Raw genomic sequence first — 144,179 nt, forward strand, 5'->3', positions numbered from 1 at the left:
CAATGATGTTATCATGAGATTTTGTACATAAGGGCTGTACAGCCACTCTCAGCACCAAGTACTGCACTTACAGTTAGGAAATAGGTGTGGTTGAGCCCTACTCACCCCAAGCAGGTTCTTTTTGCTAGCAATGGGGGCTAACAGACTCAGCAGCTGCAGCTTGCCTGGTATGTGGGGATTGTTTGACTGTTTCAATGGTATGCAAGAAAGTAGTCTGAACCTAATATAAAAAGGATGAAGAGCAGGCACTATGTCTGAATAACTTGTTAAAGTTACCAACAAAGGTGTCAGTCATAATACTGCACCTGGGGGTCCCTGCAATAATTGGCATGAAACAGCAGGTAGTTTAATACTTAACCATTCAACCTGTGGACCCATCAGTTGGTAGCTCTTGAGTCAGCCCAAGTAAGGGACAGATGTCTGCCTGATAATGCTGCAGTGCATTCTAAGACAAAAATCTACCCCATGTAGTCAGTGATAGGTGAATAACAACTTTTGTCAATGCCACTTAATATGAGAGCTGTTTCGTTGTCATGTAGCTTTAAGCTGGCCATACACGGGCAGATCCGCTCGCTTGGCGATGTCGGCAAGTGAGCGGATCTTCACCCGATATCCCCACCTACGGGTGGCGATATCGGGGAGGCATGTAGGCCTCCCCAAACAAAAAAAAAAAAAATCACCCTCTGCCTACGGCGATCAATCTGTGTTGGTTCCCTCCTGTTACTCTGGTTTACACCCACACTCCCAATGCATACAGGCAGGTTAATTGCCTCCTGGTAAAATTGATCCTACTGTTTGTGAATGTGATAGGGTTCTAAAGGCTGCCATACATGGGCTGATTCTAGCTGCCAATATCGTCCCCTTACACCAATTCGGCAGCTTATCAGCCCGTGTATGGGCACTAAAGACGAGCCTGCCCAACAGACATCTGTCCTGAAATCGGGCAGGTTTGACTTTTCGTCGGATCGGGGAACGCTCTTCCTTCACGGTGAGGGCAGCAAGGTTGGGGAATGCCCTTCCTAGTGATGTGGTAATGGCAGACTCTGTTAATGCCTTTAAGAGAGGCTTGGATGATTTCTTGAACAAGCCTAGCATCCAAGACTAATGTGGTACTAAAGGTGGCCATACACATTACATTTACAATCTTTACTGCAACTCTTTTACCCTCCACTAACATTCAGAGCTGAATCGTCAGATATGGAGGTAGAAACAACAGACTTAAAATCAGATTGCAAGCTTCTCTGGTTCAGGGACGGATGTGAGCAATGGACATTCTTTGTGACATATCACCTCTATAAAATAACGCATAATCAGGGACCGGCAGCCGGACTGCCCCACAGCTACAAAGGCAAGCTCCATCCCACGGTTAGATTACAGTCGGCCTTTAGGTGCCGCGCCGCGCCGCCACACGTACAGTATCCTGCTCCCAGCAAAGCGCAACTCCTCAGTTCGGCCCGGCGGACATGATGGCGCCGCCTATGGCAAGCACGCCGCAACCTGTCACACACATCATCTTTGACATGGACGGGCTCCTGCTTGGTGTGTAGCACGCATTCTCTTCCTTTCTGTCCGTCTCCTTGCCATTCACTGCGGGACAGCTATAGGAAAACTATATAGCTCCGCATAGGGCTTCCATTAATAACACATTTCACTCTGCTCTCATTATTACATGTATACGTGACAGGGGGATTGTATATACAGCCACTACTTCTTACATAATATCTAGACACTATTTTATATATCATATATAGCACATCGACTTCCCAGCATGCGTTGCTTTGCCTTACTGGATAGGTTTAGCCTTCCAGCATGCAGCGCTCTCACTGACTGCAGTACGTCCCTTTTACCGTATTCCGTGTAATACAGGGCGCTCAGCTTTACAATCTTCTTGAGTCGAAATTTGTACTTGGAAATGAGAAAGCCTGTAGTGTATACCATATGTTTGCAGCTGTATTCCAAGGGAAACAATTTTGCCAGCTGCAATATAAACAGCTCTGGCATTAAAGGAGGTAAACAGCTATCATTTTACATAATGAAAGCAAATTTAAAGCTAGGCAATTTGTATGTATATTATTGTAACATATTTTCAGTGACTTTTGAAGTTATTTGCATCTATGTGTGATTTGCTATTCTCTGTACTGCAGGAGCTCTGTACATATACCATAGGAATAATGTTTCAGAACACAGCTCTCTGTCAACCAAGCCTTCATTTCCCATTATGCTTTGTACATGGGTTTGTTAATCACAAAATATTGGAGTTTTGGAATTAGGAATGCTGACCATAGCTTTGGTACATAGGGTTGCCACCTGGCTTAGCCAGGGAAACACCAGTCTTAAGGTGGCCACACACGTGGCGATCTGGCGATGTTTTGTGCGACCATCGGTCGCACGAAACATCGTCAGATCCGCCACACACCATCAGGGCTGAAACAGCAGATAAGGAGGTAGAAACAATAGGATTTCTACCTCCTTCTGCCGATTCAGCCCTGACGGCAGATTTTGTTCAGTCGCCTTCTATGGCGCCCGATCAAAATCTTTTAACCGGTCCGATCGGCGAGTCGACCGATATCAGCAGCTTCCTGCGATATCGGTCGACTCGCCGACATGCCATACACGCACCGAATATCGTACGAAACGAAGTTTCGTACGATAGTATCGGTGCGTGTATGGCCAGCTTTAAGGTGGACCGATTCGGCAGCTTATCAACACGTGTAGGGGCACTAACGAAGGGCAGGTTTAAAAATGTAGTCAGATTGTTGACCGCGTCGGCTCGTTGATGCGGGCGCTGAACGACAGACGCCTATACCAGTTGTTCCAATTCGATCCTTTGGCTCTAGCGCCAAACGGCTGAATTAGCCCGATATCGCCCACCCATAGGTGAGGAAGAAGGTGAGAAGATCCGCTCACTTGGTGAGGTATGGCCACCTTTAGCTTTTTTCACCTGGAGAGGCCCAGAATCCACCACAAGCGCTTTGCTCCATTGACCCACCTATTTACATAATTGACCTGTTCCCTTCTTCAATGACCTATTACAATCCTGCCTACTGTAGACAGTAAATTTATTTGTAAAAGGTGGCAATCCTAATGGTACATATAGTCAAACCCATCCTAAAGGGGCATAGCAGGGTTCTGACAGAAAAAAACATATATAAATCACTTTTAAAATCATTTATGAAATAAATATACATTTCAATATACATTTTATTTTGGGTTTACAACCCCCTAAAGGGGATGTATAACCTGCTGCACTGCACAGTTCAGTCATACTTTTTACTCAGTTGTTACTGGACTACAGATCCCAAAATAATGTAACATATAATGAAGGTTGAGACATGCTGGGAGTTGTAGTCCAGCAACATCAGGGTTGTATTCTTATAGCAAAACTGCACAGTAAAACTTTTCCTATTTTTTCCCCAAATCTCCCTAGCCAGTGACTGCTTTAAAATGCAAAAAATCCTCCTATGATAATCCCAGCTGTGTAAATCTAGCTCCCTGTACTTTGTTCTTGCAATTGAAGCTGGATGCTTTAAGCACAGTTTCCTATCACTGAACAAGTCTGTCCTTTATCCCCATGTCTGATTTCAGTGTCATATAATATAGGAAAAAACTACATAATTATCTCAATAAGATAACTGCAGGATGCCTGACATAGTACTAGGAATCCACATTCTCACTGATCAATTCTTTTGCATTTATAATGAAGTTTTCTAATAAGTAGAATTTGTATTGGTAAATTTTCTTGCATCTACAATTATGTTTTTTGGCAACTTCTATAGCAAAACTAGCTGGCGCATTGGGGCGGGAACATGGCTGGGTTTACAACCCCTTTAAACACGTGAAGAAGGTGTCTGGCAATAAAGGCTAGAGTTCAATTTAATGGTGAAAATATTTACATGTACGATGGATGTTAGTGTGTTACAGCCCCCAACATCCCATCCCTAATCTGGGATTCTGGAGCTGTAGTTTAACAAAGGTAGGAGGTGCAGCAGACTATACATTGCAGATTAGTAAGCACAAGGTATCTAATAACTATTGAATAATGTAAATTTTGTACTTTTATGTATATCTGCACTAAGGCTTTTGTGGGACTGCTGTGATGCTGGGGGCCCTAAGGAAATAACACGCTCAGTGCCCAGTGGTAAAGCTGTCTCTGAATATAAATGAAAACACATAATTGAAAATATCCCTGGAGCTTAGTGAGAGGGAAGTATAGAGATATGAAGTTGTTTGGCACATTATCTAGCTCAGATGGTGTTGGGTATTTCCATTCCTGGATACCCACTGACATTGTATTTTACAGATTGTAATTGTTACAATGTGATGTGTAAATTATATATTTTAAAAGGCAAATGGTCGGGCTGCCATAAAAACACTTAAGAATGTTATATTTTGTTCAAGCCAGTTTTGACTCCAGGTGCTTGAGTCCAGGACCCTTGTGATCCTATGGCAGCACTGTACCTTCATGCTGATCAGGGAGCAAAGCATATATACAGTGGCTTGCAAAAGTATTCGGCCCCCTTGAACTTTTCCACATTTTGTCACATTACAGCCACAAACATGAATCAGTTTTATTGGAATTCCACGTGAAAGACCAATACAAAGTGGTGTACACTTGAGAAGTGGAACGAAAATCATACATGATTCCAAACACTTTTTACAAATAAATAACTGCAAAGTGTGGTGTGCGTAATTATTCAGCCCCCTTTGGTCTGAGTGCAGTCAGTTGCCCATAGACATTGCCTGATGAGTGCTAATGACTAAATAGAGTGCACCTGTGTGTAATCTAATGTCAGTAAATATACAGCTGCTCTGTGGTTGTCTAAGAGAATATTGGGAGCAACAACACCATGAAGTCCAAAGAACACACCAGACAGGTCAGGGATAAAGTTATTGAGAAATTTAAAGCAGGCTTAGGCTACAAAAAGATTTCCAAAGCCTTGAACATCCCACGGAGCACTGTTCAAGAGATCATTCAGAAATGGAAGGAGTATGGCACAACTGTAAACCTACCAAGACAAGGCCGTCCACCTAAACTCACAGGCCGAACAAGGAAATGCAGCCAAGAGGCCCATGGTGACTCTGGGGGAGCTGCAGAGATCTACAGCTCAGGTGGGGGAATCTGTCCATAGGACAACTATTAGTCGTGCACTGCACAAAGTCGGCCTTTATAGAAGAGTGGCAAGAAGAAAGCCATTGTTAACAGAAAACCATAAGAAGTCCCGTTTGCAGTTTGCCACAAGCCATGTGGGGGACACAGCAAACATGTGGAAGAAGGTGCTCTGGTCAGATGAGACCAAAATGGAACTTTTTTTTTTTTAATCCAATGGAGAATCTGTGGCAAGATCTGAAAACTGCTGTTCACAAACGCTGTCCATCTAATCTGACTGAGCTGGAGCTGTTTTGCAAAGAACAATGGGCAAGGATTTCAGTCTCTAGATGTGCAAAGCTGGTAGAGACATAACCTAAAAGACTGGCAGCTGTAATTGCAGCAAAAGGTGGTTCTACAAAGTATTGACTCAGGGGGCTGAATAATTACGCACACCCCACTTTGCAGTTATTTATTTGTAAAAAATGTTTGGAATCATGTATGATTTTCGTTCCACTTCTCACGTGTACACCACTTTGTATTGGTCTTTCACGTGGAATTCCAATAAAATTGATTCATGTTTGTGGCTGTAATGTGACAAAATGTGGAAAAGTTCAAGGGTGCTGAATACTTTTGCAAGCCACTGTATATATATATAATATGTGTGTGTTATTTATATCACTATTCCATTATATCTTGACCTAAAACTATCCCTTGGCCCACCATGAATGAATAATGGTGACCCCCTTGGGTTATTGGAGCTTGATACAAAGAGGTAAGCCTGGAATGATTCAAGAAGATTAAAGGGATTGTAAACCCAATCATACCGCTGTCCCACTGCACCCTCTAGTTTTGCTATAGAAGTTGTTGAAAAACGTAACTATGGATGCAAGAAAATTCATCACTGAGCATTCTACTGACCCAAACTCTCATTATAAGTGCAAGAGAAGTGACCAGTGAGAGTGCTGATTCCCAGAACTATGTCAGGCATATTGCTGTTATCTTACATATAGAGATAATTATGTTTTTTTCTTCATTATATGACGAATCAGACATGGGGATAAAAAAAAAGTTTTATTGGACAATGTTGCTTTAAGATTACAACCCTGATGTTGCTTGACTACAGCTCCCAGCATGCCTCACCCTTCATTATATGTTACATTATCCTGGGATTTGTAGTCCAGTAACAGCTAAGTAAAGTTTGGTTGAGCCGTTCTCTGCAGCAGGGTTTAGTGTCCCTTTAAAGCATCCAACTCCAATTGAAGGAACAAAGAACAGGGAGCCAGATTTACACAGATCAGCTGAGATTCTCATTGGAGGATTCCTTGCATTTTAATGCAGCCGCTGGCCCTGGAGATTTGGGAGAAAATTTTGGAAAAGATTTATTGTGCAATATTGCTTTAAGAATACAACCCTAATGTTGCTGGACTACAGTTCCCAGCATGCCCCAACCTCAATTATATGGTAAATACATGGGCCGATAAACTTATGGCTTTGTTGTGTTGTGCTGTATATGCCCACCATTAGGGGTCCCAAATATGACATTACATTTCCTATAGGCTCCTATTTAAAGAAGCAATCATTTTGCCTAATTCAGTTTTTCTCTAACAGTAAGTACCTGTGCTTGATATTTACTGTAGTAGCATAAATCTATATTGTCGTCAAAGCAATCCCGTTTCAATACTTTTAGCAGCCTTCATGCTCCAAAATATAGGAAGACTCCTTATCTGAAAAATTCTAGGTCCTGAGAATTATGGCTTATAGATCCATGATCTGTACAATGGGGCACTATGTCAATCCTGCATTGCTGTAAGTTCTTTTTTCTTCTGCACCTGTGAAAGAATGAAAGTGTGCAGAAATACCGTTTGTTTTCCATTGTTTGTCATATGCCACTATTTTATATAATGTTGCTCTTTTAGCAGAAATGTTTTGCTAGTATCCTGCAGCTATGAGTGAGAGGTGAATATTTTCCCTGACATTTCTTTTTTTAAAAACAGCAATGCCTTCATTCTGCAGGTGAAATAGTGATACAATTTCCATCTCACTATTTATTTATCGTACTTTTAAAGCACAATCATATGACTAAATGATCTTGAGTTGTCCCTGGTAACAATAATACAATATACAATGGGACGAATAAGGAGGGGGTAGGGGGGTGCACTGCATTGCTTTGGGATTCAAAAGTAATATCTTCGATGGATGGAAGTGGCAAGTACATGCAGACGTGAGGAATATCTCCTGAAGTGGAACTGGCAGGTTCATGGGATGTGAGGGGCAAGCATTTTCTATACAGCTCTTTTCGCTGAAAGGCAGATAATAGCTTATGTATTCTTATGGATATTTGTCATACATCTGTTTGCCTTATTTAGACAGACAAATACAATGCTCCTTCTGGAATTAAATGCTTAGATGCTCAGGTCGTTAGTGAATATGTATAGGAGGTAAATTGTTTCATATGTGGACATGCAACCTTATACTAGATTATTTTAACCTTGCAGGTATCCATTGTGTGTGAATGTATGTGCTATTATTATAAATAGTACATTTATAGTGACAACAATAAAATATCTATTACTCATAGTAACTGTATCCCTCATCCTGCATTTAACTCAAAAAAATGCAATACAAACAAGTGCCATTTTAAAACGTTCTTACAGCAGTGTAGATATTGTATTTATTTATATAGCACCACAAGGCGAAAAAACACAAACAGAAGTACAGTTATTATAAATTAAACAGCGAGAATAAGTACAGCAGTTGCCAGCTCTGCCGACTTCTTTGCCGGGCACGGAGAGGGTGGTAACGTCCGGGTTTTGACCCGGACAACCAGGTTTCCGGAAGCCGGACAGATGGCAGCCCTAGCAAGTACTTCAAAAGTAGGGATGAGGTTCAAATGGGTGTTCATTTGTGCATAAATATACCATCTTTATGGTGAAATGGGCAAGCTTTTTGTAATGGATTCACAGCACATCATAAGGATGCAGCTGAAAAAAGGGCTAAACCTCTAAGGAGATTATCATCCAATTTTGTGGGTCAGACTTAATGTGATCCTTCATGCAACAGCATGCAAAAATACCCAACAGCACAAGATTTTGTAGGATCCTACAAAATCTGATCTCCATAGGCTGTAATGTAAAGTTGGATCAGATTAAGTCTGATGGTGTGTTTTGTTCCTGCATCTATATCTGCCAGTCAATGTATTTCAATGAGAACAAAAAGTCAGTCAGACACCATTGGATTTTATCTTGTCGGATAAAGATGCAGCATGCAAGGTTCCCTCCCAACAGGCGGGTCATGTTGGATGGCAAATCTTTCATATCATTTACACATGAGATTTTTTTTTATCAGTTCTGTTTTAGCACATGCAATTACATCCGACTTGTAGAATGCGTTTTGTCTGTCCAACACCATCCTAGTAACTCTCCCATGGAGTTTAGCCATTATAGAACAATTGATTAAATGCGCCAGTTCTAGAATGCTTGCATACATAAGCATTAGTGCTGATGCTCAGCACTTAAAGGGTTTTGCTCAAGGTGGATTACTGTCGGCAGGCTCTGGCTTATGTTAAAACTATTCTGCTTGCTCCAGGTTCTAAGGAGGCAATGCCATGTAATAAATAAGCATACCATAAAGAAAAACAACAAAAAAAAATATATAAAAAAAAATAAATTAATCTGAGAACATATTAGGGCTCATTTATGCCCAAAGATGCAGTGAGCAGTTTGTGTGTTTCCTTGCAGTAAGTTGGCCGAAAACCACTTTCATTAAAGGTACAGAAGCCCAAAACATAACATGAAGCATTTATAGCCTACTTCTTAGTTAAGCTTTAAATATCCTTTAAACTCCATATGAAAGCTTCTCATTTGATCTGGCATAAATGGTTACTACAGACCGGGGCATGGTCTTGGTGGAGCAGGCTCAGGTGGTCTGGGTGGCACATTTTCTCCCTGTTTGACCTACACAGCTCCTTAATCCTCATCCAGTAAAATAATTATTTTCCACAAATGTAATTTTGCAGACTGAAATTACTCTGGATACAGTTAAGATGTATTTATCAGTTTAGGTACTTCTGTCCAAATACAGTCTGCTCGCCTAGGGTAATACAACTTCATTTGGGCAAAACTCCACCGGAGATTTTGATCAGATTTTGTGGGTCAGGTGTTATCCGATCTTGTCATGCAACACCATGAGATTTTGTAGGATCCTACAAAATCTGATCTCCCTAGGCTGTAATATAAAGTCCGATCAGATAAAGTTAGGTGGTGTGCATCTTCATCCGACTGTCAATGGATTTGAATGAGAAAAAAAAAATCTGTCAGACACCATCAGATTTTATCCTGTTGGATAAAGACACGGCATGCAGCATTCCCTTCAGCTTTGTCGTGTCGAATGGCAATTTTGTCAAGTAGTTTTTCACTTTGATTTACAGTGAACATGTACATGCAGTTGACGAATTGGACGCAGTTTGCCCACACGCAAGAGTCAGGCATAGCGCAATTGCGTAAAATTTAACGCCCACATTGCGTGTGCAACGGGCCATTAATTTTGGGAAAACCCAGTGTATTGTGGGAAAAAATTATGGTTACTGCATCCTTAAGTACACTTTGCTCACTGTGGAACATTGTGACTTGGCTTATAAGGGTCCCACATCTTAACCTTCACGCAACCAACAAGCAGAAGTGTGGTAAAAGTGTGGCCATTTTGTGTGGTAATTAGCCTTCGTCTGCACCACGTAAGAGTAAATGGTACATGTTCTTTACTATCCACCATAATGGGTAGTGCATATAAATATGTCTATAGTCAATAGCTAACCAAAAAGGCATTTGGGACTCCTTTTTAATCGTGCTTATGCAATGTCAGTTCACCAATTGTTGCTTTTGTTTAGAAAAAAAATTCCTCCCGATTTTGATTTTTTTTCTCTATAATTTTTTCATATTAAACTAAATTTCTAAGCAGCTTTCCAATATACTTTGATTAAACATTTTCAACAATTATAAAATTATTTGTAATTACAACTGAAATCAGTAATGCTGTACTTTTTGTTCTCTGGTTCTGACTCTTTAAATACTCAAGTTCACTTCTACTCCTGGTCTGTTAATCAGCTGGCTTCTTCTGCCCTGTTTCAGAAGTCAGGACTAGTAATGCAGAGAATATAAATAAGCAGGCAGATACTGCTTTGGAATTGCAATTGCATTTTTTACATAATTGTAAAGCCATTGAAAAAGTTCAGTGAATGTACATGGAAAAGTTGCTCAGCATTGCATTTTCTGTCGTTATGCAAAAAATACAAATCAAAACAACATTTTGAGTAGTGATCCATCTTAAATTAAGGAGTCTTTCTTTTTTCTTCAGTATCACTCTGAAACGCTAAAATTAATGATAGCCCTGGGGTTCGATTTTCTGAAAATAGCCACCGTCGCCGATTGCTAAAAATGGCAGTTTATGAATCTTACAGAGTAACTTGAGGAACCTGATTGGCTTATATATTCATTTGCGTCTGTTATTTTCATTTTCTTAAATACACCGCCAGTATATATGCAAAGTATATGGGTAAGAATGTTATTACATCCCAAGTGTAATACATTATTCACAAGCCGAGTCTCTATTAAAATAGGTTTTTTTCTTGCTATTCTGTGTTCTGTTACTATAATTATTCTGTAGTTTAGAATTCTTTGTGTGTTTGAACAGATATACAGCATAGTGTTTTTTTCTGTATTTGGAGGTCTCAGTGGAAATGTTTTCTGGTAGCGTTTCCAATGTAAGGCATTTGGAATAACAAAATAACTGTTCCTTCTAAATCAAGTGGCAGGAGCTCACTGATCCACAAAAATAAGCCTTTGGCTTCCTACCATTATACCCTTAGCTCAAACTTTAGTGCTTCAGTCTGCAACTTTGTTACACGTAAATCAGAAATGACAATATTTTGTGGCTTTATCCTTTTTTTCTTTTTTGCGGTTCAGACAGTCGTAAAAAGAAGAGGTATAATAGTTATTATTATGTTTCAGTATTAAACAAACATGTAAAAAAATGTTTGTGTGTGGAGAAATCAGACTGATTCTTATTTTAATAGGAAACAGCACTTATATAAAATGATGGTTTTTATATTCTGCAGTCCCTTGCTGTCTGACTGTCTCTCTTTACCAATGTGTTCTAGGCACATCCATTGGAGAATGAGCACCTGAAGTAATTGCTTTTAGTCTGTATGCGACTGACAGTGCTGGAGAAAAGCCTGTACCCTGTCAAAGTCTTACATTATTAGATCAATAGAACCTTCCAAATTCAAATGCAGAACCTGCTTCCAGCTCAAGTGGAAACTGCAACAAAATGTGTGAACGTATCCTTATATCAGACTAAGTCCATTGATATAATCTGTTGTTGTCGCAACAGCTCTGTAAGTGAGGACCAAGGGGCATGCTCTTTTGGCCATTAGCACTCCAGCACTTGTGCCTCCTGGGGATGGAAAATGTCCCCTTAAGTGATTTAACAGAAACAAAGCATCTCATGTGACGTTGCCATTCTAGGGTATTGTTCATTGGTATGATAAGCATGGGGCTTTATATAATACACTGGAAAATAAAATTAAAAGCGCCATTTTCATCCTTTGTAGATATGCTTAATGCATAATTTAAATGCATAATTTAAGTCAACAAAGCACTATAAAACTGAATGGCACTTTAGGCCTAAAAGGAAAGTCAGGTCATTGTTCATTCGGCTAGGTTCTGTTCTGGTTTGGACCTTGGGTATGCTAGAGAAGTGGTCCTCTGTAAGGTGGAACACCGTACATAAGGGCTGCTTAAAATACAATACAAAGGTATTGTTTTATAATTAACATGGATTAATGCTATCTTAGTTAACAGCAAGTACAAGACTGTCTCCTTATTACTGGTATGGAATCCCTTATCTGGAAACCCGTTATACACAAAGGCCATCTCCTATAGACTCCATTATAAGCAAATAATTTTAATTTTATAAAATTATTTCCTTCTCTGTAATAAAAAAACAGTACCTTGTACTTGATCCAAACTAAGATATAATTAATCCTTATTGGGGGCAAAATAATCCCATTGGGTTTATTCAATATTTAAATGAGCAGGTCCAGAGCATTCTGGATAACAGGTCCCATATCTGTATAGGGAAAAAGCAAATGAGTCAAAAATGAAGACTAGTTTATTCTATTGGAAATGACATTGTTTGGGCATACAGGATAACAGGTTTGTAGATAATAGATTACACATGTAATTTTAAGGCCCTATTTACAAGCTTTTATAGATTGAGTTTGGAAGCTGCAAACAAAGTGTTTTGTATCTTATAGATGTAAGCTAAGTATTTGAAAGCATTATTGCATTGCATTGCTTTCTTATTGCCAGATATTTCTGCGAATTCCCACTTGTATTTTCTTGACTTTCAGCTGACCTTGTTTAGACCCATTCAATTTGCTTTTTTCCATTTAATACTCATCGGCCCTTTTCTTGCTGTTCTGCTAAGTGGTTGTTCATGGTTAAACCTATTTCCCTTAAAAAGAACAGATAGATTTGGTTCTTGCTGTTTTCTAATTCTATTTGGATGTGATTATTCTGCATTTTTACAAATATTCTATTGTACAGTGCTGCGTACATAAGTAGCGCTTTATAAATAAAGATATACATACATACATACATACAAATATTGCTAAAATGTTGTTTGTATAGGTGATAAATTCAGATATGTTAATTGATGACCCTTATACCTGTAGTTAAATTATATTAGGATCAATTATTCCTACTGAACTAGATCAGCAAGGCTGGGTCTGCACAGGCACTTAGCTTACCAAATGCTGTGACCATCTGGGGTAGACAGTGGTGGCATCATTGTTCCCTATGCTGTACCCCCAGATATTGCTGTGCTATTAAATGACTGGCGGAGTAGTATTTAGTACCGTATATTGCCTGGCACTGTACAAGAGACTGTTTTAGCACAGGTTACCTGATTGACAGAGGTGTTTCCTGGCAAATGTCACTAGTAAAACTTGTCCATCTGGCTGCAGCATAGATATAGCCATGGGGGGATTTAAATTGCATCTGTTAAATTGCAGGACAGTTTAATAGACTTTCAAGGAGAACTTAAGAAATATTGATAGAAATGTTGTATTTTATATACTGTACTTACTGCACCAGCCTAAAGTTCCAGAATCTCTATAAAAGTTATGATGCTTAGTCATTGTTACAAATCATCAAGCAGAAAATTAGGTTCACGTGTCATGGAAAGTGATGCTAAAGGGTTGATTATCAAATAAAAAAAAATTGCACCATTTTTTCAGCTGTCATGTAATGAGAATTTAATTGAATTATTTATTCAGCCTTGTATTTTAACTTTTATAGTCTGGATATACAGTATTATGTGCTTAAAGGGCTGTGGTTGCCTTGGGCTGGTACAGAAGCCCAAAACATAACATGAAGCATTTATAGCCTACTTCTTAGTTAAGCTTTAAATATCATTTAAACTCCATATGAAAGCTTCTCATTTGATCTGGCATAAATGGTTACTACAGATCGGGGCATGGTCTTGGTGGAGCAGGCTCAGGTGGTCTGGGTAGCACATTTTCTCCATGTTTGAACTACACAGCTCCTTAATCCTCATCCAGTAAAAAATTATTTTCCACAAATGTAATTTTTCAGACTGAAATTACCCTTGATACAGTTAAGATGTATTTATCAGTTTAGTAGCACAATAGCATGTGGATGAGAACAAAGTAACCCATAAGGTTAGTACAGACACAGGCATCCAATCACAATTGTTCCATTGAACTTATTCAGTTAGGTGTTGGTTTCAGCCACTCAGATGAACTGAAGAAGCCACTCAGATGAGTGGTAAAACACTTTCAAGAAAACTCCTAAAGTCCAGTTGCTTTAGACTTAATTCTACTATATGCTGTATATCATGACCTGGATGAATGAGAATAGTCATAGACTACTTACTTTGTGTTCCTTTGTGACCTTCAGCTTTCAGCTTTTCTACTGTATGTTTTCAACTGACACAGGCAATTGCATTGGAGATTGTGATCCTGTTGGTACAATTCTGTGTGCTTTGTCAGCATTTAAAAATGTAATTAGTATTTGCATTTCATTGTTAATTATGTTGATATCTGACAGAGAACCCAATTACCACTAAAATGTGTATTGTAAGCTAATAGGTATTTGGCCAAGAATAAAAAATGTTCATGTGATTGTGCGTTCCTATTTAGCAACAGATAATGCAGTTTTAGGAAAGTGGAAGCGTTCAGCCATACACTGTATTTTTCCCTAGTTGTAGCATTTGCTTGCTAATTTTCTAACATAATGTAACATCATGATTACTATCCTCAAATTATAAGATCAGTAAAGAGTTCACGTTACATTACCTTTATATTGAAGTGCTCTGCTTAAAATAATGAAAGTCGTGCAGTTGAACATGTATTCTCACTTGTTTATTCATAGCCTCTTTCTAAATGAAAAGTGTACAGAACAGTATCACACTGGACTTTTTTAGTAGGTAGGTACTTGGCAGTAGGTTCTTGGCAAAAGGCTAACATTTCAATTTCTAAACCCATACCCATAATCTCTGTGTTTTAAAAACATGAAGATCTTTTAAAATTATTTTCCATTTGCCTTTTCTGAAAAGGGATAATTTACTGTACAAAAGAGCACTTATGCCTGGGGTTTGGCAATGCTCTACATTTTGTGCCTGATAAAAAAGAATCTGTTGCAGAATACACATATATATTTGTGCCTGCCTTGCCTATAGAAGCCAGTGACCAATATCTATCATAATATTTCTTATCTCCTTCAAAAGTTGATCTGTTAATCCTTAACAGCACTTTAATAATCCTTATGCAGCACTTTAATATTATTTATATTAAAAACAAGACTAATAAGAACTAAAGATGGCCCTGCTTGTTAAAACAAACAGTTATAAAGATTGGGAACAAAAGCAACAACCTGTGTTTGAGTTGAGATTTGTATAGTGGTCCATCTAGAATACTAGATTTATGGGAAAATGCGCTACTATCTTTTGTTAAAGTCATTGATAGAAAGGATAGGGAGATAGGAATTGTAAAAACTGTAGCAAATAAAGCATGTTGTTCACCTGCATATTTCAGCCACCAGAGAGGTGCCTGAAATATCCCCGCTGCCTCCCATTCATTTAAAAAAATGATACCCTTTTCAGCCTATAAGTGCTTAATAGAGTGCTTTTAATGTAAAAAGTATAAGTACTGTGATTCCACTCATTTTCCATAAGGTGGCACGGCTGCCTTCCATTAAGATGACAGTTAAGTTACTGGTGCTTTTCAGCCAAAAAATATGTATTTTAGCCAGTGAGTACTGTGCCCCGTGTATCATTATGCCAGTATTTACATTCCTGAACATATAAGAGATTGCTTAAAGGACAAGGAAACCCAAATTAGCTAGATATTTGCCAATTTGATGGGCACCCCCAACCAACTGGGGACAGTTAATTGCATGACTATGTTTTTCATGCGCCAGATGAGAGGAAAAAAACCCCAAGAAAATTAAGGCAATTTTCTACAATAGGATCAGAGGGCCTTGCTCACAAGAGCTTACAATCTACAGGGGTTAGGGGTACATTAAAACAAAATGAATGTGGATAGTGATTGGTAATTTTTAATGCATATATAAATGTCTGATCAGTTTAGATACATTGCATATGCTTCCCTAAACAGATGGGTCTTTAGGTAGCGTTTAAAGGTAGCGTTTAAAGGAAGGGGAGAGCCTGATGGGCAGAGGCAGAGAGTTCCAGAGACAGGCAGAAGCCTGGTAGAAGTCTTGCAGCGGGAATGGGAAGAGGTGATGAGAGAATAAGAGGAGGCGAAGGTCAGAGGCAGAACGTAGGTTGAATGAAGGAGTGTATTTTGGGATTAGAGCTGAGATATAGGGAGGGGCTTCATTAGTAAAGGTCTTATATGTGTTATGTCAGTGGCGCACGGGGAGATTAGTCGCCCCCGATAAATCTTCCCTATTGCGAGCAACTAATATAGATACTAATCTATGCCATCCCACTGGCAAGAATGTAAATCATCGGTGGGATGGCATACGAGTTGCTTCGCTTTCCCGAAGTAGCCCAAAGTTTCCTTGCGAGGCAACTTCAGGCGCCTGAAGCTACTACTGTAATACTCTAAATACCTGCAATGTATGTAATGCAATTGTATTGATTAGAAAAAAAACAGTGATATCATGTTTTATTATCCATAATCAAATTCAGTTTAAGCAGCATGACTATAGTGGTGTGGGAGTTCTGTTCAGATTGCAGATTTTGGTAAACTTTTTTTCTGTACTGTATTTTCTTTATTAGCTTTAAAGTATGGGAACTGACAGTGTAGATCATATAGTTAATTAAGGAGCTCATTTTCAAAGGAAGAAAAGCAAATTATCAAAGACATTAAAAAAAGCTACATTTTGTGGTGTAACAAAAGCAATGTTATTTGTTCCAACTGATCTTGGGGAAAATGGTTGTTGTGAATAATTGAGACAGAGAATGACACTAGTAAAGGAAGAATACGAAGTATAGTTCGTTTCTGTTCCCATTTAACCATCTGGCTTTATATTATCTACATTCTCATTAGGAAAATATTGTAAATGGAATCTATTTTCTCCCTCTTGCTAATGGAAATCTATCCATCAGCCTCTGAATAGTTCAGTAGGAAAAAAAAGCCATCACAAACAGTGCCCGACATCTGTTCATACTGTTTTACGACCCTAATATACATATTTATAAGTACCTTTCTTCCAGACATTTTTCTGGGGGAAAAATCATTTGCTTCTATATACTTCTGAGATATAGAAAGGTTAAGCTTTACCAGTCCTTTGGGAAAAAGCATTCAAGGAAGTCTTATAAAATGAAGTACTTTTTCCACAAAGCACCAGTTTGCTGTGAGTGTCAGTAAAATAACAGTTTAACTTGATTTACATTTTTAATGTGTTAATACATAATGACAGATCCTGTGAGTAATACTTAAGGCAAAAAAATAATAATAATATAAAAAAGGACTGAAAAGCTGTTGAAATCTCATTTGAATATGTGGAATGTTCTATATGTTATGAATTTTTAATACAGCATCCTAGTATTCATTATTCTATCTGATAAAATGTCTCAGCAGTAGTGCACATTTTCATATCCATCACATGATGATTTTGTTTCCACGCTGTTACAAGAAATCTCAGGTGACATAAATGGTAGTTTATGGTAAACATACATTGAATGCATAATTCAGTTTGCTCGCCAACATAAATAAAGTTTACTTTATCTATTTTTTTAAAACAAAATTCTAATTTTTTAATAGTTCAGTTTGTAGCCAGGGCCTTTGTCGGGATGTAGTATAGAGTGTCCACAATTAACATAGGTTTCCATAGTTTTAAAGGTATTCTTGACTAATTGCCTCATTCAACTGCATAAAATATAATGCAATAAAATGTAGTTCTTTACGAAAATGTAGAGCATTCCAAACAACCTATAGAAAGAATGATACAAAAGCATGAATTAAAAACTGGACACAAAACAATATCCTGTCCAGTAAGCGTTGGTTTTAGTACCACAAAGTGGAAACTACATTTAACCACCCAGCCACTGGCTAGTAATGGTCATTTATTTAAAATGATCTGCATTTACAAGAATCATAGTTGTGAGGTCCGTCAAAGTGAAATCAACAGTAACTTTAAAGAAACTCCTGAGCTAAGCTGGAAATATTAATAAAGATATTATGATTCTGTAACAGTGATCACTGGTAAAATGGGAGAGCACTCAGCAACCTTCTATTTCCCTTGCGCGTGTTTGACTCCACACATTCACACTTGCAGCAGTGTATATGTCAGCTTGCCTAGTGTCATCATCACACTTTATGTAGAACACTTGATGCTTTTCCTTCCCTTTGTCATGACGAGACATTAAGGAGGAGCCAGTGTCACATACTCTCACTGAGGAAAGGCTAGAACGGGAGAGCCCATAGGCTGGATAGCTTGAGGTGTAGCCATAGATGGCACAACTGAGACCAGAAGCCATGATAAAGTGATGTGGAATTTAATAAACAAAATGTGATAGCTAACAGTGCACTGAAGGAACAAAAAGAATATACAGGGCCAGTGACATGGGTAAACAGCAGGCAGAATCAGAGTCCAGTAATCAGGCCAGTAGTCTGGACCGGAAGGAGATAAGCAAAGTCCAGTAATGGGGCCAGTAGTCGAAACAGGCACCTGGCAAGAGAACTTATAGAACATGTCGAAGGTCAACCGGGAAATCCACAGAAACTAGGCTAGAAAAGGGCACAGGAGCTCAGGAACAAAGCAAGGTTCACTGATCCAGGAAGGGACTCGGGAACAAGGAATCTGATAGCGTATCTGGAATTTTTTTAATTTTTATATGCATTTTGAAACCAGGAGCAACAGAGTTCTCGGATAAGAGCACCACTTTCAATAATAATTGCACACAGAAGTTGTTTTTTGTATATAGGACTAACTAAAGTTTATCTTTCAACCTTAGGATAGCACTTTTTAGCAGATGAAGTATATTTTTTCACTTTTTAATTAAAGTAATGTAGAAATTTTATAAGATACATTTTAGGTGGAAATGTTAAGTGACCTGTTCTGAGCTATGTGTTTTGCATTATTCACAGGTGCCTTAGGCTGAAGCGGATTCTTAGCCTGCAGTTGCATGACGAATTTGGCTTTGTGTGCCTGCAATGGGTCCGGGTGAAGGCACAACAATTTGATTTTTGAAGTATAGGGCTTGATCTTGGTTTGCGTTCATTCACAGGCTGAGAATCTGCCCTATTTGGCTTCAGCTTAAAACTGCAAATATTTTTGGACAAGGAATTTAAGCACATTCCGTGCCTAGGAATGCCAAAAGACAAAATGCATTAAAGTGATGAAGAGTACTCATAGGACAGAAAGCATGTTATAATTTAATTAAGATGTAGCTGGCTCCTACACGAAAGTCAAGTCACAAACAAATTATATTTTAAGAAAACAATCCTTAGGAAAATATTTTCAATACAAGAAGTAAAATAAAAGGAAATAAATTACAAATTAAGTTTGTTAGATCTTCCATCTTGTAACAATGAGGGGGAGTCTGTCATTTCTAGGAATGGCTTCATTCACATTATACTGCAGATGGAAGACCTTTTGTCCGTAGATTAAAGCAGCCCTACTTACCTGTTGCCTTAAATGTGTATATGGCTTTCTAGTTTTTCAGAGCCAGACTAAGGGGCTGATTTACTAACCCACGAATCCGACCCGAATTGGAAAAGTTCCGACTTGAAAACGAATATTTTGCGACTTTTTCGTATGTTTTGCGATTTTTTTCGGATTCTGTACGAATTTTTCGGATCCAATACGATTTTTGCGTAAAAACGCGAGTTTTTCGTATCCATTACGAAAGTTGCGTAAAAAGTTGCGCATTTTGCGTAGCGTTAAAACTTACGCGAAAAGTTGCGCATTTTTCGTAGCGTTAAAACTTAACGCTACGAAAAATGCGCAACTTTTCGCGTAAGTTTTAACGCTACGCAAAATGCGCAACTTTTTACGCAACTTTCGTAATGGATAGGAAAACTCGCGTTTTTACGCAAAAATCGTATTGGATCCGAAAAATTCGTAAAGAATCCGAAAAAATCGCAAAGTACCGATCATTACGAAAAAAACGCAATCGGACTCCATTTGACCCGTTCGTGGGTAAGTAAATCAGCCCCTAAGTTTTGCCTTTGAATGCATAAGTGGCAGGGGGAGGTCCCTGTATTAATTCTGGATTCAATGTGAAGAATAAAAATTAAGATAGGCAATTATACTGTTGGTGGGACACTTTGCTTAATCTATTCTTGTTGCTGAGGGGGGCAGAGCTGCATTCAAGCACTGAAGATAACATTTATTTTAAACCGCACCCCCTTTTAGATTAGTGTATAATTTAGTTGAATGTAATTGCTTCTTTTTGCCTGTTAAATTGATATTTTTCTGTTCGTTACAAAAAAAAAAATACCAGTTAATTATACAGTGTGTTGAGGTTAAATATTTCACCACTAACATGAAATACATGTTTAGTGCACTGTAACACTGTGAATTAAATAGGAACATTTCTTTTATGTGAAGACTTTGTTCCATAAGGTTTAATCGAGTAAAATGAATTCAACACGATGATCGTTATTCAGGTGGAAATACTTTCAGCTGCACGACAGCTTGTTAATATAATGTTATGATAAATCTCCAATTTGGTGTTTGAATTTCCAATTCATTTGAAAGCTGCAGACTGGAGATCTAATTAGCAAATATGTATGGCCCTGGGGATAACAAACCTCGACTTCAAGCCCAACGAAAAGGCCAGAGGATATGTTTGGAACAAAATAGTGCTTACCAGTTTTACTTAGAATGATTGAGTTTGATGTATAGCTTTCTTAGAAAAACACAAATATAGCAAATCATTGTCCAGAAGTGAAACGCAAATGGTTTATGTTGTTTTGGTTTTGTAGCATCTGTATAACTAATGCAAATGTGTTACATCTAAAATTGTTTTGTTTAAGCTTGAACTTGTCAAATGCAATTGGACAAAGAAATATAATTATCCTGATGTTATTACATCTTTGCTTCCTATGCTATTATGTTTTTTGCTGCTACTGCAGTTACATTTTATAAGGTTCTCTAAGCATATACAAGAGCTAGATAAAGTAATGGAAGCAAATTAAAAATATTCATGAAACAAATTAACGTAATCATTATAAAAAACCATAATGCACATTATTATATTGCTGTACAAATTACCAATATTTATATTTAAAAGCTATATTTTTTTCTACATGAATTTCTAAAGAATATTCTCATCAGTGAGAACTGTAAGTGCCATGTCCTGTAAGAAGCCACTTTGCATTCCCTTGCATTGGAAAGTGAGTGTTTTCAAGTAAAATAGAAGTGGCCCAAGCAATGGGCATGTGTTTCTATTACCACATTTTCTCTACTGAAGGGTAATGATAATTAAATACCCCTCTATGCAATTTCCATAACGAATCATCGAATATTTCAAAAGTGGTAATTTAATTAGTGCCTAAACTCTTTTGCATCATCACACAAGCAACCCTCACATTGAAGGAGCTGTGTTGACTGCTTGCTGCAAATAAAAGCTCACTGATTGGATAGGCAGACAGTTACATAATAATAATAGATATAAAGTTCCTTCAAGGTGCAAAGCCCCAAATACATGTCTATTCAGGGAAAAGAATAGAGTCTAAGGGCAATGACACTTGGCACCATAGACAATACTGAGAATTGTCTGTGCTAAAACACTCAAATCTTGTAATCACTTAAAAATGTATACAAAGGCATTTTTGAGAGATTACGTGATTTGAGTGTTTTAGCACAGACAATTCTCAGTACTGTCTATGGCAGGGTTTTTTCTGGCGTTTTGTAGCTGACAAACAGCACCACGTGTCATTGCCCTTAAACACTAGGATGACATCATATCCAGTGACTTCTTTTTTCAGACATTTTTTATCCTGAGTTTGAAGTTCTAAAAAGCACTAGATTTCTAATTTATAGATCTCAACACCTTAATTTTCCCTTTGTTTCCATTATTTTGTGTACCCCATAATTAGCTTTATAAAGGATCTAACATGTATAAAAAATAGGTGCATTGTTAGTGGGGATGTTACATATTTAATTTGGGTTGAATGAAAGACAAAAGTCTATTAAGATCAATCCTCCAACAGAACCCATATTCTGACCTCTCTATACACTCACAATGCTATCTATATAAACCGAAAACCTAACCAACTGTAAATCTTGAGATCCCAAAAGCCTTGGATATTATGTTTTGTATTTTGGTTCTTAAAGGATGCAGATGAATCCAAAAACAAAGCAGTGTATCTGGTCTGTTGCAATTATCTTTCACATCAGGTAATAGGGTGGCATGTTGTTTGAGCCTGTATTTCCCACTTTGTACCCTGATGTCCATCCAGTGGTAAATGACCCCTTTGAAGTTTATATATACATTCAATACTTACACATTAATATTTGATCATTTGTGGAGCAAAATGGCAATTTTTTTGCACTTTGCACCCTGCCCAGCTCAATTCTAAATAGAAAGTGAATAAGCTCTCAGGTGTCCTAAGTCTTTTGGCTGTGGCCTATTTTCCTGGCAGATTTGTTCTCGTTTGTTATTTAGATGCAAATCTTGTGCCCAACAGTTTTCACATAATGCCACAGATTCTAAGGTGGACTGAGGTCAGGTCTTTGACTGAGCAGTTTTAGGACATTTACCTGTTTGAGCTCAGTGTTGTCTTTATAGTGGCTTTAGTCCCCCGCCTCCCACAATCCCCTATTCAGTAACAGAGATTTTGTAGTAAAACATAATTAAAAAACAAAGATGTATTAAAATGCAGATTCATTTAAAATTTAAAATGCAGCAGAGCATTTAAAATGCAGCAGAGCTATTTATTGTTTTCCTGTTAGCCTTTCAAAATTGTTTTGTAAAAAAGTAAAAATTAAAAATAAGAAATGAATAAAAATGTCATACTTTTCATACTTGAATATATTTTGTGTTATAAAAACAGAATTGTAGGAGACTGAAGGAACAGAAAAACCTTTTTAGAAGTAAAATTAAACCTATTTACTATACCTTAAATAAGCAGTTATGTTTAGTTTGGTTTTAGTTTATGTCTGTGTACATATGTATGAATTTGCAACAAAACCTAGGGCTCATTCACAAACACAGGGCTAACAAGTAAACCTGTAAAAATTCCTTACTGCACCAGCCTAAAGGTTCAGCATCTCTATAACCGGAATGATCCAGGCCTTCAAAGTTGTGCACTGTAGCACCTCATCTTGGATCTTGTTGAGTGTCAGTGACACTGCACATGATCTGTGTGATCTTGAATTAAGTGTCGTCAATAATCATCAAGCAAAACATGAGGTCCTGTTGATTAATATATTCTGATACAATTGCACTGATTTCAAACTAATCAGTGAATTAATCGGTTATAGTGTGAGTTGGTCTCTCAGGTGACAGCAGCCCAAAACTTGTGCTTTGAAATAACAGAAAAGAAGATGGGGAGCTACCGGGGGCATATTCAGAGGCACAGATCTTCATTCTAAAGGTTGTGGTTGCCTTGAGCTGGTACAGAAGCCCAAACATAATACACTTCTAGCCTACTTTTTTTGTTAAGTATTAGTTCTCCTTTAAAGCAACATTTAAACATAGAGGAGATACTGTTATGGTTTGAGGATGTTTTTCTGTCTTTAAAGTTGGGGACAACAATTCTCATTCCTTATTTAGATATGAATCCCTTTATGAGTTATTTTTGTTGGGTTTAAGAATATTATAGCTGGAATCTTTGCAAAGTTTCCCACTTGTAAAATATGCCACACCACAGGATTTTGCATGCAATAATTATCCTGTTTGGGTTCCATTTCAGGTATTATGTGTTGAGTAAAGCTGGCTGTCTAATGTTTATACAGGTATCTGACCTCTTATCCATAAACCCATTATCCAAAAAGTTCTCCCATAGACTCCATTTTAATAAAATAATTCACATTTTTATAAATTATTTCTTTTTCTCTGTAATAATTAAACAGTACCTTGTACTTGATTCCAACTAAGATATAATAAAACATTATTGGCACCAAAACAATCCTATTGGGTTTAATTACTCTTTAAATAATTTTTTAAGCAGAATTAAGGTAGGAGATCCAAAATACGGAAAGACCCCTTATCTGGAAAACCCCAGGTCCCGAGCATTCTGGCTAATGGGTCCCATGCCTGTACTCTGGTCAGCACAATCTATAAAGCAGGGAGAATTTATTCTGCGTTTTGTATAGGAGCAGGGGCATATTTATTAAAGGCAAAAGATGGATGAAATACTTGACTTCTTTTTTAAAAAGCTGGTTTTTATCTAACAAAGACTTTTTTTTAAACTCTACAGAAGTATTGACCTTGGCAAGAGAAAACTGCTGAGATATTTGATTTCTGCAGTCTACAGACACTTCTATAAATCTTTTGTTCTGCATCATTCAGGAAACTTTACATCTATATGTATGAAAGCAATGTAAATTGCCTTTAGTTTTCTTTAACTGATTTAAGTAGTGCTGACTTAATTTAAGATCAGAAGAGAATAAATAAAAAGTAGATAGAAAGAAAACTGTTTGTTCTGAAAAATGTCTTTTTCTGGAGAACAATGAAACACTATTTTTAGCAGGTAAATATGAATAGAAATGTATTTAGGCTAGTGTCACATTGAACAACTACATACTAAGAGAAGTCAACCTAAAATTTGATCATCTATGTCCTGTGGAGAAAAGCTCTCAAGTGATTGCCTATAGGGTCTGATTAATACTATTCTACAGTCAAATGTCACTTCTCAAATTAATCCACTGCATGGTTCTTGAACCCCTACAGGCTAGACATTCATATGAACACATGTGAACAACCAATCAGTAGGAACGTCCTGGCATGTCACTAGTTATCTGAGCAATGTTTGATGGCCCTCACCCTTTCCTGCTCATGTTGAGCTCGTTCTGCTCACAAAAAAGAGTGCTTTATTGAGACCCTTAAAAGTTCAAAACATGAAAAGAAAATCTTCATGTACATTTCTATATTCAGTTTACTTACACATTAATGGACTGTACCTCATTAATAGAATCAAAATATGGCACACATATACATGTATGTCGCAAGTAAGTTGCTAGATGCGCACTCAGTGAACACACAGAATGCCTTCTGCAACCATATCAATACATCTAAACAGCACAAACCCTTATACAGGTATGGGATCCAGAATGTTCGGGATCTGGGGGTTTTCCGGATAATGGGTCTTTCTGTAATTTGGATCTCTTACCTTAAATCTGCTAAAAAAAAATTATTTAAACAAATTAAACCCAATAGGATTTTTTTTGGCTCCAATAAGGATTAATTCTATCTTAGTTGGGATCAAATACAAGGTACTGTTTTATTATTACAAAGAAAAAGGAAACCATTTTTAAAAATGTGAATTATTTGATTAAAATGGAGTCTATGGGAGATGATCCTTCCGTAATTCGGAACTTTCTGGATAATGGGTTTCCGGATAAGGGGTCTGATATCTGTACTATAACTTGGCCACACCAAGTAGCAGGTATGTAGACCGTTTCCCACCATACCACTTCTGTTATAGTACCTTCCTATATGAGAGGCATAAGAAAGATCGCTCTTCTCCCCTTGGTCCTCTGCTTTGTAATTTTTTTTCTTTTACCTTTTAAGTTAAATCCAAGATCAACGCTAAATACAAATATAGTGAATGACTTTCTAATGGTACAATTAGGTGGTAGCGGCTAGGCACAGTATGTGAAAAATAAACAGTAGCAATTTCTAAGGATAATTTTATATTAGTTACTCATAGAACAGCATGTTGCACATCAGCAGCAAAATATAGTATACTTCTGTAAGAAAAATAAACCACTGGATAAAAGCAGATAGAAAAGTAGAAAACGAGAAAGTGATTTATCAAAGCTTCTATGTTTAACTGATATTCTATAAATTCACTGAAAAACTTAGATAATCACTTTGCTTAAAAGATTTCTAGGCCTTGATTTTCACAGTGGGCACTGCAAGATGTTGTTATTCTCTGATCTGGAGTGAAATGGAGCACTGTAGGAGTGTCATTCTGCACCATTGTTAAGAGCTGAAATATTTGGTACAAGGAAGGTTTAATGAATCTAATATCACAGCAGATGTGTGGTGCTGCAGCTGGGTTTGCTTCCTAAATGACACTTTTATTTTTTGAAAAACCAAATGCTGGGACCCGATGCTGTATAGAATGTGTAGTGCACATCTGTTAACAGGTGGAAATAATTGTGAAGACAGTGGGAATTTCATGCTGATCCTTCTAACATTTATTCTAGGCAAAAGGTCAGAATTCTAATGTACAATAATAAATTCTCCATGAAGCATTATACATATTTTATATAGCCACTATTCTGATGTTCAAAAGAAGAATTTTTTCAGAAAGAAATTATACCGTACAAAGAAACCGAATAAAGGCTGAGGAACTAGAAGAAAGGTACTATAGATTAATTTGGAAAACCTGTTCCACAGTTGACGAAGGTGCTGTCAAGTGTAAATTGTATGACAATCCACCTTCTTACTCATATGATTACAAATAGCCAAGCTAGTACTGGAAATTGCTCAGATAAGTACAACCATTTTAAAACTTTGACCTCTAATTATATGGTGCTTATGTCTTTTTGTTTAACAACTCTTTCATATCATGTAAGGCATAGTACATGCAATGAACCCTTTTTACCCAAACCCTTTTATTCATTTCTGGTACCATTTATTTTAGAAATCACAATTGAAAGGGAACTGTTACTAAAAATTCATTAAATTTTACTAAATGTTTAATAAATCTGTACAGGTATGGGACCTGTTATCTAGAATACTCGGGACCTGCGGTTTCCCGGATAAGGGATCTTTCTGTAATTTGAAACTTCATATCTTAAGTGTACTTAACATAAGTAATTAAACACAATACAAATGTTTTGCCTCCACTAAAAATGAATTATATCTTAGTTGGGATCAAGTACAAGATACTGTTTTGTTAGTACAGAAAAAGGGGAAATCATTTTTAAAAATGAATTATTTGATTAAAATGGGGTCTATGGGAGACAGTCTTCCTGTAATTCTGAGCTTTCTGAATAACATGTTTCCAGATAACTGATCCTATACCTCCGTTTTTGGTTTTTTTTTCTTCATACGGTGATTTATTAGTGAGACCAACACATGCTGTGAGACACTGAGGTTTATTTATAAACACTGGGAATGTTTGCCCCTGGGCAGTAACCAATGACAACCTATCGCATTTTTGTTTTCACTGGTCGACCTGCAGTTGGCTGAAAAAAGCCAATCACTGCTTGGCTGCTATGGGTTACTGCCCATGTGCAAATTGGCATAGTGTTTATAAATGAGCCCCTGTAATAGCGAGTTACAGATTTTACCTTCAGCTGCCTAAAGGCAGCATGAGTCAGGGATTTGCAATACTCTACTAACAAATAGCATGGCTGAATTGTTTACAGTAGTAATAAAATAATTATTTAGCCTCCGCTACAGTTTAGTTAATTTTTTATGATCACAACATTCCATTTCTTTTGTCAGTTTATATCAGCGTATATCATTTTCCTTATGAAAATATCATCAAACTAAGAAAATCACATTGAATTCTTCCCAATAAGGAATAAAATTCCAGAAACAGAACCATTAAAAATTTGCTGAATTCAAATGTTTATTTGGATTCAATAAAGCACTACTTTAGTGAGGTAAATATGTAACATACACCTGTGTGTAGCATGAGGCAAATAAATATATGATAAAGCGGGACTCTAAATTTCCTGCCTATTTCTTTATTTAAGAAAATACAATTGGATTCATTGGTAGTGGTAAATGCTTTTATGAACCAACAAGGCAGGATCAAGTGTTAAATGAAAATTATTTCGATTTCACTATTCCACAGTGCATAGAGCAACAGAACTACAGATAATAGTTAGAGACACTGTATTGTGCCATCAAGCTAACAGTCCTATATTCACCGAGACTGAAAAATAAATCTTATATGTAAGTCTGGATGAAAGAAGTTGTTTAACAGAACTACAGATATTTGTAAATATAAGGCAAAATGTATTTTCAGTACACAGTGTCTTTACTGGGCTTGTGTTGAACATAGCTGTTTACTGCACGTATCAATTCTACTCAGCTAATCAGTTTAACCATTAAAAATATTGGAATGTCTTAAACCAATGCTCATGCTCTAAAGGACTTTGTACCACTGACCTGAAGTGCGGTGGTGGGAGTTTTTTTTAAATAGCATTGAAACTTTTCTCAATTGTTCAGAGAATGCAAGAAAGGCTCATATCTCCTGCCCCCTACAACTCTTTGGTTACAGATAAAATTTGGGTAGACACTAGTGGCCATAACCAAATATGCTACTGGGGTCAGTAAGAAGAATGGATCATGGTGTCTTATCCCTCAAATTATACTAATCGCTTCCTCTGAAAAAATCCAAACTGTATTGTCATTCTAAACAATCACATATTTGGATTTTTATAGTTCCTGCTCATACATGGTTGAATGTTTTCTCACAGCAAATAATTACTTGTAAAATTTGTGGTTATCTTTTTAAAGAAGAGTGATCTGAAGGTGCTAAAGTAGAAATGACAAAACATACCTTTTTTCTTTGTAACTTTAACTGTCATCAGTCTTCTTCTTTCATTATTTATTTATTTATTTATAGTTCAGTCTTCAGGGAGTGCTCTATTTGTGTCCTAGAAGTGGAAGGTAGAAGTCATTTTATTAGCCCAAGGAATAATTTCATGCATGTGAAAGTCTCTGTGGTTGTTACATTGTTCTTATGGCCCTAGAGGATTACGCTGGTTTCTCAGCATTGTTTTCATTCAGAAAAGGATATAAATGCAACATCTTCCACTGAGATTTGTTTAGAATTCTTCTTCTTGTGTGAGTTTGCATCTGTCAGTATGGCACAAGATATGTGTATCATTAGAACAGAGTGGTCACATTGTTTCATTTAACGGTCCAGAGACAGAAAGTCGAATAATATAAAAGCAAGCATTTTTTCATTGTTATTTCATCCTTGATCTTAACAATGTATGCCAATGTAATATCAGCTTTATTATCCCTTAGCTGTGGTCAAGATGACTAATATAATGCTTTGTGTATAATCATTTTAAAAAGATGATGAGTGAACAAAAACATTTTTTCTACAAGAAAGAAATTAAATGTATCCCAGTTTATATGATTGTGATAACCGTTGAAAGTCACCAATAATGGTTAATGAAGCTGGGAATTTATTGATTACATTTATCATAATCAGGGCCATTATATATATATACAGTGGCTTGCAAAAGTATTCGGCCCCCTTGAACTTTTCCACATTTTGTCACATTACAGCCACAAACATGAATCAATTTTATTGGAATTCCACGTGAAAGACCAATACAAAGTGGTGTACACGTGAGAAGTGGAACGAAAATCATACATGATTCCAAACACTTTTTACAAATAAATAACTGCAAAGTGGGGTGTGCGTAATTATTCCGCCCCCTTTGGTCTGAGTGCAGTCAGTTGCCCATAGACATTGCCTGATAAGTGCTAATGACTAAATAGAGTGCACCTGTGTGTAATCTAATGTCAGTACAAATACAGCTGCTCTGTGACGGCCTCAGAGGTTGTCTAAGAGAATATTGGGAGCAACAACACCATGAAGTCCAAAGAACACACCAGACAGGTCAGGGATAAAGTTATTGAGAAATTTAAAGCAGGCTTAGGCTACAAAAAGATTTCCAAAGCCTTGAACATCCCACGGAGCACTGTTCAAGCGATCATTCAGAAATGGAAGGAGTATGGCACAACTGTAAACCTACCAAGACAAGGCCGTCCACCTAAACTCACAGGCCGAACAAGGAGAGCGCTGATCAGAAATGCAGCCAAGAGGCCCATGGTGACTCTGGGGGAGCTGCAGAGATCTACAGCTCAGGTGTGGGAATCTGTCCATAGGACAACTATTAGTCGTGCACTGCACAAAGTTGGCCTTTATGGAAGAGTGGCAAGAAGAAAGCCATTGTTAACAGAAAACCATAAGAAGTCCCGTTTGCAGTTTGCCACAAGCCATGTGGGGGACACAGCAAACGTGTGGAAGAAGGTGCTCTGGTCAGATGAGACCAAAATGGAACTTTTTGGCCAAAATGCAAAACGCTATGTGTGGCGGAAAACTAACATTGCACATCACTCTGAACACACCATCCCCACTGTCAAATATGGTGGTGGCAGCATCATGCTTTGGGTGTGCTTCTCTTCAGCAGGGACAGGGAAGCTGGTCAGAGTTGATGGGAAGATGGATGGAGCCAAATACAGGGCAATCTTGGAAGAAAACCTCTTGGAGTCTGCAAAAGACTTGAGACTGGGGCGGAGGTTCACCTTCCAGCAGGACAACGACCCTAAACATAAAGCCAGGACAACAATGGAATGGTTTAAAACAAAACATATCCATGTGTTAGAATGGCCCAGTCAAAGTCCAGATCTAAATCCAATGGAGGATCTGTGGCAAGATCTGAAAACTGCTGTTCCCAAACGCTGTCCATCTAATCTGACTGAGCTGGAGCTGTTTTGCAAAGAAGAATGGGCAAGGATTTCAGTCTGTAGATGTGCAAAGCTGGTAGAGACATACCCTAAAAGACTGGCAGCTGGAATTGCAGCAAAAGGTGGTTCTACAAAGTATTGACTCAGGGGGCTGAATAATTACGCACACCCCACTTTGCAGTTATTTATTTGTAAAAAATGTTTGGAATCATGTATGATTTTTGTTCCACTTCTCACGTGTACACCACTTTGTATTGGTCTTTCACGTGGAATTGCAATAAAATTGATTCATGTTTGTGGCTGTAATGTGACAAAATGTGGAAAAGTTCAAGGGGGCCGAATACTTTTGCAAGCCACTATATATATATATATATATATATATATATATATATATAATATATATAATATATATATAATATAGGCACCTGAGGGTCCTCACCTATGCTGCACCTTCAGGCTGAAAAGTCGCACCATCCATTTTCAAATTAAAAAAAGAAAGAGAAAACTTCCTATACAGATATCCAAAGCCAAATTCACATGATTTTAAGGTTTGGATCCATTTCAGCTGTACACTAAAGGGAAAATTAATCAAAGGATGAACTTAGAGTTCACCACAGTACAATTCCACCTCTCTCTATTCATTTAGAAATGAATGAGTATGGAAGATGAATTAAAAATGATGGGTAGAATGTGATTTCACTAAGATTTTGAGATTTGTGTTTTTTAAATAAACCACTTCCCCAAAAGAATATTTCAACTTCAAGGTTAAAAGTGAGAGTTTTCCTTTTTATAAATATGTCTCTAAAAATCCCATACAAGTAAATTGAGGGGTTCTGAATTCTTTTTTCCTTCCTTTAATAAATATCCTCCTTAGGATTTGGCTGAATGAAGGTGATGGAGGTGATATAAACTTTTCCACTGTAAATGCAATTAAATATTTCAGTGATTAATATTTTTAATCCCAACCAATTTAGGTCACATGTGACATAATGTTACATTTATTCTGATTCCCGTATGGCAACATCACAGTTAACATGTCAATAGCAATGGGCAGTACCCAAAAACCTATAGAATGCATTGGTTTTGCTTGTTTGCATAGACATGAAATGTTTTATTTGCTATAGAACAAATATTTGAAAAGTATCGTCCTTATAACTATTGTAAAATGAATACATTTTAAATAGATATATGTACATAATTCAGAATATAAATAAAAAATCTGTTGATTTACATACTGTTCAGTAAGCAGTTGGCTCTTAAGTTAATGTGTTGTATTTATTTAAGTTTTCCATCAAGACATTAAAAGGATATGAGAAGTTGGCAAATTGTTTTTAAGCTTGTTGGGGGTTTTTACGTCATCAGTCCAGGGGTATTTAACCAAGATTAGATGATCTCAACTGACTTGAAATATTTACAACACAGAGGCATCTTGAAAACAACTGCTGCAGAGGTACCTTTAAAAAGCTGTCTCTGCCAATGCAGAACAAATATAACCATATTTGATGGTCCCATTGGGCTGATAATTGATGACCAGGCTAATGGCTCGACTGACAATACAATGGGAGAGGCCAATCTATATTTGGTTTAGAGTAAGCTTGCTTCAAACAAACAGTTCATAGTGTGTACCGTGGGGAACATTGTTTAGGGAATAATGTACACTTTATTGTAAATTATATTCCACATGTGCCTCGTGTAAATTACAAGGAAATTAGTAGTCTCAAAGGAGTTACTAATATCCTTGAATCTAAAGTAGGGAATAAATAATCTTTTTTTATTCTTATAAATTTCAGTGAGTGATGTGGCACAAGTACAGAGTATTACAGATATTATACTTATAAGGTTTATTTAGATAGAAGTGAGGTTTAATAAGATAGATTTTACAGGTTATCCATGGCTTTTGTGTAATACAGGAATGGGACCTGTTATCCAGAATGCTTGGGACCTGGGGTTTTCCAGATAAGGAGTCTTTCCATAATTTGGATCGCCATATCTTAAGGCTACAAAAACAAATATCTAAACAAAAGTCTAATTAAAAGTAAATAAACCCAATGGGGTTGTTTTGGCTCCAATAAGGATAAGTTATATCTTAGTTGGGATCAAGTGCAAGGTACTGTTTTATCAAGGCCCTTAATTTTAAAAATGTCAGTTTTCTATTTAGGAGTACAATACTATGCTACAGACATAGAATCCATTATCCAGAATGCCCGGGACCAAGGGTATTCCGGATAAGGGGTATTCATACCTCAAATCTACTAAAAATTCAATAAAACATTAATTAAACCCAATAGGATTGTTTTGCATCCAATAAGGATTAATTATATCTTAGTTGGGATGAAATTTTATTATTATGGAGAAAAAGGAAATATGTTTTAAAAATCTACATTGTTTCATTAAAATGGAGTCTATGGAAGATGGGCTTTCCATAATTCGGAGCTTTCTGGATAACGGGTCCCATTTCTGTATTAAATAAGTATATTTTTATAAAAATGGTTTATTTAGATAAAGCAGGGTTTTACATATGAGCTTGTTTGTGCTATATATTTTTATACAGGCCTGCATTGTTTGGGGGGTATAGATCCTTTAATCACTTGGGATTCCTTCTCCTCCTCTAACTCACATGGCCCCCTCCCTCAGGAATTTACTTTGGCTGTTGGCTACTTAGTATGCTCAGTTCTTCTCAACTCATGTTACTAAACACGCTCTCTAGTCTAGAAAATATGGTGCAGCTGGCGAATGGAGAGGATATATGCAGTACAAATGATGCAGTTTGGGTGGCGTCTCTAAACTCCATGGGGAAAATGGAGTCCTTAAATACCTATATTTAATCAAGTAGCAATTGTCTATATTTTTATATTTTTAATCTTATGGTGGGAGGGAATTATATAATATATATATATATATATATATATATATATATATATATATATATATATATATATATATATATATATATATATATATATATATATATAAATTTCTTTTTCTTCCATTACTAGGAGAGACCAGACTAGTCTAATTTTCATTGAGGATTTGGCCATGGTGTAGTATAGGTTCAATGATTTGCATTGTAAGATGCTTGAAGAATTCAGTGGTTTGAACTGTAATGAATCAAGGTCTGAAGATGATTCCCATTTGCGTTAACATTCATTGTCAGTGTTAAAGGTTTTTATCAAACACCACTTTTCTTAAAGCTCGACTTAGGATTTTATGTACTGTGGTTTTGTTTTCTTTTTATGTTATTGTACTCTGGGTACTTTATTATTCTAGCTTGAGCTTAAAAATGTACGAGTACCTCATTGCCCTCAGATCGTTGTCTATTCCTTTTATTTGTCTCTTAGTTCCCACTGCATCAGTAATAAATTAGGTTGTAGGACAGCAACAGCTTAAGCCATATGCCTTCAATTTATCTTTAACTCTCACTTGCTGAGAACACCACCTGGTACTGCCAAGTCTACACTTTTTTTTCCTTTCAGTAAGACTATCAATCTTAAAGCTATCAGAGCTAGGTCTGTTAAATTTGTGCTGATTTGAAGCAGTATTGTGATATATGTCCTGTGGGCTTTTGGGGCTGTGCTGCTGGTATTTTTTTCCCATTAACGTGTGCTGAAGGATTTTGATGCACAAGACCGGGTTTTGTTGCTTGATTTTAGTAATGATTATTTCTTTAATGCTCAATAAGAATTGATACATAGTGGCCCGAAGCATTAATAGATTTGAACCCTGGAAAATAAATATATACATGCAACTGCACATACTGCACCCTGTTCATAAATCTGGATTGCAAATGACTTCAGCAACAGTTAGTTAAGCACTGCTGTGCAACCTTAAAAAGAAAATGTACTAGTATCCTGTTTTTACTCCTGTTTAAAAACCTAAAGCCGGGAAGCATAATATACTGAGTATGAGGTACCATTTCATTGTATGTTTGGTTTTTTTTATGTACAAGGTGAAATTATGTTCTGTTTGCCTCTGCAGATCTGTGTGTGGCAATATTATGTTTATATAATGTAGGTGCAAAAGTATCAGTAGTACATATAAGCTGATAGATTGCAAGTATTTATCCTAAATACTAAACCCTAAAAAACAATAATTTTGTAGGCTAAACAAATATGAAAATATGTGAGACTGAAATGTCCTACCTACATATTTGTACAAATGAAAGGTGAAGAGAAGATCTGCTCTTACCTCTAGACCTCCTGTAAACTCTTATTTTATCTGGAAGAGGAGGGAGAAGCAGGTTTGAAATGAGGCTTTCAGTTCACTATACTGTTGGACCCAAGGCCATAATAATGAAACAAATAGAAGAAAACCACAAATGTATCAATACATGGTCCATAATAAAATATTCTATGCGTATTTTATGTTTTAAAGAAATGATTCAGTTAGTACAAACATCTCCTGTATTTGAGATTGTAATCTCCACCATGGCAAGGCTTCATGTGAATGATGAACAAAGTGTGTAGAGTGCTGTGGAATATGTCTGTATAAATAATGGATAATAATTGTGTCAGCATAAACAAAAACTTGATTTACTGCAGTGCATTATACTATAGCTGGGATGAGTATATTTAAAAGGGACAAATATGGTACAGGTATGGGATCCATTATGCAGAAAGCTCCGAATTACAGGAAGTCATCTCCCATAGACCCTTAGTCAAATAATTCAATTTTAAAACATATTTGCTTTTTCTCTGCAATAATAATACAGTACCTTGTGCTTAATTACAACTAAGATATAATTAACTCTTAATGGAGGCAAAACAATCCAATTTGTTTTTTTAATCGTTAAGTGATTTTTAGCAGACTTTACTCAAGTATATGGATCCAAATTACGGAAAGAACCCTTATCCGGAAAACCCCAGGTCCCAATCATTCTGGATAACAGGTCCAATACCTGTATAATGTTTATCAAACCATTCAAAACTATTACATCCATTTTCTTTATAAAGTAGAATAATAATACCTTTAAGTGAAATTCAGGCTAAAATAGACATCAAAGCGTTATTGAATGTAGGTGCTTAATAGAAAAAAAATCTTCAATGTATTTATATCATTGGTATTTTCCTTTGGTTTTTAGTTTCTTAGTTGAATATTTAATTATGCAAAGCCACCATAAAACCAGCATACAGTGATAACTATAATCTCTTTTAATGCATTTAATGGCTTTCTTTTCAGATACAGAACGATTGTACACAGTGGTATTCCAAGAAATCTGTAACCGATTTGGCAAAGAATATACATGGGATGTTAAATCCTTAGTCATGGGGAAAAAGGCATTGCCAGCTGCTGAAATAATCCGTGATGTTCTAGCCCTTCCTATGACTGCGGAAGAATTGTTGAATGAAAGTCGAATAAAGCAGGAAGAGATATTTCCTACCGCATCATTGATGCCAGGTAACTGAACCATTTAAATTGTGTTATATTTCAAAGAAAAGGGTCACCATGGTTTTAATTTATGTTTTTTACAAGAATGCTTGGACCTGGTGTTTTCCGGATAAGGAGTCTTTCTGTAATTTGGATCTTCATACCTTAAGGGGCACATTTACTAACCCACGAACGGGCCGAATGCGTCCGATTGCGTTTTTTTCGTAATGATCGGTATTTTGCGATTTTTTTCAGAAAATTATCGCGACTTTTTCGTTACCAATACGATTTTTGCGAAAAAACGCGAGTTTTTCCGTAGCCATTCTGAAAGATGCAATTTTTTCCGTAGCGTTAAAACTTGCGCAAAAAGTTGCGATTTTTTTGTAGTGTTAAAACTTGCGCGAAACGTCGCGCCTTTTAAGTTTTAACGCTACGAAAAAAGCGCAACTTTTCGCGCAAGTTTTAACGCTACGAAAAAATCGCAACTTTTCGCGCAAGTTTTAACGCTACGAAAAAAGCGCAACTTTTCGCGCAAGTTTTAACGCTACGAAAAAGCGCAACTTTTCGCGCAAGTTTTAACGCTACGAAAAAATCGCAACTTTCGGAATGGCTACGAAAAACTCGCGTTTTTTCGCGCAAATCGTATTGGTAACGAAAAAGTCGCGATAATTTCCGAAAAGTCGTAAAGGCGCCGAAAAAAATCGCAAAAAATACGAAAAAGTCACAAAATGTTCGTTTTCCAATCGGAATTCTTCCAATTCGGTCGGAATTCGTGTCTTAGTAAATCAGCCCCTAAGTCTGCTAAAAAAAATCATTATTTAAACCCAATAGAAATGGGGTTTCCGGATAACAGATCCCATACCTGTATTTATCAGATGTAGGGGTGAGCAAATGTTTTAGCCTTATACTGATATGCTAGAATTTCACCAAAAAAGACACTCAGTGACTCCAACGTATTTGACGTGATGCACAGAATAATAAAGACACTCATTAACTACAATGCATTTGGCATAATAAAAAATGAGGCAAAAACACGCCCATTAAATTGCATTTTGCAAAATGTCCCCATTATACGAATTTGTCCTCATGTTTGCTAATTCTTTGTTAAGCGAAAATGGGAAAGTTTTGCTCATCATCGATCAAATGGAAATATTAAAAGAGATCACTGTGTAATGGATTCTCTGGCTCAGTGACTCTGCTTGCAGTTTTAACTTTGTGTACTTGCCATTGTTTTCAGACTCTTTGGTTTAACATTAATTCTCCTAGACTTTCTTTAATGTTGAAATCCCCTTTCAGGAATATATTTATAGATGTCCAAAGGATCATGGATTAGAGCTATATAAAAATATATAGTAATTGAATTATACTGACAAGAACAAGAAATATCCCCTAGGCTCATAGAGTATACAGATATGTGCCATGCTGTTATGTTATGTTAGGTCTGTGACTAGCTGTAGAGCTTTCCATTGCCATCAATAGGAATCAACCACAAGTCACTGTATTTTGGAAGAAATACCTGTTGTGCATTTTATTGTCGCTAGTAAGTATTTACAGAAATGTAGAATAGGCAATATGGACATTCATATTATTTGTAAGAATTAAGCCAGGATACTAAAATTGCAGTTTTAATACATTACCTAATTCTTAAACACAAGTTTTATGCAGGATAAAAGCTGCAGAAAAGTAGGGTGACCCATAGAAAAACCATAGATTTTTGGAAAGTACACATTCAGACAAATCCAAAAGGGCTGAATATTTATTTCTACTCCAAACCAAATGGCAAAGCTTTCCTAAAGTTAGCCTTTCTGAAAATCACCTAAAAAAGTTGCAATTTGCCTTATTTATCTTATTTACAAAGGCACATCACCCCAAATATGAACACCAGAGGTCTGCTGAACAGTTTGATACCCAATATGCATAGATATACCAAAGTATGTGATATGTACTGACCCCAAATGAAATGCAGTTTCTGCGTATTATGTGTCATAAGACACTGTACAGAAACACCCAGGAAACCATATATTTTTGGAAAATACACATTTGGAAAAATCCAGTATGGGTTAAGAAGCCTTTATAAACCAAAGTACCAATCTGCAAAGCTTTCCTGAAGTTAGCGTTTTTTATGACTTTTCTGAAAATCGCCTAAAATTGTTGAAATTTGCCACATTTATCATACATACAATGACACATCATCCTAAACATGAATAGCAGAGGTCTACTTAACAGTTTGAGGCCCAATATGCAAAGATTAACCAATGTATGTGATATGTACAGATTTCAAATGAAAGTACTGCATATGGATTTTCTCGGGTGCCAACTCTGCTTCGGCAAACAAGACCCCTTGCTTGTGTATTATATTCTTGGAAAGTACATATTCTGATGGATCCAACATCAGTAAAGATGCCTTTCTACACCTAAACTTAGCCGTTTATGACTTTTTATTTTTACTTTTTTTTTTTTTAATTACCTAAAATGTTGAAAATTGCCACATTTATCTATATCATTTAATAATTTGTTTACATACAAAGGAAAATCACCCCAAATATGAATATCAGAGTTCTACTGAACAGTTTGATGCCCAACATGCATAGATTTACCAAAGAATGTGATATTTATGGACCCCATATGAAAATTAGCGCATTTGAATTTTCTCGCCTACTAACTCAGCATCTGCAAATACAGGTGTATTATGTGTTGTAAGATCCCCCTAAATGTACAGCAAACCCTGAAAACCATATATTTTTTGAAAGTACACATTCTGATGAATTAAATATGGATAAAGAGTCCTTTCTACACCAAAGCACCAATCTGCAAAGTTAGCATTTTTTTTACATTTCTGAAAATCACCTAAAAATGAGCATTTATCTCATACAATTTCTTGCATACAAAGGCAAATCTCCCCCGATATAAACAACAGAGGTCTACTGTACAGTTTGATGCCCAGTATGCATAGATATATAGAACTATGCGGTATGTACGGACCCCAAAATGAAAATAGCGCATATGGATTTTCTTACCTGCCAACTCAGCTTTTGCTAACAGAACCCCCTGACAGCGTATTATGTGCCGTAACACACCCTAACTGTACAGGGACCCCAGGAAAACCATATATTTTTGGAAAGTACACATTCTGATAAATTTAAAATGGGTAAAGATGTCTATATATACCAAATTGCCAAATGGCAAAGCTATGCTAAAAAAAAAAACAGATCAGGAAAAATGCAATAAAATGACAAAAATTATGCAATTCAACAAAATAACACACCATGCAACAGGGTAATTAGTGGTCAAAATACCTGATCCAATAGTTACGCTGTCAAAATAAACAAAAGACCATGGGGTAGAATGAATGAGTAAAAAAAGGTGTTTGTGAGAGTTCATGTGTGTGCACATCTAAAAGTTGTGTAACAGTGTGTGTATATGAGTGTCTATAGTGTGCAAAAGTGTCCAAAATGAAAAAAAAAGATAAATTGTGTGCTGTATGTGTGTGTAAATGTGTGAGCTGCTGAACAAAAAGTTACAAGTAATGAAAAATTAAGACAAATTGCAATGTGTCAGAATATTACTCTTTACATCATACTAAATAAATTAAAGATAGCTGCAAAAAGATAGTATAATAGTAGACGTGTTACCAACAATTAAATATACAGTTAAATATAGTAAACATAAGTGACTACATGTATATGAGGGTACCAGTCTTTCGCTTTCTGTCATTGTTCTGTTTGGTTCTTTTCTGTTATAAATCGGCAATTCAGAACTCCTATTACATGCTGTTACACTTAGCAAGCTGTGCCTAGAAAGAGCAGGTTGACTGCCCTGTGAATGTGATTGTACTGTGAGAAAGGTTACTGTTAGTAGCCAGGCAATACAGAATGGATTTTAATTCACCATCTGTTCTCTCTGTCACTTTAGGGTACAGGAAAGTTTCACTATCTGACATTGGATTGAACCAATATCTCTTGGGAGACTGACAGTGCCAAAATATCTTCTTTGTCACTGGGAAAGTGAAATGCTGCATATGCTATATACTGAAGCCTGTATACATACATTTTATAGTGCTGTGTAGGATAATAAAATATAATATATATATATATATATATATATATATATATATATATATATATATATATATATATATATATATATATACAGGTATAGGACCCATTATCCAGAGAATGCTCGGGACCAAGGGTATTCCGGATCTCCATACCTTAAGGCTACTAAAACATCAATAAAACATTAATTAAACCCAATAGGATTGTTTTGCATCCAATAAGGATTGGGGGGGGGATCCTGAATGAAACAGTTGTTTAAAGTGACACAAAGAAGCAGTCAAACTGATAACTACAGGTGCAGATGGCACCAGGCCAGCAGTCTGATACCCACCGAATTTAACTATTGTACCATTTGACATACATCTTTTTCCAAAAATAAAATGTCATCACACAGGAAATAGCCTAGGCACATCTGGGGCAAATTTGTATTTATCACTTTAGGAGGCCTCAAAAGCATAGTTTCTAGAGATTCCTAGTACTGAAGCCATGGAAATATTATGAAAATAAAATGTTTTTTGAGTATTTTTTTTTAATCAGGTAACTTGGAGCAGGAACTGTAAGGAAGCTTGATTATAGCACATATCATATGTGTTAAGAGACCCAAAAGAAGGCATTAAATAGATGGATATAAGGTAGAGGATGTTAACACATGCTTCCCGAATGACTGAGGATAAAATGAAATGTGGAGTTACAGTGCCTGCTGTTAAAACTTACTTAGTATGACAACTAATGATGAGTGAATCTACCTTGTTTCGCTTTGCTGTAAAATTTGCGAATCTTTTGAAAAATTCGCAAAGTGGGCTAAATGTCACGCATCAATTCTTTTGAGGCAGGCGACAATTTTTGAACGCTTATAAATTTTTTCATCCGTTTCGCAAAAAAAATCTGCCAATGACAAAACGCGAATCCATGCCTGGTGAAACATTTCGCCCATCACTCCTTACAACAGTTTCAAGGGTCCTTGAGTTACTTAGGGGCAGCTATATTAATGTTCACATTTTTTTGTTTTCCTCAAATCAAACTGTAGCACCACAAATTTAGTTTTAGTACAAAAAAATCATAAATCATAAATATTATAATAATAAGTTATAACTGTAATACAAACTACACAATCTAAGAGCGGGGGAGGTCATGTAGAAGTCAATAGGAGCTGTCCTTTGCAAACATATTGTAAAGTATATATTTAATTCAAGGTTTTAGATTTTTTTGGTGGGGGGGTGCTTGTAATCTCAAAGATTCAAAGAGTGCAGAGACATTCATGCTTTTATAAAAAGTTAGTTTATTCATGGAAGAAAAAAAACCCATGAAAATTACACACTTTTATTTTTATAAATCTGCCCCTTAATATTTTATCTTAAAAAACATGGTCCTTTTTCCCTTCAAATACCCAGTTAAATATAATGTAATATAGTTACTTTGTAGTTTTGAACACAAACTTTTCAACGTTAAGTGATGATTTTCCTGTAACAAAATATTTCTATTTAAAAAAGCAGCTGGAAAGTGCAGCATACACAGCCTAATGCAATACTGACATATTTTATAAGGACAACGTTAGCAATTACATAGCTTAAAACTGCAGCCTTCTAAATTTGTAGATTTTTGTATTAATACAAAGTGAATACTTTAGAAGTCATCTAGGTTGTCCTTAAACACAAGTGCATTCAAGAAATACATTAGCAAAAAAAGTTCAGGCTTCGTTTCCCCCCCCCCCTCCCCAAAGGATTTTTATATTCTAATATTGCTCTCATAGTGGATCTTCAAAAATATTTATTCATGCTTCTGAAGCTCATGTCTCTATAAACAAGATGTATGTTGCCAGGGGTAATTATGACTTCTCTGGTTGCTTTAAATGAAGCAGTCTTTATGGGGAAAATGAAAGCAATTGTAAAGGATTTTAAACAAACACAATGAGACAGTTAGGCACTTATTGGAGAGATGTAACTAAATGGGACTATTTTGCCTTCAAATTCTGTGTCTATATCCTATTAATAAATGAAGCTTATAATCTAATTATTTTACCTCAACAGCATGCCGTGAGGGCATAGTCTATTACTGGCACATAACATACCTTTTTCACATCTTTAAAGTAAAACATTTGACAGACAGTCACAATAATAGATTTCTCAGCAGTGAAAGCCTTGTGTAAGCTACAATAACACCAGCAATCCCCCATGGCACCCATACAGATGCAACTGCATTTATGTTAGCTTGATATGGATTCAACAGCACTATCAAGTCATACCTTCAAACTGTTTAATTGCGCTTCAACTGCACCACCCATTAAATGCAATAGGTTACAAATTCCTTCTCAGAAAAACTGTTTTGTATGTATAAAATTGATGGATCAATTTGATGTGGTTTCCTTCAGATAAATGCTCTGTGAGTGAGTCCTTAACATTTCAGAACAATGAATTTGTGAAATAAGTCTAATAATTTATTGCTCATGAACACTTCTCTCTGATCTAACAGTATATATGTTGTGCCATTCCAGCTTTCATTTGTATTATGCCCGATGAAGGGGCCTAAGAGCTTTGAAAGCTTGCAATGTATCTTTGTTGTTAGCCAATATAGGTCTCATTTCTACAATACAATTTTGAATTTAGTCTGGTGTAGAAATTTTTTAATAACGAAGAATAAAATTGGGTAAAACATACATTATGAAGATAAAACAAAATTCTCATAAAATATATGACCATGCCATACACTATAGCTGCCCCAGATACACAGTGAGATGACCATATCCAATGCACAGGTCTCTAAGGGTGCAAAATAAAACTTGCGTTGAAGTATTCAGGTACATTTTCCATTACAACTGTAATAAGCACTAATTCCCCTCATACAATTTACTTTGATCAATTACACACAATAATAATAATAATAATAATAATTATTATTATTATTTCTTTTTATGCAAGGCAGGAGTTCCCTATAGAGGTTTGCCCAGTCAGACTAATAGTTCAAAGAAATGAAGGTTCCATAATATTTTCATCATCCGCAAATCGGGGTTACGTGAACAAGAAATGGACATTTCCTTTTGACTGGATCAAAGTATTACCGAAGATGGCAAAGCATTTAAATCTCAGGTCCAGGGCAATACTTAAAATTTTAAGTAGCACCTTGTTTGTATTATAAAGATGTATTCTTTATCTAATATATGTTAATAGTTAACAGTCTCTTTGACAGAAATCCTTTTTCTTTGTTTCTTCCTCCCACCTACTGTGCAGGGTCTGCTCAGGTATCAGACCTATTATGGAGTATGTACAGCCGAGATTGAAGGTATTCCCTTAATGCTGCTTATGAACTCTATCTTTACTGCTTTTGATCCTCCTTTCTTCCTTGTTTTTTATAGAAGTTAAAATTATTCTTGTTCTAGTTGATGTTATATTGATTGTACAACGTTGTAATCAAGCTAAGCATGGAATTATCAGTGCATCAGTCCTTTCCCAATGGATACCTACATGTATTAAACAAGATACAATTGCATATTTTATCACTTAATGTAAATGGACTTGACAGTTTAATTAAAAGTAAGTTTGCCCTAAATTTTAGCACAACTTCCAAAACTTATACAGTATATTTCCAGGAACAGACTTTGGTTGGTTTACAAATACACCAAATTCCACCTAATACAGGTATGGGATCTGTTACCTGGAAACCTGTTATCCAGCTTCAGTTCACTGAAGCTTTTCTAAACTGTATTCTATTCCAATACTGCTGTTACAAAAAGCACCACTTTTTTTTTTTGGAGTAGCCATTCTCATTTCAAATTCACATTCTATATAGGCGTTAGGCAATTTTTCAGACATTAGCTAATCTGTAATTTAAAATGTAAAATAAAGTTAATAATTTAGCAAATGTTAGTTCAGGCCAAACGATCAAATTATAATGGGAGCAATGGGCGCAGTCAGTTCGGGGACCGCATCAACGAGCCAATGCAGTCCCCGATCTGACTAAATCTTTTAACCTGCCTGATCAGTATCTGGCCAATTTCAGGCAAGATATCGGTCAGGCATGCTAATTGTTCCTGCCCCTACACGGGCAAATAAGCTGCTGAATCGGTCTAAGGGACTGATATCGGCAGCTACAATCGGCCCGTGTATGGCCACCTTTAGTGCCAGACCGCCACCACCAATCTGTTTGATGCATAGAGAATCAGGGATCATTCTATATTTAACAGATTAGACCTTTTCCTCATTGAGAAATTAATTTTAACAACTGAAAAAGTAAAAAAGTAGCCACCTGTCTTGACTATGCACCAACAGGATTGCACCTCAGATTGAATTCAATAGAGTCTATGACTTCCTACTAGAAGATTAACAGTTATCTGCTGTGTCAAAAGGATAATATTTCTCACCTAATTAACTAAAGAATTTAATATTCTAAACCATTTTATAGAGGCCAATGCAGATTTGGTATGGTACACATATAAAATCTATTATTATAGGGCACTTAATTGAATTAGCTACTGCTAAGAATAGACAGAAAATAGCAGAACCGGTGAAGTTTAATTTGATGCTCACAGTAGAATTTGCTAAAAGCAAAGTCTCCCCGACACATGCTGGTTCAAAAATATATGTGGGAACTTGCTGACAAACCAATTAAAAGGGACTATAGAGCCAAATATAGACAAAAATTGGAAAATTCTCACAAAGCAAAGCCATGTAGCAGAGTCATTTGCTAAATTTTATAGTTGTCTGTATAATGAACCCAAAACTCATTTTTAAATTATGAAATTAAATTATAAGCAAAAATCTTCTTCATGACTAAATCCAATTCTTGTTGACTTAATATTATCCCTGTGTCTGCATGGGTTTTCTTTAGGTACTCTGGTTTCTTCCTCGACTCTAAAAACATATAGGCAGGTTAATTGGCTCCTGATAAATTGGCCCTACTGTGTATGAATGTGATAGTGACCTTATATTTTAAGCTCAACTGTACTGCTCAGCTGTACTCAAATAATTATATCATCTTAATTGGCTATAAAAATTACCTTTTTATCCAAAATTCTATATTTAAATAGAATTATTCTATTTGACATACAGTACCTGTAAAGTTCATCAGAACTTACAGAATTTACTAGTTCGATTCACATGGGAAAAATAATTTAAAAAAAACAAAACACAGGATTCCTAAATATTCAGGTTGGATAATACCCAAATTTCAAGATTTATCAAACTCTTGATCAAAACTCGATTGGGATTAATCTGTTTGTAGTTATGAAAATCAAGTTAAAATACAGAAAAAGTTGTAGCTGTGTTTTGTTGCAATTATTGTGTTTTTTTAAAATTGAAAACTTAATTGTTTTTAAAGTTTTAGGAGTGTATCAACAGTGATGCAATCTGCAATGCTTAGCTCAAAGTTCTTAAAGACATGATTATAATTTGTATTCTTAAAGCTGGCCATACACTGTCAGATATAAACTACTAGTTAAGCTCTTTCCAGTCTGTGTATGAGCCCTCTCCAATTGTCTCCTGACCAGATATCTATCAGCCAGGTTTGAAAATTCTATTGGTCAAGGGATGCATCAGCACATTGGTGCCATCCACTCCTGACAGGCCTATTTAGGGACCCTTTATTATGTGTTCATTGGCCTTGGAGCTGAACAATCATCAGCCCAATATGTACGTAGCCAAACTGGATAAAGATCTGCTCATATGGCGACCTTGCCAAACGTGCAGGTTGTAATGTGTAAGTTTTAATGGTCCCCTCCTGGCATAACCAGTACCTTCTATAGCATGTTTTTCTTTCATTTTACTGGGAAATGTCAGTGAGAAAACTACATTTAGGCACTGTAGTTCTCCTTAACAGCACTGCACCAGACAGAATGCCTAGTGTGCATTAACTTAAATTAGTAGGTTCTAAAATAATGCCCCAAATATTAATTTAAAAGTTAAATTAACAGTGCTTAGATATTATTTTAATTGTTTTTTAATACATTTTTGCCTAAGATATGAAACATTTTCCTCAATTTGTGATTTGTCCCTTTTCAAATTACAACTGACCTCATTTTTATTTTAACTGGCAAAATGTTCACTTTAATACTAAGTGACAAATAAAAACCCAGTATCCTTAGGTATCACCCTTTACTTATATACAAATGAATGTATTTTATTTTTTAAAGAAGTATCTTTATTTATACACAGGTTGTTTTGATAAGACAAAAACGACTGCTTAAATGGTGTGTATTTGTCTCATTCATTTCCATTTTGCCTTGAGGCATCTGTATTCTTCTTAGGAAGTATGCATTACTGCATTCTGTAGCGCCCTAATTGCTATCTGATGATGCCTTAAATTGTTGCAGTCACACTGAGTTATCAGGTTCCAATAATTTAGCAGATTTACACTTAAAGAGGCTCTCGGGACTAGAATACTGGTCGAATAAACATCGCTCTTGGGATGAAGTAAAAAAAGAATTCATTTAAAAGCACAGGAATACATGCTATGAAAAGATCCTGAGCGACTAACCTTTACATAAGCATCCCTATGCAAACCTGAACATACCCTTTCATGACTCTGATTCTAATCAGTGACATCTGAGGTGAACCAACAATATGAACAAAATAAATGAAAGCAATGTAGATAGAGCAAAAATTGAAATATTAGAATACTTTTACCTCTGTTTCCAAGAATGGATGTTTGCTTGACAGCATTGAAATGTAGTGGAACATTATTTAAATAGGAAACTGAATTCACCTTCATCATTGTGGGAGTCGACTGACTGGCTATTTTGATTTTTCTTTCTCCCTAACAGTAGGTAAAGACACTTATTCACAACTGCCAAGCTTGTCGCTGATAAGAAAATGCATTTATTGTTTTGGGTATTTGAACTGTTATTACTTATTTTGATGGGGAACTGCACAATTTACCACAACTGATATATCATAACAAAGTCAGCCAGAAGCAATGAAGTGTCACAATAATTTACACCTAGACCATGTGTAGCTAAATACAGCTTTCTTCAAAGGTTAGCAAGATTTAAATATGGTGCATGATCTTCATTACTTTTGAATAAAGCTTTCTTGTTTTTATGTAAACATCATTTAATCTGTATTGACTTGTGCTAAATATTGCATTTACCTGGCTATACACGCAAGTTTCATTCTATTTTAGGACCATTTGTGGCTCTGAAAATTAGTCCTCACAATTTTTGTACCGTGTTGATTGGTCATTTAGTCGGACAGGTTAGAAGGTTTCTGTTGGATAACAATAGTATGTTTGTAGAAATTGCTTATCTGACAAAATACATGGGTGACCTATGATCTATAAACAAAATGCACACAACCACAGAGGAACTTTATGTACATTTGTCAAAAAGTTTCATGCTTTATAAGCCATTGCTTTCTCCAACTAGAACACTTTCTCTTCTTCTTTTCCTGATGTGCTGTCACCAATACTGTTGCAAGTGCTTCTATATATTTTTCATTCATATATACTGGGCTCATTTTAAAACAGAAAAAAAAAAAAACTGTTTTTCAAAATGGAAACTGAAGAAGCTTTATACACACAATCAATTGTAGCATGTTTGTTTGTATAAACACATGCTTTACCTTTAAGCAAGAACATCATTCCCAGAATGAAAGTTTTCAAATGTCACTACTGTTTCCTGGACATAACTTACGTATAATAGTTGTCTGTCATTTAATGGCCAGAACATTGTCTGATTTGTTATTTTCCCCTACTTTAATCCTATAATTTAAATCTGAATGAAATCTGAACATTTAGTTACATAGGGTTGAAAAAAGACCAGAGTCCATCAAGTTCAACCCATCCAAGTAAACCCAGCACACACAAACCTATACTCACATACATAAACTATCTATACAACCACTAATATTAACTGTAGATATTAGTATCACAATCGCCTTTGATATGCTGCTTGTTCAAAAACTCATCCAGGCCCCTCTTAAAGGCATTAACAGAATCTGCCATTACAACATCACTAGGAAGGGCATTCCACAACCTCACTGCCCTCACCGTGAAAAACCACCTACGCTGCTTCAAATGGAAGCTCTGTTCCTCTAATCTAAAGGGGTGACCTCTGGTGCGTTGATCCTTTTTATGGGAAAAAAGAACATCCCCCATCAACCTCTAATCCCCTCTAATGTACTTGTACAGAGTAATCATGTCCCCTCGCAAGCGCCTCTTTTCCAGAGAAAACAACCCCAGGCCTCGACAGTCTAACCTCATAACTTAAATCTTCCATCCCCTTTACCAGTTTAGTTGCACGTCTCTGCACTCTCTCCAGCTCATTAATATCCTTCTTAAGGACTGAAGCCCAAAACTGCACTGCATACTCAAGGTGAGGCCTTACCAGGGACCTATAAAGAGGCAAAATTATGTTTTCATCCCTTGAGTCAATGCCCTTTTTTTATACAAGACAGCACTTTATTTGCTTTAGTAGCCACAGAATGACACTTCCTTGAATTAGACAACTTGTTATCTACAAAAACCCCTAGATCCTTCTCCATTAAGGATACCCCCAACAAACTACCATTCAGTAGATAGTTTGCGTTTATATTATTTCTACCAAAGTGAATAACTTTGCACTTGTCAACATTGAACCTCATTTTCCAGTTTGCTGCCCAGTTTTCCAATTTTGTCAAATACGCTCTGCAAAGTGGCAGCATCCTGCATGGAACTTATAGTTTTGCACAATTTACTGTCATCAGCAAAAATAGATACAGTACTCTCTATGCCCACCTCCAGGTCATTAATAAACAAGTTAAAAAGCAAAGGACCAAGGACTGACCCCTGCGGTACTCCACTAACCACACTGGTCCAATTAGAAAATGTTCCATTTACCACCACTCTTTGTAATCTATCCTTCAGCCAGTTCTCTATCCAATTACAAATATTATGTTCTAGACCAATATTCCTCAATTTGATCATTAACCTTCTGTGAGGTACTGTATCAAATGCTTTAGCAAAGTCCAAGTAGATGACATCAACTGCCATTCCAGCATCGAAGTTCTTGCTCACCTCCTCATAAAAGGCGACTAAATTAGTCTGGCAAAATCTGTTACGCATAAAACCATGCTGGTGCAAACTTATAGTATTGTGAACTGCAATGTATTTAAGTACCCTATCCCTTATTACCCCTTCCAAAATCTTTCCTACTACTGATGTCAGACTAACAGGCCTTTGTCGTACAACAACTAAAATCTGAACGTGTGTGGCCAGCTTTATCCACCTGCTTGATAATTAGTTAAGATTTTTGTGTGTTTATTTAGGACAGAATTAAATAATTCATTAAGTAAGTAAGTTTGGCAATCTGAAGGAAGATCTTCCAATGAGAGCCTTGTCAGTAATAGTATCACAGAACAGGTAGGAGAAGACAACAAGCATAAATGAGGTTTAAAGTAAAAAAAAAACTGCTAGACAAGCATCTTATCTCAACCCAGCCAGTCAAGCACAACCTCTTCCCTTTGGATGTAATGACAATGCAGTGGGGAGCAACACAAGCATAAAAAGTTCCTAGGGGTGCCAAATATGGTCTGTTAGGGTAGACTCTATATGGCTTGGCAGCCTAAGGGAGTGTCTGTTTGACAGTACACTGTGCTTTTTATGATACCAAAAGTTGCCTCCAAGCCAGGAATTCGAAAATAAATACCTGCTTTGAGGCTGCTGGGAAAAACATCCAAGGAGTTGGTGAACAACATGTTGCTTGCGAGCCACTGGTTGGAGATCTCTGGTCTAAAGGCTTTGCAAATTTTTGTTGGTTTATAAAGGTTCCTTTAGCAAAAGAAATCTTGGCATACCACTTGTTTTGGCATAGTAAGACTTGTTTTGTTTTATGAAGACAATGAGAGAATTCAAAATTTCATCCAGTATAAACAAGTAAAGGGCTATGACTATGAAGAGTTTTATTAATCTAGGCCATGGTATATCTACAGTAGTATAAATAAATCTAAAGCAACTGGACTTGTTAAGTAATCATTGAAGACATTTCACTAATCATCCGAGCAGCTTCTTCAGTACCAGTCAGTTGAACTGAAGAAGCTGCTCGGATGAGTATTGAAACGTCTTCAATGATTACTTAACAAGTCCAGTTGCTTCAAATTTATTTATACTATATAAGTAAAGGAGTAGTAGGACCGAAATGAGAGGCAACATTCCACTGAATAACAAAGTGGAGTAACAATAATAACACTTTGTATTAAGGGAATTTAGTTATCTGGTCTCAGTGAAAATTCCCAGATTATTATGTAAGATTAAAAAAAATTGTTTACCTTATCAAAGTAGAGAAGCCACAAGGATCTCCTGCAATACCTTATCTTATTCTGAAGGTCAGAAAGGGCAGCTACATGGTTACCTCCTTCTCTACATCATGTAGCTGGGGAATAGTTGTTAGTCCAAATATTATATAAAGTCCCCATATTATATAAAGTCTGCCTAAGACACCTGATAAAAAAATTATCTGTTTTCCATCTGTAAATGCCTACTGTTGAATCCACAGACATGGGGGACATGCCTGCGGCATGTGTATCATTAATTTTAGTTTGAACAAAACTTTAAAATATATGCTATATTGCCTTTAGTCATAAAAGTAATATTTATTTAGTTCATTGGGAAAATACTTTAGATATGTTTCTGTAGGTTTTATAACGAAATGGCTTTTTATTTTGGTGAACTGTTATCAGTTTTATTATGGATATGCTTTATCCTGCTCTCCGGCAAATCTTTAATTTATTATCTCTTTCTTTCTCTGTTACAGGGGTTGAAAAGTTAATCTACCATCTGAATAAGCACAATATACCGATAGCTGTTGCCACTAGTTCTGCCAAAGTGACATTTGAAATGAAAACAAGTAAACACAAAGACTTCTTCAATTTATTCCATCATATTGTGCTAGGAGATGACCCAGATGTGAAAAATGGCAAACCACAGCCCGATTCTTTTCTTGTTTGTGCAAAGAGGTTTAACCCCCCTCCAAGGTTAGATAAGGTAAGTTTGGACGTATTCTTTTTCCATAGTTATTGTTTAGACAATATCTTGACTGACATAGAGTTCAGTGAATGTTTTATTTTGTTATGCACACAAAAAAAATATAATATTCATATATTATGCATGCATTTGCAAGAAACCATCTTCATTTCCAGGAAAGACATTGAACTTTTCTCCTCTGTTATGCTTAGAAAGCACTGCTGACCATGCAGCTTGAAAATGAAGTAACCGCATAAAATCACTAGATTGCATGATTTTGTTTGTGTGTTTTCTAAACCATGACTATTGAACAACAGTAGAGCAGAACTGATGAGAGTGTATACTCATTCCAGCAGTGTTCATTACTTGTACACGATTGCATAATATTGTACATTATTGCATACTATTTTTGTAGATATAATTGCAAAGAAATGCAAGTCTGTCATGTTAAACCATTCGATTCAATTAATGGCTCATCAACATAAGGGAAGTATGGATCCAATATTTGGGCAAGATCATTAGATCAACTTGAATTTGTGTATGGGATATATATATCTAGATCTGAGGTTTCAGTTATTTAGAATAACAGTACTTATTATCATCAAGGCAAATATCTGAGGTTTCAATAATTTAAAGTGGTGATACTGATTATCATTAAAGGAGAAGGAAAGTTTGCCAGGGGGTACCAAAATTTTAGGCACCGCCCATTGATTAAGATCACTCCCTGATACCCTGGGCCAGTGCTCCTGTTTGCTAAAAATCGCACTGACCCAGGGTATTTTTGCAGAAGATCCATGTTGCCATCTCTTTTGGAGTCTTCCATTTTCTTTTCATTCCAGTTTGGGCAGGCACATGTGCAGTAGAGTGAAAGCTGAAGGAAAAGCTGGCTCTTTCATTTTAATTCACACGTCCGCACCCTGGAGAAGAACTCAGCACTGCTGCTGAGTTATACTGTGCACTATTTTCCTTTAGAGAATGGGGTTTTGAGCAGCCAGGCTTATTCTGATAATCTGACACATATATGGTATTTGATAGATGTGTCAATTCATTACAGTGTTCCTAACTGTCAGGAAAATGTTCTGCTAAATGGGAAAAATATCGAACTGCTCGGAATCCTTCAGGATAACTTAATTAGTATTTAATGAATCAGTCCTCATCTGTAAAAATAAAACTACAAACAAACTAAGCAGATTTTAATAGTGCTTTATTACTCAAAGCATGTGTGAAGGGGAACATCATGTTGCAGGCATTAGAGCTTGATTATTATGGCCACTAATCCTGTTAATGCCCTAAATTGTAAAGTGACGTTGAAAAAAGACTTATACCATCAGTTTATTTTAAAGACTTTAGCCATAACGTGTAATAATACTGCTGCCTTCTGAGAAATATTAAGATGGGGCAGTCATATGTGTAGGGGGAAATGTCTAAACAAACCAGTCTACAAGCACTGAATGAAGCCTATTTTTATTTGCATTTTACCAGCCTTTTCATTTTTTAGGACACGTGGTGATTTGAGAGAGAAATATGCCAAATATTGCCCACATTCACTAACTTTTTTTGACCACATTCACTTTCACAGTGTTTTGAGTATATGCAGAGTTTGAATTTAGGATTCTGTCTTGGTCTCAGACTGATTCTCTCACACATTTTTAATGTTCTTGGAGGAATGGATGAATTAGCTTGCAAACTGTAAAGCACCAATTATCTTTTAGTGATTCATTTAGGTAGTTTACATATAGTCTTTGCATTTTCCAACAGCCAGCCAAATAAGGTGAAACAGCTGGCTAATAGCATAGAGCCAAACATATTCATCTCTAACTAGTAATTTCACTTGACTTTTTGAAAACAACTATACAAATCTTGTTGTACGAATGAAGATTGTTTGTTTGTGCATTCTGAATACTATTATATCTATATTTAATAAACATATACCAGTATTTACCAGTATTTGTTTAATTGAATTATATAAAAAATCCACGTTGACTGTATTAAATAATATTACTGCAGCATTTGGTGAATTCAAATGCTAATAAACAACCAAACAATCAAAAGATATGCAGAATTACATTACAAGAACAGCACCATAGTAATATTCCAAAGTGAAAAAATATAAATAACACTTTCTTACAGGTGTCAAGGGAATCTTTATCCGCTCCCTGTTCCTGAAGAGAAACAATTACCATACCTGCTATTACCCATGGCGAGGTTGCCAAACAAGTACATCTTTCCCCAATATGCTCACCTTGAGATGGGTGATATCCGATTAATCCAGTCATTTAGCCCAAGGGCCAAAATTCACATTTGTGGGATACAGGCCGTTGGAACAAGGACCACATTTATGCGCCGATGTGCTCCTCCCAACTGACATCTTGCCAATTTTAGACCAGATATCAGTTGGGTAGGCCCGTTTGAGGGTCCCATACATGGGCCAATAAACTGCAAACTCAGACCGTTAGCGGATTTTATCAGCTTGTGTGTGGCCACTTCAAGTTTGAGAGCAGGGTTGTCTACCATTCTGACTCTATATGCTGTTGCGCTTCAATGTCCTCCATCTCTTTCTGGAGTTATGGTGACGTGCCTCTCTATCCAATATTTGGACAAGTATAAGCCAGATGTTGATTGGGCAGGCTTGATTTTTTCATCGGATCAAGGATTGCATTGGCCCATTGATGTGGTCCTTGCTTTAATGGGTTCTAGTTTCATCATTGTAATTTGATCATTTGGCCATAGGGTCAAATGATTGTATAGCCCTTATGGCCCACCATAGGTGGGCATATCAGAAAAAAGATCCACTTGTTCGGCAGCCTCACCTAATGAGCAAATCTAATGATGTATGGCCACCTTTGGAGTTCAAAAAGATTGCTTGTTCACCCCTGCTTGCTCAGAACGACCAAGTTATTATAATTTGCTTCTCAGAAAAGAATGTAGCAGCAGATAGGGTAATATTTAGTTACTTTGTTATAGGGATGTACCTAATCCACTTTTTTTTGGATTCTACTGAACCCTTTGTAAAGGATTCGTCCGAACCGAATCCAAATTCTAGTTAGCATATGCATATCTTGGCCGAATACACAACCGAATCGTGGATTCGGTGCATCCCTACTTTGTTACCTGTGTTATCTACAATATATATATATATAGAGGACAGAGAGCTGCACGCACAAGGACTTTTATTTGGATTTTTGGATTTTTTCACTAATCGCTAAGTCCTTGTGCGTGCGGCTCTCTGTCCTTATATTTCCTCATTTTGCCAGCACCCAAGGCATTTGAGCCTGTGTAGGATGTACCCCACTCTTCCTTGTATATATATATATATATATATATATATATATATAACCTATATATATATATAGGTTGTACATGCAATTATAATACACAAGAGATTTTTTGACCCTTGGTGCTGGCTGTTTTATTTTGATATATATATATAATACCAGGTATTTGCAAGCTGCAGACTGAGTTGCAGAGAGCAAAGATGTTCTGCACTGCTCCCCCTTCAGCCTCATGCAGATAGACATTAAACAATTACTGCTCCCCAGCAGAGCAGCAGATGGGGTATCATAAGCATTTGCCATAACTAGGTACTATATTTTAGAGTTATGAATCCATTAGATCTTGCCAGTAAAGTGTTTGTGTACACTATTAAACAAGCTCTAAATTAGGTGTTTTCTATTACTTTAGTTTAAGAATCACATTGATTTATACTTGTTTCCTGGAATACCTGATTGTTCTCTCCAATATCTCTGTTTCGATCTCAGGATCTTTCAACTTCTCAGTAATGTGTCACCAGTGCAGAATTTATCTCTCTTGGACAATACCGAGCACAACCTGATTAATTCTAAAGATAGCGAGGGACTAATACAATAGTTTATTTCTTATTCCCTTTGAACATGAGAAGATTCATTAAAACTGATTCCCTTGATGTAAGCTGCATAGCTGTTCCAAATAAAAATACCAAGCATAGAATCATCAGGGAGTAAAAATGCAAGACGTAGGATCTTCATTTATCATTTTGAGCAGCATTTTCTCTTTAAATGGCATTTATCTTACTTATATTGCAAATACTTCATTGCCTTATTTATCTAGCTTTAGTTTAAGGGACATTGACCCTGGACTTCAGTTTCCTGCAGCACAAACTAAGTTGTGTATTATATGCTCCTGTTATAATTCTTAGAAACATATAATAATTTCATTTCTCTTGGAGAAAGATGGTATTTCAGGCAAAAAATAGTATTTATTGCCGCAGCTTCCCAGACAAGAAACTGTCATTACTATCAAAATGAGGGTCATATAAAAAGAAGGTAAAAATTGGTTTCTTGTAGCTTGCTGAGGTTGGTACTCAAAGCACCATAGAAAACAAACAAATTACTAGTTTGAAACAAATTATGTTCTGGATTGTATTCCCTACCGTATTTGTCCCAGCATTCAGTTTTGTTTTGTGAGGGGTTATGTGTACCAGATGGCCTGTGGGCAACTTTGTTGGCAGTCATGATTAGGCATAAAAATTGTGGATGTGCCTTACATTCATTGTCAAATCGAATCTTGCTGAGCTCTTGCTATCAATTAAAACAAGAGTCTGCCATTTGTTTGAAGAGTCTTCATTCAAATGTAATTACAGTTTCAACATATTTGTAGTACTTTTAGCACTCACATTGCTACTTCTCATCAGTTTTGCCAGATGGCAAAACCTTTTAATGGCTCAAAGGTAAACTGTTTTATATAAGTGTTCTCTGTTCAAGGAAGCTTGAAAATATCTATGGTTTTTGTTATTACTTACACTGTACAGCTGGTTAACACCAATTTGTTAAAGAATCCCTGTGTATAATAAGCTGTTCTGTATATCAGAACCTAATGAAGGCTGCAGTAGGGGGCTAGGGAGGGTTTTGTTTATACAGAGGGTGTGCTTGTGAATTGGTGTTTGTTTTAACCAGTTTTAAAGAACCAGTTAGTTGGAAGGACTCTTACTTAAATGTAATTATTTACCCTGTTTAGTTAAGAAATACTATATTATAAAAAGAAATAACAAAACCTACATACTTATTTATAAATAAAAAAATAGCAAAAGGTATACTACTGTTAGGAACAATAAGATCCCTGTAGCAAGGAGCAGTTAGGGATATGAGAAAAATAGGTTTTATGCAGATTGTACTTGAGGTTGGTTAATGTAAGTCTGCAATGAAAGCCACTTAAAGGAGAAGGAAAGATAACAGCTAAGTAAGCTTTATCAAAAAGGTCTATGTAAATACAGCCATAAACACAGAACTGCAGTGAAAAGAAACACCACAGATTTTTTCCTTCTATTTTGTAAACATGATTTTCTGAGTAAGACTTCCCTCTCTCAGAAAATCCTTCAGGGCACAGCACAAGTCTGCTCCCCTCCCCTCTCTACTGTAATCTGAACTGAGAGTTGTTCCCTGCCAGCACACTGCTGCCTGGAAGTGAAGTCAGACTAAGCTAAAATGGCTGTTGCTATTTTAAACAAACAGAGGGAGCTTCTAGGGCTGTTTACTTAGGTATTGTAAAGCATTCTGCTGAATAAATATAGCATCCTAGCTTGCACTAATTGTGGCTTATCTATTGGCAATAGAATGCCCATGTAGCTTTCCTTCTCCTTAAAGCACTCAGAATAACTGCATGACGAGTATAGACTAGCTGCCTTAAAGGATAAGTAAGCCGTTTATTTTAAAATCCCTTAAAAAGGCTATAAACAGTCCCCAGAATAACACACCATTCTCTCTGCATTCAGTCTCATCTGGTTTCTAAATCACAAACAGCTGAAGTTCTTTCAGCTTCTTCCTAGTCTTGCGTGAAGCTCCTTCTTCTTTTCTTTTCTGAGCTCTCATTCTCTTTTTGACAGTGAAGACGGTCAAAGAGGAGTCTGCAATTTATGCTTTTGCCGCCTCTGCTCCAATAGAAATCAGTCAGGTATGCTCCGTAGGTACCTCTTTGATCATCAAAGAGACAGAGAACTCAGAAAAGAAAAGAGGGTGGAGCTGCACAGTAGAAAGTAACTGTAATGAGTTGCTTATGCTGTAGACATGACAAGGTATGTTATGGGCACTATTTAGAGTAATTTTAGAGATAGAAAAAAAGGTATTCTTAGTCAAACACAACGAGCTCTGCCGGAGCAGTATATCAGTAGCAGGGAGATACACTCAGAATGCAGAGATTTAGAATGCAGCTAGCCAAATGGCTTGAGACAAACAAAAATAATAATCAGAAATAACAACTTGCCAAAACAGTAACTGACCATGCACGTGTAGATTTTTAAAAGATATTTACATTATCCAACGACCAAGCTTATTGTAAACATTTATTTAAATGTGTGATTTGTCTATCAACAAAAATGACCATTTTAAGCAATGTTGTCTGGTTGAAGCTAGGAAAAACTGCAGTAGCTGTCTGCTTGCCCTGCAAACAGTAGGACAATGGACAAATGTAATTGTTAACGACGAAAATTTTTTAACCCACCCAATCTTATTTTCTGACCAATGCGGATGAAGAATCACTAGATTTACGATCATTTGATGCACGCTAATCTTATAATAATTTGACAGATTTGTTTTGTTGGATCACACTGAAATTGGTCATTAAGTGAAGAAGGTATAATTCTCCAACAACTACATGGCCAAAAGTAAGTGGATGCCTGTCTGTCCAAAATTCCAATTCCAAAACCAAAACTATTGATATAAAGATTGGTCCACCCTTTGCTGCAATAACAGCGTCTAATTTTCTGGAAATTCTTTTCACTAGATTTGGAGCATTGGTTGAATTTACTTCTATTCAGCCACAAGGGCATTATGAAGGTTGGATATTGATGTTGGGTTTGGCTCACAGTTGACCTTCCAGTTCATCCCACAAGTGTTCAGTTCGGTTGAGGTCAGGGCTTCCATTCCTATATCTGCAAATCAATTCTGTTTGGACCTTATTATAGGGAACATAGTACAGGTATGGGGTCCCTTATCCGGAAACCCGTTATTTAGAAAGCAAAACAATCCTATTAGGTTTATTCAATATTTAAATGATTTTTTAGTAGACTTAAATTCGCAGATCCCGAGCATTCTGTATAAAAAGTCCCATACCTGTATTGCAGAAACAGGTAAGGACCTTCCACAAACTTTTGCAACAAAGTAGGGAGCAAAAAATTGTCACAAATGCTATTGTATGATATAGTGACATTGCTGGTGGCTTAAATAGAAGAGGTGTCATATACATATATATACTTTTGTGTATATTCAGCATAGGTCCTATTCAAGGGATTAATGTTGGAAAGGGTTATTATTCTGCTTTAGACATTTGAATAACCAACAACCACTCTAAGATTACAAAGGCAACAGCTTGAAGGTAGAAAAAGTAGTACACAGAATATAATAAAAACCCCAACCCCTTATTGTGCTCACACCATGCAGATAGTATATAAACTTGTAAAAAATGAGTTCCAGGGTTGTGGTTTTGCCATAGGACAGTGCTAGTATAAATAAATGAAATATTATTAAGCACAATGCATGGATATCCAATCTGAGTACATTTTCCTAAAAGTCTATTGTAATCACACAGGGAATAAATCAGACTTGCTAAAAAGGTGTTTGTTTATTAGTTTTGTGAAGATTTGACTGTGTTATTTAAGTAAACCATTGTCTCTGATTTCTGCTCATAACAAGATAAATATACAAAAAGAACAATGCAGATCCTTCTGCACCAAATCAGCCTTTTTTTCTAATATAGAGGCCATTTCATTCTCAGTACAAGTGACCTATAAAAGAAATTGCATATTGTAACATTTATTTAGTTTCTCCATTTCTCATCTGTACTTCAAGCATTTTTATGCACGGGGGGGGGGGGGGGGGGGGGGGGGGGGAGTAGATGCTGTTTGAATTGAAATAATAAGAAACTGCAGTACAGACTTCTGAAGTGTTCATGGTCCTGTTAGTAGTCTGAAAGCATCGGTTACATTCCTGCATTGTATTGGAATGATCGGTAATTAATGGATTCCATCCTCAATTTTATTGTATTCCATGTTAAATAATCTTTCTCTAGAGTAGTGTTAATGACGCAGGATGATGCTTAATGGCACATGATATGCAGGGCAGATAAATGATATTCCCATTATATCTAAACTATTGTGAGAGATGCGCCATTAGAAAAGAGCTATACTGTGCTAATTAGCAAATCGCTTGGGGATTTCTCCCAGTGCAAGTTCATACTTTAGGCATTCATTATTAATTACACTGATATTTAATGAAGCACACATGAGAAATATTTCAGAAAAAAAAATTCCAAGTAGATTTGTAGATGAATCTATAGGGAGTCTATGAGGTCATTAAGACAGGGGGTAAAGTGCATAAAATGGGTAGAATCTGACCTTTTTTTGCACTTTGCAACCTGCCTTCAACGCTAAATAAATTGTTGTAGGTCTCTGCTCTCCATTTGAGACCTGCAGCCTCCCTTATGAATACAGTGCTGCCCTGCATTGTATTCATGAGGGGCAGGTAAGGGGAGTCATGTAGGCAACCCCTGCCCACTCTCTAATTGGACATCATTCAGATGTGCAATAAAAGAGCTGCAGTGGGCAAAGGCCACAACAGGGTCCTGTACTTACCACTGCGCTATGGCAGATGGTAAAGACAGAGCTGGCCTGTGCTCATTAGTCATACACAATGCACCTCACAAATTAGATTATGAGGAGCCCAAATTTCTTATTCCATGTGAAGTTTATGCTGTGAAAGTCCCTAACTCCACAGCTGAATATTTCCATCTTCATATTTGACTATTGATTTCTTGCACTGTTGCTTTCACCTATCATGCGTCCTTCTCCTCTTCTTAACACAACAACTGTAATTGTAAACTTTCCACTTTGATCTGTGAATGATTTTTTTCTGCAAATGATCTTTATCTATAAAGGACTGTCTAGTATTCTTCAGCAGTAAAATGTTGGCATTTTGTGACCCAGGCTATTGTAGTTAAAGGAGAAGGAAAGGCTAAGTCACTTGGGGGTGCCAAAATGTTAGGCACAAGGTAAGCCTAACATTTTGGCACCCCCAAATGACTTAGCCTTTCCTTCTCCTTTAAAGATGATTCACACTGCTACTAACATGAAACCAACAAATAGTTTGCAAGTTGTTGAATGTCTTTATTTTTATTAACTGCCTTTCTGTTATGCCAGAGCAGTATTGTGCTGGCATTATAGTGGTTACCACTGTAAATATTTGGTCTTAGGCCCACAAAGAGGATTTTAATTAGGTACAGTGGTGTGAAAAACTATTTGCCCCCTTCCTGATTTCTTATTCTTTTGCATGTTTGTCCCACTTAAATGTTTCTGCTCATCAAAAACCGTTAACTATTAGTCAAAGATAACATAATTGAACACAAAATGCAGTTTTAAAATGAAGGTTTACTTTATTAAGGGAGAAAAAAAACTCCAAATCTACATGGCCCTGTGTGAAAAAGTGATTGCCCCCCTTGTAAAAAAATAACTTAACTGTGGTTTATCAATTTCAATTTTCAATTTCAATATCAATTTCTGTAGTCACCCCCAGGCCTGATTACTGCCACACCTGTTTCAATCAAGAAATCACTTAAATAGGAGCTACCTGACACAGAGAAGTAGACCAAAAGCAGCTCAAAAGCTAGACATCATGCCAAGATCCAAAGAAATTCAGGAACAAATGAGAACAAAAGTAATTGAGATCTATCAGTCTGGTAAAGGTTATAAAGCCATTTCTAAAGCTTTGGGACTAGAGCGAACCACAGTGAGAGCCATTATCCACAAATGGCAAAAACATGGAACAGTGGTGAACCTTCCCAGGAGTGGCCGGCCGACCAAAATTACCCCAAGAGCGCAGAGACAACTCATCCGAGAGGCCACAAAAGACCCCAGGACAACATCTAAAGAACTGCAGGCCTCACTTGCCTCAATTAAGGTCAGTATTCACGACTCCACCATAAGAAAGAGACTGGGCAAAAACGGCCTGCATGGCAGATTTCCAAGGCGCAAACCACTTTTAAGCAAAAAGAACATTATGGCTCGTCTCAATTTTGCTAAAAAACATCTCAATGATTGCCAAGACTTTTGGGAAAATACCTTGTGGACCGACGAGACAAAAGTTGAACTTTTTGGAAGGTGCGTGTCCCGTTACATCTGACGTAAAAGTAACACAGCATTTCAGAAAAAGAACATCATACCAACAGTAAAATATGGTGGTGGTAATGTGATGGTCTGGGGTTGTTTTGCTGCTTCAGGACCTGGATGGCTTGCTGTGATAGATGGAACCATGAATTCTACTGTCTACCAAAAAATCCTGAAGGAGAATGTCCGGCCATCTGTTCGTCAACTCAAGCTGAAGCGATCTTGGGTGCTGCAGCAGGACAATGACCCAAAACACACCAGCAAATCCACCTCTGAATGGCTGAAGAAAAACAAAATGAAGACTTTGGAGTGGCCTAGTCAAAGTCCTGACCTGAATCCTATTGAGATGTTGTGGCATGATCTTAAAAAGGCGGTTCATGCTAGAAAACCCTCAAATAAAGCTGAATTACAACAATTCTGCAAAGATGAGTGGGCCAAAATTCCTCCAGAGTGCTGTAAAAGACTCGTTGCAAGTTATTGCAAATGCTTGATTGCAGTTATTGCTGCTAAGGGTGGCCCAACCAGTTATTAGGTTCAGGGGGCAATTACTTTTTCACACAGGGCCATGTAGGTTTGGATTTTTTTTCTCCCTAAATAATAAAAACCCTCATTTAAAAACTGCATTTTGTGTTTACTTGTGTTATCTTTGACTAATAGTTAAATGTGTTTGATGATCAGAAACATTTTGTGTGACAAACATTCAAAAGAATAAGAAATCATGAAGGGGGCAAATAGTTTTTCACACCACTGTATTCCATCAGTCCATCAGTTAATAGAGCTTATCCTGCAGAACCCTGCATTGAAATCTGTTTTTCAAAAACACAAACAGATTTTTTTATATTTAAATTTGAAATGTCATTTCCCAGGGTGCCACCGCCATGTGACCTGTGCTCTGATAAACTTCAAGCACACTTTACCGCTGAGCTGCAAATTGGAGTGATCTCTCCCCCCTCCCTGCAGCCGATCAGCAGAACAATGGGAAGGGAGCAAGATAGCAGCTCCCAGTAGGTATCAAAATAGCACTCAATAGAAAGAAATTCAAGTCCGGCTTGGGACTACTCCAGTTACATGGGAGTAGGAGAAACAATAGGTTATCTGAAAGCAGTTCTAATGTGTAGTGCTGGCTCCTTCTGAAAGCTCGGACTCAGGCACAATGCATTGAGATGGCGCCTACACACCAATTTTACAACTAAAAAAATACATTTGTTGGTTAAGGAATAAAATTTAAAATGGTAGAGTGAGTTATTTGCAGTGTAATTAAGAAATAAAAAGTAAACCATAAAAATCATGACAGTATCCCTTTAATCTAATCTAACATCATAGCTGTGACATCAGTTGTCGCTATGTATATATATATAAAGTACTGTGCCCTCCAACTTAAATCTTTAAGGATACAAGATATCAAATGTGCCAGCTTCTAGCTGCTGCTAGGCTACAGCTTCCAGCAGTCTAAGTCATGCAAGGTCACACTTGGGACATTATTCTTCATTTTATAGTAATATACCTTTGTGAAATCAGGCCAGCTGGTTACTTACAGAATGATGAAACCCCCATTCTCAGCTTGTGTGAGAATGGGCCAAAATAAAAGCCAAATGTAGAGACATTTTCATACTCTGTGATATAATAGTTAGTAATGTTTTGTATACTTGAGTATAGAAAGGCATGATGCACCACTGTTGTTAATTATATGGTGTATTAGAAGTCACCTTGCATTTCTATGACCTGTATACAAGTGCTCAATTGGAAGCATATATATAGCTGCAGCATTTATGAGATGCCATTTAATAGCCTATAATTTATAGTAGCTGATATGTTATCTCATATTTCTAATGCAGTAAGAGCCTGGGCAACATTCAGCAACATTATTATCATGTTTTTGTGGTGTGGTAGATTATGGCAGACTATACACTAATAAAGTTTCCCAAGTGTCTAGAAAGCTACAGTTGTATTATGTGTGCATGTGCTGTACGTATGCCCTTTTCTCTAAACGTATTGAGTATAGTCAATCTCTGTAGGACAGTACTTCCCTCTTATTGTCAGGAACAAATTGCAATATATTGTGTTACGGTAGCACATTGCTTTAGTACTTCTGAGCCGAGGCCTACGCTGTGACTGCCCTAGAATCATTAAATAACCCCTGCTGTCATTGAACACTGACAAATGTGTTTCAAGATATAATCTTAACCGAACACTTTTATATAGAGTACTTTTTACCCAGAGGTAGCTGGCAATTCAACATATTATGAAAATCAGGGCTCAGATAGAGATAAGCATTACTTTATGTGCTTAGTGATGAAGCATCACTGTGGAACAAAGAATTTTCATTGTGATAAGATTGTATAATAAAAATAAAAGATAGCGTGCTTCCTTAGAAGTGGCAGAGAATGTGCGCGGAGGAAATAGAATATTCTCCCGGACTTATCCCTTCTCTCTGAGTGCAGCAATCAGCATCTAATACAAACAACAAGCAGGTAATGTGTTTGTTATCTACATTACATTCCAGTGGTTCACAAATCATTGAGGCTGGGTAGAAAAGTGATTAAAAACTCATCGTTGTACAGTCAACAGCAATATAAAACAACCTCATCTGTGAGGTATTTACTTCAAACAAGTTTATAATCGGTCTATCGTCACTCAATCCCTGCAGTAATAGCAAGGACATGCGTTTATACAAGGGCACATAAGGACCTTGCATAAACAATTTTTGTAAAGCTAATTTTAATGTTTGTATTTCTAGCAATCATATACTGCAATGCCACCAGCCCTTATTTACAACAACTAGAAAACAAACTGCAAAGTTGTTTGCCATAGTCACAAAACTCACAAAGGGCTTTGTAATGGGAGATGGGCATTTTGCAGCCCAAGCTGGGAAGCCATGGGGCACTCACAACAACTGTAAACATGGTGAATGTTTGTTGGTTTTTGTTTTCTATATTTTTCTTTTAGTGTCAAGCATATGTGTTCCTAAGGGGGTAGTTTGCCTTCCAAACATTTTCAGTTGTTTTATAAATGTACGCGTAATGGGGCAGATTTATCAACATTCAAATTTTCGTGTTTTTTTTTTTTTAATCATGACTAAACTCATTTCCACAAAAAAACACGGATGTCTAGTCATTTATTAAAAAATTCGAAATGAAAAAGCACAATTGAAAAAAGAATTAGAAAAAATGCAAGAAACTATTTTCTTATTTGCCGTAAAAAGGCTAGCATCAAAAATACCCTGAAAACGTCTGATACCACAAAGCAAAGAAAGATCTTCCAGTTGTAAAAAGGACACCTGCCATTAACTTCTATATGTTCTCAGCTTTTAGATGACAAATAAGTCATTCTTTCAGATTTATTGCCGTTTGTTGCATGAAATAGCTTATTAGTTTTACTAATTTTTTTCATTCAAGTTTTTTTTTTTTTTTAAAACTTGATCTTCAAGTTTTTTTTCCCCGTGACTGAGCTTTTTTAAACTTAAATGCCACATATTTAGGAAAATAATTAAATCTCAAAAAGGCATTCTGTCACGGCAAAGCCTGTTTGTTTTTTTACAAAATGATTCATTTAACAGCACTCCTCCAGCAGAATCCTCCATTGAAATCCATTTTTTCAAAAGAGCAAACCAATTCATTTTTAATATTTAATTTTGAAATCTGATGTGGGGCTAGACATATTCTTAGTTTCTCAGGTGCCCTCACCCATGTGACTTGCACTCTGAAAAGCTTCAGTCATCCTTTGCTGCTGCACAGCAAGTTGGAGTGACATCACCCTCCCCTTCCTTTCTCCCCCAGCAAGCGATCAGCAGAATAATGGAAATGTAACAAGATAACAGCTCCCTGACACCTTTATTGCTAAAAATGCTCCCATGCCCAACTAGTGGTAGATAAGAGAATAGCATTTAATAGTAAAACACCCAAGTCCAGCCATGACTTCTCCAGTTACATTGAGTAGGAGTATCAATAGCTGATCTGAAAGCAGTTCCATTGTGAAGTGCTGGCTCTTTCTGAAAGCTCAGGATCAGGCACAATGCATTGAGATGGCTGTTTCCACACCAATATTACAACTAAAAAATGCATTTATTAGTTCAAGAATAACATTTTGTGACACCCCATTTTTACACAGCTGCTGAAATTTTTTTTTATAGCCATTAAAATACTAAATCTACATCTAAAGGTAATTACTTAAAAAAAATGAACAAAAAAGGGGTGTGAAAGGTTCTTAAAAATAAGTAGAACTTATTCTTGCATTATATAAAAATGTATTTTTGGGCGCAGGACGCCTCTACTAGAAATGAATGTAGGTAATATCTACATTTTTGTGCAGATTGGTTCTGACTTATGTCTGCATACTTTTTCCATTAATAAATCTGATATTAGAGAATAATATATATAAATAATCTCTTTTGTTGCATTGCAACTATTCACTCGCCAGGTGTGTTGTATCAAGGAAAAATCCTTGTGTCCCACTAACACATATACCACTAATAGTACTGTTTCAGCAGTCTCACTGTACTATATTGTAGCATACTAAGCTGATTATTTTGCTTTATTTGCTTTAGATTCCAATAGCTAGTATCTTTAAGATAATTGCAGTGAGTCCCAAAAGAGCTATTTTATAATAACAGACATGAGAGGTATACTATTTTAGTAGATATCCATTAGGCCACCCCTTCACTTCCCCACTTATTTTCTACATTGATACAGTTAAACACAATGTACTTAATTGAAAGACCTGCATGTACTCACTGTAAAAACACTTCTTGCAAACAACCAGAACATAAAATATAATTATCTCAAACTGTGTTACATTTTGCTGACTGTTTAAATAAAAAAACAATTTCCCAGGTACATGTAGAAACTGTGAAACTATCGAAAGGGGTAACATAAACATAAAAAAAAAGAATTGTAACAGATTTTTTGTAACTATACATTTATATGTTAAATTAAAGGCACTATAATCAAAGAATTTGTATAGGAACGTTAAACCCCTTTGCACCATGGGCCCTTTAGCAGGGGCACAGGGTTACTTTGGTGCTTTTCACCCTGTGAGGAATATTTACTAGTTATTTACTGGGGTGAATTTTCTTCTTGTCTAACTTCAAGTTCACCTCATTTATCATATTCAGGTATTTTCATAGCACCTCATTTCAGTGTATCTCAATGTATCTTCCCAATACAGATACAATACAGATGTAATAAAGAAATGAGGTATGTGGGAAATTCGCACGAAGGGGAACTAGATAATGGGGCGCATAGTGGTAGCTCTCCCTTCCTAATGGCAATTCACCAGCCTGAACCTGGAGAAATTTCTTTTGGTTAAAAAATTAATTGTTGTGCTCATAGTGAATTAGAACATTTTCACTGGAAACATTTCACCTGGACAAGATATGTTACACAAATGTGTAGAGAATTTTCACTAATGGGAATTCTCCAAAACTTGTTGTACTGTTTATTTTAGTAAATGGGTGAATCACTGATGTCATGGGGAGTTTTAATTTTCACTTTCACCCTTTTGTAAATATGCCCCTATCTATGCAGTGTGACACCCTAATTTACTTTCCACAGTTATTAGGTGTTTCATTCCTTCTCCTTGTTTTTCTGGGCATATTAGCTACAGAATTGACTTATACAGAGTAAATGGTATGTAAGTAAGGAGGACTGCAGTAAGGAAGTTACAGAGCATTCACTTAAGTTGTTAAGGGCTTGTTAATATCAATATGTTGGGGACCTAGAGTTTTCTGGATTGATCATTTCTGTAATTTATAAATTATGCTTGAGATTTAGTCAAAAGCATTTAAACAGTAAAAATAATAAAACAGCTTTGCTATTAACAAGGACTATTCTGACTTAATTTAAAGGAAAAGTAACACTAAAATTTTTTAAGTAAAAAAGCTATTTTACCCTGCACCAATAACTGCCCTATCCTGCAAACCACTTAGTATTTTAAATGCTTTAATAGAAAATACCTGCTAAAACTTGGCTTCCTGTCAATTGAACTATGGCGATACGGCGAAGGAAGGAGCAGCAATCACTATGCAACGACCGATTGATCGAGCCTAGTCTGACTCCTTCCTATACAGAAAGAAGGCTAGACTCGATCAATTGATCGTCGCATAGTGGATGCAGCTCCTTCCTTCGCCGTATCACTGTAGTTCAATTGAGAGGAAGCCAAGTTTTAGCAGGTATTTTCTATTAAAGCATTTAAAATACTAAGTGGTTTGCAGGATAGGGCAGTTATTGGTGCAGGGTAGAATAGCTTTTTTACTTAAAAAATTTTAGTGTTACTTTTCCTTTAATGCATACAGTAGTACAAGATGTTTGGGTTCAGCTTTTACCCTTTTCTCTTTGTCCCCAAGATTTCCTACCAGCTCCTATAGGTGCAACTTCTTGTGCTCCAAGAAGGCACCTCTCTGTATACAGGAGGTAGGGTTGCCACCTGGCCAGTATTTTACCGGCCTGCCCAGTAAAAATGTTTCTTAATGCCAATGTTGTTAATAAGAAAAGACCATAAAAATATAGGAAGGCTGGTACTTTTTTCAGGAAAGGTGAAAACCGTAACAGGAGGGGTGGGTCGGGGGTGGCACAGGGGACTCACATCTCCTGGTACCTCTGTAGCATACACATCATTAAAGAAAGCTAGCTGTGTCTGACAATAACCAGCCACTCATTGCAGGTATAGGGATCACTTGCACCTCTTTCTTGCAGTCAAGGCTAGCTGCTAGTGCATTTTGTATGGGGCTCTGGGAGCTGTGACTTTTTAAGGATATGCAAATGTTTATTAGTTCAAAAATACAATTTGCTCATTCGCATGTGCTCATGTAAGCATTCAGCTATATTACACTATCTTTATACCACCATAGAAGTATATAGTAGCATAATCATATACTCACGACAGCAGCCTTTGTCTTTATTATCTATGGCTTTAAATCATTTACTGTTATCACATTTATTGAGTTTTCACCTTTTATGTGGCACATTTAAAACTGCTTGTACTTTTCAGCATCATTCACTAAAAAAAAAACTGATGGGATCATTGCCTCTTTCCGCTCGCAAAACTTTTTTTTATTCTTTACTGCTAATTAAGAGCATCAAATAACAGACATGCTTAGCTGCATAAAATTATCAAGGTCAGACTTTTATATTCATACCTTCATAACATCAGACCTTAACGCCATTAATATTTGTTTAATTGCTACTTTCTGTGTCGCTTAATGGTCAGTATAATTAGGTGTAGCATGAGATCTTAAAGATTTGAAGTCGCAAGGGCTACAATAAATTCCTTAGTGCAGTAATAATATCCATTAATGGACTATATCTTAAGTTTAAAATGGTACCGTGTTTATCTTAATTAATCTATTTAAAGAGCAATGGCAATTGTGAGAAGTATCAAATTACCACTGTAATATCAAAAGATTTCTAAGGTTTACTGATATATGCTGATGTTTGATGATGTGCTGTCCAACTTCTGTGGTACCGATGATGGAATTTGTCTGGCCTGCTTGGTGGAGGGCTCAAAATGGTAGGCAGTGTTGACAGCTCCCAGTCTTTAAACCACACCCATGTTATCACAAGACAGACCCATAAATCCATATGACTCCTCCCCCTTGTGGATAGCACAGCAACTTCCAGCACAATAAAGTAAACCCCTTAGGAATCCAACAATTTCCAAATGCCAACCAGGCACCAGGCAGCATAGGGCAGGCCAAGTATTGCACGCAAAGCTTACATATGTAAACAAATCTGAATCTGAGGAGTGAACTATGCAAGGGCCAGTTACTCCAAGTACTGATACCTTTTTAAGCTTACAAAGGTAAGCATTCAATGCAGACCTTAATGAAAGGGCCACACAAGGTACAGCACTGGACTGCACTGATCTAAAACAAAGGTGATGTGTTTCTTAAGTGCAGCGAACATACAGGAAACAAAATAACTTTTCGATTAAATTCTGCAAGGGATATAAAATAACACAGGCTCCTAAAGAATGACCAGATCTAATGTTATGAGAATTTTACATATAAACAGTAAATACAGGTAGAGTTTTGATATTGTAGAAAATCCAACCGGAAATGTAATGGATTGCACCATCGAATTGTACTAACCTAAATATAGAAGGAATGTGCTGTAAGAAGTAAGTAGTGTTTTGGGCTGATATTTTGAAAATTTCTGCAAAACCCCTACTAGACCCACCCATCTGTTCCACTTCCTTCTGCCTCCTTTCCTAGGCTATGCAAGGGGGCTGGCGGTGTTTAGCACACTGGATTGTAGGGTAGGAACCAATCAGCAGCTAGTCTGACCTGATAGGGAACTAAAGCCTGTCTTTGCTTGTGGCTACTCCCCTCTTCTGTGCTTCTGGCAGGGACTGTTAGGATACGCCCACCCCTAATTTGAAACACGACAGAGACCTGAGAGATCTGTAGGAAACTTCAATAAACTTCAGATAGTATTAATTTTTAGGCCAAAGTGAAACCAGCACCATATATTATTCATAATTGCCTACAAGATTTTCCATTTATCCAATATGTCTTCTTTAAGTCTCATCACTGAATTTGGTCTGGGACTCTTCTTCTTCCTTTTAAACACCAATACCTCACACTGCATACACTATTTGATCTTGTTCTGTCAAACAGCGTTGACTTCCAAGGCTTCATTTTGTTGTCACTTAAGCTGGCCATACCCTGAAGATCAGCTCATTTGAAGGGACCCAATCAGGGTGCACTCATGTATGCCCACTTTTATTGCATATATATATATATATATATATATATATATATAGTCTTTTAGGAAACCGGCACTCACGTTTAAAAGTCACTGGATGCCCGGGTGCAGTATTGACAAATCAAGATGTGTACCAAGTGGAAGATACCGCACTCACAGGACTTACTTGAGAAAATAAGTGGTTTTTATTCACAACATAGCACTGCTAGTCAGTGCTATGTTGTGAATAAAAACCACTTATTTTCTCAAGTAAGTCCTGTGAGTGCGGTATCTTCCACTTGGTATATATATATATATATATATATATATATATATATATATATATATATATACATATACATACATACATGTATGTATATATATGCAATATTTATTTATATATATTCATTTTAAAATAAAGAATTATTTGTAATTAAGTATGAATGTACAGAAAAATGTGAAATAGAAAAGTCGATGCTTAAAGCTGTGTAAGACACAACATTGTTTAACTGTACAATGCCTGTGGAATTATACCAAGCAGGTAATGAAAACCATTATATCCTTGTCATCAGGGCCATAATGACTGTTAAGTAGCGTATTTTGTCTTTATTTCAGTAAAATTGTCATTTTAACCTTTAGATTAGGAGAATTATATTACAGCACCATCTGTCTGAGCATCATTACGATGTAGTCTTAAACAAATCAAACAAGTTAATAAAAACAGATTACCTCACAATGAAACAGATTTTCAGTTTCCATTTTTTTCCACAATATAATATTGCACTTCAGTTTGCATTATCATAAGCGTTTTTATAAAAAATGACTACGACCCAAATTTTATCAAATGCAGAAAATTACGCAGAATTACGTGAGGCCTTTTCATCATTTTGAAAGATGTTTGTTATATTTTCAACTATATTACAAAATAACATTTGAAACATTTTGATAAATTTAGGACTTATCGTTGAATCGTTAGTAGCATTTTATGAAAGCTATAACAACCATATTTCATGTAATTCCATTTCATTCTCAACCTAGAGCATACTGTTTTAAAATGATGCTGTCATAATCTATAATCCACCTCCCATTATTTTGATTGTACAATTTAATATTTTATTGCTTATAAAGGGATTTAAAAATGTATATTTAGCTAAATAAAGTTCTGTTTGCTTTGATTATTTTTTTTTCCTGATTAAAGGTTTTATTGAGTTTTATTGGATAAACCAAATACAGATATGTATAACATGATGCAATAGCAGAAAGGATGTAGGAACAGGGGGTGGGTGCATTTCGCCATTGGCAGATTGTTTCCTGAAACTTCCGCAAAATGTTGCTGTGAGAATTCATGGTCGCGTCAAAAAAAGAAGCTGTCACGTAAAAATAGCCGTGGGCGTGTCAAAAAAGGACACAGTCTGGAAACGACACGGTCGAATAAAGATAGTGTCGCGATCTCCCTGAGGAGACGCTGCAGAGTACCAGGAAGTTGGGAGCCTGAAGACTGGGTAACCCGGAGTGTAACCATATACCACGGAACTGATGTCAGGCCATGATGATCAGAGAAAGTACAAAAAGTACAACAGTGCACACTATGGATATACAGACTTGAATAGTCGAAAACAGCAGGCAAAGACACAATCCAAAATCAGGCCGACGGTCAGGTCTAGCAGCAATCAAACGAAGTCGGGGACAGGCCAAGGTCAGAACCGGGGAACCAGAGAACAGGACAAGGAAGGGCACCAGAGAACTGGAACAGGGCAGAGAGCAGGAACAGGACACGGAATCAGGAGTTTGGAACCAGAAGGGGGTCACAAGAATAATAGCACAGGAACAAGGGAATCAGCGACAGGGTCACAGGAACAGCTTAATGACCAAGCCAGGTGCAATGGTCAGGGACAGGCTTATAAAGGCTCATGATTAGAAGATGGGAAACACATGAGGATAACGAGGTGAGGCAACACCTCCAGTGGCTCAGGAGATAAATACATGTTGCCAGAAACACATCAACCAGTGTTTGAATCCTGAGTGATCCTGACAGATAGGTGCAGTTGTGTCAAAAAAGTTGAGTGCGCCAAAAAAAAATTGTGCACGCCACCTTCGTTTCACAAATTTTTCTGTGGTTTAGTGAATTTTTCGGTGAAACAGGACAGATTCGCTCATCACTATTAATCACAAATGACAGTACATTCATATAATCATCTGACTCCTTACAAAGAGCCCAAAATATGTATACTTGGTAGTTTGTTCAGGGATTCCAGTAGAAAGTTCACACATATACTTTGGAATACCAGTCTTTTATCATGGGAATGATGGTGTGTTGAAATGTCCAATGAGCAGGTATTAAAAGTGGAGATGGGGCGTTTGGTCTTTAGAAACAACAACTCAGCTATTAAAAATTAGTTGGTTGCAGCCCTTCCCATGCTTAATGAAGAGTCTCTTAAGCTTGTTTCTTTCCTTAGGCACTAAATTAAATGATGCTAGTACTTGTGCCACAGTACCTGTTTGAGAGACCAGTGTGCATCTGCATTATTGCCATACATACAGGATATGAATACAGTAAGCAAAATAAATGGTAGCTTTTCTAATTTCCTGTTTGATCAGGATAACTGTACTGCAAGGAAGAATATGTTAAAATACTTAAAAAGGATTTAGACCCAAAAAATGAATTGATGCATACTCACTTCTCTGACCACTTTTGCAATTTGTATTGATTTTCTGTGTTTATTGGTTTCTGAGATATTAGCATTTTTAGACTGCTAACAGCAGGCTTTTAGCTCATCTGAAAGTCATCAACTCAAATATTAACTAAACTTAGAAGTGCATAGAAAGTGTATGTATGTATGTATGTATATCTTTATTTATAAAGCGCTACTTATGTACGCAGCGCTGTACAGTAGGATTCATTAATACAGACAGGGGGGTTAAAGATAATGGATAAATACAAAGTACAACAATAAATACAAATAAATACAAGGTACAGTTGCAATAAGAGTCAGAAACACAAGATGAAGGAGGTCCCTGCCCCGTAGAGCTTACAATCTATATGGGAGGGGTAAGTGTGAAGACAGAAAGGGCCTTACACATGGGTGTACTGCCCAGCGCAGGTGGAACGCATCAACTTGTGTTCACAGCATTCATGCAGCTGAATGAGTATGAGTACAGTCCTATCCAGAAGAATGGGCTGCATACCAGTTATACCAATTTATTTTGGGTGGTTTAGATCCTCAGTGAAGGTAAGTTCTTCTATCCACTTGAATAATGTTGAGGAAGTTTTGTGTCCTTCCACATACTTCAGTTTCTAAACATTTGAAATAGTCGCTCTAATATAGCTTTGACTGTTTCTGTTAAATTCTTTTATAGAAGGAAGCGTACTTTCACTTAAATAGAATGTACTGTTACCCCTTACTGATAGAAATTGTATGTTTGTTCCAAAAGTTACAGTTAATATAAATACACTGCTGTGTTGCCATGAGTGCAGCCATTCAAGCTGACATTGGGCTATAGGGTGCACGTTCAATAGCACATAAGAAATAAGCTGTGTAGATAATAATGGATTTAATTCATGTACAAGAATTCCACAAAAATCAAATCATGGATCTCTAGGGAGCTGTAGAGTGAAAACCTTTGTCATATAAAATAGGACATTTGCAGGAGTTGGCTGTACAGTTACAGACTTTAAAAGAGAACTAAAGCTTAACTAAAGAATTAGCCTATACATGTTGCACATTATGTTTTGGGCTTCTGTACCAACCCAAGGCAACCACAGCAGGGAAGATCTGTGCTTCCAAAGATGCCCCAGTAGCCCCACATCTTCTTTTCTGCTGATTCACTGCCCATGCTCTGTGCTGCTGTCAGTTACTGAGCTTAGGGACCGACGCACAATATACTGTACATATAGGATAGAAATGTCACAATATATGGCTGATTAGTAATTAATACAGATAATTACTACATGGCAGCTCAGAAAGCATTGCAGTTAGTATCAGAATGTAGCTGATTAATACATTCTGCAGCCTATATGACAGACCAGCCTCATTTTCTGATTGATAATTTTCTTATGCCCCCTAAGCTTAGCCTCTCAACAGCTGCCCAGAGCACACGATGGGAGCTCCTGTGACAAGTTTGAAGTCCTGGATAATGGCTGCTATTGAGATGCTAAAACTTTAGGCTGGTGCAGTAAGTTCAGTATAGAAAATATGGCATTTATAGCCATATAGGTTTAGTTCTCCCTTAAAATAAAAAAAAATATATATATATATTTTCACTTATGTACATGTTCTACTATGCTAGACAGTACAGTTCAGCACTTACGTATGTGGAGTTTCTCCAGATGTAACCCCAGGTTAGGATTACTCTTTAACTGTAATATTAGGTTTTCTAAAATGTTCATGCCTAAATGTTCCTGACAGTCAGAAAAGTGTTTTGTAAGCGTGCTGAAAGCTAAACTGCAGGGAATTCCTAAGGATCAATACAGATATATGTGTCAGTTCAGCAGATAGAGCTGCAAACATTGTGCTATAGGGGATGAGCTTTAACTCCCCTCTGACTCGCTAATCTCCGATGCAAATTGCAAGTGAGAATTTATGATTTGAACAAATTCTTTTCTGCACGGAATTGGATTATTCCAGTATAAAAAAAAATTAATTATAAAACAGTGTGTTATTTTCTACCAGCAAGTAACTATCATTATCACTATAGTGAATTGAACTATTCTTTCACAGGTAAAAAAACCCACCAAAATTAGCAAAGGTCAAAAATGGCTGAGGGTTTTCTTGGTTCCTTGGAATATTTCTTTGCTTTATATTCAGCAAGTTAGTTTTGCACTTAGTCTAGCTATTAGGAACTTTAACTATAACATAATGGTTCCATTTTATTGGAAGTAAGACTGTTCATTTCATTGTGCTGTTCAGTCATACTGGCAAATTCTGCTAACTTAATGTTTGACTTCTGAACAGTATGTGTTCTTAGACCTTTAGCGTGAAAAGAAAGCGTTCATCGAAATTGCAGCATAGCATATTTTTCAAGGTTAGGAATTTCTAATGTGAAATAGGTTTCTAGATATAAAAATATAGAATGCAATTTGCAATGAACTTAAGTTTTATTACTTAAGAACATACTGAGCACAAGAGTGTTACTAAGCAAAGAAAAGGTGTTTTACCAATGCCAGTTTAGGAGCGCTGTCAAGATCTTCCCCAAAATGTGATGGGGGTTTTTTGTGTGTACCCAGAATTTCAGCATATGCATGTGCCACAACATTTACAGTATATTTATTGCTATGTGCCAGTGTATGTATGTTGAAGATTGGGTTTAAAGTGCAAGTGTGTTATGTTGCACAATGCAGGTCATTTACTAAAAGGTACTCATTTAATTAGCCAAGACATGAAATTGCAGAGGTGTTGTTCTAAAAGTAATAAGTGAAATACTACATGCTACTAGATTGAAAATAAAACAAAGAGTTGATAGATTGACTTTTTTTTTTTATTTGTTTTTTGTTATTAAAAATACTAGTATTCATGCACAAAGCACTTGCGCCTAGGGCAGCTGTTGCGCTCTGTGCATTGCGGCAGATAAATAAGCCAGAGATACAGTGTGCAGGGCGGTTGTGTGCAATGAAGCAATGTACTTAAAGAATTAGTAAACCTTTTTTTCTATCAGTAAAATTACTCTAAACAGCCTCCAGAATTACCTACCTTTGTCCCAGCATTCTTTCTGACCTGGTTCTCCTCAGTTAGAAGTTCAGGTCTCTCATAAAAAAAAACCCTGCTAATGCACAGACTGGCTCCTGCTGCCTCCAGACATACCCAGAAGGCTCTCCAGGTTGACTACAGGTAGTCAAATTGAAGAGAGAACTGAACAGGTAGTAGGGGGCAGGGCTTCACTCTGCACAAGGAAGCAAAGAAAATCAACTTCTAACTGAGAGAATGCTGGGACAAAGGTAGGTAATTATGGAGGCTGTTTAGAGTAATTTTACTGATAGAAAAAAAAAAGGTTTACTTATTCTTTACTGTCTGGCCTTAACTGTAAGTACATGACTTTCTTGCACCTTCTACCCACTAGTTCTCTATAACACCTAGGTTTAAATGACACACAAGCCAGGAGGTATGACATGGACTGCCTATTTACTGCATGCCTCCATCTCCTAAATATATGCAGTGGTGACAAGCTGTGCTGGCACTGCGTACAAAGAACTGCTATTCATACTGAGGACTGTGCTTATTGTTGAGTGGAAAGAGTCTCCAATTTGGGCGCAAGATGAAGATCTCATGGGGCAAAGAAGAGGAAGTTGGTGCACTTTGCTCAATGACCTATAAAAAGAGACTTAATTATTTTTTTTATGAATAAAGTGCAAAAATTAGAAATGTTACAGTATTTGCTGTATACGTGAACTATATGGGACAACCATGACAAATAGCTATGCCTGGATCTATATTTGCTGATCTACCATTTTCTCATGGAGACAGGGATACTTAAGGGCCTATTTATAAAGCTTTTAGCTATGAAGACTGGTATGAAATTAGGGATAAAAAGCAGCCTTTACTTTTAAAAGGAAAATGAAGTTTGCCATCACTGTTACCCAGAGACAGCCCTTTCTGTCAGTGCATCTGGGGTTATGTTGAGCCATCATTGGAAGCAGGAAAACCAGTGATTCTTCATAAAGGACGCACACAGGATGGCAGCCATGATTAGTTTCAAACTTGCTGAAGTTTAAAATTTCAATCTTGCTCTTTTGTATTAAAACTGAATATATGTATATATATATATATATATATAAGTATATCTAGAATTAGGCCAGCACACCCTTTATATATATATATATATATATATATATATATATATATATATATATATATATATATATATATATATATATATATAATGTATTTTCCAAAAAAGCATATTTTAAAGGACAAAGGTGGATTTTAGAAAATCCAAACAGCCACAGATGTAACTTTAATCATTAATAAATAATAGGTACACACTTTAGTGTGTAGGTCCAAAGGATGGAAACAATAGACCTTTTTTATGTTGGTGGTGTACAATATACTTTAAATTCAAGCAAAGTATTGCTGTGTAGAAGTATTATTTATTACTCTAGTGTAAAATAATGGCATGAATTGTGGCGTATGGGCTGCATAAAACAAAATAAACATTATAAATAACTTGTCAAGTTCTTTTCAATGGATGATTTCTGGCATTGCGATGCACAGCATAAAATTCCATGTATGGAGCAAGGCACAGCTTTATACATATGCTACTATGCTTAAATTATTTTAGACAGCTGTATAAATAGGCCCCATAGTGTGGTTCTTAGCAAAATCCTCCTATAATCTGTAATTTCTTTAGGAGCTTAGCAGATCCCTTTATGGTAATTATGGCCCCACATTTTGCTTTTGTCAGACATACACACAGCATGTACTGTTGTTTATGATAAAATAATACAGTATTTGTTGTATTTATGTCTTATTGTTGTATGTTCTGAAAACCATAAACTCAGTAGTACCCAAATGATAATGAGTTCCTTTTGCAAACAACAAAAAATTCAAACAACAATTCCATCTTAGATCTATCCAAATCAGTAAACCATCAAAAGGTCCTTGCAATGTAATGATTCACGGCCAGAGACTGGGGCTGGTTATTTGGGGCTTTCCATCTAACAGCATACCGTAATATTTCATATTTCTCTTAGGAGCACCCAGTCAGCATAGACTGCAAAGAAGCAAAAATAAAACTTTTAAGATGTGAATGTTTGTGTGTAGAGTTTTCACCTCCTCTTTGGTGTTTTTAGATATAGAAAAGATAATTGTCTTTGTTTGCTTAGTAACACATTTGTAAAAAAAAAAAAACACATTAATGTAAGTCTTTCTGTGGAAAAAAAGTAGATTTTTGGTGGGGAAGATATTCCATTTGCCAGAATTATAAATTTATATATACATTTCCCTGGGCTATGCAGAGAATTGATACATATCACTGGCCAGTAATCACAAAGTGATAAAGAAGCCCCAGGCCACAACTTTTACCCAAACCATGAGTCAAAACCAGTGATACAACATGTGGCACAGCTTTCCTATGATAACTTATTGATAGGCTACTTGGTTTATGATAAAATTACTATATATGTGCATTTGCATGTTCAAATACACTTTAATGCAATGCTATACTGCATTTCATACAACTTTTATTTTTTGTTAGCATCCAAAAACACATTAAAAAATTACGCTGTTTTTTTATGTGCCAGAGGATGGTGACAGCATAATAAATAGTTCCCAACAGTTGATTTTCCAGTATGAAATGTGGCTCTTTTAGTGCAGAGAGTGCTATTGTGCTTTTTGATGCAGCCCCCTGTAGCTGGGTGGCAGCATCGCAGGAGCCATCTCAGGGTGGCTCAGGGGATAGAATCACCCCTTGTCAGCATGACGGTGCCAATTACACCTTAGGCCTATAGCACATGGGACATTTTCTCTGCCTGCAGAGAAGCACATGTGCAGCCTGGCATTTAGATATTCACCTGTAACTGGTAGTGAAGTTGGATGCCCTCCGTGCCATAGGCAGTCACATTTGTATTTTTAGGGTTGCCCTTAAATGCAGCTGTTTTTAGAAAAAGAAAAATTCCTTGGATTTCTGGTCCTGGAGATGGCACAGCTGCATTATTTAGAAAGCCCGTTTCAGTACGATTTTAACTTGCAGCCAGCTCAGTAAATGTTACTCAGTTTGATTTTTTTGTCCCTGCTGTTATTCTCAGTATCTGAAGCCCTCTGCTGTGAGGGTGGACATATCCTTGACAACATCATGATGGTTTTGTAAGGTTAGTGCATGCTAATTTTTCAATCCTGATTTCATTTGGAGGAACTTGATCGAAGTAACAGCCTTAATATTGAGTTGATGAGTTAATCATCTAGAAACAGAGGTTTTACTTTTAAAACTGACTGACAGTTACCTCCTTTGAAAATGCATAAATATCAGATATGCAATTTGAGAATGTTCCTTTGACGTGCAAGGAAATATTTGCTTAACAGCTAGTACCATCGTTTGTATAAGTATATAACAATTCATCCTGGTAGTATTGACATTACGTAGTGGTATGTACAACTCCAATCTTCTGTGGGAGCCAGATATGGATCTCTCCTCTTCTGTACTTGGAATTATGGAAAGGTGGACTTAGTCTATAACAAGTCATGGATGGGGCTGTTGCTTCATTTTGTGATTAATTCCATGAAATATAGAAGCAAGCATGGGGGAAGAGTTGTTTCTTAGATGATCAGTGAGATCAAGTTGCAGCCTTGAGTGGGTATTCTGCAGCGACAAAGGCCAAGGAAATATGGAAGCAGCACAGAGAAGACACTAAAGACATCAGTACCCAAGATACCTTTGATACAGAGGAACCTTCATAGCTCAAAGATTAATCGATATTAGGGAACACTGCTTGTGTTATTTTCAATCTAAGATTAAGTACAGGTCTGTATTGTTTTACATATGAAATCACTTTGTAACCATATATGCTCTGTGCTTACCTTGACCTTCCAATGTTGCTGTCATTGCACTCCCTCTGCATTTCCCCAGCCAGAAGACACTTAAATAATTCTTTCATAGATCACTTCAGTCATTTTTCTTTTCATTTGAATTGTTGGTTTGTGTTAAATCCGCCGCTCAGCTCTGCATGTTAAACTTCCTAATGAACGTTTTTTTTTTTTCTTCCTTTGTGCTTTTTAAATTCCTTGTTTTAAGATTTCTCATGGTCACATGCAGCAGTTTAGCCTTTTTGAACTTGTATAGATCCTAAAATCTTGCAGATTTGAACACAGTGGGGCCGATTTGCTCTTAATCGAACTTGAGCATCCAGATGGATTCCCAGAAGCTCATTATATCTGGTATTGAACATCACCTTAAAATATTAACAATTGGCACATTTATCAGAGATTATAGATGCACCATATTGTCTGCATGACTTCTTTAAGCAATTAAACACATTCATTTCCTATGGGTGTCAGTACACAGCAGTTCATATTTACACTTAATCAAATCATTAAGCCCCACTGCAAATCGCATGCAGGAATTAACAATCCTGACCAATTGTTTTAGTAAATTAACCCGCTCATAATGTACTATATTTGTAGTGGACTAGATATCTGAGGATATGTAATAAAAACCTCCAAGATTCTACTTCTCATACAATTTCATTGTAATGTTTCACTGTATCAGTCTTTCTTTCTTGCTTTTAAAATGATATTAATATATTACTGTATTATATAGGAGCCATGCCCATATCATATAATATTTAGTCTTTCATTGACTACCACTTTAAATATTTGAAAGATTATAAAATTAAAAAAAAAAAAAGTTTAGAACCTGCTAAAACACATATGCCATAAATGTTGATAATGCAGTACTACTGGGTATGAAGTAGTGAACTGTTGCAAACTGAATACATGTATAACTGTGTATAAGTATGGGACCTGTTATCCAGAATGTTTTGGACCAGGGGTTTTTCAGATAAGTGGTCATTCTGTAATTTAGATCTCCATACCTTAAGTACCAAAAAATCTTTGAAACACTATTTATACCCAAATAGGATTGTTTTGCCTCCAGTACAGGTTAATTATATCTTAGTTGGGATCAAGTACATTGAACTGTTTTATTATTACAGAGAAAAAGGAAATTCTGTTTAAAATTTGAATGATTTGATTAAAATGGAGTCTGTGGGAGATGACCTTCCCAAATAGGATAATGGATCCCATACCTGTACTATTAACCCTTTTACTGCCAGCTGTGTTGGTCAAAGCGGAACTTGTATTGCCAGACAGTTTTTGAACATTTTGCACTTATCACTTTTCACTTTAGGGGCCTTTCCTCGGGGGGACTTTTAGTTTACCCAGGAAAACAATATATCGTTTTTTTCAGAACAACCTAAGCTTTCAAAATATGGTAGAATTTTTGTGTAATTCCAATTCTGTAACAAGATATAGGCTTCTAAATGTCTAAAAATGCAAAAAAATCAAATTTTCCATAATATAAACACACATACTAGAAACAAAAACTATTTTATGCACGAATATACAACTGATTTGGAAAGTCCCATGTCTCCTGAACGTGCCATTACCAAATATATATAGTTTTATGGAGATTTGTCACTTGTAATAAAGACATTACCAATGAAAACGTTGAATCTCTTTGGGTAGAAATTTCAGTAGGGCTGAAGGTCACAAAGAAAATGATCATTGGTGTATGCTATAAACCACCCCGTATAGATGAGGGGGATGAGGCCCAGCTACTTTTGCAAATGGAGGAGGCTTCAAAATTGGGTCAAGTTGTTATTATGGGGGACTTTAATTATCCGGACATTGACTGGAGTAATGGGGTGGCTAAGTCAGAAAAAGCTAGTAGGTTTGTAAATATGCTAAATGACAACTTTTTATTTCAGGTGGTTCAAGAACCTACTCGGAATGAGTCTATTTTGGACCTGGTAATATCTAATAATACTGAACTTATCTCTAACATTTGTGTGGGTGAGCATTTGGGGAACAGTGATCACAACATGGTCTCCTTTGAGATAATGCTACAGAGACAGCTCTATAAGGGAGTAACTAAAACGCTCAATTTTAGACGTGCAGACTTTGCCAGTTTAAGGGCATCTCTGCAATGTGTCAACTGGGAAAGGCTTTTCATGGGGTTAGACACAGAAGGAAAATGGAACATCTTTAAAACATTGCTTTGCAGGTATACACAACAGTATATTCCCCTTGTAAGCAAGGAGAGGCATCGCAAAGCAAAACCCTTATGGCTGAATAAAAGAGTTAAGGTCGAGGTTGGTAATAAAAAACGTGCTTTTAAAGCATTCAAGTTAGCTGGGACAGCGGAAACTTTCATCAGGTACAAGGAAGCAAATAAAGCATGCAAAAAAGCTATCAGGCAAGCTAAAATAGAGATGGAAAGGGATATTGCAGCTAGGAGTAAAAAGAATCCAAAATTATTTTTTAATTATGTGAATAGTAAAAAAATGAAGCAAGAAGGGGTGGGAACTTTATTATCACGGGGAGGTACGTTGGTTGATGAGAACGGGGAAAAAGCTGAAATTTTGAACTCTTATTTTTCATCTGTCTATACATCTGAGGAGCCAGATAATGAAGGCTTCCCTTTTAATATACCCAGTGCTAGTAATTTAGCTACTGGCGCATGGGTCACTCAGGAGGAAATTCAAAAGAGACTTGAACATGTAAAGGTAAACAAAGGTCCAGGACCGGATGGGATTCATCCCAGGGTATTAAATGAGCTGAGCGCTGTGATTGCCAAGCCTCTTCACATAATTTTTCAGGATTCGTTGAGGTTTGGCATGGTGCCGAGAGACTGGCGGATTGCTAATGTGGTGCCGTTATTTAAAAAGGGATCTCGTTCTCAGCCTGAAAACTATAGGCCTGTTAGTCTGACATCAGTAGTAGGAAAGCTTCTGGAAGGGGTAATAAGGGATAGGATAGTTGAATACATTGCAGTTCACAATACTATTAGTTTGTGCCAGCATGGTTTTATGCGTAACAGATCTTGCCAGACTAATTTAGTTGCCTTTTATGAGGAGGTGAGCAGGAACCTTGATGCTGGAATGGCAGTTGATGTCATCTACTTAGATTTTGCTAAAGCGTTTGATACAGTACCGCACAGAAGGTTAATGATCAAATTGAGGAATATTGGCCTAGAACATAATATTTGTAATTGGATAGAAAACTGGCTGAAGGATAGAGTACAAAGAGTGGTGGTAAATGGAACATTTTCTAATTGGGCCAGTGTGGTTAGTGGAGTACCGCAGGGGTCAGTCCTTGGTCCTTTGCTTTTTAACTTGTTTATTAATGACCTGGAGGTGGGCATAGAGAGTACTGTTTCTATTTTTGCTGATGACACTAAATTGTGCAAAACTATAAGTTCCATGCAGGATGCTGCCGCTTTGCAGAGCGATTTGACAAAATTGGAAAACTGGGCAGCAAACTGGAAAATGAGGTTCAATGTTGACAAGTGCAAAGTTATGCACTTTGGTAGGAATAATATAAACGCAAACTATCTACTGAATGGTAGTGTGTTGGGGGCATCCTTAATGGAGAAGGATCTAGGGGTTTTTGTAGATCACAAGTTGTCTAATTCCAGGCAGTGTCATTCTGTGGCTACTACAGCAAATAAAGTGCTGTCTTGTATAAAAAAGGGCATTGACTCAAGGGATGAGAACATATTTTTGCCGCTTTATAGGTCCCTGGTAAGGCCTCACCTTGAGTATGCAGTGCAGTTTTGGGCTCCAGTCCTTAAGAAGGATATTAATGAGCTGGAGAGAGTGCAGAGACGTGCAACTAAACTGGTAAAGGGGATGGAAGATTTAAGCTATGAGGTTAGACTGTCGAGGTTGGGGTTGTTTTCTCTGGAAAAGAGGCGCTTGCGAGGGGACATGATTACTCTGTACAAGTACATTAGAGGGGATTATAGGCAGTTGGGGGATGTTCTTTTTTCCCATAAAAACAATCAGCGCACCAGAGGTCACCCCTATAGATTAGAGGAACAGAGCTTCCATTTGAAGCAGCGTAGGTGGTTTTTCACGGTGAGGGCAGTGAGGCTGTGGAATGCCCTTCCTAGTGATGTGGTAATGGCAGACTCTGTTAATGCCTTTAAGAGGGGCCTGGATGAGTTTTTGAACAAGCAGAATATCCAAGGCTATTGTGATACTAATATCTACAGTTAGTATTACTGGTTGTATATATATAGTTTATGTATGTGAGTGTATAGATTGGTTAGTATAGGTTGTGTGCTGGGTTTACTCGGATGGGTTGAACTTGATGGACAATGGTCTTTTTTCAACCCTATGTAACTATGTAACTATGTAACTATGTATAGGTCAAAAACTCCCAGCAGTACACTACCAAATTTCCAAAGCACTGCTCCAGAAAGCGGCATACTTTAGATTTCAAGGACAAAATTTCCACTAACAGATTCTGGGGAATACTGAATAGGCACAACTGTCTGTCTACTCCAAACTATCAAGTCGCAATGCTTTCCTAAAATTATTGGTTTTTATCAAAATTTGATTTTTTTTTTTTTTTAAATTGCTTCAAAGCTTCCAGTCTATAGTATCTTATCTCCTACAGGTCATAAAGTAACCAAATAAAACACCCTAAATATGAACGCCAGGGGTCCACTGAACAGTTTGATGCCTGTTTGATGTATAGGTTTAGCTAAGTATGTGGCATGTAGGGGCCCCAATGTGAACATACCCCCATATGATCTATCATTTCTGTCATTTCAGCTCCTGCAAAATCAACACATTTACATCATTATATGTGGGATAAAGCTAGTAAAAAGTACGCTCACCCCAGAAAGTCATATATTTTTGGAAAGTACACATTCCCCCGAATCTAAAATGGGTACCCATGTCTATCTACTCCAAAGTACCAAGCCGCACAGCTTTTCTAAAGTTAGCAATTTTGATGACATTTCCAAAAATCCCCTCAAAGCTTCCAGTTTGCAGCATCTTATCTTCCACATAGCATTAGGTACCAAGATAAAACACCCCGAATTTGACCCCACTACAATGCTACTGGGGAAACCATTCCCCAAAATGCGCAAACGTGGCCAAGCACTAATCAACCAGATACTTACTGCCACCAGATTAGCCATCGCAGCTAAATGGAAATCACCCACTGCACCCTCTATGACTGAGATAATCAATCGAGTAAATTCCAACAGGAAATTTGAATATGGAATTGCTACTCTACACAACAACACCTCCCGACACCTCAAAATCTGGGATATTTGGGAACTAAACGGCTTGGCCACTTGGCTCAATCATGCCTCACAGGGGATACCCACCCGCCCACCCACCTATATGCTCCCCAGTTGCAGACATACTGCTCTTATAGTCTATCCAAGGACCAACAACCTAATAGCCAACTCTGGCTTGTATCAGGCTTCCACCAGTTATTTGTACCCACAGTTATAACTTTTCCCACCCTTCCCTTTGAATCCACCTTACTGCTGGTTATCCTTTTACAGAAAAAGCAGATGAAACAATTAAGACTCATTACTGAGACAATAGCTTTACTAGTTCATTGTCTCATGATAACTAATGTGCCTTTATATCATACAATTCTGCACTTTTCTGTCTTTGCTTGTGCTATTGAAAAATAAAAATATAAGTTAAAAAAAACACCCCGAATTTGAACACCAGGGGTCCACTGAACAGTTTGATGCCTAATATGTATAGGGTTATCTAAGTAGTTGGCATGTAGGGGCCCCAATGTGAACATACCCCCATATGATCAATCATTTCTGTTATTTCTGCTCCAGCAAAATCAACACATTTACATCATTTATGTTGGATAAAGCTAGTAAAAAGTATGCTCACCCCAGAAAGTCATATATTTTTGGAAAGTACACATTCCCCGAATCTAAAATTGGGTACCCATGTCTTTCTACTCCAAAGTACCAAGCCACACAGCTTTTCTAAAGTTAGCAATTTTGATTGGTACCAAGATAAAACACCCTAAATTTGAACGCCAGGGGACCACTGAACAGTTTGATGCCCAATATAGGTTTACCTAAGTATGTGGCATGTAGGGGCCCCAATGGGAACATACCCCCATATGATGTATCATTTCAGCTCCTGCAAAATCAACACATTTACATCCTTTATGTGGGATAATGCTACAAAAAAAGTACACTCACCCCAGAAAGCCATATATTTTTGGAAAGTACATATCCCCCCGAATCTATAATGGGTAAACATTTATTTTTGCTCCAAAGTACCAAGCTGTGAAGCTTTCCTAAGTTTGCAGATTTATATGACATTTAGAAAATCGCATAAAAATGTTGCAATTTGCCGCATTTATCTCACACAAATTTCTTGATAAAGATCAGATAAAGGAAAATCACCCCAAATAGGAACACCTATGGTCTACTGAACAGTTTGATGCCCAATATGCATAGATATACCCAAGTCTGCGGTATGTACTGACCCCGAAATGAAAATAGCGCATAAGGATTTCTCGCCTGCCAGCTCAGCTTTTGCACACAGAGCCCCCTGTCAGTGTATTATGTGCCGAAACTTCCCCTAACTATACAGAGACCCCCACAAAACCATATATTTTTGGAAAGTACACATTCTGACAAATCCAACAAGGGTAAAGAGTCCTTTCTACACCAAAGTACCAATCTGCAAAGCTTTCCTAAAGTTATTGGTTTTTATGACATTTCAGAAAATTGCCTAAAAATGTTGCAATTTGCTGCATTTATCTCACACAATTTCTTGCATACAAAGGCAAGTCACCCCAAATAGGAACACCAGAGGCCTACAGAACAGTTTGATGCCCAATATGCATAGATATACCAAAGTCTGCAGTATGTACTGACCCCAAAATGAAAATAGCGCATATGGATTTCTCGCCTGCCAACTCAGCTTTTGCACACAGAGCCCCCTGACAGTGTATTATGTGCCGAAACTTCCCCTAACTATACAGAGACCCCCAGAAAACCATATATTTGTGGAAAGTACACATTCTGATGAATTCAAAATAGGCAAAGTTATTTTTGTACACCAAAGTTACACCTGGCAAAGCTACGCTAAAAACAGATTAGGAACACTTATACAGGGATAAAATGCGATAAAACCACAAAAATTGTTCAAATCAGTGAAACAACAAAATAAGTCACATGACAGTGTAATTAGTGGTCAGAATATCTGATCCAATAGTCATGCTGTCAAAATAAACAGTTTTTAGGTAAAAGAAACTAAAAACAAAGTGGTAAAATGTAAAAAAAAAAACAAAGTGTTTGTGTATACATGTGTGTACATGTGTAAAAGTTGTGTTATAGTGTGTAAGTGTGTATATGAGTGTAAATAAGTGTATAAAAGTGTGAAAAATGAAAAAAAAAAACAAAACTGCTAAAATGTGTGCTGTAAGTGTGTGTTAATGTATGTAAGTGTGTGTGTAAGTGTGTAAATGCAAGAATAAAAAAAAACTCCTTACCTGTCCTGAAGACCCGATCGCCTCCTCCTCAGTGGGCTGGCGCTGGGGGGGAAGAAGGAAGCAGCAGACGCGATCGCATCGCGTCTGCTGCTTCCTGGAGGGTCCTGCGACACGATCGATCGCAGGACCCTCAATCCAGCCCCCCTGGCACGTTGCCCAGGGGGGCTGTCATCGTTAGAAGCTCTCTGCAGTGGCGGCACATGCCGCCACTGCAGAGAGCAGCCCTTAAATGCCAACGACGTATGGGACACTTCGTTGGCATTTAAGCCCTTTTACTGCCACGACGTATCCCATACGTCGTTGGCAGTAAAAGAGTTAAAAAGTCCACTTGACTTGCAAATGGTTATGTATCAGTAAAACATAAAACAATGTAATACAAAATCACTGTTATTGAACCTTTTTTTCTATAGTAGCAGCCCTGGCTTCCTTAATAGCATTTCATCCTTTTCATAGTGAAAAAGAAAGTCAAGAAAAGAAATAAAAGGCATGCATTTTCTTATTACTTCCTAAAAATTATAAATAATATTTTATCACTGGAAGTCACTGATATGTTTAAAAGCCCATTGTGTAATATTAGAAGCTTTATTTAGTGTCAAATCTACTGCAGCCCTACAGGAGTCAGGAACTCAAAGGCATTGGTAGTCTTTCTGCTCATACCAGTGATGGATTCTGCATTATAGCCCGAGATGGTTGGTGAATAGCCTGCATTTAGCAGGGGATTTTATTGTGTTTTAATAAAACTGCATCACGCTATTGGCAAATCTTCTTTTCTGTGTAACTGAATGAGGACTTTGTGTTCATCGTGAAGCCTCTGCGTTCTCGATTTGGACATTATTTGGCATTTACCTCTGTGTGTCTGGTCAGTAGGCATGCTTACCATATGATTGGTGGAGGTTTCATATATTTTTTGCACTGTATAATTCACGTGGAAAGGTTATATATTTAGTGCAATTTTTACAATTATTTACACTTTGTGGTGTTATCATCAGTCGAACATACTACACTATATGCTTTTTTTTTATGCGTTTCCTCATAGTTGCTGTTTTATTAAGCTGCAAAAGAAGGCTGCTTCCTTCAGATGTGTAAGTCAATGTGTTGTGGGAATAGTAGTCTTTTTATATGAGTAGAAAGGCTTTATCCATGGAATAGAACTTATTTTTTATGTATTAAAAGTGTCATGAGTTGGCTTACATATGCCTTTAATAATTCCACATGCCAAAAATGATGCAATGCAAACTGCTAGAAAGGCAATCAAAATTTGCAAATTTACTCCAAAAAATGCATCCATATTAGATTATTGTGCCAGAAGTTGTAGAGGCACCTGCAATGACACTGGAATTGGGGTGAAAACACTGAATTGTTAGGGAAAATTATGGTGATTTGAAAATGCATTTTGCAGTAACTGAATCTTATCAGTCTACCCCTATAGTTGAAATCTTCCATCCCCTTTACCAGTTTAGTTGCAGTCTCCGCACTCTCTCCAGCTCATTAATATCCTTCTTAAGTACTGGAGCCCAAAACTGCACCGCATACTCAAGGTGAGGCCTTACCAGGGACCTATAAAGAGGCAAAATTATGTTTTCATTCCTTGAGTCAATGCCCTTTTTTATACAAGACAGCACTTTATTTGCTTTTGTAGCCACAGAATGACACTGCCTGGAATTAGACAACTTGTTATCTACAAAAACCCCCAGATGCATCTTAATGAGGGATCCCCCCAACACACTACCATTTAGTGTATAACTTGTGTTATGTGGCAGCATCCACTATATATAGTTACTATGTAGTTTATAATAAATGTAATAAATTGTACTTTAATGATGCCACAATTGTTGTGTTATATGGCCTATTGTTTACATGCACATAAAATCTGCAGTTAGTAGCAAAATGTACATATTTTGATTTGTTTTCAGGTTTTTTATTTCCTTTTTTGTGCTGAGGGATTGAGAGAATAATTATGACTTGAGTGAACAATGATGCTCTCTGTAACTGTTTTATGCATCTGCTGATCAACCAAAAAATCTCTATAATTCATATAATCAAATAATGTCTAAGAAATGCCTGGGAACTTCTCGGGCCCTGTGACTCAAGATGCCTCACAAAGTTCTTAGTGTTGGCTTCACACACAGGCGCCTATGAAAAGAATTCTCCAGCCATCCGGAATGATCACAATAACCTCCCATGTAAATGTGACCTTCTCATTACTTCATAGAGTCGCAGTGTCTCTGTCGAACTGTCATTCACAGTAGCACATTCTTTCACTTGATTGAATCCTGCTTGGAACAAATTTATAATTCTTTCCCTTTGCGTCTTGTTCTCTACTTGCTTATTCTGTTTAAACCACCGATATCTAAAAATTGACTTTCCTGTATAATTTGTGGAATATCTTTCTTTCTTGATCTCTTTATTCTGTTACACATCTCAGCACTAAAAGAATAATAATAAAAAAACGCACTTACTGTTTTACTGAAGGACATTGTTAGACTTGCAAAAGGTACAATTTTCTCTTTTATTCATGTGTCTGCCCTCTGGAAGTTTTGGTTGCTTGTAACTGTGTTAAACCTCAATGTATATCTGCTTCATATGTCAACGTAATCATAGTATTTAACTATAAGGGCGCGGAAACAAACCTTTCTGCTATGGACTAATACCTGGTACTTTTGCGGAAGTGATTGATAGTATATTTGTCACTATTTTTATGCCCTAGATAATTGTGTGCTCAGTAGTTCAGAATCTCTGTCAGGTAACGTTTTACCTTTATGCATACAAATCTGTACAGTCTCAGCAGTCTTAGAATAAAGGGTTTATTTATGAGTGCGAGTGACTTGCCTTAGGCACAGAAACACATGCAAATTGCCATCGGTTGCCCACAATGCAACAGTTTTTCCTAGAAATTCGGCGTACAAGCAGAACCTCATTATGACAGAGTCATTTTCAGCAAGGCAATGCTCCTGGTGCCAGAAATGGTATCAACATGTGATTTATTATGTTCAAATCAGTTTATATAAGTAGGTGATAGTGAATTTCTCAGGCAGGTGTCGCCACAAAAAACATCCATTGACTCCAGTGGCCACAAAAAAAAAAGTCAGAGTGTGGTATAGAGTGTGGTTTAGAAAAAGTTTAGAAAAGTAACATCTCCTCAAGGTAGGTTGTAATTGTAGGGCTTCCTGGCATTTGAGTGCCCTTTACTGTGCACTTTTCACCTTATTTAGCAAAGAACATTAAACCAGCATTTTGACCCATGTTGCACATTGCAGAGAATTCGGAAAAAAACAGAATATATTGCAGCATTCCAAAAAAAAAGTATTTATACCCTTGTGTCACACACCTCCACCTTGTCAGTATTAAAGCATTCTCAGATGTATTTATTCTAGGGAAGCACTGAATCCTTTGTAAAGGATTTGGCCGAATACCGAACCAAATCCTAATTAGCATATGCTTACTAGGTCTTGGAAGGCATGTGGTGAAAAATGTTTCAACTTCCGTGTTTACATGACAAAAAGTCACGTCATTTTTAGGATTCGGATTCGATTTGGCTGAGTCCAAATTCTGCCGAAAAAGGCCAAATCTTGGGCGAATCCCAAACCGAATGTTGGATTTGGTGCATCCCTAATTTAATCCAAAAGCCTAAACCTTGTGAAGGGCAATAGAAGTGATTTAAAAGTGCCACACATTCATCAAACAAATGGATAACTGATCATACTCACAGCCATGTGTATAAAAATGTGCTTGTAATCTCAAATCTTGCTAGTAAATTCTCTTTCACCTTAATAGGCAATAAAAAGTGTCATGTGCAGAAACGTTACTTTAATACTTAATCAGAATACACTCACAGGATCTCCTTTAAAGGAGAAAGAAAGGTAAAAACTAAGTAAGCTTTATCAGAAAGGTCTATGTAAATACAGCCATAAGCACTCACAGAAACGCTGCACTGACCTCTCTGTCAAAAGATTTCTTGTGTCTGTAATTCCTGTGCCAGAGACACGCAGCTCTCTGCTGTCTCCCATCTCCTGCTCCCCCCTTCCTCAAGAATGCTAAAAACTCACTCCCCCGCTTAGGAATGTGGATCTGAGCAGGAAGCTGACTCATAGGGGGAGATTTACTAATCCACGAATCCCGAAAGGGAAAAATTCGGAGTGGAAACGAAAATTTCGACGTCTTTTCGTCGTCATCACGACTTTTTCGTATTTGTTGCGACTTTATCGTATTTTGCGCAACTATTTAGTCGCCGTCGCAATTTTTTCTTATTGAGCGATTGTAAACGGCAGAAAAACCAATCCGATTTTTTCGCGACGGTGACAAAAAAGTCGTGGAAAATATACGGAAAAGTCGCGACGGCGACAAAAAAGTTGCGGAACATACTAAAAAGTTGCGACAGCGATGAAAAAGTCGCAAAAATACCGTTCATTACGAAAAAAACGCATTCGGACGCCTTCGGACCGTTCGTGGATTAGTAAATCTCCCCCATAGTCTTACTAACTGAGCATGTTCGCTTGGTCTGGGTGTCTGTGGAGGAGTGAGGCATTATGGGAACTTTCTTTACACAGCTCAGCATTTTTTCTTCTTGTTTGGCTTCTGATCATCTGAATGGGAGACTTAAGGGTACTATTGAAAGAACTGAAGGTATGCCTGCAGCTTGAGATTAACTCTTTATTAGCCTTTCCTTCTCCTTAAAAAACTTGCTTATCGTAAAAGACATAAAAGTCGGAGAAAAAAATTGGTGTATATTCACAGTTGTAAAGTGGATGAGCTCACCAGTATATACATGGAGTCTGGGTGCACATGTCCCAGACCTACAGCTTGAAGAGAACATATACTGTAGGCTACAATGCAACAACAGTTCAAAACAAACTGTACTGGATCTTAATAAACAAAAGCAAGAAGCCAACCTAGGGCTTTAATAGCATGGCTTAATTTCTATTTATAATTTGCTGATATCTGTTTTGCTTATGGTCTTATTAGTTATATACTGAAACCTCAATACCCCATAAGTGACAGTTTAATATAGGGTGGGGTTCTGTAAAGCACTTACACTTCCTTAGACTTTCAGGTATTTTAATTCTCTGAGAAAAACTAATCTCTACTGAAGTGAAGTAAGACGTCCCTAAAAACAGTAATAGCCTTTTGACTCTGAAGGGCACATGAGCAAAAGGCAGTTTTGAGCACAATCAACATATATATATATATATTTTTTTTTTTTAAATGCAGTGTTTTTTTGACAAAGAGGTGATGCTCTAGATGCAATTGGCCTTTGCCTACTGCAGTTGCATCTGATTCAGCAAAATTAGTGCAACTGTGTCTGCACTTTGGCACAAATCGGACACAACACCTGCCTGGCTTTCTTTCTAGTATTCATGTGCCACTGATGTGTGTGCTGTATTCTTTTGGCACAACTGAACTGGAGACGTCGCCTGATCTGGAGACGGTGGTAGTTCCAGGGTTCCCCTGCATCAATAGGCACAGCATTGCTCAATTCAGAATGGAAGGAAGGAAGGAAGGACTAAGCAGTGCTGTATGCAAACATACAGAAATGCATTACACAAGTACCTTTAATGCAAGTGGTTTTACATGCAGCTGACTGTGGGGAAAGTGTGGGGAGTGCAGCTGCACTTGCAGGTGTATATAAGCCCTTTGTTTTTGACCAGCTTTCAAGGTTTAAGGAAGGTGTTATTTATCTCATGTCACACAACAATAGGACTACTCTCGATGTAAGTAAGGGTTCAAGAAAAACTCAGAAAAGTCCAGTTGTTTTAGACTTAATTCTACTAGATACTGTATATCATGACCTGGATGAATGAGAATCTTCATAGACATAAGTGTTTATCACTTCAAACCAATTCTGTTGGGGAGTAAAATGGACCTGGGTTGAGCAAATACCAAAACTTGCCACCTTAACACATTCTCACTGCTGTTTTCTTAATCTCTATACCCTTTCTAATTTCTCTCTACTCTTTACCCAATTCTTGTGCTGTTCAGGACGTTTTCCTGCTACTCAGGATAGAAATTCTATTCAATTCAAAACAGGGCACTTATAGCTAGTATTCTAATGTATTTGTGTGCACCATTACTTACTGTATAATACATAGGCTGCAGTGAATCATAGAACAGGTAATGTTGCTATTCACTGATTATATCTATTCACAGCCACAGAACACCATGTAAAAGGATATATTGTGCAGATTTCCCATGCCTTTTTGTAGTTTATACATATATACAGACATCCTGACCCCATGAGTTATAGTGATGGATGAGTATATCCTCAGCGAAATGTGTATACAAATCCAGAAAGTATCAGATCCACTTTTTTTTTCTTTGAAGCTTATAGGAAAAGACATTTATTTAGAACCAAAAAGCATAGCCAGTGGCAGCTCAGAATTTGCTGTTAGATTTGTGATTCCCTAAAAGCCAAATGCAACATTGTGGAACTAGCAACCTGAAATATTGATGTGTAATTTTCAAAGATATGCTCTACGTGAACATGTAACAAAGTAAAACACTTCAAGCTGAGTTCTGCACTCTGTGCATATTTATGGGGCAAAGTTGTGATTTTTCTAACTGCTGGATCCATCTATATTTTACTTCGAGTGTTCAGTGTGGGCACACCGTATATGCTTCCATGACGAACCATTAATCAAATCATCAGTGTTCTTATAGAACCATTAAAATGTATGGCACTTGGGCATTTTTTGAATAGAATGTTGTACAATATAATCTAAACATGTGGGTTTTTGTATTTGAGAGGTTAACAGTGCTTCATTAAATGGAAGCAAGGGTGTTTCTAACCATGAGTCATGGTGGAAACAATTGATGGCACTTTACCAGTAACAGCAGAAAGCCAGTAACTTTAATAGCAGGGTTTAAATTTTTTACTTGGAAATGCTATTCTTTTTTTTTGTAGAAGAATGCAACAATACTCTTCACACTAGCAATTCTGCCCAAGCCCTGATATGTATTGCTTTGTGTAAAATATTAGTGAGCTCAGTTCTAGTATATGGACTCAACGTGAGTGTACAAGGGTAGTGCACTGGTCATGCAATAAGGACAAGGAATTGCTTATAATGATATAAGGGCTTATTTACATCTGCAAGTGTAGTCATTTCCCCTAAGTCAGTTGCATGTACACTTTGAATAAAGTTAATTGTGTCAAATTGCACTCCTTGCACTTCTGTGCCACTCAGCCTTCCTGCCATTTTGAATCAAGCAGAATCAATTCTGACCAAGTAGTAGCTCCAGGGTTCCCTTCACAGTCAGCATCAATAGGCACAGCACACATGCACCTAAAGATTAGGTTGCAGAAGTCATTTGCATGGGGAACACCAAAAATTACATTCATTAGATGGACTTCTGTGCAGTTGCACCCGATAAAATGCACACACAGTTGCGGTAATTTTGCTGAATGGGACGCAGTTAGGCTAGGTGCTACATTATTGCTTCAATTGCATCACCCCTTTGTAACACAATGATGCTGGAATTCTAGGGAAATTTCCCTGATGATCTGTATTCCCAGTGCTGTGATCAGATTAGCCTGATATCACCGACCTCAAGGTGGGCATATTGGGGAAAAAATCTGCTCCCTTGGCAACTTTGCTAAATGAACAGATCTTTCAGTGTATGGCCATCTTAACTGTTACAAAACTATGTAAATGCAGATGGTCACAAATAAAAGGGCCAATTAACTTTGCTGCTATCCTGATTAATCCAAATGTGCAACTGGAAAAACAATCCCAATTACAAAGCTTATCTTCAGTGATAACATGTATGTAGTGCCACTGTTTCAACTGGGTCACCTTGGGAAAGGATTTGGAATCAGTGGAAACTTTTAGACTTTTAATTAATGTTATCACTAAAGCTAAGCCCTGTGATGTGGATTCTTCTTCAAGCTGCACAATGTTTACTTTAAGATATGGCCATATTTATCTCACCTATAATCTGGCTGCCTCTTATTTATGGATTAACAAGACATTATGTGTACAACGTCTACATGTATAGCACAGACCTGTAACTCGTCCTGCGGAGCCTGTTTGCTGCCCTTTGGCAACCATTGAAGTGACTCATATCAAATATTAAGCTTAATTTGATCAATTCCTGTGTCTCCGTTTTCAGGAAATGTTGAGTTAAGTGCACCACTGTGGTGGAGATTGGATCATGGCTCACATCTTTTTTATTTATTTGTAATATGAAAGACTTGTTAATACCTTAGTGTATCTAAGTACACAGTATAATTTGAAGTAATATTATTATGTTATCTGCTGTAATGATATTATATTTGAGCAAAGAAGGGTACCATCATGCTGGTTTCTTTGTAGACATAGCATTTTATTCCAGATGGCAGAGAAACATGCACTTTTCTTCATATTCAGATCAATGGGGTAGGATGCTGAATATTAACACATCTACAGTGCAAATGTTTTAGTCATGAAGACATCAAGGCAGACTCCATTCTGATGGCTCCTCTCCCCTGGCAGCTGGAATAAAGTATTTAGAACACCATCAAATAAATATTGGTGGCAGGGCAGCTAAAAAAGCAGGAGTCTTCCTAAGCCTTGACCCTCGACACAGACTGAAGAGTTATTCCAGTCATTTATTCACCACTGAATACCTCTGACTGCAATGGTTTTGATTGGCCTTTTAGGGGGCAAATGCCATGGGAACTTAACTGTGTTCATCCACCATATTGTATTTGCATGTAAATCTGAATTTACTATGTTTCAGAAAAACTCTGCCCATTTTTAACTGATGAATACAAACATATCCCTGTAAGCTACAAAGGAACTATGCATGAATCCATCGATACTTGGAAAACTAGGTGACCCTTTGTTAAATATGGGCCACCATCATAATTATGTCACTTGTTTCTCAAGCTCTGTGTGTACAGTTTGCCATTATAGGCCTCTTTTATTCTCTATGTTTTTGTTATACTTTGTTTTTACTTTTTTACTACCCTTATCTCTTTCTTCTGGTGGAACCCTGTTTGTGATGAGGCATAAGAGTGTGTAGTTGGTCAGTCATCTTCATGAAAAAAGTTGAGTATGATACAAAATATAAAGACATTTTATGCTACTTATGTAGTGCATAGTAAGCCCACATACACAGAGCAGAGTTGTATCAATTAATTCATTTAATAAACGCTTCTATGTACATTTTAAGGTCTGAAATCACAATTTGTGAGTCCCTCCTTAAAGAGAAAAGTAAAAAGTAAATCTTTTTTCACATCTATCATAACATTGTCTTTGCAAGAACTTCTGTAATCCTCTGTATTCCTCTATGAGGAGGCGGCCATATTTGTCTGTTAGCATTAGAAGCTATAACTGACAGGTTGGGAAGGGACAGTCAGGTTTATGAACTTCAAGTAACAATTACTTACAAAACCAAACCTGTTAGCGAAAAACCGTCAACACGACCTATAGGTAGCTTTTTATGTAGATTCATAATTTGAAAAGTAGTTTTTTCGTGTCAGTATCACTTTAACTACTGTGAACATTGTAATGCTGTCTTTTAATGTGAATGATTTTTATATGTAGTAGTTTCTTAGAAATCCCAAGAGAAAACTTTGGGCCCGTACCGTTTAAATTAAAACTGCCGTATTGCTTTGTTGCCTAAGGTAAACACTATAATTCCCCAGAGACCTTATATACATAATAGCACTCACATTAGCCAAGAACAAAGGGTGCTGTTGAATTTGTTTTTCACATTCCATAACTCACTAGTAATAGCGAGGAAATCTATATTGAAATGAAAGGTGCTAGCAAGTAACCCCTATGGCATTTATCTTAAAGAGTGTCCCTAAAGGTACATTGGAGTCCCATTAGTACAAAGGAGTCTAGTTTTTCCCCCTAGTTTTTAAATTCCCAAAATAATTATTTGTGTATGTCCTAAGCCTGGGTAGGACTAGGCAGCAGTTTATAAGGATGACAACCAACTGTTCGCTTACTTGAATAAAGTGAAGGGGATACACTTCCAGGCAGTCATGCTGAATCAAACTTTATTTAAATGTCATACAGGGGAGTCACAAAATACAGGCACATATTCACAAAGTTCCAAACAGGGCTTTTCTCCATGTAACATTTACAATTACTCAGTGTCCAGAGGACATCAGTCTTACCAGGTAGCTAAATTGGGCTGTCATACCTGTCTCCAGTCTCCATGGGATCTCTTGTCCCCACCTGGCTCAAGAATCCGGCACTCCCTGTGGTGCCCCTTTGCTATTCCACCAGGCCTTTTTCTACTGGCAGGCTCTAGCCCGAAGCTTATCAATCCCTGCTTCTAGCCTACCCTTACCCACTCGGGTCCCTATACTGCGGATGATCCACAGGGAAAACTATTTCTCTCTACCCTCCTTGGTGGGGCAATAGTTGGCCCTTACTACCTATCCTTAGTTCCTGGCTCAACTATCAGCTGCTCTGTTCTGACCTCTCCTTAGCCTGTATGTTGTTCTTTCTTTCTTCCAGCTGGTCTCTTCCATTGCTCTCCCATAAAGACCACTAATTCCGGGTGTGGTCCCCTTTTATACATTCTTGTTGCCATTTAAAGGATCACAACACATTACTTGCAATTAACCCTTTTCCACCCCCTTACAATTAGAGATGTGTGCCCTGAGGCAGGAGCCATCAGTACGAGTAAAAGTTGTGTAAAGGAATACTATAATTGAGACTTAGTGAAATGATCCTCCTCCGGTCTCCCATCCCTATTCAGCATTTTCCCAATTTTCTATTATCTGTGGGTAAAATTTGATGAGCCCATGTCCAGAAGCTTTCAGGGATGTCAGTGGAGCAATGTGCGCGTGCACAGTGAGAAATCAGCGGCTTCAAGAACAGTTGTGACACCACTTCCGCCAATGCCAGTTCCGTGTTGGAAAATTCTGCAGGAGTACAAGCACCACACCTCGATTCTACCAAATTTAGGCTATTGAAGTTGGAAGCTTTGTATAACTACATGAGAAGGTGTCAAGATTGAAGAATTTCTTGCTTCCCAATAACAAATTCTTAATAAAAATAGAAGAAAAATGAAACCACATAACTGCTCTGTTCCACATTTAGATAAATGCTTGGTGCTGCAATCATCTCTAACAAAACATTAAATCCTGTATTTTTCACAGCATAAGTGGAATTTCATTACATGGATGCTTCCATAACAACTGTTTTTGTTTAAATAATATTTTATTTTTGCAGCTAAAACAGAAGAAAATGCAGAGAACCATCAATCTAAGGAATAATAACCTATGGAATAAAAAACATTCTGATACAGAGCAGTGCGGCACACAAGGCAGCTGCAGTTGTTTTAGTCAGCGAATAGAGGAAAATATTTAAAGAGCTTTGTCACATGAAATGGGAGTTCAGATAGAAGCAAGCTATTACTGTGCTTTTCTCTGGGGAATGATAGCAGGTGCCTGACAAAAGAGCTTTTATGCTTTATAATTGGGGGAGCCACATTTCTCCTTAAAAGATATACGAGGAAACATGGAATGACTCACTTCATCTGTATTTAGGGCACTTCTCACAGGTCTGTGGCCAAATATAGATAAGTATGATTCTGGGTTTGTTATAAATATGAGGAGAGCAAATAAAAATACTTCTAAAACATGTGAACAACAGTAAATCAAGATACTGTACGTTTGTTTTTTAAGCTATACAGTTTACCTGGTAAGATGGTGACAACTGGCCATCGACATGGGATCTGTTATCCAGAAACCCATTACAAGGCCATATCTCATAGACTCCATTTTAATTAAATGGTTCAAATTTTTTAAACATGATTTCCTTTTTCTTAATGATCATAACATGATCTCCTTTGAGATAATGCTGCAGAGACAGGTCTACAAAGGACTAAACACTAAATATTTAGACATGCAGACTTTGCCAGTATAAGAGCATTTCTGCAATGTGTCAACTGGGAAAGGCTTTTCACAGGGTTAAACACAGAAGGAAAATGGAATATCTTTAAAATGTTGCTTAACAAGTATAAATGTCAGTATATTCCCCTTGTAAGCAAGGAGAGGCATTGAAAAGCAAAACCTTTATGGTTTGGTTGAAGTGTTAGTGTTGAGGTTGGTAAGAAAAAACCCTGCATTTAAAGCAAGCTTAAATAGAGATGGAAAGGGAAATTTCAACAAGTCACAATACTATAAGTTTGTCAGCATGGCTTTATGTGTAACAGACTAATTTAATTGCATTTTATGAGGAGGAGAGCAGGAACCTCAATGCTGGGATGGCAGTTGATGTCATCTACTTGGACTTTGCTAAAGCGTTGGATACAGTACCACACAGAAAGATAATGGTAAAATTGAGGAATATTGGCCTAGAACATAATTTTTGTAATTGGATAGAGAACTGGCTGAAGGATACATTACAAACATGTTGGGGGGATCCTTAATTGATAAGGATGTGGGGATTTTTGTAGATAACAAGTTGTCTAATTCCAGGCAGTGTCATTCAGTGGCTACTAGAGCAAATTAAGTGCTGCCTTACATAAAAAAGGCATTATCTCAAGGGAAGATTTAAACTATGATGTTAGACTGTCAAGGCTGGGGTTGTTTTCTTTGGAAAAAAAGGGGGACATGTAAGGCGACATGATTACTCTGTACAAGTACATTTGAGGGAATTTTAGACAGATAGAGGTTGTTCATTTTTCCCATAAAAATATTCAGCGCACCAGAGGCCTCTCCTCTAGATTAGAAGAGCGGAAATTTCATTTGAAGCAGTGTAGGTGGATTTTCACGGTGAGGGCAGTGAGGCTGGGGAATGCCCTTCCTAGTGATGTTGTAATGGCAGACTCTGTTAATGCCTTTAAGAGTAGATTGGATGATTTCTTGAACAAGCATAATATTCAAGGCTACTGGGATACTAAAATCTACAATTAATATTGATGTTAGAATTTATGCACGGTATTTGAGTGTATAGATAGGTCACGATAGGTTTATCTGTGTGCAGAGTTCACTTGGAAGGGTTGAACTTGATGGACTTTGGTCTGCTTTCAACCCAACTTAACTATGTAATAATAAAACAGTACATTGTACTTGATCCCAGCTATTATTTCTTGTTGGAGGGGAAACCATCCTATTATGTTCAATGTTTTAATGATTTTTTGTAGACTAAAAGGAGAAGGAAAGGCATTATAATAGAGATATTAGCGATCATTTAGTCCACAGACTCAGTGGGCAACTTTTCCTTACAGTGATTTGCATCTAAAACCACTTTCATTATAGGTACTTGCATCTAAATGTGCTATGTGAACTTTCCTATAGCTGTGTTTAGTAATGATCAGTTCTTTCTGCCTCCCATTCTAAATTTAGCGCTACTGCATCTATTGACGCACAGCACTGTGGGAAACATGAAGCTACTGTCACCTTCTGACCAGGCAGTAGCTCCAGCGTTCCCTTGATGTCTTGGGTCAATGGACACACTTTCGCCTAAAGAATCAGGCTCGGATGTCATTGGCATGCCCAGCACTGGAACAGACTTGGGCGAACACCAGAATTAATACCAGGCAGACTGTGAAAATATTCTGCGTCCGATTTACATTGGAGCATTAATTTTGACAAATCAGACACAGTTGGGAAAAAAGATGCGTGCAATTGCAGAGCAACTGCATCTTATTCAACACCCACACATTTCTGCATGAATTCTAGGAAAAAAGGTGCATTGTGGAAAAAAAACATAGCGATTGCATTCGAAAGTGCACTTTGCTTACTGTGTCAGGGTAAGTGAATGCAACCTACTGTACCTAATGTCTATAGATACTGCTTGTGGTGATGTCCCTAATTGCTCTCTTTTCTTTCCTGTAAATGCCAATGTAACTCAGCACAGGGATCCACAATTTTCTCTGCTCTAAAGAGTCGGCTAGTGCCATTTTCTGCCCTACTTGTGTCTCTTCCCCCAGACACTTCACTGTTTTGTGCATGTGTTCATTGTTTTTTTCCACTTAGTGTAGAAAGCAAGTAAATCTCATGGCATAATAGCTTGCGTGTGTATGTGCTGGCCCAAGGGAGAGTGGTATGGCAAAGCAGGGACTACGTTGATGTCAGCAAAGTCAACTGAAGAAATACTGAGAGATTACTGGCTAGGATCTACCCAGAAGCTGCACAGTGAAGTTTGCACACTCCTATCCCATAGCCCTTGATGCTAAAGTAAGCATGAAATTGACCTTTCCAAATCATAGAGAGATCCCTTATCTAAGAAAGCCATGTCCCAAATATTCTAAATAACAAGTCCCATACCTGTGTATATATGTTATAGCATTGTATGTGAATGAATTTTCACTTTGACAAAGGCTCGGACATAACCTTAGTCTCCCAAATAAATGCACATTTAAAATCTTCTAAACCCTGTGAGTATGATATCCATTGCAATGTTGGAATATATATTCTGGCTATGCACCTTCTTAAAAAGCTTTTGCATACAGAATCTATTCGCCAGGGAAACTCTGAGGTATTTTACATACTGCAGCTTTATCAGTATGCAGTTAAGTTTATGCCAAATTTTGCGCTTGCACTGTATGTTTGGAAATAGGCTACAATAAATCACATGTGACATGGTCCTAAAATCACTCATACCTAAGCTTTGTATCAGTACGCGATCAGCAGTTTTCATAAATGATCTAATTTTAATGTGAAAAGCTGCCTTCAGATATTCATTAATTGTCCAGTAAACAGTAAAGCTCTGTGCGTGTATTTTTTATTGTATTCCAGTCACTTTGCATTGTAGTTTGTAAGAATTGACTGTTATTCATCTTCCACACAAGTAATGATTTAGTCATTTTGTCTTTTAACTTATAAATGTGCTATTAAATGTTAGATCTATGTGTTTAGCACACATGTTATACATTGAGGTTGGAGAATGCTTGTATTGTTAAACAGTCTAGTCTGACCTTCTGGGGGAGATAAAATATAAATAAATATATTTTTAACAATGGATGATCAAGTGAAGCCTTGTGGGAGCAACATTTTACTGCTGTGGTCCAAGCTTAAGATGTAATGATTGATCTACTTCTCTTTGGGGAACCTCTAACTTACAGCAATCTAGGGCCACAGCAGCTCTGTGTAGTCACCCACTGTTTAGGGAGAGACACTATCAGTAAAAGAGAGGTAGGGGACTACAAGGGCAATGTTGGGATTGTATAACTTTAGTGTTAAGACTGCTGTGCCAGCACATATAAAATGATTCAAAATTGAGTTTGAATTACTGTCATGTTTCTAGAAAATGATGGCAAAAAAAAATCACAAAGTTTATTTTTGAAATTCAAGCAAGTTTATTTATATTTGTTTTATTGTGTTTCTTTTACCATGAAAAAAACGTTATAGTGGGAAAAGGCAAAATTGTCCTTTGTCATGGTTATGCAAGATTTTTACCTCCAAAATTGTAATTTTAATAAATATGTCCCAAAGTGTAAGCAGAAAATAACTTGTCCTTTAACACTTCTGCTGCCAACTACGTATGGCATACGTGATTGCAGAAATATGCGTTATCTGCCAACCACGTACAGTATGTCATACGTTGTTTGGCAGATCAAGGGTGCAGAGTGTTCTGAGCGATGACAGCCCCCTGGGCAATCATCACAGGACCGACCTCCAAGCAGCAGATTGCGATCGCATCTGCTGCTTTCTCCTGCTCCTTCCCCCCTGCTTCCTCCCCCCTCCAGCGACGCCCACTCACTTCCTGCTGCCTGATGAGCATCAGGTAATAGTGCTACTTAATTTTTTAGAGCTGTGACTAGTGATGAGCGAATCTGTCCCATTTTGCTTTGCTGTAAAATTCGCGAAACGGCGTAAAATTCATGAAAAGGCTGAAAATTTGTGAAACGCATTTGTCGCGCAATTTTTTTGTCACCCGCAGGGTTTTTTTGGCACCCACTCTTTTTTTACGCAACCGCGTCTTTTTCTTTTTTACGCACTGAAGCACTGAATTTGCCTGGGTGATATCTGCTGATATCTGACAACAAACATGAGACTTGGCCATGTGCCCTTGCCCTTACTGCTTGTGAAATTTTTAATAAAAACATATAAAAACCCTTACTGCTGCATTGCAAGTTGGAGTTATATCACTCCTTCCCTCCCCTCCAGCAACTGATCAGCAGAACAGTACACAGGTAACAAGATGGCACCTCCCTGACACTTCTGCTAAAGGATTCAGCTGGCTGAACTGATAGTGCCTCCATGGGCTGGTATTGTCCTGAATTTTAGTGAGGGTGTAAACAGGCAAAACTACCTATACTGCCTCCCAATAGTAGCAAAGATCTATCGCAGATGACTAAGGATATATATACACAGTATGCACTTGTATATAATGGTACATTGACTTCTATGAACAATAATGCCAAATCCTAAATACATTATAAAGTGAAGGGCAGAATAGTGGCACCCAAAATACATTAAATAAACTAAGAGCCATGGCTAGTGGCACCACAAATACATTAAAGACAGTGAAAAGCATTTAGAACTTTAGCCCGAATACATTAAATGCAACAAGAGGCAATGATTTCCGACGCCTAGACCCCTTCACTTTTCCAAAAACAGGTTTCCTAAAGGCTGGAGAATGTTCAGCATTGTAGAGATCTAAATTAATTTAGAAATTGTTTGCATTGCTAAACTTGCCAGACAGGAGATACCCTGTATTATGTGACTTGGGTCATATTGACAGTACATTAAGTAGGAGAAACAATAGCTTATCTGAAGGCAGTTCTATTGTGTAGTGCTGGCTCTTACTGAAAGTTTAAAATCTGTCACAATGCCTTGAGATGGCTGCCTACAAATTAAAAAAAATACATTTGTTGGTTCAAGAACAACATTTTAAATGGTACAATAAATTATTTGCAATGTAAACTGTGTAATTTAAAAAAAAGTACACCCTAAAAATTATGACAGAATCCCTTTGAATACAGTTATTGAAATATAGGTTTTGATTGTTCTATTCTATTGAATTTATAGCAATATATCAATTATAAATATATAAATTAAATATCATAATTTAAAAATTATGTTTTGATCTCTTCTCAAAAAATTGCTGTGGCTTTAATAGTTCTAAAGAGATAGACTTTTTTTTTTAAATTAATATTTTGCATAGCTCAGTATGATTATTAATCAAGGGTCTCGGTTTTTTTTTAGTTTTTTTTCCCCCCAGAAACCTAGGTATTGGCCTTTTTAATCTGTAAATGATTTTACATAAATTACGTAAATGCTGAAATATGCTACATTGCAACATTAATGCTAGGGGGTATGCCAAGTAAAATTCCACTTATAAATTGATGTAAGGAATGTATGCAAAAATCTGCGGTAAAAAGAGAGGTTAGTATGAGCTCCCTCGCAATGTTCAATGCTTCACATGCCAGGACTTATTTATCAAATTAAAATTTATGAATTTTAGAGGGTTTTTTTCCCTAAAAAGTTGATCAAATAAAAATATGAAAACAACTTGAATGCATGGAATACGTATTCTACTCATCATTTTCAATAGGTCTACAAACAAAAATTTGTATTGCTTATGCTTTGCCTAGGATAGCTCCCATTTATTTGTACATGAAATACAGCATACATCTATAAACAAATACACCCATCTATAAGAGCCACTAAAAGAACTAGATATGCCGGAGAAAGAACATAGTGGCCACCAGCTCTACCAAACAATGGAGTTTGGAGTAGATCTCGCATGTGCAAATATATGTTACATGTCAATTAATTCTATTAAATTATCTCCTAATCAAAGTGCTTCAAACAACAGATTGTCCAAGTCTACTAGATAGAAAATTATTGATCTTTCCTTATACATGAAACTCCTTTAATGCACTAACAAAGCCACTTTATAAAGCAATTGCTTCCATAAAAAAAAACAAATTAGAGAATCAATAGGACTTGAATACCAAACCAAAGCAATCTTTCAAGCATCAAAGAAGTTTCTTAACTAAAGTCTGTAAAACCTCTAGGAAAGAGTTGGCCTGGTTCATCTTTCTCTCTCTATGAACAGGCCTGTGCTTCAGGCAATTCTAGAAAGTTGAGAAGCATAATTTGATATCCAGGGGCTATGAACAAGTCAGTTAAGGGGTTAAGCTATAGTATGGACTTAGTTTGACCCAGTCAAATTCGACATGGGATTTCAACATTTTACAGTTGCTGATGTAGATTTCTCAAACCTATATACTTTTATTTTGGGTTAATGGATGGACACATTAGGTTACAAAAATACCTGTCCATCTCCTGGTGACCAAGCAAACATCTTTCCTTAGACTTGTTTGCCATGACAGTTATAAAGATATTACACATACATTTCCCATACTACAGAGTGTGGTTGTATGGTTTTGTCAATCTCAGCATCAATGTGTCAGTGTTGCATTTTGACGTAACTACTCCATTGAGTCAGTGAGTAGTGCTTCTGGTACAAAATTCAAAAACAAGTAGATCTTTCAGACCTGAGTTAACTTCTGATTATAGGCCTTGCTTTAAAAAGTTCCTGGCTGTACTACATATGTTTTGTCAACTTAATTACTTTAAACAATCATGATCACTCATCACCTTGCCTGAGCTTTAAACTAATATGCCATTAGGCATTGACCTGTTTTGCCTGTTTTCCAGTGCCTGTTTCCTCCTTAGTCCCTACTTCATGGTCCTAATAACTTTGTGTCCCTGACATTGGATATATCTTTTCTTCAGACCCCTGATTAGCCACTACCTTGTGATGCTCTCATGCATTTCACATTGTGTTATGGTTTATCTGAAGACCCCTGATAAAGCATGCAGTAATGCAATGTGTATCAGAAAGAGGTGGTAACTAATGGGTCCGTAGGAAAGAGGTGACCTTAACATTTAGTATTATAATATGTTTGCAAACTGTGATTTCTACGCCAACAATGGGATCATCTCTACATATTTATTTTATATATGTATGTGTGTTCAAATAAAGTTGGGGAAAAGGAGACATGGAATGACTGCAGGCTGGAGGAAATGCCTTGAGTATCATCTAATACACACAGTTGTACAGGTATCGGACCCCTTATCCGGAAACCCATTATCCAGAAAGTTCCAAATTACAGAAAGGCCATCTGCCATAGGCTCCATTTTAATCAAATAATTCACGTTTTTAAAAATGGTTTCCTTTTTCTCTCTAATAATAAAACAGTACCATGTACTTGATCCCAACTATGATTTAATTACTTCTTATTGGAGCCAAAACCATCCAATTGGGTTTAATTACTGTTTAAATAATTTTATTGGCATACTTAAGGTAGGGGATCCGAATAACAGAAAACACCAGGTCCCAAGCATTCTGGATAATGGGTCCCATACCTGTATACCCCTTATGCTAACTTAGTAAAGTAGATTTTGAGTTTCTGTTTTTTTTTTAATATGTTTAGGCTTAATATGCTATCCAATTAATGCTTTTTGAAAGGGTATTATGTGACCTTTTACTAGTGTCCACTAAGTAAAACATTGCTGTATTATATTATCAGGATAATAATTGTTCCAAATAGGTAATTAATGGGAACAACATATCTTCTAGGCAGTGTGCTTCTATACGGGCACCTAAGTCACGACACCAGTGCACTATTAATTGTGCCATACACAGAATATTTTCTATGCATCATTGCATTTGTGGCTTTGAGGTCATGCTTAATATAAGTAAAAATACCTGCTATGTGTATCAGTATTATTCCTATTGTGTTGCCTTAGTTACGGAATTAATCACTAAAATGATTTAGCCGTATTGCAGTGCATGGGTTGTCTGGTTCTGTTGTTCAAGTGATCAGAATTAAAGTATATTTTAGTTGTTTTGGTATTAAAAAAGTAGAAGAAAAAAACAACCACACAGCAAAATCAGCTCTTCTGTGCAGTACTTTTGAATATGAGCTAAATCCTCAGAGAAAATAGGCTTTAGCTACCCTTGGGAGCCCTGCATGAATGCCAGTGTCAAGTTTTGTCGTAAGGCAACAGTGAAAACAATTTTACCCTTTGAAAGATGTCACAGCAGTGGCATTGAACACTGATGTGTGTATTCAGAGCAAAGTATAAAAACGACAGACTTCCTTGCCATTTTCTTATGGATTTTTCCCCCAAGCCTGCTGATGCTTAGCATCCTATATTTATTCAGTTTTAGTGGTATTTAAAAACCTGCACTGCCCCAGATCAATCGAAAATGTGCTTTAAAGTATGAATAGCACATTTATCTGTTAGTATTGCTTATAGACAAACATACGTTTTAAAGTTTCTGACTTTCACCACACGAGCTGAAACTGAATTCATAGTAATTTAACTTGCAACATTTCTCTGTAGATATAGTATTGCATCAGAATCTGCATAATTATTTCCCTTGGTTGTTTTCTTAGAGGGCATTTAAAATACAATTTCCAATTTGTAAATAAGGACTTTCTAGGCTGATAAGTGACACGTTCTTTTCCACAAGACTCAAAAAGTATAAACAAGCCTCAAGCCATAATAATGCTCTTTGCGTTGCATTTGCACTTAACAAACATGCAGAATGCAACAATGGGCATGATTTTACCCACAATGCAACAATTTGCAGAATCCTTTTATATACAGGTATGGGGCCTGTAATTCAGAGCCCTCGGGACCTGGGGTTTTCCGGATAAGGGATCTTTCAGTAATTTGGATCTTCATACCTTAAGGGGCAGATTTACTAAAACTCTAACATTTCTCATCTTTTTATTTTTAAAAAGTCAAATAAACTCATTTCAATGAATGTCTGGCATTTATTAAAGAGTCAGAACTTAAAAAGTCTCCAGGTAAAAGTCACAGAAAAGTAGTAAAACTCCGAATTTTTTCGATTTGTTGCCCTGAAACCTCTACTTTTTCGAAAACCTCTAAAGTTTGTAGCAAAGTAGGATCCCCCAGGAAACGGAAGGGACATCTGCCATTGATTTCTATGTGATCTCGGCAAGTTTAGGCTGGCAAATTGTTGGATTTGGATTTTTAGCCATGTTGTCGCACAGTAAATATCGAAAAAGTTGTGATTTTTAGCGCTAAAAAATCAGAAAGAAACAAATCAGACTGCTAGTAAATGGCCCCCTAAGTTTACTAAAGAATAATTTAAACATTAATTAACCCAATAGGACTATATTGCCTCCAATAAGGATTCATACGGGGGAATGTAATAAAAATCACAGATATTGTGTAAAATGTCTTTTGTGGACAGGAAAGTAACATTCCCCTACTTTAGTCAGTTTCCTGCAGAAACATAGGCAGCGTAACAGGACAGGCTAAAACCGCAAACCCTTACTGCCTGGCACAAGAGAGCTGGGGACACATTGGCAAACCTTCTATATAATATGCAAATATTAAATTCTCCTTTTCTCATAACCAACCAGATGCAGGACAGCAGGGTTTGCAGAAACATTTAAAGTGACTAGTTCTAGGCTATTCTAGGCTATGACTTGCCACATGAAGTCTGGCTATAGAACTGTACAGTAGCCTACTCCTGGAATCCAGAGACACATGCTGATATCCCAATACACATTAATCTGTGTTTCTACCCATCTCTTATATGGAAATATTTAACTGAGGCTATAATTATATAGCTGTGTAATATGTTACATTCAAATTAATATGTTAGCAAAACATTCATATTAACCTATTAGCAACATATTTTTGTTGTTAATGCATTCATTTCAATGTAAATTCTTTACACAGCTTTAGAAATATAGCCTTAAGTAAAAAGTTAGTTGGTGAATTTATAAAGGTGTGCGTTTTCTTTAAATTTGGACTAATAGCTCAAATGACACCAACATTTTGTACCTGTGGTTGGTGTAACCCCCTGATGCCAATGGGACAATTCAGGCAGGAAAGATTTTTTTGGCATAATAAGGGACATACTGTATTTCATCAAAATTCGAGAAAAAATTCTGCAACTTTTGCAACTGAAATAGTTAAGTTTCCATTTTGTCTCAGAAACAAGTCTTACAAAAGTGAGAATCACATTTCTTCATTTAATTTCAATGGGGCTGAAAATCTCAAAGTTTTAATGTAATTAGAAAATAAGTAAATTAATAAAATAGCTTGAGACAATTCCTAATCACTCGTGAGTACTTTTCTGAGGACTTTTTTGCTGTTTCTTTGATAAATCCCAACTCGAAGCAAAAACGATCCTATTTGATTTAATGATTGTTTTTACGTAAAGACCCCTTAGCCGGAAAACCCCATGTCCCGAGCATTCTGGATAACGGATCCCATACCTGTACAGCAATACGCACTCACAGAAACGCTGCACTGAGTTCTCTGTCAAAAGATACAGGATTTGTTGTCTCTTTGTTCTCCTGTGCCAGAGACACGCAGCTCTCTCCTCTCTTCCCTCTCCTGCTCCCCCCTCTCTCAAATCCCCTTAGGAATGTGTGATCTGAGCCAATCAGCAGGAAGCTTCCTCATAGTCTTACACACTTAGCATGTACACCCGTCTTGGTGCAGGAGCGAAGCATTATGGGAACTTTCTTTACACAGCTCAGCGTTTTTTTTTTTCTTCAAGGCTTCTGATCATCTGAACAGCAGAAATATAGGGAGACTTAAGGGCACTATTGAGAGAACTGAAGGCATGCCTGCAGCTTGAGATTGACTCTTTATTAGCCTTTCCTTCTCCTTTAAGCAGTGGTTTTTCTTGCATTTTTTTTTTATTATTGCAGCAGTTTCGCAAAAATATTTGCCAATGGCAAAATATGAAATTCAACTGCAAATCCATGCAAATCTACCTGAGAGTGGGCGTGGAGCAGGGGATGTGGGCGGGTAAGTGTGGGGGCCAGGAAGGGATCAACAGTAAAGTATATTAATTTATAGTATACAACTTACTGGAACAAAGTTTAATTTATGAAGGGGTATATTCTACAAAGGAAAATACTCTCTTGTTTTTTACAAGATTGTTAGATTCTGTGTTCTATATGCTTATTATTCCATTCATCCAATATTCAGCAGCAAATGCTACTTGTTATTGGTTGCTATGGATTAGAATACCTGGAGAAAACCTTTCATCTGTTATTCTGTTGCTTCTCATTATGTACCCAAGTTACTAGATTAGACTTGTAGAGTATATTTTGGGCAGTTTTGGGAAAACATTCTCTGCTTAACCTTTTTTTTTTTAAATATGGCCCTTAATATTGGATCAAATTATACGTTTTTTATGTCTTGTATTCCCAAGATCTGGGGAATATTTTGGTTTATACATAATTTTAATAATTATAACAACAAGTCATTCAATAGAAATCCCAGAGATTTCATAACGTTGATTGCTTCTTTACCAAATTACAACTCCAGCACTATTCTATAACCTAAAAAAGAGTGAAATCAGTGAGCAATTTCCCTGGGGGCAATGAAAGAAAGTGGGGAAGTGTGTTGCATGCCTCAGTGGAAACCATTAATTACCGCCAGCTTTATTAGCTTGTAAAGGATGAAAGAGCTAGCCTTTGACACGGCTGAAAAGCTACTGATAGAATGATGGACACTACTGTCAATAGGATGTAGACAAATGAGACTTTTGTTGTGCCTTGCAATTCTTTGAAATTACTATTTTTCTTCTCATTAAGAAGTTAATAGTGTTTTACAAACAAATACCATTTGTCTGCTTACAAAAAAGGAATTTGTACTATGGTCTGCTTTTGTGGAAACGGATATATATTCTTCTTGTGGCATAACAAAAGCTCTGTCGGTAAGAGACTAATCAAAACAATGAACAACTGTCGGATTTTGAACAGATTTCTTGTTTTAAAATGTGTCTTTTTGTTTGGTTATTGGCGTGAATAATCTGATCTTTAGTCCATTGCCACTGGGCTATGTGTTCTGCCCAATGCAGTGCTAGTGGATACAGCATGCCTCAGTGAAGAGCAGCTACAGCAGATTTTTTAGCTGCTTATGGAGATGGCGAAGCAATTCAAGCTTTAACAAAAAAAAAGAAAAAGCTACTTGTGGGTTTATGAGAAGCAATGTAATAACATCTGAAGAGTTTGCTCTGAGTATTTTAATCCATAGCAACCAATAACAAGTAGCATTTGCTGCTGAATATTGGATGAATGGAATAATAAGGATATAGATCATTTGTAACTGAGTGTTCCAAAACATGAAAAAGACATTCTGCAGTCTTGAATGCATGTACTTTTATTTAGTTGGTTCATCGGTTACAGACCGTACTCTATGTAAATAGCACACACATATTTTAAATCTGAAACACCACAAAGTGAAAGTACTCTTTGTGCATTTAAATCTTAATAATTCTCATTTACAACAAAAAAATGTGCTGCACCCCTTTGCACTCCTGGAATGAACGCAAAGGTGAACAGCCTCTTTTATTTGAAGAATGAAGTTGAATTAAACCCAGTTTTGTTTCTTTGCTAATAATTTGACTGCCCTTTGTAAATATTATACATCCATCCGGCATCACTCCTAAGGAAGCCATATTTAATTCATTTCTTCCATGAGTTGTTTTATTCCTAGTTCTTTATCCTTTATACTGCTATATCTTTTATACAGTTATTTCACACACTGAGCTGTGTTACCTGCGTGAACTCAAACAGCGAACATCACAGGTATTTTATGTATTGACGCATTATTGACCATCCTACATATAATGCTTGTTGAAGCTACATGACTCCACAGCAACCCAGAGGGAGACATACGTTTAAGTGCTTGAATATTGTTTACTATGTGAAGAGTCATATTGGAGGAGACATAAATCAATTTCACAGAAGCAGTAAAATTTACTAAGAAATAACATTCAGCCTCATAAAACGTTATTTGGGTTTGTTTTATTTACTTTCTTTATAAAGATTAGAACATATTGACCTATATGGTGGAGTCCTGCTTTTCCTGTGTGCCAAAGCTTATCCACAGCATAAAATCACACATGGCACCCTGTGTTTACACTGGGGTTTCACAAGATACAATAATTGTTATAAGAACAAGAATAAGATATTTCTTGGTTAAATGGATGACAGTAGTTATTTAAACATTTGCATGAAATGTGGTGGTATGTTTGGGAAAAATTGTCAGTGCTATATAATTAATTATATTTACACGTTTAAATGTATTTTTTGCCAAGCATTATTTGTGCTAGCATTCAAAATGTCCCCCTACCATCCCCCCCATGAATAAGACTAAATTACAAAGTGTACATTACAAATTATTCATTCTGCCATTTAAAATTGTGTTCTTAAACCAATGAATGTATTTTTTTAGTTGTAATATTGGTGTGTAAGCAGCCATCTCAGTGCATTGTGCCTGATCCTGTGCTTTCAGAAAGAGCCAGCACTTCACAATGCAATGGCTTTCAGATAACCTATTGTGTCTTTCAATCAATGTAAATGGAGAAGTCTTGGCTGGACCTGGGTGTTGTACTATTTAGTGCTATAATCTTATCTACCACAAGATAGGGGCATTTTTAGCAATGCAGGTATTAGAGAGCTGGTGTCTGGTTGCCTGGCTGAGGGCACCTGGGAAACTAAGAACATATCTAGCCTAAAATGAAATTTCAAAATTAAATATAAAAAATAATGTTGTAGACGTCAATGGCAGGTGTCCATGGTACAACTGGAAGATCTTTCTTTGCTTCATGGTTTAAGAGATTTTTAGGGATTTTTTTTCCCATGTTTCTTCTGTGTCTTTTTTCATTTGTGCTTTTTCAATTCGAACCCTGATTGTATTTGCTTTGCCATGAACATAGAATTAAGCTTGGTTAACATAAGTTATAATGTAATATATACTTTAACAATGTAAAAGCAAAGTCACTCAAAAATTGAGAATTGTTTTTTAAAAGGGAATTTTGGAAATGACCTTCCTGTGATTTCCAACAATGCCGGATTTAAGTTCCTATACCTTTATATTGGTTTAATGGTTAAAAACTTCATACATTATTGCATCATAAAATATATTGAATCTGGCTTTTTCCCCTTCATTATTATTCCATGGAAAAATACACCTGTCATAAAAATTAATTAATTGCCCAGTCCCTTCATTAATTAATCAATCAAATACAAATTAGCAGCATGCATCTCTCTTGCTGAATATTCCAATAAACTGCTTTCTCTTTTCCTGGTATACACACACTTCTGCCATATGAATGCTATGGAATTTGGGCTAAATCACTAACAAAGGTGGGTTTTTTCATAGTTCAAGAGCACATTATAAGATTCCTATTTCATAAGTTATAATTAAACAAAGAAGGACATTTTAGGGGCATTTTTTTGAAACTACTACTTAACTCATTTCCACAAATGTCAGTCAATTATCAAAAGATCAAAATTGAAAAAGCAAAGGAAAAAAAGATGTGGAAAAAACACAAAAACTGCTACTTTTACGTATTGTTGCCAAAAACCTCTAAGGGCTCTGGTACACGGGGAGATTAGTCGCCCGCGGCAAAACTCCCTGCTCGCGGGCAACTAATCTCCCTGAGTTGCCTTCCCCCTGCCATCCCACCGGCGAACATGTAAGTCGCCGGCGGGATGGCAGACGCGGCGGGGCGATTTCGGGAAATTGCCGAAAAAGACTCATTTGCGCGAAATCACGCCGCCTCATCTGCCATCCCGCCGGCGACTTACATGTTCGCCGGTGGGATGGCAGGGGGAAGGCAACTCGGGGAGATTAGTCGCCCGCGAGCAGGGAGTTTTGCCGCGGGCGACTAATCTCCCCGTGTACCAGAGCCCTTAAACACAAAGCAAAGAAAGGTGCATCTGCCATTGACTTCTACATTATCTCAATAGGTTTTAGATGGCTTTCAATTAGTCGCAGTTATGGCGCATAATAAGTCACAAAAATAATCACTTTTTTTGTGACAAATGTAAAAAAAATTGAGCATTGGTAAATGTCACCTTTAATATAACATTTTTCATTCCCTGCATTATTCCAATTAAATGTAATGTTCTGTTGTTACAATTAGGACCAATAAATACAGGTATAGGATCCATTATCTGAAAACCTGTTATCCTGAAAGTTGTGAATTATGGGAAGGCCATCTCCCATAGACTCCATTTTAATCCAATAATTCAGATTTTTAAAAAATGTATTCCTTTTTCTCTGTAATAATAAAACAGTACCTTGTACTTAACCCCAACTAAGATATAATCATTCCTTACTGATAGCAAAGCAATCCTATTGGGTTTATTTAATGTTCATATTATTTTTTAGTAGACAAGGTATGGAGATCCAACTTACAGAAAAACCCCTCAGGTTCATTCTGGATAACAGATCCTGTTACCTGCAGTATCATTTGAACACATTTGATCTGTATTTTTCATGTATTGTGTACACCAACATGTTTCCTTTTTTTTTTTGTTTACCAGTTCGTACTTCTATGTGTTTATTTATAAAAGTAGTTTTGTGACATTCCTCACATCATCTGGCCACACACACTGCTCTGAAAGCCCGATGGCACTGAACCAACACAGGCCAATAGATTGAAATATTGGGGTGCATTTCTTTATACAGTTTAATTTTTCTGACAAATCCTATACACTTATCATCTATATTAGATCTTACTAAAAAAAGCTAATTGTCTATGCTCTAAGTTATAGGTTTTAAAACAATTTTAATAAGCATAATTTATGTCTAATGTAGGGCTGCCTACAGTTCCACGTTTCCAAGCACATGTATATGTATTTTTTAAAGAAAGATACACAGCGTAAGGTCAATGCCTTAGGTGTTCTGTCTTATCTACATGTAACTCTGAAGTTGTATGTAGTTTGACATGCAGATAAACCTTCCCAATAAAAGAGACTGAGGGTAGAAGTCTATAGAATTTACTGGAATATTACAGCAAAGACTTGCCTAAAGCAAAGTTATATGCTGACAAGTCTATATTCTGAAAACCATTTTTAAACTCCAGATAGCAAGCCATTAATGAATACATTATATAATAATTATACATAAAAAATATTACAATAAACAATTGCCGATGACACACAAAAGCAACCACAATGAACAAATAACATGAACAAAGTCTAAACAGCAGTAACTTGAACACAGACACTGACACAACATTATACATGTAGCCTTATCCCTGAGATGCCGCTAGCTGTAGAAGTGATTGGTGCAGATTTAAGTTAAGTTGCTTACCCCTAATGCTACCATAAAGTGGAAAATCATGTGTTTCTTCCACAACATGATCCGAGCTCCCTCATGACATGCTAAATCATGTGTCAGAAATTTGGTGGACAGGCACACCAAACAGCATGTCAATATCTTGACTAAAGGGCAAGTCAAGTCAACCAGTGTTAACTTGCTCTGGTCCATAGTACTCTCTAGCTTCTCTCCAAAATTAAAAGTTGACATTGTTGACTTCTGAGCACAACATGGTGCTCTAATTAGTTTTAGCAGCCTGTTCCATGTACCACCATTCTGACCGATGACAGAAGCGCTACATGTCATCCATACATCATCAAAAGCTGGCTCCCTCTCCAGCAGAGACACAAGTTTTCAACTTCCGCCACTGCCCATGCAGAAAGCTAAAGGATTATGGGCAAAGCAGCAGAGCAGATCATATTCATGTTTCAAGGGATTGAACTTGATGGACTTTGGTCTTTTTTCAATCCAACTTAACTATGGAACAATGCAGCTCTCCATGTCGGGGGTGGGGTTGGCCAGGAGACTGGGGAGAAACTGCTGTACAACAGTATAAGGAATATTTTGACATGTTTGAAAAGATTGCCTTTAATATGAGCAGCCAGCTATATTTGTGCAGTGTTAGTCACCTGGATCTTTATTTTGAAGAAGGAAGGGTGGAGCTACTTTGTAAAATACCTACCCTTGAACCACGGAAAAACACATACATGCTGTATACAAACTGAATCACACAAAATGGCACACTTAATTTCACACGTGATATTAATACATGCATAGATAAAAACACACATGAAATTTTTTTCAAGCTGAAGGGCAGTATTTATTTAATTTCTTCCTGAATATGTGGCATTTAATTTATCTTCTGCTGCCTAAACCTTAAAAATGATTGATTGTGTGCGGTAAATGATACATTTTATTCAGACATTTTTGTTTGAAATGGAAATTCATACTTTGCATTAACCTCAACCATCTTATTCATAAGTATTGATGTGTGCCAGAAGGCTCATGTTAAGCTTCACTAATCAAGATGTGTAATGACTCAACATTAGAAATGATTCAATTGAAACCTATATTACACAGTATGCAAACATTTAGGTTAATGAGTGCTTCTCGACTTGATTGAAGTAATATGGCCACGAGGCGTTTAAGGGAGAGGAAAAGAGGACAAAAAAGATTGCTTACATACGAAGAATGCATTATTTTGTTATCAAAAACCTTTGCGTGTCCATAGAGTATTAAAGAACAAAAAAAATGGCTACACAATTGTTTCTCTCAATACATTGGTTAATTATATGGGCTTAATTAAAATGATATTTTGTTTTTCTAGTGCCTTGTGTTCGAAGATGCGCCTAATGGGGTAGAAGCAGCTCTGACAGCTGGCATGCAAGTGGTTATGATTCCAGATGAAAATCTCAATCCAGATCTAACAAAGAAAGCAACATTAGTGCTTAAATCCATGGAGGAATTTCAGCCGGAATTGTTTGGCTTGCCACCTTACGACTAGGATGCAACGTGATCGTTTTTTATATATTCTTCAAATAAACAATGCTTAATTAACGCAGTGCTTTTTATGTTATGGAAAAATGATAATTTTCTTCACTAATATTTTTCCTGCTTTTCTTTAGCATATTAAAGTGACAATGAAAAAAGATCATTAAGAATAGCTTTGGAGGAGAAGAAATAGGAGCAGTAAAATAAACATACTGTATAGCAGTTGTGCTAACTAAAGTACTTTTGATTTAAAGGAGCAGTATACACGTAAAAACACTTTGTAGTATAGGAATAACATTACATTCTGTCTATTATTTTAATTTTTTTAAATCCATATTTTAATATTATTATAAAACATTGAGTTAAAAGTCTGGCTATTTTCACTTGCCTCCTTCCCTTATAAATAGGGAATTAATTCATGGCTCCCTATCTACTATTGAACAAACAAACCTATCTTTTCTAGGCAGCACTCTTTCAGCAGTTCATTATCAGGGACTTCTCAGTGGACTGGTTATTAGTTTATCTGCTTCTTTAAAGGCCTGTTGCACTGGAAGTACTAAAGTAAAACTGTCTTCATATTCTTGTTTACTGCCAGAAATAAATCATTAATATTTCTTAAATAAAACGATAGGCAAAAAGTGTGTCCAACACAAGCTCTATTCATTCAGCGAAAAGGGGTGTATACTATCCTTTAATGTCAAAATGAAAACCCATTGAGCATTATATGGTACTTGTTACACAAAATACCACAACAAATGTCCAACAACTGCAATTCCAAAATAATCCAAAGGGGCATTAAATGACATTACAAAATGAATTACTGAAAAGTTATATAGACATTTTAAATTCTGAATTTTGATGCTGCTACATAAAAATAAACATGACTTGTAGAAAGAATATGTGTGAGGTTCATTTGCCAGACTCTTTTATCTGATTTTCTGTAACTCTTTAATTAGTTGTAGCTTTTAATAAGTAATTTTATTTCCCTGTACCCCAGGTGCCAAGAATTAAAATGTAAGCTCACGAGGAAAGAGACTTATTGTGCCTGAATAATTGTACAGGACTGTATATAATCAGTAGTGCTATGCAACAATAAGTATAATATAAATCTACATCTTTTTATTGATTAAACACAGTCACATCTTTTTCCTGTTCAGGTTAATAATGTTCAGGCACATTGTACCAGAAACATCGGTAAAGTCTGCTCCATCTGATCGGCTATGCCTCGGGGTACACCAGCAGAAGTAATCCTAATTCTCCACATACAGTAAAGGGCTAGTGTTTGGTAAAACCCTGAAAGACATGGGGTGGGTGTGTTTCCCAGTTGCTAACTGTTTGTGTTAAATATTTAGCATCACTAGCATATTGTTTATCATCCTCTACATAATGACAACCATATTTTTCTTTTTGGGCTTATAGTAGGTTCCTGAGTTAGTTAGCAGTGGTTGGTGGTTTCTTATACTGAAAGCACCTAGAGTCCATGGGCCCTATCTATCCAATCTCCAACTGACTGGATCTTAATAACCATTACTACTGTAATAAAGACAATAAGTATTGTATATGTTATATATTAAGAGACCATTTCAGACATGTATATAGATAATCCACAATTTATCGATGTAAGTTCTGGGTAAATCTCCCTTGGTGTTCCAGTATCCCTGTGAATAGAAAGTTTAGCCTTTTAAAGACAAACTATTCCCCCAGAATGAATACTTTATGAATTGTTTATATCATGTTAAATGGCTTATTCAAAAATCTTACCAAACTGGAATATGTATATGCATATTCATATTCGAGTTTGGTAAGATTTTTAAATAAGCCCCTTTTACTTCTTTTCCCTTGAGCCGCCATTTAGTGATGGGCTGTGTGCTCCCTCAGAGATCACCTGACAGGAAATAATGGAACTATAACTAAACCTTAAAGGTATATACGTTAATAAATATTTGGAATAACCACGTTTAATTTAGGTATAGTTGTGCAATATATACCTTTTTAGTTATATAACTGTTCAAGTTTAGTTAAAATAAATGGGTTAGGTTAATAAATAGAAGTTTCTGTGAATATATTTTGATGATTGCTAATTCCCTCAAAGAACCTGAGCAGAGCCACAGGTTTGCCTCAGAAAAAAAAGCGTTCCATCAATGGTTTTGGTTCAGTAGATCTAGAAATATGACCATGGCAGCATCAAAGCTCTTGAAGAGATAACCCTTTAGAGCAAAAATCCGCTTTTATATTGCGGAGTGGAACTGCCTGTTAGAACACCAAGTGTGATAATAGACTGTAATTCAACATAGCTTTAAGCAGGAGGGCAGAGATTTGAAGCTCACTGCTATTGATGTGCGTACTGAGTACACGGATCCTAAGTCCCTTAACCAGACTTTGTAGCCCTGTTAAGGAATTCATTACCTAGGAGTGCCTGCAGTACAGCAAAACCAGTCTAGTATTGGAAACAGCATGTTTAGTCAAGGCTTCTCCTTTGTTAATTTGTCTCTTAAGACACACGTGCAGATACTCTCAACATAAAGAGTTTAAATTGGTTTAAACCGAGTTTTAGCCTCAGTCCCTGTTCTTATCTATATGTAGGGACTTTAACAGATCATTCTAGAATTCTGTTAGAAGCATCCTGCCCTTACTCTTGTTAGCTGTCAGAATCTTATAGTCTGAATCACTACATGAGTCTGAGGGATCTGATTTAATCTGCATGACATGCGTTAAAACCCCTTTTATATGAATATGTCAGTCATCAGTGTGACTTGACATGTAGATGTGCCTTTATGGGCGCTCTAGCTGTAATGTATATTATGTTCTTGGGACTTTTTCTTTCCATCTATATCCTTCATTTACACACAGCCAAAGTAATGGCCTGAACTAAGAATATAAAATTATGGATATTAATGTTTTGCACACGTTACTACCACATAATAATTTATCATTTTTATCAGTCTGCCTTTCTGTCAATGCACAGATTTGCTTTTTGTGATCTTTTTTTTTTCTAGTTAAGAAAATTTTAAATCACTGTTGGGGGTCCAATGTTATACATCCCCAAGTGATTGTAATCACATTCACTTAGCCAGTGCCAGGGGGTGTTAAATAAAGAATATGCTGAGAAAAAGGATTGTTCCATGGTGCTTGCTGAGAAGAACCCCAGGTCAGTGCTTCTTTGCTCAGATAAGTGATTATAATCACTAGGGGGTGCCTAACATTTGGCATCCCCAGTGGTTTAGGCTCTCCTTTTCTTTTAAAATTCTGTGTTAGATTTACAAGACTATTGATTCAAGGTATACAATCTCTATGTGTTACCTTATGTATAAACCCATGCTATGGTTATCCAAGCATTAATGGACTGTTGTTATCCATGTATTCTAAAGTAGTACAGGTATGGGATCCCTTATCCGTAAACCCATTATCCAGAAAGCTCCGAATTACGGAAAGCCTGTCTCCCATAGACTCCATTTTAATTAAATAATTCAGAATTTTCAAACTGATTTCCTTTTTCTCTGTAGTAATAAAACAGTACCTTGTAATTAATCCCAACTTAGATATAAATAATCCTTATTGGATGCAAAACCATCCTATTGGGTTTAATTAATGTTTTGTTGATTTTTAGTAGACTTAAGGTATGGAGATTCAAATTACGGAAAGACCCCTTATCCGGAGTACCCTTGGTCCTGAGCATTCTGGATAACGGGTCCTTTACCTGTAGTAGTAGAAGTATTATTAAGTGAGTATTTTTAAAAAAAACTCTCTCTCTTAAACCATGACATAACAGCGTGTGCACAGAATCTGTTGTTATACAAATACTGTTATTACTCAAGTCAGAGGATTGCTGCATATATTCCTCTTTTATAAGTAAATAATTAATTTTTTATTTTTTTTTAACTGTCCCAGCTCACTTAATGTCAGTCCATGATATCACTAGGGAATGGGGAACAATAGCTAAGTGAAATGGTTTCAGATCAGCTTTATTTTCACAGAACCAGCAAGGAAATAGACCACTGGACGTACCCCGAAGCTGCATTGTTATGGATAACGTAGACTTTTGGAGTCATGGTGAGACAGCAAAACCACCCGTAGCATGCTTACAGCACTTATATAACTAAAACAAGTCTTACAATGCGGTTATTGATAGCATCTATCTATAAAAACCAATAACCAAAAATACATAAAGAAATAAAAGAGAGACACTACCTCTGTGACAAGGTTAAAAAGTGTGGTAATAGGTGACAGCGGTATGCCTTTAAAGTTAATTTATTTACAGCCCTAACATATTGTTGGCATTTATCAAGGAATATCTAATACTAAAAAGATCAAACTTGACCTTTCACTAAAAAGCAATTTTCTTATGACATAGCTACGGATCAGAGCTGCCAGTCTGTACAGGCAGGAGTGACTTCACTGATACAACTTAAAGTCTTAATTAGGGAAGTGTTTAATGCTGTGATCCCACTAGCAGATCCATAAGGAATTAGTGATTGGTTTGTCACCTTTCAGATGACATTAACCTTGCACATTCCCAGAAACAGCTGCTACATTCTCTAATGTGGTGCCAAATCCAGTACCTTGGTTCAAGCAGAGGAGAAAACTAAAGAATAAAACACCTTCAGGGTTCCTTGCCAATTCTAAAATATCTAATTCCTATACTATTGCTGTCTCTTAAAATACCCCTAATATGTTAACTGACTATCTTGATTGTAGGAGGAGATTGTAATTACTATACTAAAGTAACATGACACTGAGAGATAAAGTTTTCAGTTGGATAGATTGCTTTGATCCCACATAGTCGCTAACATACAATTCCACTGGGGCAGGGACTGATGTGAATGATAAACAATCTCTATAAAATTTTGCGGAAATGTGTTGGTATATTTAAATAACTAATAGTAACATAGTAACATAGTAAGTTGGGTTGAAAAAAGACATACGTCCATCAAGTTCAACCATAATGCCTATATATAACCTGCCTAACTACTAGTTGATCCAGAGGAAGGCAAAAAACCCCATCTGAAGCCTCTCTAATTTGCCACAGAGGGGAAAAAATTCCTTCCTGACTCCAAGATGGCAATAGGACCAGTCCCTGGATCAACTAGTACTAAGAGCTATCTCCCATAACCCTGTATTCCCTCACTTGCTAAGAATCCATCCAGCCCCTTCTTAAAGTTATATAATGTATCAGCCAGCACGATTCGGGGAGGGAATTCCAGAACTTCACAGCTCTCACTGTAAAAAATCCTTTCCGAATGTTTAAATGGAACCTCCCTTCTTCTAAACGGAGTGGGTGCCCTCGTGTCCGTTGGAAGGACCTATTGGTAAATAAAACATTAGAAAGGTTATTATATGATCCCTTTATATATTTATACATAGTTATCATGTCACCTCTTAAGCGCCTCTTCTCCAGTGTAAACAGACCCAACTTGGCCAGTCTTTCTTCATAACTGAGACTTTCCATACCCTTTACCAGCTTAGTTGCCCTTCTCTGGACCCTCTCTAACTCAGTAATGTCCCGTTTGAGCACTGGAGACCAAAACTGAACAGCATATTCTAGATGGGGCCTTACCAGTGCTCTGTAAAGGGGAAGAATAACCCCCTCCTCCCGTGAATCTATACCCCTTTTAATACAGCTCAAAACCTTGTTTGCCCTTGCAGCTGCTGCCTGGCATTGCTTGCTACAGCCAAGTTTATTATCTACAAGGACTCCAAGGTCCTTCTCCATTATGGATTTGCCTAGTGCAGTCCCATTAAGGGTATACGGGGCTTGCATATTTTTACATCCCAGGTGCATGACCTTACATTTATCCACATTTAATCTCATCTGCCAATTAGCTGCCCAGATTGCCAGTTGGTCAAGATCCTGCTGCAGGGATGTCACATCCTGGATAGAATTGACTGGTCTGCAGAGTTTTGTGTCATCTGCAAACACTGATACATTACTCATAATACCCTCCCCTAAGTCATTTATGAACAAATTAAACAAAAGTGGACCCAGTACAGAACCCTGAGGGACCCCACTGAGAACCTTACTCCAAGTAGAGAATGTGCCATTAACAACCACCCTCTGTACCCGATCCTGTAGCCAGTTTTCTATCCATGTGCAAACGACTTCACTAAGACCAATAGACCTTAGCTTAGAAAGCAGTCGTTTGTGGGGAACGGTATCAAATGCTTTGGCAAAATCCAAATAGATTATATCTACTGCATCCCCACTGTCCAGCTTCTTACTTACCTCATCATAAAAAGCAATTAAATTGGTCTGACATGACCTGTCCTTCATAAAGCCATGCTGATTACTGCTCATAATGGCATTCTCCACTACATAATTTTGAATGTGATCCCTTAACAAGCCTTCAAATAACTTGCCCACCACGGATGTCAAACTTACAGGCCTATAATTGCCAGGCTGAGATCTTACTCCCTTTTTAAATATGGGAATGACATTCGCCTTCTTCCAATCCCTAGGTACCATACCTGATGAAAGAGAGTCTGAGAATATCAGAAACAAGGGCCACTGCAATTCTGCCCCTAGCTCTCTCAGTACCCGAGGGTGTATTCCATCTGGCCCAGGTGCCTTGTTTACATTTATCTTGCGTAACCCTTTAAGCACCATATCCTGTGCCAACCACTGTGTAGTTGGAGCTGAGGCAACAGTGAAGCTATTGGGTGGGACTTGGCCCACTGGCTCCTCTACTGTATACACAGAAGAAAAGAACTGGTTAAGCACATCTGCCTTTTCTGTATCCGCTGTAACCATATTGTTACTATAACTCAATGGGGCCACACCCTCAACCTGCATCTTTTTACTATTAATATACTTAAAAAACTTTTTGGGGTTAGTCTTGGCCTCGGCCGCGATGCGCTCCTCATTTTCTATCTTTGCCTTCCGGATTGCTGTTTTACAACACTTGTTATAGTGTTTATAATCATTAAACGCAGCTACTGTCCCCTCTGACATATTTCTTAAAAGCTTTCCTTTTTTTCCCTATTAACTTCTTTACCTCAGAGTTAAGCCACATAGGGTGATTCTTAACACTTCTACTTTTTCTTATTAATGGAATAAATTGAGAACAGTAATGATTTAATATCATTTTAAATGACAACCATTTCTGCTCTGTGTTTTTATCAGAAAACATAATGCCCCAATCTATGCCCTGAAGCGCTGCCCTTAAGGAGCTAAAATTTGCCTTCCTAAAATTCATTGTCTTTGTTGCCCCCGTGTAAATTTGTTTCCTGCACCAAACATTAAATGAAATAACATTATGGTCACTATTACCCAGGGGTTCAACCACTTGCACATTTGCTATACGTTCTGGGTCATTAGAGATCACTAGATCTAGTAATGACAGAGCTCTTGTCAGGCACAAGTGCAGTCTTGTTGCGTGTATTGATGCTATTCAGTAAAGTTACTAGTGACCAAAGGCTTCTTGTATTCCCATATAGTTGCACCAAGTGCCATTGGATCTGTCTTGCCTCTTCTGCTGACTCACGTCTTAATGTGGCCATACACAGGTGGGATAAAACCTGCCGATGGACAGAGTTGCCAACTTATCTGCCTGTGTATAGGGCCCTCAGACGGGCCTGACCAACTGATATATGGCTGAAAATCACCAAATGTTGATCAGCCAGGTTTAAAAATCCCATTGGGTGAGGAGGGCATTAGCACATTGATACAGACCTCACCTTGACAACCTGCATCCCGTCATGATTTCCCTTGGACTACATGAGTGGATCAATCTTATATCGGCCACCTTAAGGCAGGCATATTGGGGAAAGATCTACTCATTTGGTTGAGTTGGCAAAATGACCAGTGTATGGGCAGCTTTAGTTTGCCTACTGACCCAAGGGAAACCTGGAGCTACCACCACCCTGAACCTGCAAATAATTTCACAGTCCTCGCAGCGGGCTGCATCAATAGGTGTAGCGGATTTGCAACCAAAAAATGACACACAAACATCATTTTAACAGTGTGCACTGATGTAATTTCCACAAGTGCATTCCTTTTGATGCATCAGTGTAAACTGTTGGCTGCAATTACAATAAAATTATGGGAAAAAATTGCACTGTGGGTAAAAACATGGCAAAATGTCCTCACATTGCAATTGTATTGGTAAATTACTCTTATAACAACAATCTTATCTTTTATATTGTTTATTTGTTTAGTTGTTGGAAAAAGTGTAATTTCATAAAGATTCTATGAAACCTAGCCCATGTGGTATCATGCCAGCAAGTGCTATTAAATACTGTATACTAGACCCCTCACAAATTATAAATTGTGTGCTGCCAACTAATACTTCCTTAGAAATAATACACAAATTAAACACTTGATGCTTCAGCTAATGTATTTCACATTTTCCTTGAACAGCATGGTAGGTACTAATTGACTAGAAATGCCTGTGAGTTAATAATACCAATAACAATTAACAGTAAATGGAAGTAAGATTTATACAAAGTTGCAAAGGAGGGGTTAGCATGGGCCAAATCTACAAATAATGCAAAAAGTCAATTACCATTCCACAATAACTGTGCTGAAATGTATACACCTACCAATTAAGGCTCATTGACTGGGATCCACTTTGTGGGTTACTTCATTTAATATACATGCATTTTCCCTGTTTAAAGGTTCTACAGTATATTAACATACAGAGCACAACTACTTTGAATGGAAAGTGCTAATAAATTGTATAACTTTTTTGTCCATTTAGTGCTATTCTTTAGTTAGTTGGCTATACATGTACCAATGAACTGATGATGATCACAGTCTGCTGAGTAAAACTTGATTTCTAAAAGGTTTATGGTGTTTCCAGCATAGGCCATGGGAATGTTAAATAAATTAGTCAATAAAATGTAGTCAATCTGTATTGAGATTAAAGCTATTATTTAATTGGTATTTGGTTCCATGGGATTGAAAGGCATTTGCTAAAATATTTAATATACATATAGTCATACATAAGTTATTCATGTTTTTGTGCTCAAACAATTTCTAGTTTATACCATGGGACATGCACCACCGTTCAGACTGAGGCACCTAAGGGCGTGTTTGTTCAATCATTTGGTTAAGGATTACCTAATCTGCCTACATTCAGCTCTTATATTGTAGGGGGAGCGTGCCAAGTTTACATTTACATTCACAATTCGTGAAGGTACTTGCATCCCAACACAATTCCATATGGTTGCCAGTACTCCATCCTGCTGTTTTGATGAAAGGTGCATAATTTCAGCTCCTGGTACTGGGGGACCCTTGAACAAATGCCACCATGGACCTGGTGGTATCTCCAAGGTTCCCACAGTGGATTGCATCAGTGGGTGCACCAAGTACCAACCAATGCAAACATCTCTTCGAATGCACATTGCAGAAGTGACACAAGCCCAATTTTGAATGTGCACCACTTCCCCAATTCAAAATACATGCGCAATTGCATCTTTTTCTCAATTCCAAAAAGATGACTGAAGCACTCCCCTACGCTTCCCACTGAGTACTCAGGTCCTGGAGATGCAGACAGGGTGAGCTCAGATGAGGAATAGCAGAGGTACTAGTAACTGATGCACGGGTCTTTGCTTGATGCGGAAAACAGGTACCAGGATCAGGCAAAAACGAAGTCACAAAGGCAGGCCGAAGGTCAGGACAGGCAGCTAACAGGAGAACCAAAGTATAAGGCCGAAATCACAAACCGGGAAGTCAATCAAAGGTCAGGAGGGAGGTCAGGTCAGGAGGGAGCCGAAGTCGAGAGCAGAAGCAGGGGTCAAAACCAGAATCAGGAACAGGAACCGCTTAGTGTCAATCAGTAAAGACAATCACCTTGCACTGGACTGTAGGCCACGGCGTCTATTTAAACGCAATGCGCATGCGTCCGTTTGCACGCGAAAATGCACCGAAACATGCACATGTTGACGTGACCATGTCAATGTGTGCAGATATGCACAGGCGCGCGCAAATTACCGCGCATGCACAAATCGGAAGGCCTCCGGCGAGACATGCGAATCGCCTGACATTAATTCTTTTCCCTACCACAGTACCCTCCCCATGGACAGGTTGACAATCCTTCCTTTTGCTTTGGGTCTCACTTTCAATTACAGATGAAGTCAAAACCACACAGGATACACAGTATCTAAATGTAAAATCATGACCACAAGCCCAAGTCAAGCTGGAGGAACTAGGTTAAACAGAAGCAAATTACCAGGAAAGTCTCGGGACTAGACAATGTCTGGAACAGGGAACTGAAATAAGATGGGAACATGGAATTGCCATAAAGAGAATCTAAAAACAAGGATAATGTTGACTTGCAGGCGCTGCTATCTGACAAAAACCTAGTGGTGAAAGTCTGTTGCTTCACATTTTAGACAATCCTATATGATTTACTGTATAACAAGACAAATTTAACATTTACCTTTTACAGCAATTCAACAAAAAATAACCTACAAGCTTGTGAGAAAATGTGAGGCCAACATCCCCACTACAATATGGCCATGGTATCTGTTATAATAGAGGGGCTGGATCATACACATTGGTGCTGAGCAGGGTCAAACTAGCTGGTAAAAAAACCTGGTGGGCCCAGGCCCTCGTAGACCCTGCTGACCCAGATTTGGTCCCCGACTGCACTCCCTCACTGACCACCCTATCCCAATTGCATCTAGTTAACTATGCAATATTTGGGCTTGGGGGAGGGGCAGGGGATGTTTGTGGAGCTTCTGGGATGGCACCCCCTTAGACCCCGCACACCCCAATCAGATCCTGGCGCTGAGGGCAATTATAGGTAAGTGCAAGGAGCATGCTTGGACACAAACAACTTAAATGAATCCCTCCCTTTGCATTGCAATGGTGTCCATTATAGCACAACTGTGTATGTAACGGAGCTCTTTTATTTTCTAAATGGTAGTCCATAAAACTTCTATTCCCTATTTTTTTTTAAACAAATACTTAGTTATAGATATAACGGAACTAAGAGCCATACAATGTTTTGCAGCATTTTTTTTATCTTCTTGAGAAACTCATGCTGCTATTTTCCTACTTCTGTGCCTTCTCTCTAGTGACATGCACACAAGTTTCTCCATTCCCTTCATGCACTTATGTACTGAACCCAGTTGTGTGCCTCTCTCTGATCTGATTCTGTTTCATTCTGATTCCAAATGAGACTTCAAACAGCAATACGTCTTTGCCCTTAAAATATTCTCATTGTACAAATCACAGGGAGTCAGCAAGACAAGCAGTCACCGATACACATACTTTCAAAAGTAAAATGTATAAATATTGCTTTAAGTAAACGAGGTTTAGAATGTCAAGGGCAAAAACTATTTTTTTTAGATGATTCGCACCTTTTAATACTGAATTTATATAAACAGTATTATGTTCCTTTCCGAAGCCTTAAATGCATCATACTGTCACCTGCTTATAGGAAAATGTGCTAAAGGCTTATCTAGTAATAAGTTTATGGGATTGAGATTGAGCCTCGTGTCACTCAATAGTTCAATTATGCTGATGCTTTTCATCAGAAAGGGAAACAGGTTTTGCTGTAGCTTTAGTGCTTGCTCTGTTTAGCGACTCGCTTCTTTTTTATATGTTTTTAAGGATAACTTAAACACTAGGAAAAACTGTGCAGATTTCCTTATTACATTATATAGGCTTCCTGTATATTTTCTAAAACCCATACCCACTCATTATTATGATTTACATAGGCCAGTACCCATACCCACTCATTATTATGAGATGCATGGGCGGATACCTATTTATTATTATAATTTGCATGGGCTGATACCCGTACCCACTCATTATTATAACTTGCATGGGCCGATACCTGTACCCACTTATTATTATAACTTGCATGGGCCAATACCCGTACCCACTCATTATTATAACTTGCATGGGCCGATACCCGTACCCACTCATTATTATAACTTGCATGGGCCGATACCTGTACCCACTTATTATTATAACTTGCATGGGCCAATACCCATACCCACTCATTATTATAACTTGCATGGGCCGATAGCTGTACCCACTCATTATTATAACTTGCATTGGGCCCGATACCTGTACCCACTCATTATTATACTTGCCAGTGGGCCAATACCCGTACCCACTCATGTATTATAACTGCATGGGCGGATACCCCGTAACCCACTCATTTATTTAACTTGCATGGGCCCGATACCTGTACCCACTTAATTATTATAACTTGCATGGCCAATACCTCATACCCATCATTATTATAACTTGCATGGGCCGATAAGCTGTACCCACTCATTATTATAACTTGCATGGGCCAATACCTGTACACCACTCATTATTATAACTTGCATGGGCCGAATACCTGTACCCACTCATTTATTATAACTTGCATGGGCCAATACCTGTACCCACTTCTATTATTATAACTTGCATGGGCCGATACCTGTACCCGCTTCATTATTATAACTTGCATGGGCCGATACCTGTACCCACTCATTATTATAACTTGCATGGGCCGATACCTGTACCCACTCATTATTATAACTTGCATGGGCCGATACCTGTACCCACTCATTATTATAACTTGCATGGGCCGATACCTGTACCCACTCATTATTATAACTTGCATGGGCCGATACCTGTACCCGCTCATTATTATAACTTGCATGGGCCAGGAGAACATGCTTAGAGAAAGTGTCCAGTGTGCATAATAATGTACCAAGGTAGGTTTAAAAAAATATGACATTAACAGTAGGAGTCAGCATAGCCAAGAGTCTTTTATTGTAATTTTGTTATTATAGATGTGTACATGGCCCACATAGCAGTAATCATAGTTCTGGCATGGAAGGCATGGTGTAGTTGGTCTACAATTTAAATGCTGTGATTTAAGAAGTATAGAATCTGTCTACACGAGGTAATTTGTGAATGTAGTGACATACAGATAAGAGGTTGATACACATGTAGGAGATGGGAATTGGACAGTATGTAAGCCAACATAACTGGTGATGTTGCCCATAGAAACAGAATCAGATAATTGCTTTTGTTTTCTAACTTGTAACTTTCTAACTCTCCATTTAGTATTTCAGCAGCTATCTGGTTGCTATGGTCTTATTTACCCTAGCAACCAGGTAGTGGTTTAAACAAGAGATGGGAACAAGAATAGTTAAGGGGGCCTGCATGGAAAAATAAGTAATAAAAATTGCAATAATAAAATTGTAGCCTCGCAGAGCAATACTTTTTGGTCTGGAAAGCTGGAAAGAAGCAGAAGAGAAAGGCAAATTATTCAAGAACTATAGAAAAATTAATTAGGAAGACCAATTGCAAAATTGCTAGGATTAGGCCATTCTATAACATACTAAAAGTTAACTTAAAACGGAACCTCCCCTTTAGATGTGTTTTAGTTAGTTTTATAGAGAGGCAGTGGGTACTGACACCCCAGGCACATTATATACAGTGAGACGCCGTCTGTATTTACAAAACCAGCACATTATATACAGTGAGAAGCAGTGGGTACAGATGGCAGATATTCAGGCCCTGGCACTATAACACTGGCACTGGCCCTGGCCCCACTTTAACAAACTAGAAATGAAAGAAAAAAAAAAGTGCAAAAAATATCAACAAATATATAAAAGCACAATGAGCTTTTTCAGGGGGAAAGAGTTAACTTATCATCCATCTGTTAGGGTAGGGGATAGGGATATCATAGATGTCAGGTGACAAAAAAACAATTTCATTTCAGCTAGTGATTCAGCCTTTAGAACTGTATAGTGCCTGTATATAGTACCTGAGGGAGTGGGATTATACAATATAGTACCTGTGTATAGTGTCTGTGAGAGTGGGATGAAATCTGCAGCAAAAGTTCAGAGTAGGTGAGGTAAGGTTTACAGCCTGCAAATTCTTCTTTTCAGTATTTATTTCTGCCCTGCATTCAGTTTGTAATATCTCCCGAGCCCTGTCTGCATCTGTGCCTTGATAGGTCAATTTTACTATCTGTCAAGAAAGCTGTGCTCTGGAGAATCCACAACAAGAAAGATCCAATCAGGGCACAGCTGATTACAGCAGAATGGAGCTTGCAGGAATAGGAGATTTCCAGGACAGTGCAGAAACAGTGAGCTTTTTTTGCTTGTATTTTTTAAGGTGCCAAGCAGGTTTAGGGAGGCTTAGCCTCCCCTAGCCCTACTGAAAATCCACCTATGATTCAGTAGGTGGTATGTGATAAGGAACAAAGCCATTTCTTTTTATGTGTTGTGTTGACTGCTCAATACTAATTAATAGCAGTGAAGTGAGTTCCATTTCCTGTAATAGCTGGTTTGCTGTTGTAACCAATAAAGAAATTGACTTTGTCATCCCCCCCGATGGGCTGTTGAGGTAAATGATTAAGCACAGTTTGCTATATTTTCCTGTAAATTCTAGGCTTTTGGAGCTAACAATGAAGTAGTTCTGCTGATCAGTTGTGATCATCACTTGAGAAAACTGCATTTGGAAGAAGCTGGTCCACCAGTACATTAAAATGCCCTTGCTCTTCAGAAGGGTTACCTTTTTCAAACCTGAAGTTTTTAGCAATATACGTATCTAGGATGTATAACTATAACACTGAATTGTGTCCTGGTTGTAGTAATAGGTGTATTACTTCCAGGAACACCAAAATATATATATAATAGTACATGACAAAACATGCATATGTATATAAGTATCACCTGAAATCTGACCCAAAATGCAATTCTGTCTCAATCTTCCACTGTTTTGCCCATAATGTGATAAGGGGCAGCTAGACAGTTTGGGGGCTACTAATGTATTCTAGGGGGCCAATTTATAAATGCTCTATGAAGAAAAATTGCATATTTTATTGGCTGTTGCAAACACACCACATTTTATTTATAAAAGCACCACCAGTTATTGAAATGTTCCAAATTCTAAAGTCCAGAATTTTTCATATTTAAGTTTTTCAGGAGATCACAAAAAAACAAGTAATGCAGCAAAATGTATAATAGGGGAACGTAAAATCAAGGTTTGATTGTAGAATTTGTGTGGTCTGCAAAAAAAATGACTTTAAATTTCGGAAAATCTAAAATGTTTCATGAAAAGTGAAATGGTGCAGAATTTTGGTGTAAATTGTGTGAAAATGGGGCATTAATTCTAGAATCGCAGTCACTGATTTACTGATTAATCAGCATTGGAGGGAACTGCAAAATGTGTGACAAAAAATTCAAGAAGTTTGTCTGTATTATCCAACAAACTGGAACTGATCTAAAGTTATCCTGTCTGCTTAGATCTACTGAAATGCCATTGGAGAAGGGGAATTTCTGATTTTTGGCACGTGGATACATTTTTTCCTCTCAATTCACAATGCCTTCCAAGTCTACAGAAGGATAGAAAATGCACAGAGAGTAGCAATTCACATTCATGATTTTTCTTATACAAGGTCTGATTCACATAAATTCCCAATAGTAAAAGTGATTGTTACAATAGAAAGTGGTTGTGATTATACATGATACTTGCCATTATTTTTGATAAATGTGCTCCTAAGGGTATAGTTTAAGTGAGTGTTTCAAATTGCAAAGTGTTATTCAGAATTGTGATACTCTGGTTAGGCTTTTAGATTTTTGGGAGATTGAAGAGATTGTCATTTTTTTAATTTAAATAATTTTAGTTGTATAAGCTATAAAAAAAATTTTTTTGCTTATCCAAAAAGTATATACACTAATGTTCAAATGTTTGGAATCACCTTTATTCTCATTAAAAAGATGCACCTTGTGTTTGATAACATGGCTGCAAGCAAGCCCTGTACTGAAGGAAGGGTCAGACTGACTGGTGAGACACCGGGAAAAAAACCCAATGGGCCCCCACCAATCCAGGCCTGCTTCCTCTACTGGCGTATCTTCCCCCCAAGGGGGGGCACAAGGAGGACATGTGGTATGATATGGTGGTAGGGGGTTTAATGTAACACTTGGGGTGTGGGGCCCCCAGGTAGCAGTCCCCTTGGGCACCGGACTCCCCTGTCCAACCCTGACTGAAGGTCTCCCATAAGCAGAAGTTAATTAAAGGCATTCCTAATACTTTCCCCTGGCACCAGGGAACTAGAGCTAGGCAAAAATGGTACGTGCCTGGGGCACAATGGTTGGGGGGCCCAATTCCCCACAAATCTTACAAATTCTTGGGACAAAAGGAGTGAGATAAGGGAGGTAAGTGGGAGCATACATTGGCACAACCCAATTCTTGGATTCTGAATAATGCATAAGCTATGATTGTTCCAGGGGGTGGCCATTTTACTCCAACCTATTATCCTACCTGTAAGTTACCAAATACAGTACTGCATAAAGAGATATGTGCAACTCTTTGCTCTGCAAATCTAAATGGAGCAAAGAGCAAATAACATGGTGCACTATTTACCTGGGTTATTAGTAAATAAGTCCACATAACTTTAAACAGCACAATGCAATATCACTGGTAAAAAAAAGAAATATATGAAAGTGATAATATCCCCTTAAGATTGGCCATAAGCATCATTAGGCCCTTTAGAATGGCTGTATTGCTCTGTTTTACAGCATAACCACCAATGTCAGACTAACTGCAGTCCTGGCTCATGTATTTGATTAATATGTTGCTTTTACTGCAGTTATTTATTAGTGTGGCCTAATTATTATTTGCTTCAGGAGATTTTATTTTATATGTACTGTATTAGCATGCTTATTAATTCCACGTAATTGGCTAATACCTCATGACTGAATGTTACTATTTAGTAGAAAAATAAGCCAATAACATACTAATGGGGTTGTTTACTCTTTAGAGGAATGAGTTATGTAATCATTACTCTTTAATTAACATTGGCAGGAATGCTTTTTTATCAAAACCTTGTCACTAAACTCTACCTCTGCTCAAGAATTGTCTTGGGGACCAATTTACTGTGAATGAAGGTTATTTGCATAGGGAAATGGTTCACTCATTTTATGCCTACATTATCATGGTGGCAGTGGCATCTATAGTTATGTCCAGTTATTTGATGGCTGGTTCAAATGATAAAACTTTAACTATAAATTTGTTCTCAGTGGATAATAACAGTCTCTAATCACTTAAAGGAACAGTGGCCTTTAATTAGAGATGTAGCGAACTGTTCGCCGGAGAACTAATTCGCACGAAAATCGGGTGTTCGCAATTTCGCAAGTTCGCGAACTTTTAGCGAAGTTCGCAATTTTGGGTTCGCCTTAGCTGGAGCCAAATTATGACCTCTCACCCCAGAGCCAGCAGATACATGGCAGCCAATCAGGCAGCTCTCCCTCCTGGACCACCCCCGGACCACTCCCTTCCATATATAAACCAAAGCCCAGCAGCCATTTTACATTCTGCCTGTGTGTGCTTGATGAGTTAGCATAGGGAGAGAGCTGTGCAGGGGTTTGAGGGACAGTTTAGGTAGCTTTGCTGACTAGTAATCTACTTTCTACTGCTCTGTATGTAGCTGCTGGGGGCAGCTGTCCTGCTGATCTCATCTGCTGTAACCCAATAGTCCTTGTAAGGACTGCTTTTATTTTCTGATTACTGTTACTCTTCTTTTCGTTGTGTACTGCAGCTCTGTCTGTGTGTGTTGGAGACAGGTGTGCTGCTCATAGTAGTGCACTAAGCACCAACCACACATTCACATCATTTGTTTTTATTTGTGTTTTTTTACTTTGCTACTGTAATTTATGTAGATGCCAGACGTTATAAAGCAGTTTATTACACAAGTTTAGAAATGTAGTGTGATTTCTGCCCTTTCCAGCACAAAACGCAACACTGTGTCAACAACGTATTTTTCAGAGAAATTTTTGCCCTTGATCCCCCTCCGGCATGCCCCTGCCCAGGTCGTGGCACCCTTTAAACAACTTTAAAATCAGTTTTCTGGCCAGAAATGGCTTTTCTAGGTTTTAAAGTTCGCCTTCCCATTGAAGTCTATGGGGTTCGCAAAGTTCTTAAAAGTTCGCACTTTTTGGCGGAAGTTCGCAAACGGGTTCGCGAACTTTTTTTGTGAGGTTCGCTACATCTCTACCTTTAATATCCTTTCTACTGTGCCAAGTAGTCTATCAAATAATAAGTAACCTTTCTCATAAAGCAAATAAAATAAATAATAAAAAAATAAATCAATTTCACAAAATGATGCTTAATTGTTAAAAGTGCTGGACTTTGTGATTAAAGAAGAAGGAAAGTCATTTTGGAATTTTACTGCCAATAGATTTGCCACATTAGTGCCAGCTAGAATGCTATATTTATTCTGCAGAAACAATTACCATACCTAAGTAAAGAGCCCTAGAAGCTTTTTCTGTTTGCTTAAGACAGCAGCTGCCATTTTACCTTGGTCTTTCTAGCTTCCTGTTGCAGATTTAGCTATTAGTATCTCATTTCACACATCCCTAAGGGAGGGGGGGAGGGAGTTCTTAGCATTCTTATGGGAGAGGGGTGCAGAAGAAGGGAGATAGGAGAGAACTGCACGAACTCTGGCCCCAGGAATGAAGGATTTCTCTGAGCAAGGAAGTCAGACACCCAAAGAACATGTTTACAAAAAAGGAGACAAGAAACCCTGTGTTTCTTTTGATAGAGGACTTACTTGATAGACTTTTGATAGAGCTTACTTAGTTTATACCTTTCTTTCTCCTTTAAAGGTAAAAAATACATTATATGTTTCTTTAATTCCCGTATTTATATAGCACTGACACATTTTTGCATTGCTTTACAGAGATTATACATCATTTACATCAGTCCCTACCCAAGCTCAGTCCCTGCCCCAGAGGAATCTAAGCTCCCTATCACATTCACACACAATTTTACAGGAGCCAATGAACCTGCCTGTATATTTTAGGAATGTGAAAGGAAACTGGAGTACCCAAAGGAAACCCACGTAGATTCCAGCCTTGCCACTACACTGTGCGCTAAAGAGGAACCAATTCATTTTCCTAATGCACAAAGACAACTATAATCGCTAACCTGACTTAATATAGTATCCAGCCATGACATTTTGCTTTATCATGGCCTAATAATATGGTTATATATAATAATACAAAAAGGTACCCCGCACTCACAGGACTTATATGAAAATAAACAATTTTTATTGGTCAAAAAACTAACGTTTCGGCTGGCACAGCAGCCTTTCTCAAAGTGATTCTGTGTCAAACAAATCCCCCAATTAAACCCAAAAGTGGCGCCAAATCCAGTGTGACATCATCAAGTGGGAGTGTACATTACTGGTTTGTCAGGTAAAATGAGAATTAGAGAGTGAAAATAAAGTAAAAATAAAACATAAGACAGACATAACGAAGATACCAGATGTATAGGTGAAAAGAGTGTACAGATCCCGTGTAGGATAGAAAACGAAAATGAAAGAGCTGATACCTATAGGTACTGAACTATAACTCACACACACCATACCGCTAACGTTGTAGCGTAATGTAAGAGTTAAGAATGGGCAGGGAAATAGATTATAGCGCACACCAGAGAGACGGTAATTCTGCATGGGGGGTGAGGAGTTGCCAGATACAAGGCGCGCTTAACTGTCAGTGTCACAGCTGCCACATATGCCGAAGCTTGCACATATCGATAGCGCTTAGTCAGCGCATTGTGTATAGGCAGCCACATGTATAGAGTAGGACGTTGCAGCGTCACAAAAGAATAGCCTATTATTGAGCGTGACATATCGCACGCTGAGGTAAGGTAGTAGCGGCTTCGTCTCTGAACCTACGTGACAGCTAGTGTTGCGTATGAGCATGGAATCCACCCTACCGTGGGGGACCCAGAGTGTCAATACGGTCCACAAATGTATACTGTTCACTTAGTAGGCGAGACTATAAAGCATAAGAATCGAAGGGCGCTGTGAGCAGGGGCTGGCAAGTAATCGGGCTGATCAGGTGGTGGTGTCCGTACCCAGCAAAGGGGGGGACCGCCAGCCACCAGAAACAGGACCTCAATGGAGTACAAGCTGGTGGGCAAGCTGGTGGGCTAGATAAGGGATACAGGTTGGTTGATACAAGGTACAGCTTAGAGTGTAGTGCATAGGGGCTGGCAAGTAGTCGGGCTGATCCGGTGGTGGTGTCCGTACCCAGCAAAGGGGGGGACCGCCAGCCACCAGAAACAGGACCTCAATGGAGTACAAGCTGGTGGGCAAGCTGGTGGGCTAGATATGGGATACAGGTTGGTTGGTACAAGGTACAGCTTAGAGTGTAGTGCACAATAGGTGCGGTGCAGTAAAGAAAAAAGAAGAAGCAAAAAATAAAATAGGAAATAAAGACTAGAAATGAATATAAAAACAGAGAACTGAGGCTGTAGAAACTGGAGATACAGCATGTACGTAAGTAAGAGTGTCATAGCAGAAGGTGCAGGAAACAAAGTAACCCCACAGCCACAGAAACAGGTTTTACAACACTTTCAAATGGTACTGTAACATATCCAGACTGATACTTAGTCAGCCCCACAGTAACGGAAAAAAGTTTTGCAACAGTTTCAAATGAAAAACAAAATGTAACATATCAAAACATGGTACTTGGTCAGCCACAATGTAGCAACATATAGAGTCCAGTGTATATAAGCAGTAGCACAGAATCACTGTAAATAAAATGAGGAATATGAAACCATTTCGTTAAGGCCGTTTGGGCTGATGGTATTAAGTCTATGCATCCATTTCAATTCGGTTTGCAGGAGGAGTTTATCACGATTCCCACCTCTCACTGGCGGGGGGACAAAGTCTATCAGCATGCTACGTAAGCTGGCCAGCGAGTGTTTCTTTAGTAGAAAATGTGCGGCTACTGGTGTGTTAGCTTCTCGTTATATATAATAAAATATACCCTCCTAATCCATTGACCATTGAGGTGCACAAAGATCGAAAAGTATGACCCTCTCCCCATTCGTTTTAATAAATAAGGTAACATTCGCATTTTTTTACATTTCAAGGTTTTTCAAAGTAGGAAAATTATACAAAAATAACACAAACGCACATTTTGATAAATAGACATCCAAGAATTCCATGCTCATATTACTGGGCATTTCATTTAAAGAGCTCTGTAACCCTTTTAAGTACAAATACATTCACTTATTGATTTAACCTTTTTACATGCATTCAAGTAATCAGTGGTGCAATGTTTTTATGGGGAAAAATATGGATGTCATCAAAGCTTGTTAGAATGGCTACTAACTAAATGAAATAAGGTTTGGTGTGCGCAGTAATGGCATGACCCTGGGAATCTCTATGTGCTTACACATATTTTAAGGAAGACACGTGGCCACTGGAGACTTCAAGGTATAGTTTTCTGAAAGAACTATAACAATGACATGTTTTATGTACAAGTTAAGTAACCCTATTAGTAATTATAGCTGTTGCTACCCTGCAGTCCGGCAGTTGTTGCATCATATTTCTAGATCTAGGAAGAATACATTTTTTTTCCCCTTAGTTCTAAAATCATGCTAAATATGCAAACATTGTTAAAGATTATTTATTTTTTTCTAAAATAACTTCTTGGTAACACTCAGTATCATTTTTAAAAATAAAATGTTAACACATTTTAACACCTTGATCAGGACTGCTCTTCATGGCAGATAAAGCCTGGTCCTGTGACTAAACCTTAATATGCAGGGTAGACATCCCATAATGCTGAATTCTATTTTAGTATTTTATCCCTTGATACTGAAACCACATTTTGAAACTGTATTTGATCAATCTAACCAATGTGTAACAATCTTATAGTAGACTGATATGTGGTCATATCCTTTAGGATAAGGTGTGGGCTGACATAATCCATAAATATTTATATCTGTTGCTTGGATTATCTTTTGCAAGTCACAATTAAGCAAACATTTTAAATTCTGAATTTATTGTACCAGCCTAAAGGTTCAGCATCTCTATAGTAGTAATGATCCAGGCCTTCAAAGCTGTGCATAGGAGCTCGCCATCTTGAATTTTGTTAGAAGTGTCAGTGATTCTGCACATGCTCAGTGTGTTCTGAGTAGTTATGACAAGCTTAGCTTAGGAGTTATTGCATGATATCGAACAGAAAATAAGGTTGGCCTGTAATAGAAGCTGATGCTACTGGGCTGATTATTACATGCTGATGAAAATTTCACTGGTTTCTGAGATGCTATGTAATTGGGAATCTGCATTAATGACATTAGTGACTTTTATATTCTATATATATACAGTATATTGTAAGTTGGTCCCTAAGCACAAAGCATGTGCAATAAATCAGCAGAAAAGAAGATGGGGAGCTACTGGGGGCATCTTTGGGGGCACAGATCTTCCCTGCTAAAGGGGAAGAAACCCAAAACACAATATTTTGCTTAGACATCATCCTTTCATTATGCTAATACAAGTATATGACCCATTATCCAGAATGCTTGGGACCAAGGCTATTCCGGATAAGGGGTCTTTCCGTAATTTCGATCTCCATACCTTAAGTCTACTAAAACTCAATAAAACATTAATTAAACCCAATAGGATTGTTCTGCCCCCAATAAGGATTATTTATAACTTAGTTGGGATCAATTACAAGGTACTGGTTTATTACTACAGAAAAATAGGAAATCAGTTTTAAAATTCTGTATTATTTGATTAAAATGGAGTCTATGGGAGACGGGCTTTCCGTAATTCGGAGCTTTCTGGATAATGGGTTTCCGGATAAGGGATCCCATACCTGTATAAGCATTTACCACTGACTTACTATAAGTATTGTTTACAAAGGGCGGGACCAAACACTACCGAATATGTTGGAAAAAGGAGACAGACAATATCACATATTTTATAAGGAGCCTTTACTTATATCACACTGACATGCTCTCTGGAAATTGTTTATCATTTACATCAACCCTACATTAAAGGAGCTTGCAATTTACATTAAAATGTACATACTAGGGTCAGTTTCAAGAGGGACCAGTTACCCTGTTCATATGCTTTTGCCTTGTAGGAGAAAATAAAACCTTCAAGAAGACAGTAAAATCAAACCCAGGACCCCGCACATCTAACCGCTACAGCACCATACCATTGTTTTGTTACCATTTCTAGATATAACATTCTTAATGTCGTGGAATGGGCCTTTTCCAATGTAAAACTGGTCTTTAGACACTGCTGCCTTTCTAAGATAAAGGAGGAAAACAGACAGTGCGCATCTTACCGAGCATATGGTCAATAATACATAGTGCGGCTTATCAGCGTAGCACAACAGATTAAATATTTAATAAAGTTAAGCTGTTTGCAAGATTTTCAGCCAGGTGCTTTTGGATAATTTAATGTCTCTCACAAAGCAAATGGGCTAGAAATCACTCTTCTAAAAGAGCATGAAATCTGTAAAGATTGAAAGATCTTGTTTTACACATGCACTACTGTTAAAATAGCCTAAATACAAAGAAAATATTTAAAAATCAATTGTAAATTCTAAGGCTCGTCATGCCACGCATTAGTATGGTAACCGCTTAGCACTGTTCTACCTTGTTACACGCTGACACTAAACAATATGAGGATGTTGGCTTGATTAATGTACATATGGCAAGAATAATCCATACTGAATTCTAACTTACCCATGCATGTGATGAGCCGCAATTTCAAGGTTGAACGTTACTTTCAGAAACTCGCCTGACCCTTTTCCCTACCCCAGCATGATATCCCATTTATAGTAAGAACGCAATGTTTAGTTGCATTTGTTACACAGTTTGACATAATTGCAATTCAGTAGCTGGGTTTTATGAATAAACAGTAAAACATACTTAGAAATTCAGTCTTTGGACATTACAATGAGCTGGTCCTTGGACAAAAAAAAAAGTATTAAAAAAAAAATTGATTTTGAGAAGATGGTAAAAATTAAATGAAGCTTTCAACCAGAAACCCTACAGCAAATTTATTTTAGCCTTTTATCTTGCATTAGTATCCATGTCCAATGTTTTAAATCGATGTAGTGTACATGTTTAGTGCCTGGCAAGAGTCCAAAAGCTTCATATTTATATTAGAAATAAAAGGGAAATGAGATTAAGTCAAAAGAGATTCTCTCCAACTAGGTTTTGGAGCTTGTACTGTTATTGATTATAACATTCAACATTGTTCCTCCTGTCAACTACACCCTGGACATCAGTAAATCGAGTGCAATTCATTAGCATGCTCATCTGCTGACCATGCCATTTGACTTTCTAATTTCTGGACTTTCTAAAGAGCAAATTATCTTTATTGGGTCATATAATGATTTGGCAAAGAAATGTTTTCATATACAATGTTAATTAATGACACCAGATCCCAAGTGCCGTAAATAGGCCAGATTGTAAGGATATCCCTGACTGAACACAAGTGGGTCAGTCACCGTTATTAGTCATCGTGATTGATTTACCGGGGCTTCAGATAAGATATCACTAACATGCAGTCTCTCAGCAACATATCAGCGTTTGGGTGGGTTCTTCATGTATCAACTATTGACTAGTCAAGGACATGAACTTGTATTTAATTGGATAGATGTTTTCCTGAAGTTAGTTTGCTGTGAAATTAACAATCCAGAAATCTTTCTTCGGTTGCCTGGTTATTCCGAGTATATAGAATTGTGGCCAAGAGAGTTCAGATTCATAAAATGTAAGTTCATTCCATCACAATAGTGTGTTTGGTTAGGAAAAAATCTATGGATTTTGCATTTATACATTCATATAATAATTTTCTTATTTTATCTGCAGGCATTTTCTAGGATTTTTACTCTCCAACCTTGTTTTATAGTCTCCCTGATTCCTTATAAAATGTCTGCTTTCCCTGTGCCCATTTCCCTGCTTTCTCCCTGATAAATCCACTTTATTCTGTTCTGCTTTAAGTTTCTTCAGATGTTTATCCTGATAGACTATCCTCCATATAAATGCTTTTAACACTTAACCCAGTGGTGGTCCCTCTTGGTCCAAAGACTGGAAGACATACTTCTCTCCCAATACATAATCAGTCTCTAAGTTGTTGACATATTCTGCAATCCTTATAATCTCCTTTTTCTGTGGCTTCAACAGTTGTCAGGTATATCAGTTTTACAAAGCCAACTTATCTTTTTCTTTTTTTAGCATTACATCCATGGTGTGCCACTTTATGGAAAGAGAAACCCAGGTACTAAGTGGTTCTTTGTTCTTCCATGCAATATAATCTACATTAAGTTTGTCTTGGAATACTTAAAGGGAGACTGCCATGGAGAAACATGCTGTTTTCAGAACACATTTGAGCAAATAATTTTTAAAAAAATGTCTTCGCCCACCTGACTTGGATAGGCTGCAGCCTTTCTTTACCTTTTCTTAGCCAATGTAAACACAACCTTCTCTGCTTATCCAGACCTCAGAACAATGGGAATGTAACTAGATAACAGTTCTTTCTAACACCTTAAAGGAACAGTAACACCAAAAAATTAAATAGTTTTAAAGTAAATGAAATATAATGAACTGTTGCCCTGCACTGGTAAAAGTTGTGTGTTTGCTACAGTAACTCTACTATAATTTATATAAATAAGCTGCTGTGTAGCCATGGGGGCAGCCATTCAAGCTGGAAAAAAGGAGAAAAGGCACAGGTTACATAGCAGATAACGGATAAGCTCTGTAGAATACAATAGTGTTTTATCTGTTATTTGCTAAGTGCCTGTGCCTTTTCTCCTTTGAATGGCTGCCCCCATGGCTACACAGCTGCATTCTTTATATAAACCATAGTAGTGTTTCTGAGGCAAACACCCCAGTTGTACCAGTGCAGGGCAGCAGTACATTATATTGGAATTTCTTTTACTGTGTTACTGTTCCTTTAAGGATTTTGATATGAGTACCCTATTTCTATGACACTACTCTGCTTCAGGCTATTAGCACATATTTGGGGCCAAAACTGCCCATGTTGCGTCCCATTCACTTTACAAAGAATGCCTCGTTTATTCGCTGCCAATATGTTAGGCACTCCATATTTACCTATAATTGGAATAAAGAGCAGCTCATTATATTAAGGTCTTATCTATGGACTGCTATTTGTTGTCCTACATAATCCTACTGAAATAGGGCTTGGCAGAACCAGGAAGTGACCTAAAGTAAGAAAGTTAAAGTGGTTTACATTACATTACATGCAAACAATAACAGAAACCATAGATATTTTTTCATTAAAACAATATAGGAAAGAGTATGTTCACTACAAGCCCTGTTTATTTAGAAGGGAAATATACTGTGCTTTTATGTTATTGATTTAGTCTGGTTCTTCTCTTAACTCCATGGCATGACTTAGCCCACTAGCAATGTATTTTTCATGCTGAATGTGTATTTACAGATTTTTTAAACTATTTTTCTCTCATATCCTCTATTCCATTCTGTTACTTTTCTCAATAAAGAGTCATTTTTGCAAATGAAAACACCAGAAAATGAGCAAAAAGTTTTGTTATTCCCCATCGCCATATTAAATACTTTCCTTTCATGAAATTCCAGTCTATTTTTGCATAGTTATCAATTTGACTAATAGAGTAGAATATGCAGGCTCATTTTGTAGAGTGACAGAACAACTATTTGACAAATTGAGCAAGGAGAATGATAAAAGGTCTGCCAGTACGATATGACAACTTTAGCAGCAAAGACATGCATTCTTTCAAAAGTCATTTTAGGACAATGGTATTTTATAGGGCTCCTTGTATGTTAATGCTTTTGTAGCACTAACATTGTTATATAATTACATTATTATTAATACAATTTCTCTTTTAATGCTACTTACTGGTTCTTTTGATTAAATAAACCCTTCTTCCTCAGTTGCTTACTGTGCAGAATGGGGTTATGCTATTCCCTTATAAAGGGGTTTTAACAAAAAATTCTAGCAAATTTCCAGTATGCATCAGTGGTTTTAAAGTTATTTGTAAATGTATTTACACAGAACAGTATCTGTCCCTTTCTTAAAACATTTTAGTAGAACTCCTTTTTATCTCCAGCCATACTCCAGTTACCTCACTGTCATGTATGCTCTTCAAAAGGTTTCTTAATTCGCTGTATGATGAGTTGGGTTGCCCCAGGCTCCCATAGGGAATGATACTCAGCAACCTAACTCGCTGTGCCCCGTAAGCTTTTTTGGGTTGATTTATAATACTTCTAAAGTTGTTTATACCGTATGAAGAAGAAACTTGGAGTAACAAACATAATATATTGTTAGGTGACTGTGTCTGGGACTTATTTTCATGCAATAATACATTTACATTGAGTTATCATAACCCTTTATCATCATTTTCTAGAGGTACAACCATATAGCCTGCATTATTTTTTCTGAAACACTAATGCTTTTTCACAATGATTTAGTACATCCAGTACTGGGAAACCCGGAAACCCATTATCCAGAAAGGCCACCCCCATAGCCTCTATTATAAGCAAATAATTCAGATTTTTAAAAATGATTTCCTTTTATCTCTGTAATAATAAAACCCCAGGTTACGAGCATTCTGGATAAAAGATCCCATACCTATACAATAAAATAAACAGCTGACCAGTAGGTGCTACCTGCTGATTAGTCGCTATGGGTAGCAAATACCATTTGTTATATTACCCAATTTTAAACCATTACATTGTTCCGAAATAAATCAAATACTTTTTTTTTGTTGCATGAATATGAACTGTATAGTGATAAGACAAAACTGAGGTACCAAAAGGATAAAATTAGCTAAAAACACTTAAAAACCCAATGGGTAATTCAGAGGAGGTAGTAGTGAACTTACCTCCTCCAGGCAGACACCAACAAAAGTGGTAATTTTCAGTAATAGTTTATTTACAACAATATTGCAACGCGTTTCGCAGGCATTTCCTGCTTCATCAGGCAATGTAGAATAGGTGCAAAAAAAACAACAGTGTCTTTGTATAAACAAACCAGGAGCCTCTGTATACACATGGAGAAATTTTGAGGATAAATTTAACACAAAATAATGAATTTTGCATTTAAACAAGCATTATCGCAAAGCTTATAATACCACTTTGGACACCGACAACCTGTGGGCATATTTACTGGTGAGATGTAAAAAAAACGCAAATCTGCCTTGAAACATTAAATACTTTCATTCTATTAAAACCTGATTTCAATTTCTATAGTTGCCCAGTAGAACCACACAATCATTTCTCAGCCTTTTAGAACTTCACTGGCAGCATGTCCTCACGGAACATATTTTTATAAATGGAGTGTAGTGAAAACACAATTGATTCATCAAAGTCCATTCAGTGCCTCACATGAAGCTTGAACAATAACCATTATTGAAGGTAGCCAGGGATTATTATATATACATTTTGTAGTTTTGCAGCTAATCTCCAGTGCTTAGTGCTGGGGCAGATAAATTGTTAGGTTAAGGATTAGTAAGAGACTGGGCACTGGACCATGACTACAAAATACACAGAGGAAATCATTGAAAGGGAGAATTTTAACCACTTGTGTAGTAAGATGTTTGCCTATGAAAGGAGC

At 37.2% G+C, this 144,179-nt stretch overlaps 1 protein-coding gene across 2 annotated transcripts; it reads left to right on the plus strand.

The window, feature by feature from the left end:
- Positions 1-1,470: 1,470 nt before the first annotated feature.
- On the plus strand, positions 1,471-116,748 carry pudp (pseudouridine 5'-phosphatase). 2 transcript variants are annotated; one of them, NM_001011342.1, is given in 4 exon segments: positions 1,471-1,539; positions 35,381-35,599; positions 50,339-50,568; positions 115,688-116,748. In NM_001011342.1, coding segments are annotated over 4 exon segments (645 nt in total). In that variant the 5' UTR covers positions 1,471-1,520; the 3' UTR covers positions 115,865-116,748.
- Positions 116,749-144,179: the final 27,431 nt, after the last annotated feature.

The sequence above is a fragment of the Xenopus tropicalis genome, chromosome 2 (genome assembly GCF_000004195.4).
Source record: "Xenopus tropicalis strain Nigerian chromosome 2, UCB_Xtro_10.0, whole genome shotgun sequence".
Classification (NCBI taxonomy): Eukaryota; Metazoa; Chordata; class Amphibia; order Anura; family Pipidae; genus Xenopus; species Xenopus tropicalis.

Excerpts from the sequence above, each read along its gene's own strand:
- pudp (XM_018091213.2), top strand. The coding sequence starts at position 1,913 with ATGAGAAAGCCTGTAGTGTATACCATATGTTTGCAGCTGTATTCCAAG. Across the intron at positions 35,600-50,338 it reads TACCGCATCATTGATGCCAG|GGGTTGAAAAGTTAATCTAC; the intron begins GTAACTGAACCA and ends TCTCTGTTACAG. Across the intron at positions 50,569-115,687 it reads CCCCTCCAAGGTTAGATAAG|TGCCTTGTGTTCGAAGATGC; the intron begins GTAAGTTTGGAC and ends TTGTTTTTCTAG.